The sequence below is a fragment of the Equus caballus genome, chromosome 9 (genome assembly GCF_041296265.1).
Source record: "Equus caballus isolate H_3958 breed thoroughbred chromosome 9, TB-T2T, whole genome shotgun sequence".
Classification (NCBI taxonomy): Eukaryota; Metazoa; Chordata; class Mammalia; order Perissodactyla; family Equidae; genus Equus; species Equus caballus.
This window is the reverse complement of record NC_091692.1, coordinates 77,798,092-77,941,028: the sequence shown is the minus strand read 5'-3', so window position 1 is coordinate 77,941,028 and position 142,937 is coordinate 77,798,092. Positions and strand designations below refer to the sequence as shown.

The window sequence follows — 142,937 nt, the reverse complement described above, 5'->3', positions numbered from 1 at the left end:
TCTAACTTTTCCATAGAAACAATTGAGGAAAGAAGGCAGAAGGCAGTGGAATAACATATTTGGAATGTTGAAGGGAAAAAAACCCTGTCAACCAAGAATCTTATGTCCAGCTAAGCTGTCTTTCACAAAGGAAGGCAAAATAAAGACATTTCCAGATAAATAAAAACTGAGAGAATTTTTCCTTGCAGACTCACCTTACTAGAAGTAATAAAGGAGAGTCTCCAGGCTGAAAGCAAGGGGCTGCAATGGTAATGTGACCTCTCACAAAAAATCAAAGAGCACTGGTAAAGGGAATTATGTAATTATAAAAGACAATATTAATGCATATTTCTCCTCGTTTCAACTCTTCACTGATTTAAAAAGCAATTGTATAAAACAATATGTATATAATTGTACTCTTGAGCCTAAAACATATAGAAATACAATAGATCTGACATAATAGCACAGTGTAAGTGGGTGGGAACAGAGCTGTATGAAGTAAGGAATTGACACCAGATGGTAATTTGAACCCACAGGAGCAGATGAAGAAGACCAGAAATGGTAAATAAGAATGTTAATATAACAAACTGTATAAATATGTACTTTCTCTCCTTTTCTCAGCTTCTTTAATAGACATAAAATTATATTGTGTAATATTTATAACAATGTATTATTGGGTTTGTAATATATATAGGTGTAATATGTATAACAACAATAGCACAAAAAGAAGGAAGAAGAAATAGATATATGTGGGAGTAATGTTTCTATATCTCACCAAAGTTAACTTAGTATAAATCTAACTAGGTTTTGATGTTAAGGTGTATATAGTAAACCCTAGAGCAAGCGCTAAGAAAATAACTCATAAAAATATAGTGAAAAAACTATTAAAGGAAATAAAATGTTACACCAGAAAATATACACCTAAAGCAAAAGAAAGCCATAAAGGAGGAATAAAGAAACAAAAAAGACATGAGACATATTGAAAACACAAAGTAAAAAGGCAAATGTAAATCCAGCTGTATCAATAATAAAATTAAATGTGAATCGTTTAAACAATTCAATCAAGAGGCAGAGATGTCAGACTGGATTAAAAAAAAAGATCTGACTATATGCTGTCTTCAGGAGACAGTTTAGATTCAAAGATAGAAATAGGTTGAAAATAAAAGGATGGATAAAGATCCATCATGCAAATAGCAATAATAAAAAAGCTAGAGGGTCTATACTAATATTATGCAAAGAGACATTAAAACAAAATTCTGTTACTAGAGATAAAGAGGGACAGTTTATAACGATGAAAGATTCAGCCCATCTGGAAGATATAGCAATTACAAACATGTATGTACCTAACCACAGCCCCAAAATACATGAAGCAAAAACGGACAGAACTGAAAGGAGAAAGACAATTCAACAATAACTGTTGGAGATCTAAATGCCTCACTTTCAATAATGCATAGAACCACTAGGCAGAAGATCAGTAAGTACAATCATGCATCACTTAACGAGGATACATGCTGAGAAATGCATTGTTAGGCAATTTTGTCGTTTTGTGAACATCATAGAGTGAACTTACACAAACCTAGATGGTATAGCCTACTACGTATCCAGGCTATGTGGTACTAATCTGATGGGACCACCGTTGCGTATGTAGTCTGTCCTCGGCAGAAACCTTGTTATGTAGTGCATGACTATAAATAAAAGGATTGAACAATGCTATAAATCATCTAGATCCAACAGACATCCATAGAACACTCTACTTGACAAAAGCAGAATGCACATTCTTCTCAAGTACACATGGAACATTCTCCACGATAGACCATATGTTAGACCATAAAACAGGCTCAATAAATTTACAAGGATGGAAATTATACAAAGTATGTTCTTTGAACATAGTGGAATCAAATTAGAAATTATAGAAAGAAATTTGGAAAATTCACAAATAGGTGAAAATTAAATAACAAACTGTAAATAACCAATGGGTCAAAGAAGAAATCACAAGGAAAATCAGAAAATACTGAGATAAATGAAAATGGAGACTCATATACCAAAACTTAAGGGATACAGCTAAACATTGCTTAGACAAAAAGTTATATCTGTAAATGACTACATAAAAAAGAGGAAATAAATCAGTAACCTTACCTTCTTACTCAAGACACTGAAGAAAGAAGAACTAAACCTAAATCAAGTATAAGGAAGGAAATAATAAAGATTGGAGCATAAATTAATGAAGTGGAAAATAGAAAAACAATAGAGAAAATTGACAAAATCAAAAGTTGATTGTTTGAAAAGTTCAGCAAAATTGACAAATCTTTAGCTAGATTGACCAAGAAAAAAAAAGAGACTCAAATTACTAAAATCAGAAATGAAAGCGGAGGTTTTACTATCAACATTATGGAAATAAAAAGGATTGAAAACATTATGCTAAGTAAAAGAGGCCAGTGATAAGAGACCACATATTGTGTGATTCCATTTAAATTAAATGTCCAGAAGAGGCAAATCTATATAGAGAGAAAATTGATTAGTGGTTGCCCCAGGCTTTGTTGGGGCTGGGGGAGATGAGGAGTTACTGCTAATGGGCACAGGGGTTTTTTTTTGGAATCATGAAAATGTTCAAAATTGATGGTGGTGATGGTCGCACAACTCTTTGAATATACTAAAAGCCATTGAATCTCACACTTTAAATGGGTGAATTGTATGGTATGTGAATATATCTCAATAAAGTCATTATTAAAGGTGGTGGAGATGGGGCTGCTAAGAGAAACATGCTTGTCAGATGGCAGAGGCAGTTATAGAGAAGGCGGTGTCAAGAAGTGGAATCATAAACTAGGGAAGAAAGAAGTTTAGTAATATGGAAAGTGGAATGGTTTCACTAGAGACTCAATGGGACTGGGAATTTCACAAATACCCAAAGAAAGTTGAGGAGTGGGAGGGAGGATGATAAATACTAAGGAGTTGAGGAAATGCAAAAATATTCCCCTGTAGTACTTGTAAATGTTCACCCACTTGCAATGTTTTAAATTGCATGTTTTTCTCTTTGCAAACTGGAAAAAGTCCTATTTGATTTAATATCTGCTTGTACACCAGAAGGCACTCTTATTTTTTGATACCAAAATGCAGCCAGTTGGAATCCTTGGTTGCTTAGACTCTGTGATTCCACCAGACCTTCCTTTTCACCAAGGAGAGAAATTTATTGTCCTCGAACCATTTTTATCCAAAAATGAACCAGAATTTTAAAAAATCCTTTGATGCACTATGGATTTCACAATTACAAATCAAGCTTTATCTGCCAACGTATATTCCTATGATTTAATCTTTGTTGAGATTTATTTAAAATTAAAGGCATTGGTTTGCTTTTAGGGGGTGGTTTTGCTTTAGAAATCTTTCAACAATTCCATTTTTGAGAATTTTATTCTGAGGTAGCTGAACAGTGATTGTGCTGTAGTTTATTACTTTAGTTTTGTAGTTTTCACTTCCAAGGGGACTTGATTTATTTGATTGATATATGCCAAAGGAAGTGGAGGAGTAATTTAGACCCTCTGACACGAGGTGGTGATAAAAAGTGGTGGGTACATATTTGCAACACTAGGTTTAATATCATTACTATATACCCAGTAGTGAGGTAAGTGCCCGGCATATGAAGATTTGAAGGTGAATAAGACAGGATAGCCCCTTGTCCTCAAGGGAATTGTCATCTCAAGGGACAGGTTGTTCTAGAAACAAGTAATTTCAATACAATGTGGTAAGTATTGTGCCAGATGGGTGCTCTGTGGCAAAAAGGAGGGTACCAAGCGGGCAATCGTGGGCAGGGGAGTGGAAAGAATAGAAATGATGCTAAAGATATGCATTTTTATCAGGAATTTCAAATGAAGGGACAGATATCCAACAAAAACAACTTAAGGGAAAACGGGAGCTGAAACATCAAGCTTCAGGCACACTTGGGGCAAAGAACTCAAATGCTGCCATCTCTCTGCACTATGGACTTTCTTGCTTGTGTGTTGGCTTCATTTCCTTCTATTGCAGATAGGACTTATTCCAAGCTGAGATAAAATGGATGTCAGTGGCCCCAGATTCACTAATTGCCAGCTTAGCAACCTCAGGGCAAAAAAACTTTTCTTTTCCACCATTTATATATAAATCTCAGAGGAAGTTCTGTCTGGCCATGTTTGCTTGGGTCATGTGCTCCTCTCTGGGCCAATCGATGGGCCAAGAGGATAGAGTATGATGACTCCCTCAGCCTGAGTCTCATTCCTACCTCTGGCAGAGGAAGTACTATGTAGACCACATCATCAGGACTCTGAGAAATAGTGTAGGGTGAGGGAGATTTTCTTGATGGAAAAGGAGTTCCTTTACCAGAAGGACAGGGCAGACTAAAACAATAGCTACCTGTAGCAGAGACTGCTAATGGTCCCTCAATATCTATTCTTCCCTTTCTCTTTAAGTAACCACCCCAATGTTTTAGCTATGTATGTGTCCACCCAGAAGAAAAGGCGCATTTCTCAGACACTCTTGCAACCAGGTGTGGCCATCTGTCTCAATCTGGCAAGTGAATGTGTGCAGGATTGTTGTGTGACAGCTTCTTTCTTTAAAAATAGCGTTGTGTGTCCTTGGCCTTGCTTCTCTTCTTAGTTTTTTCCTTCCTTTCATTTGGAATGAAGATATGATAGTTGGCTCTTTACTTGCCATATTGGACCAAGAAGCAAGGACCAAACCGTAGAATCCCTGAGGACTTTGTAAAGCAGAGCTGCCAGACCTTCCCTGGATGGCCCAGTTCCAAACTTTTAGGTGAACAAGAAATAAATGTCTGCCTTGCTTAAAGGACTATGTTGGACACATACATATCACAAACCGCTTTACAGCAATTCAATACTTTCTCCCTGATAACTTTCCTTCCTCAAATCTTAATTATGGTCTTGAGTTTAGGGTGATGTATTTACTCATTTAGTCAACAAATATTTCTAGAGACCTACCATGTGCCATTCTAGGCACTGGGGATCCACAGGGCACTAAAGTATTCAATAGTCTAATAAGCTTACATTTTAGTTGAGGGAGAGAAGAAACAAAAGAATAGATATATAATTTATAAATGGTGATACCTGCTAAGAAAACTGAAATCTGGTTGAGGAGACAGAGAGGATATGGGAGCGCTGGTGTTATTTTATATAGCATGGTATACAGGAACCTCTCTCTGATAAAATAATATTTGAGCAGTAACCTAAATAAATGGAAGGTGTGATGGTTAATTTTGTATGTCAACGTGACTGGGCCACAGGATGCCCAGATGTTTGGTTAAACGTTATGTCTGTGTGTGTCTGCGAACCGTCACAGTGTTTCTGGATGAGATTAACATTTGAATGGTAGACTGAGTAAAGCAGACTGCCCTCCCTCATGTGGGTGGGCCTCATCCAATCTGTTGAAGACCTGAATGGAATAAAAGGCTGAGTAAGAAAGAATTCTCTCTCTCTGCCTGGTTGTCTTCTACCTGGGACATCAGTTTTTTGCTCCCTTTGGACTCAGACTGGAATGTACACCATCAGCTCTCCTGGGTCTCCAGCTTGCAGACTGCGTATCTTGGACTTCTCAGCCTCCATAATCACGTGAGCCAGTTCCTTAGACTAAATCTGTCTTGGGCATAGGAAGGAACAGCGAGAAGGCCAATGAGTTTAGAGCAGTGGTTCTCAAACTTTTTGGTTTCAGGACTTCTTGACACTCCTAAAAATTAGTAAGGATCCCCAAAAGCTTTGGTTATTTGGATTTTATCTATATTTGTCATATGAGAAGCTAAAATGGAGAAAATTTAAAAATATTTATTGATTCACTTAAAATTACAATAATAAACATCACATGTTAATATTAAGTAATATTTTTATGAAAAGTAACTGTATTTTCCAAAACAAACAAAAAAATTTAATGAGACAAGTAACATTGCTTTTGCATTTTTTCAAATTTCTTCATTGTCTGGCTTGCTAGAGGACAGCTGGATTCTCATAGCTGCTTCTGCATCCAATCTGTTGTAGTATGTTGTTTTGGTTTTAGTATATGAAGGAAATCTGGCCTCACACAGATATGTGCTTGGAAAATAAAAGAGTATTTTAATAGCCTTTTCAGATATTTCTGGTTATTCTGTTTTGTTTTTTTTTTTTTTTTTTTTGAGGAAAATTAGCCCTCAGCTAACTACCGCCAATCCTCCTCTGTTTGCTGAGGAAGACTGGCCCTGAGCTAACATCCATGCTCGTCTTCCTCTACTTTATATGTGGGATGCCTGCCACAGCATGACTTGCCAAGCAATGCCATGTCCACCGGGATCCGAACCGGTGAATCTGGGGCCACCGAAGCAAACGTGTGTGCTTAACCACTGCACCACCAGGCCGGCCCCTGTGGTTATTCTTTGATACTGCATTAAAACTCGACGAGTGGTTGTCTTTTAAAGGATACTTGCAATGTGGAATCTGAAACTATATCAATAAAGTATTTGTTCTCTGTACCCCCATGAGAAAGTGGACATGAAAACAACATCTTCATATTTGTTTTTAAGATTTTATTTTTCCTTTTTCTCCCCAAAGCCCCCTGGTACATAGTTGTATATTTTTAGTTGTGGGTCCTTCTAGTTGTGGCATGTGGGATGCCACCTCAGCATGGCCTGACGAGTGGTGCCATGTCCCTGCCCAGGACCTGAACCAGCGAAACCCTGGGCCGCTGAAGTGAAGTGTGTGAACTTAACCACTCAGCCAGGGGGCTGGCCCCGAAGAGAAAAGGCAAACGCCTGAACAAGGACTTGAACCCTGGACCCTCAGATTAAAAATCTGATGCTCTGCCAACTGAGCTATCCAGGCTCTTTGCAGCTTTGTTTTGGAATAAAAGTAATTTTGACCTCCAGACCCCTGAAAAGGTATCAGGAGCCACACTTTGAGAACCATTGCTCTAGAGCATAGTGAGGAAAGAATGGGTGAAGATGGCATTGGAGAGCACATGTAGGAACTTGCAATTGTGATAAGAACTTGAAAATTTATTCTGAGTAAAATGTGAAGTCATTGTAGGGTTTGAGTGGAGAAATGAATTGGTCTAATATTAAAAGGTCACTCTCTGTGTATGTGGAGGATAGACTAGGGGACGAATGAACAGAGAGGCCAGCTAGGAGATAGGTGCAGTAATCCAGGTGAGAGATGATGGCAGCTTGGACCACAGGGGACAAGATGGAGGTGGTCTGGCTTGCCAGATAAACATCTGTGAAATGATAGAAGTGGAAGCCTGTCTTTGCCTGAGGTCATTTTTGCCACTGTGTTAAGGGATTAAAGGAATTTAAGCAAAAGCTTCTATTTTCCTTTGTGATGCTTCTGATTATCTACAAAGGCTCTTGATGTCTCAAGGAATCAAAGTATGTTAGAGTACAAAAGAACCTTGGAGAACATCTCTGTCAATAATTTTTGAATTTTTCTCTAAGGAGCCATAGGATCTCTATGAAGGTAACATTTCAGTAATTACAGGAATTAAGGGAAACCAGTGGGACAGTGCTTCAGGCTCCTCATCACTGCTTCAGCCTGAGCAACTCCACTTTCTTCTGTTTGATTAATGGGGTCTTTAAAAGCTTTGGTTCAAGGAAAGTGGTCTGTGGCTAAAAAGAATTCGCGAGTCAATCTTGGCACTCTTCTCTGTTGTGTCAAGGGGCAGCCTCAAAGTCCTTCTCAATACAGTATTCCTCTCATCTACTAATAACAGATCAGAGTTGGCACTTCAGATGAATAATATTTGCCATTCCTCACATAAGCCCAAATTTAGTATCTCATCACATGTAGAGATCATAGAATGGTCAAGCTAAAGAAATATTTATAGAGCATTTAGGGGTTGAAAACTGAAATGCCTTCAGAAGACAAGTGGGCAGCAGGCAAAGACCAGAGCCTGAAGTGGGAAGACAGATGGGTCCCGGATGAACGGAAGTGTGCATGTCCCAACTAAAGGCATTCAAGTTCAAAATTTAAAGAAAATTCTGGCAAATAATGACAATAAGTCAAACAAATAAAAATATCCCACAATGCCTGTGGGCTCTTTTTTGACCTTCTGGAATCTCAAATTGGTCCCACTCACGCCGTTTTCAGATGAGTCTCTTAGAGCTGCCATGACTTGGAAGTTTGTGTAGTTTGTGGATTTTAGAGTCAGACTGACTTGGTTGGTATCCTAGGACTCCTGTTTGTTGACGCATGATCTTGGAAATAATGACTTCTGTAAGCCTCTGTCTCCTTGTCTACACATCCACAGGAAGCACTTGGCCCTGGGCCTGGCACGTTAAGTGCTCCATAAATGTGGCTGTTTGTATTATTGTTGGACAGGGTCGCACACAACTAGTTTGGGGCAAAGCTGGAAGGTTCCCCAGCGACCTGAGATTTCATGTTGAGGACGTCTACCACCAGCCTTTCGGTGACTGTGTGTGCGTGCACATGTGCGCATGCTGCTTCTAAGACATAAAAAAGAAGACTGGAAAAAGAGGAGACCTGGGAAGGGGATGATTTGAATTAAGGGATGATTTGAGGCAGGACACAAGCTTCCCTTTAGCCTGATGTTTCCTGGGAGCATCTGTTTTGCCGTAAGCGTGGAGTCCCTTTAGGGAATGTTTTTAAAGGAAGTTGATCTTTTCCTCAGGTTTCTCCCAACTCTGCCCTGTGGTTCGGCAGGGGCCAGTGGCGTCCAGAGTCTGTGCATAGGCAACTCTGCCTCCTGGGAGCACCAGTTTACCAAGAATGAGCGTGGACTGCTGGATGGCTGTCAGGAGGGAACAATTTTCCATCCTTCAAATCTAGAACAGATTTGAACTAATGCCCTGGAGTTAAAAAGCCATCCTGTCTCTGGGTAAACAGATAATGAAGTTTGCAACGGCAGTTTTAAGCATGTTGCCTGCACGGGTTTTTTTTTTTTTTTTTTTTTTTTTGGTAAGATCAGCCCTGAGCTAACATCTGCTGCCAATACTCCTCTTTTTGCTGAGGAAGACTGGCCCTGAGCTAACATCCATGCCCATCTTCCTCTACTTTACATGTGGGACGCCTACCACAGCACCGCTTGCCAAGCGCTGCCATGTCCACACCCGGGATCCGAACCGGCGAACCCTGGGCCGCCAAAGCAGAATGTGGGAACTTAACCACTGTGCCACTGGGCTGGCCCCTGGATGGGTTTTATGTTGCGGTATACCCTTCTCCAGAGTGTTAAACACTTCTTGAATATCTGTTGGCTGTTTGGGGATAGTATGGTTTTGATTAAATTATATTCACAATTCTGGGGAAATGCTGTCCCTGACGTATCCATACAGTGTGAGTTTTCCGTACCTAAAAGGACTTGCTTTTATACAGTATCCACTCCATCAGTTCAGGATGTTAATATTTGCACATTGGTCACTTCTAATTAAATAATGTTTAGTGTGCTTAGGGGACGGAGACAGCATGGTATAATGGTAAGAGTCTAGGCATTGAAGTCCGAAGGACAAATTCCAGCTGCGCTTTCCAGGTGTGTGACTGCATCAACTCACTTAAATCTCTCTGAAGGTCTCTTTCTTCAGCTGTTAAATGGGCCTAACATCTCCTACCCAGTGCGAGGCTGTTAGGAGATTTAAACTGCATGATGGGTGTTGATCACTTAGTCCAATGTCTGGGGATTAGTGGGTGCTCTGAACCCAAGATCGTCATCCTCTACTCTCTTAGTGGCTTTGATGAGCAAAAATAGTGAATCACATTTGTACAGGCCGAATCACCATGCATCTGTTAGGTGTCTTCGGTTCAGGGGGAGCAATGTGTAGGAGTTTTCCCAACACATGGCAAGTGCTAGGAGGCAAGTCCAACAGAGAACTGAGGATATCACTCTTTTCACTTGCCAGTGATCAATGATATTCGGCATTGGAAAAGTGCAAAATAAAAAACAGCTACGAAGGAAACCAGTAACTAGCGATGCCGAACAAATCAGGCTCAATTCACAGCTTCCTCAAGTAGAATATAGGATGGGAGACAACTTCAGGGTGGGCTGAAGTCTCCTGACAAACTTTAAGAATTAGGGAAAGGGAAGTTTGAGATTCTCAGACAGACAGGTAGAGATGCCAAAGGGCCAGGTACAGTGGCTCCCTCAGAGTTGCTGAAACCCAGACTGCCTGGCGGATCCACAGCCCCAGCTCCATGGAGAGACGCGGGCTTGGGCTTTCTGTGTTCATCTGTTCTGCCTGCCGGGGCTGTGAGCAGTGCCTCCGTCACTGCTGAGCTCTGCCCAAGGCCCTTCCTCACCTGCCCAAATGCTCGTAATTGCCTCAGGTCTCCACCTTTCCTTGACGTGAAGGTATTTTTTCTAAACCAGCCATCTCCTTCCCTTTTCCTCTTTAAAATAAAAATACATTTCTGGGATAGGAAAGTTTTCTAGTTATTACCACCTTTGCTGTGTCAGATTGCTGGTTTCCAGCAAGACAGTGAGCTGAGGGGGAGGATGAGGACATGGGGCTCATGGGTTTTGAAATAGCAGGCTGTAAAGACTGACACACCATCCTGGGAAGTCTTTCACTAAGTATGGTCTGAGCACCTACATCATAATTCCACCTGAATTGCTTATTAAAAATTCAGGGACCAGCCCCATGGTGCAGTGGTTAAGGTTGGCATGCTCTGCTTCGGCTGCCTGGGTTTGCTGGTTCAGATCCCGGGCACCGACCTACACCATTCATCATCCATGCTGTGATGGTAATCCACATATAAAAAAGTGGAGGAATATTGGCACAGATGATAGCTCAGGGCTAATCTTCCTCAGCAAAAAAATAAAATAAAGTTCAGATTTCTGTGCTCCCAAATCAATCTCTCAGGAACAATATCTAGGAATCTGCTAAACAGTTGGGGCTATTTGATCACAGTTTTGTTTGAGAATCCCTCCCTGGCGAAGGGACCCTGGGGGTTAACTATATGCAGTTTTAAGCAGCCAAATATATGATATATTTGCTTACATGGTTGCCTCTGAAGACAAAATCCGTCTACTAGACCTCACCATTTTGCTAGAGCACAGCCTGGTACTATTTCTCCACCATGTGAGGAGTGCCCGCACCAGCTGGCTGGGATAGAGAGGCAGGAGCAGAGGGAAGATGCCCTTTCTTATCACCTTTATACCCACTCCTTATTCTACACTAACAAAGGCATTACACTTACGTGCAAATACGTGCATCCTTTGATCCCAATTGTGTTCAGTAGAGTTCCACTGTGAGCATAGCTGAATTGCTTTGTTTGGAGATTCAAGGAGGAGAGAAAAGGCATTTTACAGCTTCCTGTAAGATCATCAGTACACGGTGAAAAGATGAGGATGCATTAACACAGTCTGCTGTGTCTCAGAAACTCACTAAATCCCTTTCCTATTTTCTAGCACCGGTTTGCATATTCCGTAAGTCCTGTGGCGACCTTTTGTTTTGTTTTGGCAGAGCTGAAGGAAAACTATAATGGGGGTTATTTTCCATACTTTTACCATAAATTTTTATTTACCCACCAGGAAAGAAAAAGAGCAGTAAATTTAATGTTCTGCTTTTAAGAAAGACATATCCAAGGAGGAAGGAAACTCACAAGGCTCTTAATGACATCATTTACCAAGAAAAAGTCCTTAGAAACCTTCAGTGCTGCCAATCGGACTTAACTCAGTTGGTGTCTGAAGGAAATTAATTGATTCCTGTTTTTGTACGTGAGTAGAAAGGGCACTAGACACAATGAACAGTGACTTTCACCTTGACGGTTGTCCTCCAAACTTGCAAACAGAAAGAAATGCCATGAGGTATTTTCTGAGAGAACCAGTTTAACTAAGTGAAGGGGCATCTCTGGTGGTCTTCACTTCTGGTTGAAAAGGAAGGATTTTTGTATCTTTAAAACAATTTTTTTCTAAGAAAAGTAGTAATATATGAATGCAGAAGTTTGAATTGTATGACTGTATATGAAGAGTTTACATGATGACTATGTATCGTGAGCTCTCTTACTAGCGTTTTTGTCTCTACTTTGCATGTTAAGCAAATCAAGATCATATCAGAGGCTGTGCATTTAATTTCATAATCGTTGTAAATGTATTGAGCATTTACTTTATGCCAGGCTTTATACTAACAGTTTAGAGGTCTGATCTTGTAAGAGATCAAAAGACATAGGTACTCTAATTTTTATTTTAAAGATAAAGAAACTGAGACTTGGAGATGCCCAAAGTTAAAAAGAAAAAAAGGGAAGTAGTGGAAGACTTCTAATTTGAACCTAGACCATGTGATTTCGAAGTCTGTGGAGTTAACGCAACTCTGAGCTTCTAGTTTTCTAGAGTGCTTTGATTTGTGCACACACACACACGCGCACACACACACATACAGAAGGATAATTATTCCTTAGGGACAAAATAGTCCTTTATTTCATTTTATAGGGACCAAGTTCTAGAGAGAGAGGATGTTAGAGGACAGAAACAAAAAACCCGGAAAGATGTTGGCACTTGGCAAAATAGGTCAGGAATGTCAGCCTCCTGATACCTGTTTCCAAGCATCTTGGCTTTGCATTTTAGTTTTGTTCTTTCACTAACTTTGTATGTTCTTATGGGCAAGTGGCAATGTACTTGCCTCTGGGTTTTCTCACCTGTAAAATACGGAGTTGGTTCAAATGACCATTAAATTCCTTCAGTTTCTAGCATTCTTCTGAGTATACATGGTTCCTGCCTTCAAGAAACTTGCAGTCTCTACGCAAGTGTCAAAATACAAGCAATGTATGATGCAAATAGAAGTTCAAGTGAATAATTGAAGTATTTCTTTAGGTGGTCTTAGAGTCATTGCTCAATGAATGGTGAAGACTGTCAGAAAGGCAGAGAGATGACATAACCCTGGTGTTGTCAGAAAAGATTTCCCCAAAGGGATAAAGCTCAAGCTGGGCTTTTAAAAAGTTTAGACAACAGGACTTACAAAAATTTACAAGACGAATACATGCTCTTTCTCATGAGTCAAATATTACAGGAGTATCTGAAATTGAAGGATAGCTCGGATAGGTGAGAAAAAAGATGGGAGCCCTTGCCCTAGTATAGTTTGGTCTTTCATTTTGCTGTGTTCCCATGAATACTTCACACACACTGTGGCTAACTTCACATCATATTGTTGCCATTCACTCACAGCATTTTCATTTGGTCTGGAGCTCCTTGATGACACTTCCATAGCACCATATCTGGTGCAGTACCTACATCGATGATGCACTTAATAAATAACTGGTTCAATGAATGTTGGCATATTTTGGAGATGTTTATTCATTCATTTCAACAGCAACTGTATTAAGCACTTTGTGGAGCAGGCCCTACGTGCAAAGATTAAAGTGACATTGACCCTGCCTCATGTAGCTCCATAGTCCCATAGAGACGTGCTCATAAATAGGTGAAATGCAAAGTAGAAAGAGAATGTCTCAAAAGGAATTCTGTAATTGAGACTCTTTGAATTTGGATGGACCAGAAGGAGGGGTGCAAGTAAATTTTCAACTCAATAAAGCCTAAAGAGAAGATACAGAATGGGCAAAAATAGCCCCAGATAACCAGGTGATTTTTTTTTTTTTCCTATCAGTTCCTCAGCTCTCAAGGTGGATCAGTTTCCTTAGGCCTTGGATGTTGATTCTTAAATTTCCTCCACTATTCGAGCATCTTTTATGGCTATATATAAGAGACTAAAATTAATTCCTGACTTTTGGGTAGAAGTCTATCTAATTCTGGAAGAATCTAGGCACGTACAAAAGCAATGTAATAGTATTGGTTCCCATCACAAACTGAACAAGAACTCAAATGGAAATGTTGTTGTGAGGTTGAGGGGAAAGGGAGAGAGGAGGATACAAGAAAAATGGGCTGGTCTTTTCATTTCCATTTTTCACTTCACAGAGAATTAAGCACGGGAAGTCTAAGTGAGTGATGGTTCCATTTTTAAAATCATTCATTCATTCATTTGACAAATACAAATGGACTGTTTACAATGTTGAAGACCATATACTGAACTCTGAGAGATCCCAGAGACTCACCATTTGTGTAAATCTGAGACAGTGTGTGCAAAGTGTATTAGTTTGTTAGGGCTGCCATAACAAAGCACCACAGACTGGATGGCTTACATAACAAAAATTAATTTTCTTATGGTTCTAGTGGCTAGAAGTCCAAGATCAAGTCCAAGTTAGCAGGGTTGTTCCTTCTGAGACCTCTGTCCTTGGTTTGCAAATGGCCGCCATCTCCTCTGTTTTTGTGTGATCTTTCCTCTGTGTGTTGTCTGTGTCCTAATGTCTTCTTCTTATATGGACACCAGTCATCTTGGATTAGGGCCCACCCATATGACCTCCTTTTACCTTAATTACCTTTTTAAAGGCCCTATCTCCAAATACAGTCACATTCTGAGGTACTAGGGGTTAGGTCTTCAATGTATGAATTTTGAGGGCACACACTAGCCCATAACATGAAGCTTCAAACTTTCAACCTCACTTCGGGAAGAGGAGAAGCTTGGGGGTGTTTATTTTATTAAAGTTTACATTTAATAGGTAAATAAATATACGTTCTTCTGACAAATTGAAAACCAACTTGAAAAATACAAAGCATTAAAATTTTCAGTGAACTCAGGATTTCATTGTTTGATAAAGATAGTAATTTTTCCATTTTTTGGCACTAAGCTATGTTAATCAGCCCTGACTGTTTTGTTTACTAAGTCCTTAGTTACAGCCTACAGTTGACGTAGAATGTCTTGCTCTGGAAATGTGTACCCATTGTCCAAGCTCTAAAAGAGGAAAAAACATGATACTTTGCTGGCCTTAGGCTGAAATTTACTATAAGGGAGGATTTCAAGGGTGTTAAAAGAGGGAATAGATGATGCTGAATGCCTTTCTTCCAGTGGACATAGATGAATTATTTGGACTTGGATAAGAGGAAACATTTTGACTTAGGATCAAGGGGAACAACATGACGTTAAGATTGTTGGTTGTGCTTATCAACAGGAACCTCTACGCTTGTAAAAGGCACTTCTGTTTCCATAGAGGACATTTTCATATCTGACCTTAGTCATGACCTATAAGAGCCTGTGTGGAATAATGAAAGATAATGCAAAATTCCATCTCTGAGCCAATTTTGTTACTTTTTAAAAAAACCATCCTTATTTTGTGCATAGAACATGAGATTGGGGTTGTTTTAAACAGTACAACCGATAGATTTTAAATTTAAGATGTTATTAATTTGATTTTTTCCATCAAGAAAGAATAATTTTGCATAAAGCATTCATAGAATAGTTGAACTCTATGAGCTATTATAAGGCATCTTGTTCAACTCCCTTATCTTACAGGTGAAGAGCCTGAGGTTAGCAGATATTGCATGTCTTTCTTAAGGTTATCCTGTACATTAGTGGAAGAACCAGGATTTAACCCAAATGAATTCAGCATTTCCCAACTCCTTATTTAGGGCTTGTTTCCCCATAGAGTACCAGAGCATTGGTGCTAAAGGAGACCTTTGTGGCCATTGAGTCCAACCATTTTGTTATAATTAATTAATTCATTGTTATTAAATAAGGACCTTGTGGCCCAGAAAGATGAGACAATCTGCTAAGGTCACAGGGAATTAAAGGCAGCGCCAAGAACTGGAACCTACATCTGTATTCTCCAAGTGCCTGAGAACCCTCCTGCAGGATTTCTCCTAGGGAATCCTGAGTTTATATTGTGCACAGAGCTAGTGAAAGGGGTTCTGGCTCTTTATCTTACAGAGAAAGGGAGCATGGGGTTTGGCCCTCCTCTTCTTGGAAACTTTATCTTCCTTTTGCACAGAAGGAAGATGAGACAGGGCTTACGGATTCCAACAAGAAGCTAGCCAAAGTCCCAGTTTTACTTAAGTACAATGGATCAATTGGAGAATACATTTATCAATTGGTCAAACTATTGTGTACCTGCTAGTGTGCAAGAATTTAAAAAAACCCAGAAAAATGAATACTCTTTCCATGCTCTCTCCCTCGTCTATGTAGGGAAACCAGATATAAAGATGCCAAAACATACTAAAAATACACTGTGCATAGAACTTTTCTACTCACATACCAGGTATTTCCTTTATTGTAGTCTCATGGACATGTCTCCTCCACTCTTTTAAATTGGAACCTCCTTGAAGATAGACTGTATCTTAGTCATTTCTACCTATAGTACTTGGCATGTCCAATACCAGTTTAACTTAAAGAACTGACATTCAACAACAATGCAAAAAGTGTGGTGATAGATTGTAATTAGTCTTTGGGTGGTGAATATGTTGTAATCTACACAGAAATCAAAATATATAACAATGTACACCTGAAATTTATATAATGTTATAAACCACTGTTACTGCAATAAAAAAAGAATCAAAAATAAAAAAAAAGAAGCAACCAATACAAGATGTCATGAAACACAAGATATGATAAGTCTCCTACATTGGTTAGAATTAGAACCGACTGTGGGAAACAGGAAGTAAAGGCAGTAGCTTAAACAAGTAGAACTGTATTTCTACCCCTCATTCAAGATGTAGGTGGTCACCAGTGCTTCATGGTGCAAGTGATCTAGACACCTTCTTTCTATTGCATTGCTGAGCATGGCTTCCATTCCAAAACGGCTGTTAGAACTACTGTCATTTGCTGCATAATGACATTTTGGTCAACCACCAACCGCATATGCAATGTTGGTCCCATAAACTTTGTATCATATAGCCTAGATGTGTAGTAGGCTATATCATCCAGGTTTGTGTAAGTACACTCAATGATATTTGCACAATGATGCATTTCTCAGAACACATCTCCATCTTTAAGCAACTGATGATTTTATAATGATTATGCATATATCAGCAGGAAGGAATGGATGAAAACTAATATGCCCCCTCCCTTTAAGAATAATTCCCAGAAATTGCATACACGACTTCTGCTTATACCACATTAGCCAAAATTTAGTCATGGCCATAGCTAGCTGCAAGGGAGGCTGGGAAATGTAGTCTTTTTTTCCAGGGGCCAGAGGCCCACGTAAATATCAGGGATTCAATTAATGGCAGAGACTGAGAGGGAAAAAACTCTCAGGATTTGATACAACACCAAGCTCCTGAAAGAAATGTTTCACTGTGCTATTTCAGTTTTGTTTTGTTTTGTTTTGTTTTTTAAACTAAGGGAGTGTCACTGATCTCTAGTCTAATGATTAAGACAGTAGACTTAATAATAAACGGACCTGATTGTACCCTAGTTCTGCTGATTACTGCATGTGTGTGACTTTGGTTAAGGCGCTTAACTCACAGGATTGTTGGAAGAATGAAGCCACAGTCCTGGCACATGTGCAATATATACGATAAATTATGGTGTTTATTGTCATTTTTGTTCTTATTAATTTCCCTGTTGAGAAAATGCATATCCAAAATCATGTCTAGTAAAAGATACATCATCCATCAGATGGAGGATGAATGCCTTACAAGCTGCCGTCACCATAGTGCCAAAACAAGGAGTTATTCTTTCCTTCTGACTAAATTGGTTGGGGGAACCATTGCTATGAATATTTTGTATACATGGAATCCTTGTCCTGTGGCGCCATGGTAAATGTCATTTCTCATAGAATTCTCTGTTTTGGGGGGCTAGGTACCCTGAATAGAAATGGCATAGAGGAATTCCAGAATCTTTAAATATGTTCCCATTATAAGTGTCCATAAAACTTATCTTTTCCCCATATTCAGGAATACTGTAAAGTTGCTGGTACCCCCTTCAGCCAATATCTCTAGCTGCTTTGTTTTGAATTAGTTGAGCAATGAAGTTGAGCCCCAATTATATACCCCATCCTTGGTGTTTCTAGGCTCTTTTAAAGAGAAGCAAATGGGTTCTAGAACCTCCTACAATGACCTCGGCCTGCAAAAAACAGCTCCATGGAACAAACATTCATTGAGCACTCGCTTTGTGGCAGACACTGTTTTGAGCATGACTTGCACTGATGTCTTGTGGGAGAGACAGAATCCAAGGATGAGGTGATTCTCTCAGAAAGAATTATCATGTCAGCTCTCAAGTCAAGAAAGTTTATATATTCATCTCTCTACAGTATATTTAGAGATGAATATACAGAACTTGGGATGGAGAAATTTCTATTAAAGAATGCGTAGGGAAAATATAAAGATATTTGCATTGTTGCCTTTCTTTTGCCACTAATTTTGTGACCTCTGTTAGTCCAGTTCCCATTTACCACTAGTAACCATTTAGCTCTGACTTACCATTGCCAGGAATGAAACCAATGCAGTCTGGCTGATTTATAAGAGAGAGGCTGATAAGCTAACAGTGTACCAACACAGTCCTGGGTACAATGATCGTGTTTTATGTGACAGCCAGAATTTGTAAAAGGAATCCAGCAACAATTTTCTAATAGGAGTTGCTAGGAAACTATGATCTGAAATGTAGTACATTTTTTAGGTTCCTGGCATTGTTAATTTGCTATAATCTGACTTGAAAGTTAACATGGTGGAAACGGGATGGTGCTTTGAATGCAGGACAGGCTTGTATGTAAATCCAGCTCCTCCTTGGTTTCTGTGTGATGGTACAAGGGTTACTTCACGTCTGTGAGCCTCTGCTTCCTCTTCTGGGGGATTTTTCAGAAGATTAACTAGGATGATATATGCAAAACAGTAGTGTATTGCCTGGTGTGTATTAGATACTTGGTTTGTCATATTCATCATCTTCCCCTCCACTCTCCTTCCTTCCTCCCAAATTGCTCTTACCAATTGCCAAATTCAGCAATTTTCAGTGCTTGTTTTATAACCCTTTCAACACGTAACACTGCTGACTATACATCCTTTCTTTTACTCTCTCCTATTGTTTTTCACAATGCCACTGTCTCTTGTTTCCTTTCTATCTTTACAATTCTATCCTTCACAGGCTCAGCTTTCCCCACCGGCCCCTTAAAGACTGGTGTTCCTCAGGCTCCATCTTCACTCTTTTAATTTATATTGCCTTTCTTGGCAAATTAATCTATTTCATGGCTCCAGCCACCACAAGTTTCGATCCGCTGGAGACTTCCAAATCTACACGTCCTGCTCTGACTCTTTCCTGAATCTCGGTTCTGTTTCCAACAGCCTGCTTTATATCTTCCCCTGAACGTCCCAGGAACTTCTCCACATTAAAAAAATGAAATTTTCCCTCTGCTATATTTCCTCTCTCAGCGAATGCATGGCCATCCACCAAGTTACCGCTTCCTTTTCCACTTATCCTATCCTTTCCTTTAAATCAGTTACAAAGTCCTGTCAGTTTGGCCTGCAGAATTTCTCCCAGACTTGCCTTCCTCTCCATTACTGCGACCATCACCCTAGTCCAGATTTGCTTCACCTCTCTTCTATATTCGATGACCACACTAGCTTCCTAATTGGTTTCTCTGTCTCCATTCTCTTTCCCCCTCCAGTTCGTTTGTCAAAATCATGGTTAGTTTTATATCAATATATTCTCTCCTGCTAAACTATCTTCAGTGGAGAAATTCTGGCTAAAACGGGGGAATCAAGCCATTTCTACCCCAACTCTCTCTTTTAAATCCAACTGAAAAAAAGAAAAGAAAATTTTTATCTTCAAAATACTTAGAAAAGCCAGCCTGATGGTGTAGTGGTTAAGTTTGCATGCTCTGCTTTGGTGGCCCAGGGTTTGTGGGTTCGGATCCTGGGTTTGGGCCTATGCACCACTCATCAAGCCATGCTAAGATGGCATCCCACATACAAAATAGAGGAAGATTGGCACAGATGTTAGCTCAGGGCCAGTCTTCCTCATCAAAAAGAGGAAGATTGGCAACAGATGTTAGCTCAGGGACAATATTCCTCAAGCAAAAAGAGGAAGATTGGCAACAGATGTTAGTTCAGGGCCAATCTTCCTCATCAAAAAAAAAAAAAAAAAATCCAAAACCCCCACAAACTTATAAAACAACTACAACCCCAAACTCTAAAGAATAATTGTTGAACACAGTAAGATCTGTATCTAATTGGGGGAAGACACTTAGAGTAAATCCACATTTCCATAGTGGTCTCCAAAAAGAGGCAGCGTATCGCTAAAGAGCCAGTTGTGCCTGAAACGGCAGTGTGTGGGGTTGTGGGTAGACTACGAAATTGTCCAAGTCCCTGTTCCACACCGTGAAGTGTCATGGGACATGGAGCCAAAAGAGAATCCTGCAGATGTGCCACTTCACAAGCAGTCTTGGAGTGAGAGGGTACAGTGGAGATGGAAGGTGGTATCATATCAGAGTCAACTTATATATATAGGCAGATGCATACACAGAGAACACCTCTGACACATGAGGCTTCACTGTGTGCCAGGCAGACCTCTTTGTTCTCCCATCAAATAGTTCTCCGTAAAAAAAGAAAAAAAATCTGCATATATATCAAAGAAGATAAGAACAGATCATGTAGCAAAAAATAGAAAACAGAAGAAGCATTAAAAATAGAAAACACAGGGGTGGGTCCCATGGCCAAGTGGTTAAGTTCGTGCACTCCTCTTCAGTGGCCCAGGGTTTTGCCGGTTCGGATCCTGGGCATGGACATGGCACCGCTCATCAGGCATGCTGAGGTGGCATCTCACATGCCACAACTAGAAGGACCTACAACTAGAATATACAACTATATACTAGGGGGCCTTGGGGAGAAGAAGCAGGAAAAAAAAAAAAGAAGATTGGCAACAGATGTTAGCTCAATCTTTAAAAAAAAAATAGAAAACATAACTAAGAGAAGGGAACTAAGAACAAACACATCTATCCTGTCAATAAATTTAAATGGGGGGAAATCATCTATTAAAAGAAAGACGCAAAGAATGAGTAATAAAATAAAATCCATATCTGATACCTGATAGCAAAATAAACTCTTGATTAATCAAAAATGTAAACACAAAATAAGAAGTAATAGAAGTATGAAAGAAAACATGGGTGGATTTTAAAATAATATTGGAGTGGAAGAGAGATTTCTAAGAACTGGATAGAGCCCAGAAGCCATAAATGACATCATGGTCAATTTGCCTATTTTCTTAATATATAAAGAGCTCTTATAAATCAGCAAGGAAAAACCACAAACTAATAGAAAAATTGGCAAGCAAAATAAAAAAGCTGTTCCCAGAGAAAGAAGTACAAATGGTTTATAAACATATGAGTAGTTGCTCATCTTCACTCAGTTAAAGAAATGTAAGTCCAAACAAGCCAATTAAAAAAGGTTAACTTATCAGATTGGCTGAGATTTAAAAGTTTGATAACAAAGTAATGTCAAGGGTGTGTGGAAACGGATACTGTCATACTCTGGTGGTGGGAGTATAAATAGGTACTTTTTTAATGGGCAAGTTGAAAATAGCTCTCAGATTTTAAAAGCATTTACCCTTTGATCCAGCAATTCGGCTTTTAGTAGTTTTTTCTACAGGAATATGCTCATATATTTGCAAAGATTTAAGTACAAGGCTGGATTGCAGCGTTGTTTGTAATGAACAATTGGGAACAACTTAAATATCTGTCAACTAAGAATTAGTTAAATAAAAGGTGGTACAACAATCTCATGTGTGGAATACCACAGGGCTACTTAAAATAATGAGGTGAAATTGTGCATGCTGAAATGCAAAGATCTCCATGATACATTGTAAAGCAGGAAAGAAGCGCGCACAGTCCACTGTATAAATATTCATTCACAGGAAGACTTATAAGAGTATTTATATGGAAAATTTCTGGAAGGAGAGAGAATGAAGATTTAATACTGAGGAGTAGACCCAGTAGTCTGGGATAAAGAGAGGGATTCCTTTTTTATTACATCCTTTTGTGCTGTTTGAATATTTTTTAAATATGTGTATGGTTTTCATAACGAGAGTAGAAAACGCTAGAAACAAAATACAATAAAATGCAAAAGAGAGATCTTCAAATCTCTTTAACGAGCCTGAGTTATTTATAGGATTATGCTCACAAGCTCCCCCAGCGGGGTAAACTACCCAGGTGACTTTGCCAACCTTGTCTCTGAGCACCTCTCTCCTTTACTTCTCCTCTAGCCATACCTAACCAGTTATTGTTTCTTGAGCATATCATGGCCTTAGTTTCCTTATTCATTTACCCCTTTTGCATGAAATGTCTCTGATTCCCTCCCAGAAAATGTTACTCATTCATTAAGGCCCAGTTTGAATGGTGCCTCATGTATGAGGTCTAACCAGACTATTCTATGCAAAATTAGCTTTCCCATAGCTCCTTGCTTTTGTAGCACTTTAATCTGAGGGAGCCCAGATTTGTTGTCATCTCACCTGCTCTGTGAATCCCAGGAGGACCAGATGAAGTGAGCGCTCTACAGAGCACCCTGATCAGGTCTCCAGTTGCTGTGTAAATTGGACTCACTCCCTTGGGACTTCCATGAGTACGGACTGTGCTCAGTGACACTTTGGGCTCCACACTTACTTGAGCAGGTTGTCATACAGAAGGAAGGGGGCAAGAAGGGTCCCAATATATTTGCTAACATCACACATGTATGTGTTTTACATAAATTAACCTCCTTTGGTCTTCACCCTTCAAAGTAGGTCTTATTATCCTTGTTTCGTAAATAAAGAAATCTGAGGCTCAAACAGGTTAAGTAAAGTACTCAGAGTAAATGGTGGAGTTTGGTTTCAAATTTGAGACTTTCTGTCTTGAAAGCCTGTGCGTGTTCCATTCTGGAATCTTTGTTCTAGGGAGGGAGGGAGGGAGGTTCAGGATGAAGCAACAATGTTCTCACTTGAGAGACTATCTCCCCAAACTCCCTCTTCTCTTATAATATGGAGGTGAGCATGGACTGAGCTGAGGGCAAGGGCATGGAAGATAACATAAGGAGTGGGGTTGGGGAAGATGGAGAAAGTTGGGTGTGGCAACCTCCCCGCTACATGGCATTTATTTGCTAATTCTCTGTCTATGGAAGTCCTGGATTTGTGGATGCTCTCCTGACCAGGTCCTGTCCTTCCAAGAGGCCAGCTGGGGTGATTCTGTTTTCTGGAATAACATAGGAGGATGATGATTAATACTTGGCAAACTTCGGAGTAGGAAATGTGAAACACGTGCCTGTTTGGGTTTCCTTCGCATGTTTCTAATCAGCCAACCAGATTTCACTAGAATCTTTTATGGCTTCTCTGAAATCTGTAGTGAAATTGAAAGCCAAGTGTAGCCCTGGACCAATTTGTGGTTGCTATAATAACTATCCCCTTTCCTGACTCCTTCTACCACTTAGTGAAAATTATTATTGCTGTAAAATGTCTTAGTCATACTTTCCAGGGGGTTGAAATTTCTTAGCTTGTCATGTGGATAAATATTCTATTAATATTAGAGCAATACGGTTGGATGGGTCTTTGCATGGAATTTGACAAAAGACACAGTTGAAATTAGATATTGAAAATTCTATAAGTAGTATGTACTCCACCTTCAATTTAATTCAAGAAACATTTTGAGCACCTACCATGTATAAAGTATGTCAGAAACTGGGTACACAGAGATGGTTCCTACTTTGATTTCTTACAAAAGTCCGTATGTTAAACTGAACACATCTTAAAATGAACTCACTATCTTCACAGTCCCGAGCTCAGATGATGGCACCACCAGTGACCCAGTTGTTAAAGCTAGAAACCCTGGAATCTTCCCTGATTCTTCTCCCCCCTTTACAACCATATTTAAGCAAGTCCAAGAGATTTTTCCTCCTAATTTTTCTTGATTTTGCATCCTCATCTTCACTGCCATGATACCTTTCCTGGTCTCGGCCTTCATCATCTCTTGCTTGGACTATTCCAGTGGCTTCCTCTCTCACTTCCCTACCCCAGGCCTTCATCTTCTTTACCCCTGCTAGAGCAATTACTCAAAACACAAATATGAATATGTCATTCCCCTGCTTAAAACCCTTCAGGAACTCCCTGTCACCCACAAGATGAATGCCAAACTCCTCAGCAAGATACTCAAGGCCTTCTACTCTGTTGCCTTGGGGTCCTGTTGGGGGAGGGTGGACAGATCCATGAGTGAAGACACCTTAGAAAGACCAGCATCTTCTCATTTGGAAACAAGACTAAAAAGAAAGAAGTCTGATATTTTTAATCTATAAAATAGGAAAGCTATGGTTTTAGATGAGCTAAGATGAGTTCCCAATTCCTGGAACTCTACCCTTTCAAGTGCATTCTGTGAAGGCAGAAAAAAACATACGTTTAAGACAAATACAGGACAGTAGTTAATAAGCTTTTGGAGCTCTTTTAGTCAAAATGTGATATTCATTGGAAACATGAGTTCAAGTTTTTTAACATATTTATGTATCCATCCATTTATTCATTGCTTTCTTTATCAACAGATATCTATGGAATACCTAGGCAAGGAGGTTACAAAGTACCATGGTACAGTCTCTCCTCTCAGGAAAGACAGATAAGCAGGCAATTAGAAAATTGTAGAATGAGCACTCTGTTATGAAAAACACATGGCGCTTTGAGAACACATATTAGGAGCACCTAACCCAGTCCAATAGGGTCAGGGAAGGTGATGTTTAAGTGGGGAATGGAAAGAAGAATGTGACTTACCCAGGAAAGAGAAGAATGAAGAGAAGTTCAATTGGAGAACATGGGCAAAGGATCAGATGCAAGACAGAGGGGAATTTTGAGATGTTGATATGGCAGAATTATAGTGCTGAAGTTTGGATGGAAGCAGGTGTAGAGGCGACTAGATATTAGCCTACAGCAGGAAGTAAGAGGCCCTCCAGAGGGCACCTCTAGCCCCTCCTGGGTCTTAGGCAGAAGTGGGCCAGTGCCAGAGCTCATGGCTTGATGTATGCGACATGGACTGGGTTTTAGCTCATTCAACTCCTTAGCTAGAGACCTTTGTCTATAGGCAACAACCTTGACCAGATTATTGCTAAACTATGTTAAGGAGTTGACCCTTTATCTTTAGGACAATGGGAAACCCTGCAGGTATTAAGCAGAGGAATTAGGTGGTCAGCTTAGAATTTTAGGAAGATCTCTCTGCCGCAGCATGGAAGGAATGTTAGAAGACTTCAAATTGGAGTCAATGAGAATGGTCAGAAGACTTTCTCAGTGGTCCAGATGAGAGATGATAGTGGCCTGGCCTAAAGTAGTGGCATTCATTGAAATTAGTACCATTATAAGTAATTAGGAGACACTCAGCAGCAGCCTTCAAGGAGCTGGGCAGGAATTATAGTCTGGCTCTTTCTTACCAAAAGCCTGCCTTAGTGAGAGACACAGAACTGGGTTTGCTGGACCATGATTTCAGTTCAATGAGGAAATAAGTCCTTTTTTTAAAACAACTTTACTGAGGTATTGATATACAAAAACTGCACATATTTAATGTACATAATTTGATGAGTTTGGACGTACATGCATGCCAATCAAAGTAATAAACACATCCATTGCCTCCAAAAGGAAAATGGGTTCTTTACAATAGAAGTTCAACAAAGGAGTAGGAAGAGAAACAGAACAAGATTCTGTTTATCCCCTAAGCTGGCCCAAATAGCGTCCCCTACTTCCTTTAGTTGTATAATAACCTAACCTAAGCCTGTGGGGACATTTATGTTGTGACACTGTGTTCTGTTTTCCCTCCCACTGGAAACATTTTCATGAGGCTATTAAAGAATCTCATTCATTACCCCCAAAAGTGACTTGAGCTTTCATGGTTGTGCAATCGCACCAAGTTAAATTTTTACAGGCCCTTGGTTGGCCTGGCGTGGGTGAGATGTGAGCCACTAGGGCGGGCGTGTGAGAAGTACAGAGAGTCAGACAAGAGTGAAATTAGCCACACTGCAGATTTGGGTTGGTCTGTGTTAATATTCTCAGTCATCAACTCAGAGGTGCTTTGAGGACCTCTGCTTGAGCTGGAAAACCCATTAATGAACAAAATAATCATTCATATTTTCTCACTACATTGAAAATCTGTTATTTTAACCAGAAGAAAAATCCCTGTCATAAAAGAACGAGGTCTCAGGAGAGTCGAATTCTATGCCCAATATGTTCCCTACTCAGGCATTGGGACACTTGATAAGACACAGCCTTCTCTGGGCCTCATTTGCTTGTCTCAACATTCCTTTCAGAGTTGAAATCCCATGCTTCTATGAAATGTTTGCATTTTGAAGTATCAGCACACAGTAGGCTCTCAATATATATCTGTAAAATTGGAGGAATGAGCTCTGAGTGCTAGGCCCAGGGTTGTTAACGGGAGACACAGAGATAAATGAAAATGTCCTTGTGTTTTAGTTGTTCACAGTCACACATACAGGTGATAATGGACCCTATCTACACGCTATCCCATAGGCACGCACGGGGAACAGTGGAATCACAGAGCAGAGGAAGCAAGAAAAGAGAGACAGTCGAGCTGAATCTGCACAGAGGTTTGCCAGATGTGCAGGAAAGACCATTCAAAGCAGTAGAAGTCAGATGAAGGTCCACCAATTACCCTCAGGAGCTCAAAATAGACGCTTGATGCTTACATGAAAGGACAGCTCCCCTGGAGCTGGCAGGATGATCGTCAGACCACTTGGTACCAAAATCGGTGTGTCCTGTGGCCACTTGCTGCACATGGTTGTGTCTGACCTCTGGATTCCTACCAAGGGTCAGCCACACAAGTGCTGATTTCGGATGGACTTAAGAGACACCCCAAGAAGGCTTAGCAGAGGCTACCACAGGCAAGTCTGGCACATGAGAATAATAGAAGGAAAATGAAGAAATTGCTGAAGAGGAGTGCAGATGAGCAGACAAGACCTAAGGTCCACGGAGCCAATATCCTCCGCCTGCTAGTGGCCATGATGGACATTTGGTGAAAGAACTAGGTTCTTTCCATCAGCTTTTTATGCCAGGAGTGCACCCAACCCTCCTCCTCCTGCCACTTTCCTTTGACAATCACTCTTCAGCTTCAGCTAGATCTTGCCACTGTCCCTATTCTTATCAAGCAGAACACAGATGACCATCTGGCAGTGGATGTCTGCATGTATTTGTATTATTTTTAAAGCACCAGAACCCTCTTTCCATATTAAATTATACTTAGGAGAACAACATATAAACAGCCGTGGCCAAACTTCAACAACCACAGCAGCAGGAATATTTATCAGGCTCTGAGAATGTCCCAGGTGCTGTGCTGTGCACCTGATGTGCGTCTCCTCATTTCATCTTTATAACAATTCTATGATGTGGTCCTCATACGATAGGGTTTATTCTTGTCCTCTTTTCTGAGATGAGGAAGCAGGGAATGAACAGCTACAGCTAATACATGGCAAAGCTAGAGTCTGACCTGGCGCTCTGCCCTCAATATGGAGTCCGTATGGTACAGAAGGTTCTGCCCACTGGTGCAGCTCGGACAGGGCTGGTGAGGCATTGCCGAGCCATCCTGGAATCCATCCCCTTTCCCTTTCTTCTGTGCTAGCAGCTGTAGCTAAGCTTCTCCATCCTCCTTCCCCTAGCTCAGGAATTTGGATAATTTACTAAGTTGCTGTGTGACATAGCCTAAGAAATGCTTGTTTGGTTTGTCCCCTAAGACCAGAGTCCATATTCTGTCACATGGACTCAATGTGAAAGGGGTGCTTGTGGACAAATAGGTCTGCAAAAGAGGAAGTGGATGCTAAACACAAAAAACAGTTATTCTATGATTCCATTTATATGAAACGGCCAGAATAGGCAAATCTATAGAGACAGAAAGTAGATTAGTGGTTAGACAGGGGTTGGAAAGCTGGGGAGACATGAGAAGTAACTGTTAACCGATACAGGATTTCTTTTTGGAGTGATGAAAATGTCCTAGAATTGATTGTGGTGATGGTTATATAATTCTGTGAATATCCTAAAAAGTATTGAATTGTACACTTTAAATTGAAGAATTGTGTGTTATGTGATTTATAGCTCAATTAAGCTGTTAAAAAAACAAAAAATTGGGCTGGCCTGGTGGCGCAGTGGTTAAGTTCGCATCTTCCGATTCGGCGGCCCGGGGTTCACCGGTTCGGATCCTAGGTGTGGACATGGCATCGCTTGGCATGCCATGCTGTGGTAGGCGTCCCACATATAAAGTAGAAGAAAAAGGGCATGGATGTTAGCTCAGGGCCAGTCTTCCTCAGCAAAAAGAGGAGGATTAGCAGCAGATGTTAGCTCAGGGCTAATCTTCCTCAAAAAAATAAATAAATAAACAATAAACAGAGAGCATCTCTTCAAAAATACAGCCAATGTGTTAATCCATTAATTTATGAATTCATTCCGCAATGCCTGCGGAGTGCCATCTCTGACTGGGCAGTCTGCTACATGTGGGGATACAAGGAGAAAAGAGCTCCCGATCAAGGACAATCATGACACAACAGCAGTGACAGCATGACTGCTCTAACAGGGACAAGTGCAAGGCGAGAGGAGGGCCAGAGCCTTTTGGGGACATCGGGAAAGACCTATTAGAGGAGGTGGTATTGAGCCCAAACCCGGATGTTACCAGGGTGTCCAGCAGTCGGGAAACTCCTTAGGTAGCTAAGAGGGCGCATAGCTGGCAGCATGCAGAAGCTTGGAGAAATGAGAGCACAGGGCTTGCCTGGGGGTCTGTATGCCTGGATAACAGGTCACATGTGGAACAACCAAGGAGAAGAGGATTGAAAGATAAGCAGGAGCTAAATGACTTCCTTCCGTGAATCATTCATTCATCCATTCATTTCTTCCCTGAGCATCACCTGTGTGTCAAGCAGAGGTTAGGTCAGTGGTCTCAGGCCTGGCTTTTAGAATTGCCTAGAAAGCTTACAAAAACTGATCCTTGGGTCTCACCCCAAAGATAACTGGTGTGATGGTACTCTGGGCAACGGGATTTTTCAAAGATCCTCAGGGAATTCTGATTGTAGTCAATGTCGAAAAACAGTAGACTGTATGATGGAGATTAAAAAAAAAATGAAGGCAAAGATGGTCCTGGCACTTGGGGATTTACAGTCAACAACTGTTTTCTGAGTGTCTACTAAGTATACCCGGGGTACTGGGGTACAGCAGGAGCAAAAGACAAGAGTCTCGACCCCATGAAGGTTCAGACTAGTGGAAGAAATACGCAAGGAAGCAAAGAGAGGAGTCTCTCATTACAACGTGGGATAAACGAGGTGAAGGAAATAAAGAAGGTTAACAGGGAGCCAGTAAGGAGAGAGAGGATGGCTCCCTAGATTGGCTGTCGGGGAAGGTCTCTTTGAGGTGGCTTTAAGCAAGGTTCTGAAGGGAGGAACCGGCCTTGGAAGACCCATGGGAAGTAGTCTCCAGGCAGTGGGCACATGTAGCAGTGGGGGTGGGGGGTCGGGGGGTGTTGTTATTGTTATTGCTGTTGTTGTTACAAGGAACAGGCATGTATTCAGGACACACTAGGAAAAATGGAGTTCATTTTATGGGAGAGACTTGAATGTGTTTATAGGTTGTGGTGTTTTGTTTATCCTCATATGCCCAGAATCAAGGATGCTGACTGTCATGTAATAGTTGTTTTATAAATATCTGCTGAATAAATGAACTGATGAAATCAGTAGAGAAAAAACTGAAAGGAAGGGGGATGGTTGATGAAAGAATATTCCAGAGGAAATGGGAAGAGAGGGATTCTAGAACACGCAGAAGGAGGGGGACCTCTGAAGTGGGAGGGAAGGAGTTGAGACTGGAGACAATTTTTCTGGTGCAGGGGTAGGAAGCAGATATCCCTCCTGATAGCCACTGTACTCTTTGCTAGGGGAGAGGAGGTCATTTGCTGAAAGCAAGCCAGCTGGGAGTGGGCTCAAGGTTCTAAAGAGGTGGGAATAATGACTCTGTATAATCGGAGACCTGGGCTGACCAGGGACACTTGTAAGGAAGACAGTGGTGCTGGGTCCGCAGCTGAGGCTGCAGACCACACACAAATGGTGGTGTCAATGGACACGGTTGTGTGATGATGTGTACCTCTAGCAGATGACTCCATCTTGGGCGGGGGGTTTGCGGAGAGATGGGGATGGCAGTGGTTGGACAAGGAAACGAAGAAACTGAGGTGGAAGGAGAGAAAGATGGAAACTGATATTAAAGTCTAGACTGGGACATAAAGGAAGGAGCTGAAAGATAACAAGCGGAAGGAATAAAGGACAATCCCTAATGAGTCAAAAGCCAGAAGTATGGTGGGAAGAAGGGAGTGAGGGACCTGGAAGGAAAGGGAGTTCCTTGTTACTCCACCGTAGGCACCGCACACCTTAAAGTACTTTAAAATATAACAATAGCTACCTTTTATTGAGTACCACTATAGGTCAGGAGAAAAGCAAAAGGTTTTACCTACATAATTTCATTTAATCCTCATAGCATAGACTATGATCCCCATTTTACTGATGACAAAACTGAGGCTTAATGAGGTTAAATATACTGCTCACATTTTTGTAGCTAGGAAGAAGAAGAAGAAATTGCATCTGTCTGACGAAGCTAATGCCCATTACTACCAAGCTAGGTTGATATATATTTTTTTCTTGTTATAAAACAACATATGACTCCTGCATCCTTTTCTTGTGAGCTGATCACCAGGGCTAGTTATATGAACCCATTCGGGACTGCAGGATGAAGTCCATATAAAGTGACACAGGAGGCTGGTCAGAGTCCAAACTCACACCTTCCTCTCGAGACACAGCCTCCCACACCCTCTGCTCCTGCCTGCAGGGACTATTTTCAGTTTGCCAAAGGCAACAGGACAGCTTTTGTACTTGGTGTTGTCTGGGTCAGCGATGCCCTCCCTCTCCTCGTCCTGGCTGACTCCTTCCAGTCCTTCCAAACTGAGCGTGAGTATTACCCGCTTTCCCCTTCTCTAAGCTGAAAAGATGAGAAGGATGCCACCTGACAGCCCAGGCGGCTCTGGAGCATCTCTGCAGACCTCCATCATAGCACGCCTCTTTGCACTAAGATTCTGGGACGCTGGCTCCTTGTTCCGGGCTCTCTTCACCATCCCACGGCCCCATCCCCTTTCATCACCTGGAAGGACCCAGAAAAATGAGAGAAAAAGGCTCTGATCATGGCTAGTGATGGAGCCTCAGGAATCCCTGGCTTGTACCCACCACCTCAGAGTGGCCGGTCTGGTTCCCATAGCATCCTCTTAGCAGCTGGTAGGGAGAGAAAAGTAGACCAAAAAAAAAAAAAAAAAGAAAAGAAAAGTAGTTCATAAATTCAAGTTATCTGTGGATATCATTACCAAAACAGCTATTCTATTAAAACAATTACTAACACTTTTACAATTCAAAAATAAAACAGTTATAGCTACTGTTACTTTATATGACTCATTATCACTATGTGTTATAATGGGTTTATGTGTTATAATTTAGTTAGTGTGGTGGGTCAGCGGGCAGGGAGATGGGTGGTTTGTGGATGCGTACTGCATGCCGATTGCAAGGACCCAGATTTCACTTTCTGGTTGGGTGATTGGGCAAATATCTTATTTTTCTGGACCTTCTTTATGTGTAAAATGGCAGTAACAGGAGAGCCTCCAGGCTTTGTTCTGGAGGCCAAATGACAGCATGATTGTGAAAAGCCCTTTGTAAACTGCAGCATGCTGTAGGAAAAAAAAATGGTGGTATTATTCCCCAGAGTGTCAGAGGAACTTAGACAATGTACCCTGCCCACGTTTAACCTGGAAATGCTAATTCAGGGAACTCATCAACAACACAGCAGGAAACTTCGGCACCAAATGCCTTTTGGAAACCGGGAAAGAATCCTACAGAATGAGGGAGAAATGGCAAATCAAACCTCACAGAGACTCTCCTTGAAAGATTACGGGATGAAAAATTAACTTGGCACTGTTGGGGGTGGGAATGTGGACGGCTGCCCCGGGTGCCCCGTCTTCAGCCTCCGGTCACTTTCCTTCCCCAAAGCCGTTTTAGTCAAAGGTCATGTGTGAGTCTTGTCAAAGGCCAGCTTCCAATGGAATCATTGTCCCCCGGGACAGCGGCCCCCTGACTACATCTGCATTGGAGAAATCCCAAAAGCAAACGGCCCAGAGCAAACAAGAGCAGCCGGGGCCGCCGTCCCGGGGCAGAGCTCACAGGTCCGCGGGCCCGCAGCAGAGGCCGTGTCTGCAGCGCCCGGCCCGGACCAGGCACCCAGACGCCCGCAGCATGACCCGCCGCGCCGATCGGGTACGGTAGGCGCCTCTCTCTTCCCGTCCTCCATTGCTTGGGCTCCCGGGTCCAAGCGGCTGTTCCGTCAGCCGAGAAACCTTGCAAAGGGCCTCCAGATTTGCCGGAAAACGGTCCCTGTTGGGCTGCGTTCCCGTGCACTCAGCTGGAGCAATTTCCAGGCGCGCAAGATGCAGAGCTTAACTCATTTCGAGTTTTCGTTGCCAGGGAATGTTTGGTTTGTAAATACGTATCTCGTTTCTGGAAAACGAGCCGGGAGAACTTGCAGAGAGGGGCCGTGGACGAACGAGTCCACCGCGGCTCGAAACTGTGCCAAGTGGGAGCCCGCTTGGGCACGGCCAGTAGTCGCAGGGTACTGTGAGCTCTGTCTTCCTGGGGCCGCGAGATGGCTCGGCGTTTTGTTTATTACCTGTTGGACAAGGGCTTTGCAAGAAGGATGGGGATTTTTAAAGCCATCTGTTTCCGTACTGCTCTCTGGGATCCTACACTTGTCTCCAAAGGAAATAGAATCATCAGGCAGATGGAGGGAGCCCCTTCCACACGGCCGGGTCCCCCCTCGCCAACTCCACAAAGGAAAGATGTTGATTGGCGTGCACAGACCGGCGCAGCCAGTCTCTCGGCCCTTTGTACTTAACTATTTGAACAAGCCTTTCAAATGGATCTGGCTAATTTTGGATAAGCGTTGAGGGAACCTGGAGTCTCAATTGAGTAGGAGTGCTTTGGATCTGGATTTAGAAAGCTCCCAGGGCAGGGTCAGAAGGGGCAGTGGGCACAGCCCGTGTTCAGGTGCAAGCGGTGGGTCAAAGGGTTCCCATTGCTGCGCTGCCACACTCTGGTTTCATTTTAACAGGTTAAGCCCAGAGCCGTTTCTCACTGATAAAGACCATGAAAACAAAAGCCTTGCTAGCGCTCAGCAGGACGGAGAGGGAAGCCGGTTCTGGCTTCTGGCGTTGTTTATGTGTTTATCACACACCCAGTTCCACAGAGGGTAGGAGGTTTTCCACACTTCAGTTCATTAGATGTTTGTAGAGCTTCTGCTCTTCTGCTCCAGCTCCCATCTTGATTTTCTCCTCCTCTTTCCCACCAAACTTCTTGAAAGAGTGGGTGACATTCACTCTCTCCGTGTCCACACTACCCAGTTATCTTTCACACTCAGTCGATTGGCATCTGCCCTCACTTTTGAGGACACACCTTGGTCACGGCCACCAAAGACTTCTTGGTCCCTAACCCAGAGAGCATGTTCAACCTTTCCCACGGTCTTCTCTGTGTCATTTTGAACTGTTGGTCATTCCTGCTCTATTTTGTTTTACTCTGTCCTGGGTTCTGTGACACCACACTTCCCTGGTTCCCTCTGACCTTTGGAGTTACTATTTAATACCTTTAAAGGTCTCTCTTTTATCAGTGTCACTGTGTCCCTCTATTCCTTGACTCTCCTTTTCATCTTGTCGTCTCCCCAGAAAATCTCATCCACTCCCATGGCATCAACCATTACATACAAATCTGGAGCCTCTCCTGATCTTTCTCCTAAATACTAACCTTTTATATAGAATGTCTCCACTTTGATGTCCCATGGAGCAACTGAAAATTAACGCATTTGAATTTGTCTTCTCTCAGGCCTGCTCCTCCTCTTCTATTCTCCACTGCTCAAATCGCATCCCAGTGGTCCAAGACAGACACAACTGAACCATCCTAGGTGGTGACTTCCTCTCTTTCGTTCATGACACCTAGTCAGTCACCAAGTCCTATCTGCTCTACGTGCTTAATACAATTCATGCACATACCTGTCTCTCCATCTCACCTGACCCTGTTTTAGTTTTAGTCAGTACCATTCCAAATTCGATTCTGGTCACAATTTCCCGTTAGTCTCATTCGAGGCCAGTACTACCCATCCCCATTTCTTTCTAAAATGAAATATGATCATGCAGATCTTTTTTTGAAAAGTCTTCAATAGACTCCTATTTTTTTCCTTTTGAGAATAATGTTGATGTATACAGGTTCTCTGTGACTTCCCTTTTACCTTTGGCTTCAGTCTCATCTCTTATCACCCCCTCTCCATATTTTATGCACATTTTTTTTTTTAAAGATTTTATTTTTTCCTTTTTCTCCCCAAAGCCCCCCGGTACATAGTTGTGTATTCTTCGTTGTGGGTTCTTCTAGTTGTGGCATGTGGGACGCCGCCTCAGCGTGGTCTGATGAGCAGTGCTATGTCCGCGCCCAGGATTCGAACTAACGAAACACTGGGCCGCCTGCAGCGGAGCGCGCGAACTTAACCACTCGGCCACGGGGCCAGCCCCTATTTTATGCACATTTTAATGCACACTTTATGCACATTGTGTGCAAATTTAGGCACAGTAAACTATTGATTGACTAAACATGACTTTCCTCCTCGTCCTTCTCTTAGCTCGGTGTCTAACTTCTAGTTTTCCTTAAAGTCTAGCTGGGAGCCACTTTCTGTTGGAAACGACCTAGACCATCTGCTCCTCATCCTCCAGGATGAGTTAGGTGGTTCTTCCATTATCCCAGAGTTTCCTTTATTCCTTATATCAGAGCATTTACTGTCCTTTATTGCAAATATCTATTTACCTGTCTGTCCATCACTGGTCTGTAAACTCCTCAAGGACAGGGATCAACTCTTTTTGTCTTAGCATCCCTAGGGCCTTTAGCCTGGACCCAATTGGGATGCTCAATGAATTTGTTTGAACTCTCGTGCAGTTTTTTTTTTTTAATTTAATTTTTTTTAAGATTTTATTTATTTTTATTTTTTTCCTTTTTCTCCCCAAAGCCCTCCGGTACATAGTTGTATATTCTTCGTTGTGGGTCCTTCTAGTTGTGGCATGTGGGACGCTGCCTCAGCATGGTTTGATGAGCAGTGCCATGTCCGCGACCAGGATTCGAACCAACGAAACACTGGGCCGCCAGCAGCGGAGCGCGCGAACTTAACCACTCAGCCACAGGGCCAGCCCCCATGTTCTGTTTTTTTATATCTTTTTTTAATTTTTTTTTTTTTTTTTTGGTGAGGAAGATTGGCCCTGAGCTAACGTCTGTTGCCAGTCTTCCTCTTTTTTTCCTCTTTTGTTCTTCCTAAAGCCCCAGTACATAGTTGCATATCCTAGTTGTAAGTCATTGTAGTTCTTCTGTGTGGGATGCTGCTACAGCATGGCTTGATGAGTGGTGTGTAGGTCCACGCCCAGGATCTGAACCAGTGAACACCAGTCCACTGAAGCGGAGCATGCGAACTTAACCACTCAGCCACAGGGCTGACCCCTTGTGCAGTTCTTTATCAGTGACTATTATGTTCAGGGATTGAGTAAGATGACAGAGAGACAATTGATAATACAATATGGTAAAGAATGAAGAATGAAAGTCAACCATGATTATCAGGAAAAGGCACAGTCTTTCACTTATTTAACAAAGGGAGGGTTTAGACTTTCTGGGTATTTGAGATAACCCCCTGTCTCCAGATCTACCAGCTCCCTCTCCAATCCTCATCTCAACTAACGGGTTTCTCCTATTTCTACCCACATCCATCCTAACTTTGCCCAAGGCCAGGAAAAGCTGCATGAAAAGCTTTTTGCAAATTTGCCTTAACTTTGCAAAGGTGAAGGAATCCTTTTCAGGCTAGAACCTGGCATGAGAAGAGGGTACTGAAGGCCACAATAGGTGGACTTCTAAGAGAGCCTTTTGATAAGCTGGTATTAAAGGCACAAGCTGGTGTCTTTTGATACCAGAAAAGGTATGCAGGGCCTCAAAGCGACCAGGAGCTAAGATCTCTAAGGGCTGCTAAGAGTGACGGAGTCTTTGGGAGACTAGAGATGAGAAAATGCAGCTTTGATATTCTAAAGAGAGAAATATGTGCATCTGAAACTCTAGACAGAGAAGTGAACAATGAGAACGTTCTATAGGGAGTTATTTAAACCACAAGTCGCTCTTGTTTGGAGCTATGGTCCTTTTGAGATTCAGATGTACATTACTCTTCTCAGAATAAATGCACAACACATGGCGCTGTTCACAAGCTTCAGGACGTTTGTTCTAGTCTACTCTTGGGCCTCCTTGAGTTGTCATGAAGCCCAGGTTAAGAGTCTCTAATCAAAGGATTAATTCATTCAATACATATTTGGGAGAGTAGGTGGTGATTAGTAGGAGCCAGCATGAGTCCAATTATGCATATTTTCTCTTTTGAGAGGCTCCCAGAGTATTGTGTGGGATTGACCATGAACTTGGAGTCACGGGACCAGGGCTCATGTCCCCGCTCTGGCACTCACCAGTTGTGTGACTTTCTCTCTGAGTGATAGTTTTATTATCTATTTAAAAAGGGTAACAGATGTTGGAAATTTTAACTAAAATAAAGTATGTGAAAGCACCTGGAACATGGTTATACTCAATTATCATTAATCAATTTGAAACCTTGATTTCAGGAAGGGCCCAGAACTTGTGATATTCTTCTAGATTAGAGGGGTCCATGTGGGCTGGATTAATGTCTAGTTGAATGCATTTATTAAAGGAGAGCTGATTAACAGATGGGTTAGCAGACGGATGTCTTTGGCGGTCTGCCGCTGGGCTCTGTCTTCATTCCTCTTTTAGTCAATATCATTGACATCCACAAAGGCATAACACACTGATCACATTTGCTAGAGAAAAGGCATAAGAATTAGGAGTCTGAAAGCTATCAATCAGTTGTAGTCTATTTTGACTTTTCATTTTTGGGAGGAATGTACAAAGATAGATATAAAATATATCATGCATGGGTCCTAAAAGCCAATTGCAAATTATTGTGTATGTGTGTGTGAGAGGCAGAGAGAGAGAGAAAGTGGCAGGGGGAGTGAGAGGTAGAGGGAGGGCGAGGAAGAGGAAGAGAGGAGGAGGAGAGAGAAAGAGGGAGAGACAGAGAGGGAAAGTTAAAGATAGAAGTCGTGGCCTCATCTAGTTAAGGTTTAGGGAGTTAGACTGACAGTAAAATCAGTAATGAGATGTTTCTTTTAGAATAATGTAGGTTTTATTAAAAGAGGTATAGAGTATGGAACATGGAAGGCAATAGTCATTCTACTCTGTATTGTGCAAACCACATTTAGAACAATTGTATCCAGTTCTGGGTGCTACACATTTACTCATTAGCATTTTTTGAGCATATGCAGTGTGCCATCACTGTGCTAGATGCTGATGATAACAGTGCTGAAAAAGACCTGCTTTCATGCAGTTCACAGTATAGCAAAGGTGCTAGAGGAAAAAGCAGGTGATTTTAATTGAATGTTATACTTGCTTTAATAGGGGAAGCTTAGGTCTCTGTGGAACCACCTAAGAAGGGGTATTTAATCCATACTTAATGGGACTAGGGTAGACTTTCTAGGAGAAGTGATGTTTAAATTAAGAATCAGAGGCTGAGTAGGGGTTATCAAGGTGCAGGTGGCGGAGGGAAGAGGGTTCCAGTCATAGGTGACAATCCCTTCAATAGGCTGAGGGCAAGAGGCTTGTTCAAGGAACTGAAAGGAGGCACCTAGAGAGAGAAGTGAGGGGATGAGAGAGTTGAGACCAGGGTGGTGGCAGGGGCTGGAACTTCGTGTTGTGGAGCTGTAATTGATCCTTAGGAGAATAGGGAACCACTGGAGATTGTAAGCAGGGCATTGTCACACTCACTTGTGTTTTGGAAAGATCATCCTGGCTGCAGAATGGACAAGTGGAGGGATGGTCAATGAGAGAGAACCACTTAGAAGGCATTGTGGTAATAGAAGCAAGAAAGGATAGTGGCCCCAACCAAGATGGTAGCAGGAAGTTAGAAGGAGTGGAACAATTCAAAAGCTAATTAGGAGATATAAAGCACATAGTGACAAACTGCAGGAAGGCTATAGGAAGGCTGGCTGCCGATCTCAAGGGCTATGATATCTGTCTACATCTTTCCCTCTCCTGCGGAAGGGAGATTAGCATGTGTTTGTCTCTGCAGATGGCAGAGCTGGGCCAAATGGGTGGGAGATGGAGGGAGGTAAATTTCAAGTCAACACAATGAAGAATTTTCTAACAGAGCTGTTCCAAGGCAATGAGTTCTTTGTCACAGAGATATTTAAACAAAAACAAAGGCTTGTTAACTGTTCTTGGAAAAGTTGAAAAGGCAGGGATAGGGGTGGCCAGACTGGAGGGCATTGACATTTCCTTTCAACCCCAAGATTCTAGGATTCTGTGTATGAAGTTCAAATATCAGCCTGGCATTTAAGGCCCACTGTGAGCCGGCCCTTTCTAGGGTGGCCATATGTCATAGTTTCCCTGTACAGTCCCAGTGCATGGCTATTGTCTCTTAGTAGCTCTTTTTTTTTTTTTTGTTTGAGGAAGATTAGCCCTGAGCTAACTGCTGCCAATCCTCCTCTTTTTGCTGAGGAAGACTGGCCCTGAGCTAACGTCCATGCCCATCTTCCTCTACTTTATATGTGGGACGCCTACCACAGCATGGCGGGCCAAGAGGTACCATGTCTGCACCTGGGATCTGAACTGGTGAACCCCGGGCCACTGAAGCAGAACATGTGCACTTAACCACTGTGCCACCAGGCCGGCCCCTCCTAGTAGCTCTTAAGAGCACCCGCTTTCACTCTCAAAAGGGCCTTAGTTGGGACAATAAATGTTATGATCATCTATCCACCTGATTTGATATTCCCACCTTGTCCCCTGGCATGTTGTTAGAAACCCTACGAACTACTCATACTGAACTATTTGTTGCTCTCAGAGCAGACCAGCATTTTGCTGCGTGTTTGTTTACTCATGTCACGTCCAATATCAGGAGTACCCTCCTCTGCACGCTCTATATACTTCATTGAGAATATACTTTTTCATCAAGGCCTAACTTAAATCAAATGCTGATATAAGCCTTTATCAAGCCTTCTTATAGCATCAGAGGTTACATCTTAGTGTTGAGTATACAATATTTTTATACTTATTTGATTTCCTTCTGTTATCTCTTAGAAGTCTAATGCTAAGATCTGTGAAAAATACAGTAACCCATACCAAACTCCTCTTGGTGGACATCAGGCTGTTTCCACTTTTTTGATATTACAAATCGTGCTATGATGACTCCCTGAGACATATGTCGATGTACCCAAATATCCATTCTGTGTGGGACATTTATAGTTTCTTAAATGGCAAGACAGTTAATGACTAAAAAAGCATATTGAGTTGTTAAGAAGGCATGAGTAACAAAAAAAGTCTAATTTTACTTTTAAAAACTTCACTCCTGTTCTACATTGGACAGTCTATTATATATAAGATTTTTTATTTATATGTGTGTTTATTCTTATTAGTCCTATAATTTAATGAAGTTATTTGACTTGGGAACGTGTTAACAATCTGTAGGCCCAATGCAGAAGTGAGAGAGAACCAATAAATACATTTCTTGAACAAAGAATTTAGTTTGAAATCTAAAAACTTCAGTCTCTGTGAGTATCAGTGTGACAAGTGTTTATTCCCAAGCTAAATATAAGGAAAAGTGGTGTCACGTATGTTATAAGATAAAGATAATTCTCTGAAAAGAGGGACACTGCTTAATGTTTTGGCGTCTGGAGAAGATACATGACCATGGCCTTAGATCCTTATTCTAAAGTAAATAATTCATCATCTGCGACACTCGACAAGCATTGTAGAGTGAAATGTTTTCATCTGAGAAGCAGGTTGTTTTTGAGAAACACTGTGAATCGGTTGGTGATTTTTTAACAAAATAAACAAAAGATGTTGTCTTGAATGGGTTGAATTGCAACCCCCCCGCCCCCCCCAATTGAAGTTCTAACCCCTAGTACTTCAGAATGTGACCATATCTGGAGATAAGATCTGTATTGACCAGGGTTCTCCAGAGAAACAGAATAGAGAGAGAGAGATTTATTATAGGAATTGGCTCAGGTGATTATGGACGCCGAGAAGTTCCATAGTCTGTTATCTGCAAGCTGGAGAACCGGGACAACTGGTGGCATAAGTCAGTTCAAGTCCAAAGAGTTGGGGCAACTCACAGCTGATGATGTAAGTCACGGTCTGAGTCCACAGGCCTGGGAACTAGGAGCGCCGATGTATGAGGGCAGAAGTTGGATGTCCCCGCGCAGGCAAAAAGAGCGGATTCTCCCTTCCTCCACCTTTGTGTTCGGTTCAGGCCCTCAGTGGATTGGATGATGCTCACTAGCATTGGTGAGGGTGGTCTTCTTTACTCAACAGATTCAAATGCTAATCTCTTCCAGAAACACCCTCACAGACACAGTCAGAAATGTTTTACCAGCCATTGGGGCATCCCTTAGCCCAATCAAATCGACACATAAAATTAACCATCACAGGGCCTTTACGAGGTATTCAAAACAAGGTGAGGTCATCAGGGTGGGCCCTAATCCAATATGACCTGTGTCCTTATGAAAAGGGGAAATTTGACACAGAGACACACACACGGAGGGAAGATGATGGGAAGGGACACAGGGAGAAGATGGCCATCTGTAAAGCCGAGAAGAGAGACCTGGAACAAAGCCTTCTCTCACAGCCCTCAGGGAACCAACTCTGCCGACCCCTTGATTTTGGACTTCAAGCCTCCAGCATGGTGAGACAACAGATTTCTGTTTTTAAGCCATCCAGTCTGTGCTACTTTGTTATGGCTTAATGCAGGTTGAAATTAACACAGATTTCATGAGAGTGTAATTCCCTTAGCACGGTTTCACTCAATACAATATTATTCTGCTCCCCAGTCACCAGAGATTCTGCTATTGTTCCTAGGAATGATAGATGGCAGTGTATTGCTGTTTCACAGTCAGCAAAGCATTTTCATATGCATTGTCTCCTTTGACCCTGACCAAAGCATGAGATGGGATTTTTATATCTCTGTTTTAGGGATAGGAAACAGAGGTTTAGAGAGACAAAGTGAATTATACAAGATTGCACAACTTGCAAAAGGTAGAGCTGAAACTCAAGCCTGGGCCTTTTGATACTAAATACTGTATTACTTAAATTCATCAGAACATGATGCCTTTCACTTTCATGAACATGTCAAATATCGTCTTCCTTCTTTAAAGTTTGAAAAGATGAGTTGTGGCGTGCTGAGCCAGACTTCTCTTTTTTCTCTAAATCCCCTGAGAATGATTTTATAATCCTACTTGTTGGAGGATATCTGATGCCTGAAGGCACCTACTCCACCCACATCTTCATTATCAAATATTTATCAAGAATTTAGGCGCCTGTGTTTACGTGCACAGAATATTTCTTCTCCACTCAGAAGCTTTGTTTACTGGCAAAATGGGCTTTCTCAGTACACAGTTTGAATCCTGACAAATCCAACTGCAAAACTTTGGACGTGCTGGATATAATTGAGTTTTTCCATCATTAATACAACTCAGATATTAATTCAACAGAGTGATGCGAGGGGTGCCTAACATTTTCCAGGAAGCTGCTTGACTTAAATCAGCAGGAACAAATGCAAGATTATTGCACGTTTTCCTTGGGTGACCTAAGCTTGTTCTTGGCACCAGTGAGCACAGAGCACTGGTTGTCTCATAGCGTTTCAGTGGCTTCTACCCAGGGGACTTATTAGTTTTGAACCTTGGGGATAATTCCATAAGAATGCAATTTTGTTCCTCCCTGAAAGAACAAAATGTTGCTTGTGTTGGGTTATTCCTGTTATGCGATAAAACCAATGGTTCCCAAATTGTGGAATCGGGGGTCTACAGGTAGGGTTGTCAGATTTAGGAAAAAACAAATAAAACAAAACAAAACAGATGACAACAGCAACAACAAAAACCCAGGATGCCCCAGTTAAATTTCAATTTCAAATAAATAACTACTTTTTTAGTATAAATATGTCCCAAATATTGAAAATACTAAAAAAGTATTGTCTCTGGTAACCCTACCTATCAGGTAATATTGGGGGTAAAGTGTTGATAATTTTTCAATATTTCAAGTCTATGAAAATAATGCACTTACCCAAATAAGGCTTCAGAGATTCCTGACAATGTTAAATTTCCTTGGTTTTGGTTGCTGTTTTTTTGACCCAACTTGAAAGCACTGGTCATCTCATGCTGAAACCATAATTATACTACCATTTTTGATGACTTGTATTCTAGGGAGCCTGCAGAGCACATACATTATCTCATGTAATCCTCAAAACCAGGGGTTGGCAAACTACAGCCTCCAGGCCAAATCTGGTTGTCGTCTGTTCTTGTAAATAACATTTTATTGGAACACAGCTACCCCCATTTTTTTCCATATAGTCTGTGGCTACTTTTACGCTACAACAGCAAGTTGAGTAGTTGTGGTGATGGGGATCATTGTGTGGCCTGTGAGACCTAAAATATTTATTTTCTGGTCCCTTACAGAAAAAGCTTGCCTATATCTGCTCAAAGCTACTCTTTGAAGGAGTTACTGTTATTCCTATTTTTAGGATAAAAAAATGAAGGCCTGAAGAGGTAAAGTAATTTGGGCAAGGTCTCGCAGCTCTTGGAATTCAAACCAAGGTCTGTTGAATTCCAGCTTCTGTTCCTATCACACCTGATCTGATGGCTGACTGTCAATTACATTTGTCCTAAATGGGTTTAACAATGACGAAAGTGATTTGTTAGTCCTTATTAAATATCATCCATCTCAAAGACAAGGCAGACGGGATGGTACAAGGGTTAAGGGCCCAGGCTCTGGAGCCACAGTTTAAGCCTTTACCTTAAGCCTTAAAGCTTTACCACTTAATTTCTCTGCACTTCTGTTTCTACCTCCATAAATTACAGATGACAACAGTACCTATATGCATGATTGTTACTGGGGTTAAGTGAGATGGTGTCTAAAAAGACATTAGAAGAACACCTGACGTGTGGTCCACAAGACATTTGTTATTTTTATTTCAAATAAGTATTATTTCTTGGCAGAGATAAGATAAAAGAGTTTGGAAAGGTTGGGAGCATCTCCCCTGGTTGATTGACAGGCCACCTAACTGGGAAGCTCACAGAGCACAGTGGCCCCTGCCTGTCGGAGAACAGAAGAGACACTTCTCCAGCTTCTTTATAAGAGATGTCTCTGGCTTCAGCACATCTTTTAGTCCTTCGCTGGACACGTTTACCTTCCGAAGGCATGTTGTGAGATGTTACAGATGTTCATCCAATGCTTGCTGAACCCTAAACCCTTATTACTATTACCCCTGATGTGTACAGTCCTAATATCCCCTCCCAGTGGCTCCAAATTGACTAAAAGTGTAGTCAGGCTGCCAGAGAATGACCTTCCTAAATAACACAACACAAACAATTTTCCTCAGAAACACCTCAATCTATAATTTGATCTTTAGGCAAAATTGAGAAAAAAAAAATCAGTTTTTACCGGTCCTCTTCATCCTCCAAAGCATATTTTGTGTATGGAATCACTAGGAATAAAATCTGTATGGAGAGCATATTAAGCATATTAGAATAGCCTTGGTCTTTTGAGGAGATCAAGAGATAAAGTTGTTCCCTGAGAGGGATGGGAGTGGAAGGCTTGAAAAGACTGGAAAAATTTTCGACATTGTATACAAACAATTCAATGGCTAGTCAACATAAAGTAATCAAGGACACAGCTGAGACTCCTGCTGGCTTTGCTAAAGTGAAGCGGGATGAATGTGTGTGGACATCATCAGCAGGGTTTTGTAATTTTCCCAGCATGCCTCAGGTGCATGGGAATAGAAACAAGAAAGTGACATTATTTTCCTAGGGTCGAGGCTTAGCCCTCCCCTAGGGTCTAGAGAATTCTTGAGAACTCTGGCCTTGGGGGCCAGGCTGGGGAGGGATGGAGGGAGAAGGTCGCAGCAACCCTGCTGCCATTTTACAGAGTAAAGCTGCACGACAGTTGCTTGGTCCCTTTTCTCCTCTGTCTCAATCCACCACACTCTGCTTACGTTTTCCTTCCTCTGTCTTCACCACCCTCTTCCTTCATTAATTTATTCAACAACATTGAATGTCTCTGTGTGCCAGGTACTGTGCTGGGCTCTGGGGATCAAAGGGAAGGGCCATGGACTTGGTCTCTAACCCCATGGAGCTTTTAGTCCACTGGGAGAGGCATACATGCCAGGAGTTAGAGTAAGATTGCAAGGCGTAAAGGTGGGGGGAGAAGGAGAACAATGAGCTGGAGGGGGCAGTGTGGTCAGAGACGGCCTCTCTCTGAGCTGAGAACCAAAGGCTCAATGCCAGCAGAGAAGTCTGATGAGTTTGTTTCCAAACTCAGCCAGATAGTAAGTGGGAGCACTGAAATTTGAACCTAGGTTTGCCTGACTCTAAGAACTGTTACTTTTCACTAAATCTTAAGCAAAAAAGAATTATACTTGCTCTCAGAATGTTTACATTTAGCTGTGTTGTACTCCCTGAAACAACTTGAACAACAATAAGGAGGAAAAAACCATTCGTTCGTTCACCCATTTGAGTCATTTGCTAGGGGTTAGCTGCAATGTGCTCTAAGTGCGAAGCGCAGCTGTGAGCACCAGTGCTGAGGAAGGCTGAGAAAAGCATTGTTAGACTGGAGTCGGGGCAGTGCAGCAAGAGTCCGCACGCTCTTCCAGTCCGTCACAATGCCCCCTTTACTCCATAGGATTATGGCCCTCATTAAAATGCAGGGCGTGTGCATCTCACTTGTTTATTCCTTTCATTCCTAGACAAACACAAGTTTAATAAAGAGGCAAACAAATTTGTCCAGGTCACGAGTCCACTTGGGAATGTGGGTCTTTTGGGGAGGTTAGGCGGATGCTAGCAGGTTGCCACTGCATCACGAACTCTGAATGTCATTCGGCACTCTGGCGTTCAAGAGTAATATGGGCCGCAATGCTAATTACACACTGCAACCCACTGCCAAGGGAGGCTGGGAAGGTCTGAAAATTAGAGTTTGGTAGCCATCGTTCTTGAGTGTTGAGATTTCTATCTGTCTGGGGAATGCAGCCGGTCCAGATGCAGAAAGTTCAACACTTTCTATGCCAGATGTTGTAAAACTTTCAGGAGATGGTGAACATGCAATTCCTGTCCCCAAGGAACTTTCAGTCTAGTAAGAAGAATCTCCAGTGGAACAAACTCAACAGAGGAGGCAAAGTATGTTGGAAAGATCAAGGACTTTGAACCACTCACATGGATTTAAATCCTTTCCCCACTGCTTGCCGTGTAGCCTTGAGCAAATTATTTTATCTTTCTGAGTCTTGGTTTCTTCACTCATAAAATGGGATTATATAACTGCTTCATGCAATTATATAACTATCTTAATAGATGCTAACTATTATGATCATTGGTACTGTATTTATTATTGTTATTATCAGAATATGGAAAATTCCTGTTCTAACACTGATGGGTGACTTTGGGCAAATTACTCAAACTCATCATCTGTAAAATAGGCTATTCCTAACTGCCTTATTTGTGTTCAAGAGCTTGGTTCAAGAGCTAATTGCATTCTCTTATCACTCTCATCACCCTGTTTTATTCTTTACTTATAGTTCTTATCACTAATGATATGTTTGTATATTTTATGTCTTTTTCTGTCCAATAAAATGTAAGCTCCACGAGCAGGCATTTGGATTCATTTGTTAGTTGCTGGTGTCTTTTGTGCCTAAAACAGTGCCTGAAACACAATGAGTTCTCAATAAAATATTTGCTACATAAATGGAGGAATGAGCAAGTGAATGAATGCTAAATCTTATGTTAAATGTTTAGCAAGTGGTAAGCTCCCAGCACATGCTAGCTGTTACTGTGCTTACTGTTGTTATTATGTTGAAAATATGGTGCATGCTGTGAGAGGAACCAATATAGAAAGATTGCTCCTGGCTCCATCAGGCGGTGATCTTTGTTCTTAGCACTGACATCGCATCAACTATGTTAGAGTTGGATGAAACAACTGGGTCATTGTTAATAGTAAGGTCACATGAGATTAATTGCAAAAATGAGTTTCAGAATTTTTATCAATTCTCAGGCAGAAGTGGAAACAGCTGCAGAAAGGAAGGGACGACTGGGAAAAGGAGAAAATAGCATCTTTTGCAAAATATTTTGTCACACGAGGCCATAGGCTACAAGTTTGTGACTGAGACTTACCTAGCCCCCAACCTAGAGGCATACAAATTGGCTGCATTGGTCAGATGACATAAAATAAGTACCTTGGTACAATGGCTCTAATTTCCAGTTGGTGCCAAAGTGAAAAACTGTCCTTTACAGAATCTGTTCTGTTTCTGGACTGTTAAAGGCACTAGGAAAAAAACCTCGACTGCCCTCGAAATGTGAGATTGGAGGAATTTCTTTCAAAAATAGTAACATTAAATGTACCATAGTATGGTGGACTATAGCAAGGAATACTTAGAAGATGGACTCTGGCTAGACAGATCTAGTTTGAATTTGTGTGAACTTGAGCAAGTTATTTAAACTTCCATAAGCCCCCGTCAAAAAGAGAAACAATATGTACTTTGCAAGATAGTGGAGAGAATTCAGTGAGATAGTTTCTATGCAATGTCTGGCATATTCGAAGTGATCAATACATGTTAGCTGTTGTTATTAACAATTAACACTGCATGAATTATTTTACTTAATCCCCACCACTCTTTGAGGAAGACAGTGGGATTATTCCCATTTTACATATGAGGAAATGGGGGTTTAGAGCAGTTTCCTGACTCAGTCAAGGCCACATAGCTGGTGAGCATCCGAGCTGTGGCTCTAAGCCAAGCCCGAAAGCCCAGGATTTTTGCTAATTAACAAGTTGTATAACATCTCTCATAAGAGCAACAGAAGCTTAATGGGACAACATAAGGTCCAGAACTTCTGCATTCTCTTGCATAACACTCTACTGGCAAGCTGAAGTCATTAGTTTTCCACTTTGCAGTGGCCCTCTGTTTGCGAAGGATTACCGTTCTCTACCTATAGGGCTGGGAGAGGCCATATAAGGTCAGCTCGTCTTATGCCTGTCTTCTAGATCTGCCCAGAGGTATATTGCTTCCTCTCTAGGTTAAGTCCATCAAATGATTTTGTGGAAGGTGTTTCTTTCTCCTTTTCTTAGCCTAGCCCTGACAAGTATTCCCTTTCATTGGCATAAATTAAATCACACGTCCAATTATATCTCTATCTGTACCTATCTATATCTGTGTTTCCTTCAGGACATGAAATAGTAAGAAGAAGGTGTGTATAAGGTTCCTTACAATTCCTTTAGATTTATTTAGGAAAAAAAATTCTGGTTATTTAATTTAATCTGAGTAACTCTTTGCTGGTCATTACAGAGAGAGAACTCAGCTCTCTAAGAGAGTTTTAAGAAGAGAGAAAAACAATAAATACTTAGAGTTAGAAAGGACCTTAGACGTTGTATAGGCAATCTTCCTCTGAATTTAGATACTTTATAAGAATTTCTGACTAACTTCACCCAGCCTTTTCTTGAATGGTGACTGTGAGTTCATTTTTTGTGAGAGAATTCTGGCAGCACTGATTGCTGGAAGTTCTTATGAGATGCAACATGCTTCTCTGTAATTTCTAGTTTGGCTGGAGGAAGTACACAAAATAAAACTCGTATACCTCATATTGCCCTTTGAATATTTAAGGAAGACAACCACATCCACTTTCTCCCATCACGCACGCAGAGCACCCAGGCTGCACACTCACAGCTTCCTTAACCATTGGCCATAAGGGAGCTCATTAAATATCCGTTCTCTAAACACCAGTCAGAGTGAGCCTTTTGAAACATAAATTGGATCATGCCACTGCCTGGCTCAAATCCCTCCAGTAGCTTCTCATCACACCCACAATGAAACACAGAGGCTGTACTATGATCTTGGAGGTCTTACATGAACCAGCGCCCAGTTGCCTCTTTGACATCATTTGCTGTTGTGCCCCTCCACCTCTCGCTCCACTCCAGCCACACTGGCCTTCCTGAGCACACCGGGCTAGTCCTACCTCAGGGCCTTCCCACTTGTTTTTCTTTCTGAGAAACACCTGGTTCTTCCCTCTTTCCATCCAGATTTTTGTTCAGATGTCGTCTCTCCTACAAGAACTTCATTGTCATCCAATCGAAAATAGCTCCTCCCATTGCTCTCTGTTCTCTTGCTCTCCTTTTGTTTTCCTTATCATTTCTCAACTACCAGACTTTATATTTCTTCTCCCACTAGAATGTAGGGTCCCTGGGGCAGAGGCTTTGTTCTGGTCATTTTGCATCTCCAATGCTTGCTACATATTAGATGCTCAGTAGAAGCTGGTTGAATAAATAAACCAATGACTGAGTGAATTAATGAATAGACTGGATAATATGGACTCCTCATTATCCTGGTCATGCCTCTCTCAATGGCATCTAGTATTATAGTGACCTCCTAAAGTGAGACATCCAGAAGTGAACACAGTCCAGATGGAGTCCAGGCAGTGCCAGGCTCAGCTGAACTTTTCTCTCCCAGACCTGGGCAGTAGTCATTTATTAAAGGAGCCCAAGATAAAATGAGGTCATTTAGAATTGTGGTCAAGCATGGGCTCCTATGAATTTGCAAGTAACAAAAACTCTCAGGTTTCTTTTTAAAAAATTGTTGTCAATTCTGGTCTCTCCTAGTGTGAAATTGTATAAGTCAATTTTGTATTCTATTTAAAGAGTGTTATCCCAGATAGATTGATCTGGCTCTCTCTCTATTTTTTTAAAACTCTTGATTTCAACTTGTCAAGATATTTTTGAGTTTTGATTCAGGCCATGGTACATAGTACATGGCAGATGACTGTCACTAGAATGTTGGGTTCAAGAACATATCCCATATCTAAGATTCAAGAATCAGGAAGCTACCATCTCTGTCACTCCCACAGATGTCTTCTAGTGCTTAAGATGTTGGAGAATGGACACTGAAATAATGTGCAGAAGACCTCCCATTTCCAAATCTTGTTAGCACAGAGAAACAATGAAAAGGGACAGGAAGATGAATCCTGTCTCAATTTTGCTGTCCACATCTCATGTACATAATCTCAGAAGCATAATTGGCAGAGTCTATAACCTGTACCTATAACTCATCCCACAAAAAATCTTCAAGACAGGAGGGCTCCCTGGAAGTGGGGTGGAATAGAGATTGAGTAAGCCAATTCTCAGTATCCTCCACACATAGCCATTGTATATTTTTGTTCTAACTCATCACAGTGTGTTAATAAACTGTTGACTTCCACATCTCCCAATTAAAGCATGCTTGTTATCTCAATATCGCTGATATTAAGTAGGACTTGGCACAGAGTAAGCTTTCAACAAGCATTAGCTTATATTGTAGTTAATGCTTACTAAATCTGCATTGAACTAGTATTATATGAATTTGTAAAACTCTGGTGTTCCAAAGTTTAGGGTAATTGTCTCACAATGACCAGCATTCTCTTTGATCTCTTAGGAACTTTGAAATGACGTGGTAATGACGCCCACGGGTTCTGGTCACTTCCTCATTGCCAACCAGTTCATCTTTTTTTGAGTTAGAACAAGGTCAGCCTAAAATAGAAGTTAATATGTGGCTTCTGATATGTTCTGGATTGGGAAACATGGTCAAGTATCAAGACTTATCAGATTCTCTGCTTTTAATAGACTCAGGTTTCTTCCAGCAAATAGTTGAAATTCTGATTCCTTTTAGATCCTGTCAGTTTTTTAACCCTCATTGGGAAATCATGGGGAAAAGAAGACTCCCACTTAACAAGTACTTGAACTTGGGCAAGTTGCCTGACATATTTGAGCTTGTTTTCTCATATACCGACAATGATAATACTGTAAAGCGTTTTATGAAGATTAAATAAGACAATACATGTAAATGTCTGTAGTATGTTACCTGGTGAAGAGCAGGCACTTACTAAATACTAGCTACCACTTATGTAATGTCTGCTGCGTGCCAGGTATGGCACCACTCACATATACTGGCTTTTCCCTTTCCTTTCACCCTGCCTGTCACACGAGCTGTCTGGATCTCCCAGTCAGAGGTACTTTAGCTCTGTGACCCTGCTTGTGAGCAGCCCTTAAGTGTTATTGATTGCAAAATGGGAAGAGTGAGCGAAACTTGATTCTTCTAATGCATAGGGCTGTTTTTTTTTTTTTTTTTTAAGAAGTTTTCTTCAAATGTAAGGCATTGTTCTTTTTTTAAATTGAGGTATAATGGACATATAACATTATATTAGTCTCAGGTGTACAACGGTGATTCAATATTTGTGTATGTTGCGAAATGATCACCACAATAAGTCTCGTTAACATCTGTTACCATACATAGTTACAGAATTTTTTTCTTGTGATGAGAACTTTTAAGATCTACTCTCTCAGCAACTTTCTGATGTGCAACACAGTATTATTAACTATAGTCACCATGCTGTACATTACATCCCCACGACTTATTTATTTTATATTTGGAAGTTTGTACCTTTTGACCACCTTCACCTATTTCATGCACCCCCCCACCCCCACCCCCAGCCTCTGACAACCACCCATCTGTTCTCTGTATCTATGAGCTCAGGCATTTTTTTCTTTTTTTAAATTCCATGGATAAGTGAGATCATAGGGTCTTTGTCTTTCTCTGTCTGACTTATTTCACTTAGCATAATGCCCTCAGGGGCCATCCTTGCTGTTCCAGGGTATTGTTCTTAAATTCCCACAACTGTCCCACAAACTCTGACTACAGTTTGTTGCCATTAAGATTCAAACCCCTTGTGATCTGTAGGCGAGAACTGGCTTCTCTTCTTAGGCTATTTGATTTGAAAGTAAAATGAAACAGGAAACCCGATGAAGGTGGTATGGCAGAGGGCCTGAAACGCTCTGAGAGAGTCCCAGGAAATCCTCCTATTTTTAGGAATGTGGAGGGCTTCATCACCCACAGGGGCTGGTTAAAATAGGTCCACACCACCGCTCAAACACTTCAGTCCTCCTGTTAATTATCAGGTTTGGAGGGTAACTGAGGTGACTCTGGAGACAGCTCTGAGGGCCCAGAACTGAGAGTTGAAGGTGAAGGTTAATATTCCTTTTCTCTGGATCCAGATACTTTGGAATTTCTCCACAGCAGGGATAATCTCACTAGCTCTTTTTTTTAGCAGCGTTTTTTGATATATAATTCCCAAACCGTAAAATCCACCCTGTACACTGTACCTTTCAGTGGTTTTGAATGCATTCACAGAGACATGCAAACATCACCACTAGGTAATTTTAGAACATTTTCGTTACCCCAGAACAAACTTCATAGCCAGAAGCAGTCACTCCCCCATCACCTGACAACCACTAATCTACTTCCTTTCTCAATGGATTTGCCTATTTCAGATGTTTCCTATAAATGGAATCACACAATATGTGGCCTTTGTGCCTGGCTTTTTTTCACTTAGCATGATGTTTTCAAGGTTCATTCAAGTTATAGCATTTATCAGGACTTCATTCCTTTTTATTGCTGAATAATATTTCATTGTATGAATATACTTCATTTTGTTTATCCATCCATCAGTTGATAATTCTGCTATGAACATTTGTGTACAGGGTTTTGTGTGGATGTGTGTTTTCAGTTCTCCTGGGTATATACCTAGAAGTGGAATTGCTGGGTCATATAGCAACTCTATGCTTAACACTTTGAGGAACTGCCAAACTGTTTTCCAAAGTAGTTGCAACATTTTACAATCCTACCAATAATACAAGAGGGTTCCAGTTTTTCCACGTCCTTTTCTAACACGCATTATTGTCTGTCTTTTTAATTTTAGCCATCCTAGTGGATGTGAAGTAGTATGTCATTGTAGTTTTGATTTGCATTTCCCTAATGACTAATGACGTTGAGCATCTTTTCATGTACTTATTGCCATTTATATATCTTCTTTCAAGAAATGTCTATTCCAATCCTTTGATCATCTAAAAAATTGGATTATATGTCTTTTTGTTGTTGAGTTGTAAGAGTTCTTTATATATTCTAGATACTAGACCCTTATCAGATATATGATTTGCAAATATTTTCTCCCATTCCATGCATCATCTTTTCACTTTCTTGCCATCTTGGCAATAATGTCTTCCAATCCATGAACATGAATGTCTTCTCACTTATTTTGGTCTTCTATAATATATTTCAATGATGCTGTTTAGTTTTCAGTGTACAAGTCTCACACTTCTTTTGTTAAATCTATTCCTAAGTATTTCAGACTTTTTGATACTATTGTAAATGCAGCTGTTTTCCTAATTTCATTTTAGGTTGTCCTTGCTACTGTATAGAAATATAACTGATTTTTTATGTTTATCTTTTATCATGCAAACTTCTGGATCTCATTTATTAGTTCTAATAGTTTTTATAGATTCGTTAGGATTTTCTATATACAAGATCATGTCATCTGTGAATAGAGGTAGTTTTATTTGTTTCTTTATAATTTGAAGGCCTTTTATTTGTTTTTCTTGTCTAATTGCCCTGGCTAGAAGTGCAATGTTAAGTGGAAGTGGTAAGAGAAACATCTTTGTCTTGTTCCTGATCTTAGGAGGAAAGCATTCAATCTTCCAGCATTAAACACGATGTTAGCTGTTAGTTTTTTGAAGAAGTCTTTTATCAGGAAGAGGAAGTTCCCTCCTAGTCCTTATTTGTTGAGTGTCACTAGCTGTTGTTTGATCGCGAGGGGAACCACAGGGATAGCAGTTTTGCTTCCTCCCTGAGAGGGTGCGACTGTGCTGCAAAGCATGTGATAATGCCGTTCCAGTAGCAAGCATACACTTCTTTTTAGGTTTGAGTTCAAACAAATTTCTCAAGTTGAAGCTCAAATTCTTGGGGCTTTCCAATTCAAATAGAGGGTCTTTATTATGGTAGTTGAAACTTGTGCCTTCAAAGCTGTCTCCAGAGTCATCCCACCCTTCACCAAATCAGTACTGCTCGTTTTTGCTTGGGGTTAGAGAGAATGTGCAAAGGGTGGTTCATAACATTTCTACCTTCAATCTACATATAATCTCTCCATAAATAAAGAGAAATTTCCTAGAACCTATGTCACTACTAATCATCTATGATGGGCCCACGACGTTGCTAAATGCTGAGAACATGATAGCAGATAATGCAGTTTTTATCTTTCTGTATATACTAATGGCTAATATTTGTTTTCTATGTCTCAGGCACTGAGCTACTTGCTTAACACATTGTATCATTTAGTCTTCATATCAACCCTCTGTGATAAGAACTGTTATTATTTTTCTTAAAAGAAATCTGAGTTTTAGAGAATTTAAGTCATGTCTCACGCTTGAAAGTGGGAGACCCAGATTGGTTGGACTCCAGAATCCAGACTCTTAGTCTCTATATCATGTCGTTTATTTCTTCCGCTCTCTGGGAATTTATGCTCTTATTGCTGAGACAAGAGATTCTCAAATAAAACAGGGAACACTGGAGAGACAAGAGATAAATGTCTTGGGTAGAATTTATAGGTTCTTTTTTTTTTTTAAAGATTTTATTTTTTCCTTTTTTTCCCCAAAGCCCCCCAGTACATAGTTGTATATTCTTAGTTGTGGGTCCTTCTAGTTGTGGCATGTGAGACGCCACCTCAGCGTGGCTTGATGAGTGGTGCCACATCCACGCCCAGGATTCAAACCGACGAAACACTGGGCCGCCTGCAGCAGAGCGCACAAACTTAACCACTCAGCCACAGGGCCGGCCCCTATAGGTTCTTGAAATGAGGATGGTGCAGTGGGGCCTGTAGTTGTGATGGAGATTCTTATGATGATGCTGACCTTGGGGAAGGCCATGGATTAAAATTTGGAGCACAATGGAAAGAGGAGGACTTCAGGGCTGAGAAACAGCATGAGGAGAAGTGTGGACATAGAGATGAGCTTGGACTCCTTTAAGAAGGGTTTGACTGTAGTGAGAGTTGCTGTCATGCATCAGCAGCCCAGCCTGGGGGCATTTGAGTCAGAATTTGGTGTGTGTGTAGGTATCTGAATACTACAATGAAGGGTCTGGATTTAGAACAGAATTTAAATAACGGAATTCATTTACTTATTGATTGTTTTTGTTTGTTTGTTTTCACAAATTGTACTCCTTGAATTTCCAGGTTTCCGAGAAGAGGCCGTAAGGAGAAGGGAGGTGGCTTGTTAGATAGGATCCCGGTTCCCCACCCCTGCTTAAAGTAGAGCAGCTCCAAACTTAGATGTTGGTATTCATTTTGAGATAAGCATTTTTTTTTTTTAATAAAGGGTTACAAACCATAGAGTTAGCCCAATAATCCTGCTGTACAGAGAAAGAAACATGAGCTTGAAGTGACACAACTAGTTAGAGAGCAAGAATTCAAGTTCAATTTAAGCTCCAGTTCAAGTTTCTTGATGCCAAGTACTTCATTCAACAAACATTTGTGGTCTACCTATTATATCTCAGGAAAGATGCAGAGCTCTGTGGAGTGCAAGGATGACTGGGCGCTGCATTCGAAGAGATCACAAGAGATAGAGATGCCTCAAAAGAGATTACAGACGATGTGGGAGCAGAGCAGAGTTGCCCATCGCTCTGCACGGGAAGGGCAAAGTCGGGGGTCGGGGGAGGGCTTCATGGAAGAGTGAGCCCTCACCTGAATCTTCACAAATGCATTGGTGTTTGCAAGGGGAGATTAGGTGGAGAAGGGCATTCTAGGCCAAAGCAAAAACATACATTACAGAATGGAGGAGTGAGAGAGCACAAATTAATAAAAGGACAGCAGATATTTCTCTAATTAAGAAAACTTACCGTTTGTTAAGCATTCTTCCATGCCAGTCATTGTGCTAGGCAAATTACATGGATTATTTCATGTAATACTCTTAAGATCCTATGAGCTGGATACAGATGAGAAAACTGAGTCTTAGGATGGAGTATTAATTCACTTAAGGGTCGTGTGAGGTCTCACAGTTAAACAGTGGCAGAACTGGGATCTGAATCCAGAAGCTTAATTTAGAATCCCATGTGTCTTGCTAAGCTGTTTGGATTGTATCCTCTAGGTCAGAGCTTCTGAAACTTGCAGCAGAATCATCTGGTGGGCTTGTTAAAACATAGATTCTGGGCTCTACCTCCTCAAGTTTCTGATTCAGTAGGTCTGAGGTAGGACCCAAGGATATGCATTTCTAACAAGCTTCCAGTGATTCTAACCTTGCTGGTCCAGGGATCACACTGTGAGACCTGCTGTGATAGGGATCCACTGGAAGGTTTTAAGTTTGGGAGGAAAAGAATCAGATTTGCATTTTGTGCAGGGTCCTCTGGGCAATGAATGAGAATGAATTACAGGTTGAATAAGAGAAGATTCAATGATACGGTGTTTGAAGGGGGCCGAGAGTGCAAACAGGAAGAGCAGTTAGGAGACAAACTTCTAATGTGTCCAGGAGAATGACGATGAAGGGATGAATCTAAAAGTGATCACATAGGAAGATAATTTAAGTACTAACCACACTCACCAAACTCTGATAAATGATGGTATTTGTTGTAATTAATAACTAGAATCTATAGACATGGTGTCTGATTAGAAGCAAGAGATGAAAAGATTGTAGAAGAGCAAAAACTGTTTTTCAGTTTTCCATAAAAAGAGATAAAGTTGGGAGGGTGAACTTGTTGTTTCTGTAGCTGCGGTTTAGATGTGTTGAGTTGAGGCCCTCATGTGGTATAGTAGAGAGACATCATGCTGGAGTGGAAAGAAGACTAAGCCGGCTTAGGAGGCTTGGTTTCCAGTCCTGGCTCATCACTTATTTGACCATTTTGGAGATGTCACATACTCTTTGAACCTACATTTCTTCATCTATGAGTGGAGTTGACAATAACTTCTCAGCCTACCCATGTGGGACTAGAAGGTAAAGGATGTGAGTCTTCAACCCTGTGATGAAACTTTTGGTAAAACAATTCTCTAGTCATATACCCACCCATTCGTGCTCAGATACCACACAGTCCACATTATAAAGCAGACTCAGTGATGAAAGCCTTGATGAGGCTCACACACATGCTGGTGAGCCATTTTACCAAACTGTTACACCCTTTCTCCATCCACCAAACGTTCAGCACGTAGGTTTCAGAGTAGCTGAAAAGCAATAGACTTAAATTGAGTTTTGAGTTTTAAAATGTTTCATTAGAAACAAGAGTTAGGAACAAAGTTGAGTTATTTCCTGGGAGTAATTCTTTTTAAACTTCAATTATGAATAAGTGTATTTTCAGTGTTTAAAGTCCACTATGACTTTACTTCAAATCAACTGCCTTAGAGGATTTTTAAAATCACTGACGAATGTTTTAAAGCTATTACCCAAATCCCTTATTTTAACTATTTAATTCTAGAGTGTTAGCAAATGAATACGTATCTCTTTGTCTTTCTTATAATTCAATGAAAACTTAAGAATTGACTTTACTGCATATGTATTTGGCCATCATAAGTGTTAAGCAATTCATTAGCTCAGGAGTCGCACTTAACACCTTCCTGCCCTCAACCCCAAACCCAATTCATGAACAAGTCTTTTTCCTAACTCTCCAGACTTCTCCTTCTCCACCACTACCATAACCTTTTTTGGTGCAAGGTGTCAGTATTTTTTGTCAGGTTTACTGCCGTAGTCTCCCAACTGATTTACAGTATCCCTTCTTGACTCCCTCCAATGCGTATCCACACTGTACAGAAATTAATACTTCAAAATCCGATTAGAATTCAACCTGCTTAACCCCTTTTAAGGCTTTCTATTGCTTTTGGGATAAAGACAATAGCACCTAACATGACCAGCGAGGCCTCACATGAACTGGCCTTTGCTAACCGCCTTCTCCACTCTCATCTCACTCCATGCTCACTTTTGTTCTTTCTGCACAAGTCAAACTGACTGTCTTTTCATCTCGTGGATGTGCTGTGCCTCCACCCCACACAGAACCTTTGTACGTCCTGTTCTGTCTAGAATCGTTTCCTCCTCTCTTATCTAGCTACTCCCACCTACCTTTCACATCACAGCTCCACTGATACTCTATGAAGACTTCCATGACCCTTCTGCCTAGATCAATCCCGAATTATATGTTTTCATAGCACCAATAACCTCTACACTTACCACAGTTGCAATTTTATGTTTATTTCTAGGTCTATTTGACTAATATGGAGGGCAGGGGACTATGTTTGGTTCAGACCCCCATATAGTACTAGTGCCCAGAACAGTGCTTGGTACACAGTAGGAGTTAATGAATGAATATTCTTAGAGGGCAGAGATTGTTCTGGTGTAAGGGCTTATGCTTAGATTCCATTGGAAGTAAACATAATGTATAGAAGTTTATAATATAAACTGAAGTCATTGAAAGATGTGACAGTGTTGGTTTTAGCTTTGCATTGTGTAAAACTAATAGCACAAGTCCTGTTTGTATTTGAAGAGCATATGCTATTTCTCCACTGGAGAACGCCCTGGGACCAGAGATTACCCATAAATCTTTGCTTCTGTGGTTTAGAATCTTAAGTGGTGTCTACTTTATACACATCTGCAGTCCTAGATTGTGGGAGCAATTGAGCCAGCTTGTTCCTCTATTAGCCGTCATAAATTTTTGCTCAATTTAGATCGGTAAATCCCTTTTGCAAAGAATGTTGTCCAGTATTTGTTCTGAATTTCCTATAGCCTGCAAGCATAGTAGAATTTAAAAATAAGACTTAGTTCAAAGAGTTGGAAAATAGAATAGGAAGAATATGTGTGGGAGCTCTTTTCTTACTTTCATAGTGCATGTGCTGTAGTTACTAGTAAGTGATGCCACCGAAAATCAGGTGGTTGGGAATTGTCTAACATTAAAGTCTTAGAAGTGTTCTGGGAATAGTGTTAAGTCAAGGCAGCCTTACCCAGTTAATTCTGCATAATGACAAACTGGATATAGGTAGTTTGAATCAGTTCATGAAAATTTCATACTTACTGCAGGAGGCAAGAATGACAACCCTCAATTACATATCTTTCAAATCTCAGTGTTAACCTCAAGCCCTCTTACCTTAATCAGAGCTTGGGAACAAGGATTCACAGAACCATTTCATGAAAAGATAGACTGTGCATTTGTATAAATGCAACTACTGTATTGCAATTAAGCAATACCCACAGTGCTGCTTTGTGCCATCAGCAAAGTAAATAAAATACTGTTCTGCTGCTTACAATTTGGAGATGATTCCCATGGAGGAACAGCCATGGTTTGTCATTAAGACATCTAAACTTTAATGTCCAATTAATAGTGATGTTATTAATAATATATTAAAATTATATTATGAATTAGTCCAAGCAATTCAACTTTCAGGGTGTAAACAGATTAACTCAGAGCAATTTATTCTAACGCTCTGTTTCTCTAACTGTGGCCCTTACATTGCTTGCATCAGAATACCCTATTGTGCCAGTTCTTCTCTGGCCCCTGAACTCCCCCTGTCTTCTCCCCATCCTCTACACCTAATGAGTCAGAATCTTGGGGAGTAGGCCATAAGCATCAGCACTTCAAAAAGGTCCCCATGGTGAGTCTTATGCCCGAGAAAGCTTGAGAACCACAGAGTGATTTCTAGGGCCTGCGTCTGTCAAAAGATTTGTTTATAGTTGTGGCTTTTCTTCTGCCAGGGGGCAGTGTTCTCTGAAATATGGCTGGATTAATAAACCATGCTGGGAGTTAATTTTAGTCTTTCTCTTTACTTTCTTGTTTACTGACCCATCCACCGGTACCTTATACCCAAATCTTAAACATGATAGCAGGTGAATTTTCTTAATTTGGTTTTGTTATAGAAGGTTTTGGACTACATTCCAGTCATTTTAGTTGAGTTTCTAGACCTGCATTATGCATTATCAGACGTTTTGGTTTTCTCAGTTCTAGATAATGAGTGGTAATTGTATTTTGTAGTTATTTGATGCCTGAGTTAGAGACTTTGGTTATCCTCCTGACAGTTAATTTATAGGCATGTCTTGTAGTAAAATTGACTTTAGCTATGATTAGGTGGTGTTTCTGTGTGTGTATGTGTACGCATGTGTGCACTTGTGTGTATGTGTGTGTTAATGAGTTCCTTATGCACAATGACCTGGTAGAAGATAAAGTTCTTTGGCAGAATGGTTAACAGAAATAGTGGCTGGGCTCAATCCTCTTAGATAATTGGTAACAAGTGCTGTACAGAAGCCAATTATAGATCAACTTGGCTTTTACGCTTAAGGCTTTTTCCCCCTGCACAGCTACTCTGCATGTCAAAAAAATTAATGGATGATGTTCAGTTCTTGAGTCTAATTTTTTTTCAAGAGGAGCCTTCATTGTCCTCAAGCTGGGTTTCTAACAATCAAATGTCAGACAGAATCTAAAGTTGTTGGACTCCGGTAAGGGCTGGGGAGGTTGACGAGAAGGGGAGGCTGGTTTTCCAGAACATTTGGAACAGTGTGGCATTACAATGCAATCACAGGATTGCCTTGATATTTTCCTTTTTGGTTTATAGTTTTCCTCTTAAAAGCAAGTCTGCATCTTGAAATTTAACATAAATAGTAGAAAAATCTGACATGGAGTTAACATCTTTCATAAGCCATGCTAAACACCCAACTCCAAATCATTTCACTATGGCACACAGACTAAAGCAAGAGACTCCTGTAGAAAAATTCATAAGCCTACTATGGCTGCAAGAGTGCAAAATTAGAAGGATTTTAGACAGGCGACATAAAGTTTGGCAGAGTGTTTTCTTTTCCTCAACTAGCTGTTCCTAAATTCTAGAATATATAATGAAACCCAGGCCTACTGTGCAATCCACCACAAACAAGATCTTGCTTTTGTGCTCTCAAGGTTTATTTGAGCCGAGCCACTGCGCCGTCAGTAATGTTGCGTGATAAGTGCCGTGTTTGTTTACGTACACACATATGCTCTGTGCCAGAATGATGGTCCCCGGGCCTGGAGAGAGAAAAATCAAAGACAAGCCTTCTTCCCTCATTTGAATCCTAAAAGTGCACAACCTTTAAATAACTTTCGGGTTTAGAGACTTGATTTCCTTGAGAAGTCGCCTGGTTGCCGTATAACCTGGTCAAGAGATTTTAACGCTCACAATAGCCTCACAGGACGCAGTGTTTGGTGGCTAGATGACAGTTGAAGTGAGAAATAACTAGGGAAACAATTCCTTAAAACTAAATTCTTGCTGCCATTGAGATTTCCTTCCTAAATTCAATCACTAATAAAGCTTCCCCATCCACCCCTTCCCCCCACCAAAAAACCCCAAGCTGTCAGTGTTTTCGGGAAGAAGAGGCAGAGACGGGAGTTATTTTGTCCCTCCTCAGAGGGCAGGACTTTTTGCTGCTTAGCTGGCATTTCCAGTATTTTGATAAAACTTACTTCTCTAAACTCTAACAACGACATGGGGAAATATAATGCTATCTCTTGTGTTAGTTACAATCTTGAGAGAGTTCATCGTGAGAAATATTTGAGAAGTCAGGAGTTGCTGAGAATGTGGCAATGGGGACAGGGTCGTTTAAACTGCCAGAAAAGTAAATAAATGGGAAAGACAGGGAAAGTTATTAGGTTTATAAATTATAAAACTTTCCTTGCTTAAAGAAAATAAAGTCGTGAGGTTGACTACATTGAATAACTACATTGTAAAGCTTAAAAACTTAAAGCTGGTGGAAACCCTTTTATGGCTCTGTTTCATTTTTATCGGATAAAATACATTTGGTTTCTTTTTTAAAAACCATGTTTTTGTGAGGGAAGGAAAATGAACATGCACTGTTATTGGCCACAGCAACATAAGAAACCCTCATGTTGCCATAGGAAACCACATGAAAGTGTCTGTGTGTAAGGGGAGGGACCGATAAGGGGGTGGGGAAAAGGAGGGTGATGTTTCCAGCCTCTTAAGCTCAGAGCTGCGATTTGTGAACAAACGGTGATGAAATCAAGCTTTGGACAAATCAGAGGAGCCTATCAACCTCCCAGGTGGGATTACTTGTAGTTAATAGACTGAACTCAGAGCCCCAAAAAGCAGTGCATTCAGTGTAGGCAAAAGAGAACACGCTGCAAAAGCCTTTCCAAGAACTTCTGCCATGGCTAGGAGAAGCCCGTTCCAGTCGTTTCAGGTAGGAGAAGGATGGGATGACAGGGGCAAGACTTGATCTGGAGCATCAGCTGCTGATTTTGAATTTTTCTTTTTAAAATTAAGACAGCATTTTATGGTGCATTCTGGAAGTTGTAGGATTGGGTGGTGATGTTGAAGTCATTTGAACTGGCTTCGTATAATTTGCTTTAGTCTTGTCTGGCTGTATTTGACAACGAGATCTCTTTATTCCCTTAGGTACTATCCCTGTTCACTTTTGCCATTGGAGTCAATATCTGCTTAGGATTCACAGCAAATCGAATTAAGAGGGCAGAAGGATGGGATGAAGGACCTCCCACAGGTAAGCGTGGCAGCTATTTGCATTTTCAATCCCTTTAAAATATTATACACTAGGTAATCAATATAAACTCATTAAGAAACTCATCTTTAAGAGATAATCTTACAGTAAAACTAATTTAGTCCTAGATTTCCCTGAAAAAAAAATCCGGCTCTGTGTATAATTCAGGTGAGAGAATGTGGTTTAATTAGTAAACATTTATGATTACTTCATGATAACTGGCTTTTAAAATCTTTGTACTCTGAAGTTTATAAATGTTAAGATAAAAATTAAAACCCTTGTTAACAGGTGAGGCTAAAATAGAAGTGGTGAGAACAGGTGTTGGTTTAACATTGGAGATACATGAATTTGATTTATTATCATGTGATATAGGATGTAGTATTTGTCACCAGAAAGTTCTGACCTAGGAAAAAAGAGGCATAGAAGTAAAGAAGGCAGCGAGCTGTCTTTATGAAACTTGAGAAATTTAAGACTTTGAGATTATTTATCTAAAATAGGAAAAACGTGAAAGAGAAGAGGGGCTTAAAGAAGCTTACAGGATTGACTTGCACTCATTGTTTTTTCTTTTGGCATAAGGAAAGGTAAGTTCTAATAATGCTCCTTGACTTAACTAATAGAACCGAAGTGAAAGAGTTTCTTTCTACAATACACTGCACCATAAGCAGTGTGGGAATTCTTATAAAGGAGCTCCTTGTGCAAACGGAGGGGCTTAACTGACCAGGTCTTAAGTAATGAGTTGGTTAATTTCCTGGAAATTGGAGCTGCTGATGGTTTTATAAATAAAAATTACATATTAAGTAATGGGTACTCTAGGGGGCAATATTTTCTTGACTTTCCCTGACATCTCAGCATGTTTGTCTGCCTTCCTGTGAATTTTGCATCTCCCTGTGTTTCCTGACCTGGCTCCTCTAAAAGGCTATCACCTGTCTCTGGTTAGCCAGCATGCGATTTTATTAACCACGTTATGATACATGTATTGATGGAATACTGAGTTTTCCTTACATCAAGTAAGCTACTTTTGAGTATGCCAGAAGGTTGAAAGAATTATATTAGAAGTAGTTTAGTGAGTCAAAGTGGGGTGTGGTTGGGGTGAAGAGAAAATAGATCATAAAAATTGTACCCCCAGGGAGCCAGATAGACAAAATGAGTTGTCTTCTGTTGGGGAGGGAGAGGAGAGATCACTGGGCTGGAGAATCCTGTTTTTATTGGTAACAAATGCTGTCTTCAAAGACCTCTTTTTTTTTGTTCCAGACAAATATAACTCATTAACAATGACTATAACTGCTCACACTGGAAGGGGGATCAGATGCTTAGCGTGGTGCAGTGGGCAAGATAGCAGCTTGAGAGCCCACTCCTGGTTCTTTCCAATGCACCCTTGAAGGAGTTTTATTCTGCTTTATATCACTTCGGCTAAAACTGATACTAAAAGTTGTTTCGCTAATGAATGTACAAAATCAAGTCACTCGTTATTTTCAAAGTTGACTTTTTTTGGAAACAGTCATGAAAGTCCTGGACTGGCACCCTGGATCTATATAACTTGCTGTGTGGTCTTGGGTAAATCACTTGTGAAGGCTGTTTCCATAGCTGGACAATGAGGAGCAGGCCTAGATGATTTCTAATTTTCCTTCTGGATTAAAAAAAAGCCCATGATTCTATCCATTCTGTTTCATCGCCTCTTGAATTTGTGTGCTCTCTACTGGAGAACTTGAAAAGTATAGACCACATTTGTTAATCCTTGAATATATTTTATGTATAATAATTTATTTCCATACATTATAAGGAACAGCTATGAGAATTAACAAATCAATGCTACTTCTGGAAGAATGATATAACATATAATCTGTAAATCTACATAATCTTAAATAGACTACAAGATATTTGCTTGTTGAATTATTTAATTAAATCATTGATTATTTTAGCCTTTATAGTATCTTCTAAAATAATTTAATAGTGAAAATTCTACCTCTATGAAGCTTAGTCTTGGGCTACAATGCCATTTAAGTCTGAGTTTTAGGATTTTGGTGTGCCCGAACACTCGTTATTTTTAATTTTTCTGTTGATGTAGCTTACTGGTTGTTTAGGCGCTGTGCTTGATTTCTCTTGAATAAAGACTAGAGATGTACTTTGGAAAGTGGCTGAAAGCATCGTGCAGGGAGTTTACGCATTTTTATCTTTTTAAATGTTATATATGCCTTAGATACCACATGTAGTTGGTGATTCTGTCAGCAAGTACTTCGCATCAGAAGACATTGGGTGAATTTTTATATACGTATTAGAACAGGATACTAGGAGGAAAGGCAGCCATCCATATTCTTAACAGCGCTTTCATGTTCCAGCGAAATCCTGGGAGGTTCAGTGCTTCAAGGTTGTTTCACCAGATAGAAGGAACACAAAGGGTATTAACACATGGCCAGCTGCAGACTGACCAGAGCAAGGCCTCCCATTCAAAAGCATGCAGTTTCTTGTTTAGTACATGTGGTTCCTCAGAGTCTTCAACAATAGGTGAGAACATTCTACACAGATGCAGACCCTCTCTGCTGTACTGTGGGCTGGAGTGTTAGTTTCAAGGCTGTGGCAGTGCAAACAAACTGTTATAATTAATTAACTAGCAAACTTGTTAGCTGGATTTATTGTTAGGACCTAGTCGTCTATTGGAAATAATGGTGGAATAAGATTTCTTCTACCAGGTCATAGATAACATCTACAGATTTATTAGAAGACGTGAAATGAGCAGAGCTAACTATAACTCTGTTGGGTAAATGTAAGTAAGGTAAGTGAGATGCCTGGAATAAATTTTCAAAGAAAATGTAAATAATAAGTGCAATTCAGTTTGACATCTTTGTCCCATACACCTGATGTAGCCAACTTGCTTTACCTTTAAGATGCAAGAGAATTTTGTGCGTATATAGGTGTGTGTGCACTCATGTACGTGTGCATATGTGTGTGTTTGTGGCGTTATGGGGGAGTCTAGTTTACTAAAGTTTGTGATAGATAGTCTTTCAGTCTCCAGGTGGAAATGGGATATCCTCTGAAACATAAGCCACTGAATACTTGAAAGACAAAGGGAAATTTGTGAGCTTGTGAATAACTGGCTAATAGAGGCTTGAAATCTTGATCCAATTCATCATCATTTCTAATGGCTTGAAAGTTTAAAAGTATGTGAATGAAATTCACGAGTAAATGTGAAATGAAGAGTGTCTCTAGCAACTTCATGAGTAAAGCTTTTCTTTGTGAGTCATGGAGAAAACAGACAATAGTGATAGGAGCGGGAAGGTTGGTGTTGATTTGATAACCTTAGGAATCTCATTCTACAATGAAAAGCTGTTTAAATGGTGGGATGGTTGCATGAAGAAAACTGCAAAGCTGATGGATATATCAGTCATTACTCTGAGAGGACAACTCTCTCATGAGGGCATATCATATCATCAGACTTTATGTTAGATCTAATGTAGAAATCAGGGGGAGTTTCAGTCAATGGAATGAAATTATCTGGATTAGAATCGAAAGAGGGTAGAGATTTTTCGCTTCTTTGTTAAATGGAGCTTTGGTTCAGTGATTCTTCATCTGTCTTTAAACTATACAGCATCCTCTATCTTGTTTGCATAACCAGAAATCTCAGTCTACAATAGAGTTCAACATAGATTCTTGAATCAACAAAAAAAATCAACAAATCTTCCAAAATAATGTCTTAAAAAGAACATCTAAAATTTGGAGCCTATACACAAAATTTGTAAAATCTTTGTTAATGAAAACAGTACTGAAGTTAGATTCAGATGATCCAAAATTTTAGCCAGGCCTTTGCTAGCTCATATCAGGCCTAGAGTTCTGATTGTGCAGCCAGAAAAATGGGGATAATGTTGCCTCTTTATCTGAAAAGGTTTATGAAAACAAAATGCCATATTAAGGCTAATGACCATATAAGGTGTTAAATAGATGATGATGCATTTAACTTATCTTCAATTTTGTTTGAAGGCCAGTGTCTAAATTCTCACCTTATTGAGTCAAAAATACCTGTGGTTTAAAATGACATATTTCATTGTTTGGCTGCAGATTTGCAAATCATTCAGACTTAGGCTACTGACTACCATCATGCATGCTATTTGAGTGGTTTAGAAGTTGAATTAAAGTTTTTAGTTTTTTTAAGTTTATAGAAATCTGTTTTGTTGTAGTTTATGATGTCGTTCCACATGAATATGTTGTATTTATAAAGCATTGAAAGTACAGGTGGTTGAAAACCTCCCAGGTGGACCTATTTATTAAGAAAATTGTCTATGGGGGCTGGCCCCGTGGCCGAGTGGTTAAGTCTGCGCGCTCCGCTGCAGGCGGCCCAGTGTTTCGTTAGTTCGAATCCTGGGCGCGGACATGACACTGCTCATCAAACCACGCTGAGGCAGTGTCCCACATGCCACAACTAGAAGGACCCACAACGAAGAATATACAACTATGTACCGGGGGGATTTGGGGAGAAAAAGGAAAAAATAAAATCTTAAAAAAAAAAAAAAGAAAAGAAAATTGTCTATGAAATCTGGCCCAGCAGCTGTGAAGAGGAGAGAACAGTGATGCCACGGTCATGGGTACTTATAGAAAGTGATGTATTTGGCAGGCAGAGATACTGATATGCAGGCCTGTATGTGAGGGCTGCTTCCTAAAGGACAAGGCTGTATATCAAGAAAAAAATGGCATCTTCAATACAAGAAAGTATGACCAGAAAGAGTGGATCATATACTCCAGAAGAGGCATAAGACAGTAGTAAATTCTAGCATTGGGTGGCATCTTGAGCATCATCCACATTGTCTGCCTCCTTTCCCTGCAATTTACACTTGAGAAAGAGCAGGCAGACACAGGAGAACCAGTTCTGTTTCAATGCTCTTGGAAGGCAGCATAACCACAGTCTGTGACCCGTTTCAAAGCTTTACTCCCCCTTTCAGGAAGCTCTCCGGCTGAGAACCACAGAGAATGGGAGGAACAGATAGGGTGCTGTATCTCAAACACTGACCAGAGAAAACAGAAGAAAGAATCTTCCAGCTTTAGGCTGAGCTAAATGTTTTCAAACTTAAATATTGCCTCCCTCATTGGCCATCTTCCAATTCTGAAAATTTCTTTTTGCAGAAGGATTTAGAGGGCAGTATGATTGGCAGTCCAGGATCTTTCCAATAGTCTAATCAAATTATCAATAGTTTTTCCTTATATAAATGGCACCAGAATTCTACAACACTACCTTCGTATATGTGTGGTAAGATGGAATGTTTTAGAAATAAATTTTTACTTAACTGGGTAAAAATAATTTTACTTGTTTCTATCAGAATTATGAATTTGAATGGAATAAATCATGTTTTACATTGGTATTTCTTTAAATATGAAATTATGCTTCTATGAAAATAAGGAATGTAGAGCATTGTTTTTGTGCTTGTCATATATATACGTATATATACATTTTAAAATTTGAAGTCCCTATTTAAAAAAAATGTCTGTATAGACCTGTAACATTTATTTTTTTAAGATTCTGGAACCGACTTGTATCTTTAAAGTAAAATAAGGTTATTTAAATATGTAATTAAAAAGGTAGCAATAGAATTTGGATCTCATAAAAGTATTGGCAAATGGCTCATATGAAATTCCACACTTCCATCATACTTATCACCCATTTCTGACTTGATCCTTTTGAGTTTTTTAAAAAAATTTTTTTGTCGTCTTTGTTAATTCTGAGCTTTTATGGAAGTCTCAGTAATGATCTAAGATGAAAATTACGGGATACCACAAGTTCATTTATCCTTTAGTTCTCATCATACTTTTCAAAAAATTATAGAACTGAAGTGCTCACCTTGATGTTCTCTTGATTTAGGTCGAGTAAAGGCAGGTTTTACAGATCTTAGAATTCAGACTTATAATAAGTCAGGGCATCTTTGCATATTTGACCATGACCATTGAATCAGGGGCTAGAGCTTGCTATGAAGGAAGGTGACAGGGGTGGAATAGGCCCTGAAGAGGCAAAGTGAATATTGTTCTAGTCTATCACTTTATTTTATTAAAACGGGTGCAGTAGTTCAAATTCTTGGGATCAGTGGATGCAAAGAAGTATATGGCTCAATTTATCTTCCCATTTCTCTTCCTGTCATTGTCAGCTGAATCCAAGTCAGTCAAGAATGAATTTTGGCAAGTGTGTCCCTAATCCACACAGGCCCAGGAATTTACTGGTAGCTGAAAGCTGTTAGAACCCAGACTTGAGTACAATACTTTTATGAGATATATCTTTGCATTACGAGCGGCAGTGCAACTTTTTCTTAACAAAGCTGTCTTCAGTTTAAGGATTGGCAAGGAAGATTGTAATTGATAGGGTCAAGCTATTGAGTGAGATTCAATTATTTTAAAAAAAAAGTGAAGGATCAACTTAATAATTAATGTTGTAAGAAAATAGTAAAAATAACGTTGATAAAGTGGATGAAGGGAGGTTTAAAATGGCTAAAAATTCATACAGATATTTTGAGAGTAAAGAGAGAAATAGGGAAGAGATTATGATAAGGGCAAAGCAAAGGGCATGAATGGAGGAAAATTTCAAATGTGTGCTGGGACACCATAAAGAAGAGGAGACAGACAAGCCAACAACTGTCAACATTGTGCCTTTGGGTGTCTTCTCGTTATCTCAGCTATAAGCATGGCAAAGCACGTTTGTGTGGGCAGCTCATGGGAATGAATGCTACTCAGAATTTATTAGATGGCTATTGGAATGATTTTGTCTAAGCAGTAAAGGAATAATTCAATTATAAGCATTTTTCTTATCTTTATTTTTGGTATAGGACTTTCTCTATTTTTCTTTTTTTCACTTCTTAATCCCTCCACCGCCCACAGTTTCTCATGGTCCAGCATGCACTGTTGATAGGTTGGCCAAAGTCAGTAGAAAAATGTGGTTTATGAGCCGGAGGCAAGGCACTGCATTGGAAACCCTATTTCCTAAACTGAACTCGTGTGGTTTGCATGTATTTCAACATCCCAGAAGCAACCAGGCAAAAGCATTGCACATCTCATGGTCTAGTGAATCTGTTTGCTTTAGTTGAACTGATCCAATGCCATAAAGGTTAGGATTGGATGACTCTGACTTTAAAGTGAGCAAAGCATTAAGGGATGAACAGGATGTTCAGATAAATGGCTTTCCTGAACCTAGAAATGTCACTTAACATCTGTTCTCCCTTTGCTTCTTGTGTTTTCTTGATTTTAAAAGTAATATGTACTCTTTATAAAAAAGGGAAAAGTTCATAAACTTGTAAATAAGGAAATAAAAGTACAAAGAGCATGTCATAGATAACATTTGTTAGGATATTTATCTGTAATATATGTTATATAATGTATACTTGATACACATATATAAACATGTATGTACATATATATGAGAGAAAGAGAAGTAAGAAAGGAAACAAACGAAAAGACAGTTGTAAAATGTCTTTGAAATTTCAAACTGCAGAAAGGTAAAAAGTCTCTTTGCCTTTCTCTTTCTCAGTCATTTTCCCCAAAGGTAATTCCTGTAACGAGTTTCTTACAGGACAAAAAAAGGTTATTCACACCTGCACTTTAAAAAATTATGCACACCTGTACAGTGTCTCAGTCTTCCCGCCCCTACCCTCACTCTCTCATCTCTGTTTTTATTTTTATCTTTATCGTTATCCTTCTTGCTCTTTTAGTCTCTATTTTTAACACAAAATATAATATATACTATTTAATACCAAGGAACTGTTCTGTTCCTTGCTCTTTAAAAGAACTTGTTTATATATTTTGTAGATCTTTCCATATTAGCCTACGCAGATCTACTCATTCTTTTTAAGGGATGCGTAATATTCCGTTTATGGATAGAGTGATTCTTTCTTGACGGGGAAAACAACATGGGTTGACTTGAGGGTCCCTCCCTCTCCTTACAAAACATTGCAATGAACAAGACATTTTCTGTATATCTATCTTGGCAAACTTTTGCAAATACAAGTGAGAGATAAATTCCTAGTAATGGAATTTCTGGGTGAAAGATTCATATGCATTTAAAAATGTTGATAGATACTTTCAAATTGTGTTTTATCTTAGAAAAATTTTTATTCCTAACAACAGGTGTGACACTACTTATATTTCCCACTTATCAGAAATTAATTATTTTGTAAGCTAGAATGAGGATCCAGCTTAATTTTTTCTAGTCAGCCAGTTATTCCAGCACTACTTACTAATTAATCATACTTTCACTTACTGATGAAGCCTTCTTTCTTCTGATTTAAAATGTTACTTTCATTTTAAAATAAATTCTCATATATTTGACCTTGTTTCTGGTCCTCACCCCTAACACTGATCTACTTATTTTCTTCTATCAAGCTGTTTTAATGATTTAAATTCAGAATATATTTTATTATTCAGTCTTCAACAAATTACTCTTCCTTTTCAGTTTTTTCTTTTTTATATATATATATTTTTTATGAACTTGTAATATCCTCTCAAGTTTCAAGAAATCCTCTTTATATTTTTATTGTGATTGCGTTGAATCTTTAGATTTGTTTAGGACAAATTGATATTTTTATAATGTTAATATTTTTACCTCCAAGATGGTATGTCTTTCCATTTAACCACATCTTTTAAAATGTCTTTTTGGAGCATTCTAATGTATTCTTCATGTAGGTTTTACAAATGTCCTATTCAATTTATACCTAGATGTTTTATCTTTTAGGTACTATGATGAATGGAACTTCCATTTAGTTTTTGAACTTACATTGCCTATATATAACAAATTTGTGTAGTTTTCATCTCACCGAATTCTTTTTTTTCCTTCAAATTTTTTGATTCTTGAGATTTCAAGATGTGCAATTATATCATATGAAAATAATGAAAGAGGATTTATTTTTGACAAGCCGAGACTGTGGAGTTTGTGTTTGTGTAACTCTAGTTACAGGTGTAGATTTTATGGCTGGAAAAGACCTATAAAGTCTTCTGTTCCATCCCATACTTCCAGACCATTCTCAGCACATATGGGCTGAATTTTCCTTACAAAAAGCCATGGATTTTTAAATAGAGAAATGAACCCTTGTTTCTAAGTGTATAGCTCAAAGTTCTATTCTCTGTTGGCGACATCAGCATCCAGAGGCACTAACCATCACAGATTTGCAGTAATAGTAATTGTAAACAGTAACAAAATCAGTAACCAACATTTGTCATACTATCTGTATGTCTGACACCCTGCTAAGTATTTCGCATGGGTTGTTTCATTTAATTCTCATTACAACCTCAGGTTACTTTTACTAATCCCCCCATTCTACAGATGAGAAAACTGTGGCACAAGGAATTGCAGCAACTTGCCGAGGGTACGTAGCTTGCAGGTGATGGAGCCAGGCTGCTTGGCTAGAGTCTGACTGTATCACCACACTGTACTGCTTCCCAGTGCCACCCCTACATGGTGACATGACCCACTCCCCAGTCCCATTGCCTTCTCCTCTTTGTCTTGCAGTGTTATCAGACTCTCCCTGGACCAACTCTTCTGGATCTTGCAAAGGCAGATGCTTTGAACTTCAAGAGGCTGCACCTCCTGAATGTCGGTGTGACAACCTGTGTAAGAGCTACAGCAGTTGCTGCCATGACTTTGACGAGCTTTGTTTGAAGACAGGTGTGTAACTTTTGAGTCCTCTCCAGCCTTGATTAGATGACTTAGAGTCCCCTGCTGTTGTACACCCTGGCGTTGCCACCCTGCCTTGGCCAAACCAAACTGTGGGTTCTAGTTTTGTTTCTTGAGTGGTTGTCAATTGCATGATGAGTCACCCTGTGTGACTGTTGTTTCCATAGAAGGCCCCCCCAAGGCATGTTCTTTGCAGCTGCAATCATTATTTGCTGGTTTCGGAAGTGCATCTGCCCAGGCTTTTTTTCATCTTCATTATTTCTATCTCTTGCTATCAGTTCCCACATTCACTGCTAGGGCATATGGGCTGAAACTGTGCACATTCTTGAAGTGTTGGAGTTTTTTGTTTTTGTTTTTATTTTTTGCTTTCCTGCATAGTTTCTAGCGTTTGTGGGGTGTTTTTTTTCCGTCTTATCATATAGTGACTGTTGGTCCACACTGATGACATTCTCCATTCTCTATGCAAGTGGAACATTGTTATGGAATTCTGCTTGGGGCGGCATGCTTGGGGTAGGTCTAAAACCTTTCTCTACAGCCTTCCTGAGCTTTCTTTACATGCCTTCTCTCCTGGAACAGTCAGTAGAATATACAAGATTGTGAACGAATGCACACGAGTTGTGAAGAACCACCTTTGGGGACTCCACTGGCTGTTTTCAAAGCCCAATATTCAGATAGGACTATGGAGATGCCTTGTAGGTTATTGACCATGCCAGTGGGCAAAATCATATTCAGACTCTCTGAGAGAGACCACGATCGACTCTGTTCTTAACACCACTAGATGCAGAGATTCCAAGCTCCCCCTCCAAGTTATTACCTGTTTTTCAACTGTTATGGTTAGACGATTCTTTTAAAAACCTAACCTATATTATCGTTGCTATTAGTCTGATCTCTCTACTGACATCATTTTCCTTACTAAAGAAATAGCCCTTGATTAATATAAAAACCGACCTCAACTCCCTGACTAGTTCTGATTTGTTTGTTTCTCCCTCAAAATAAGAAGCATTTCACTAGGCTGTTTTTTGCATAATACACTTTCCAAACATTCGGCCTTTTTGTTTGTTGTTGTTACTTTCCTTTGGAACTTCTCCCAGGTTCTTTAGTTGTCGGTCTGCAAACTTAAATGCTGAGAACCTTGTAAACCAAATATATGGATGGAACAGATGTTCCAGCAGAATTCTTTGGCTCTAAATCATTGTTTCAAACCAGCAGTCTGTGTTTGCTTGGCACTGAGGAACTGACGAACATTTTATGTTTCCTCGCTACCTTCAGCAGCTCGTCCCTGACATGTCATCCCAGCCTTCTGGATTCCTTGTCTTAGCGCTCCTGGCTGAGTTGAATGGCTCTCCTGACTCTCAGCCCTCTCTGATTGTAGCTCATGCTTTTCTTCCCAGGTTTAATGAATATGGACTATAATAACATTTTTAAAGTAGTATTTCCCTGTGTACAAAGATAACATATGCCAAATGTGGGAGAATCAAATATCAAGTAATAATAAAATGATAATAAATAATAAATAGTTGAAGGGGAAAACAAAGTCTCTGAGATTCTACTCTGCTGACACAAATACTCTCTAGAGAAAGGCACAATCAATGTTTCAGTGTAAACTCTGACTATTTTGTGTGTGTGTGTGTGCATGTGTGTTTAGTAGGTATGTATGTGTGTGTGTATATTTATACAAGTCTGCATATGTATGCCTGTGTGAGGGCATATCTGTATTTATATACCTTTATATGCATCATCCTCTTGGATGGCTATGTAGTGTTCCATAGAACAGATGCAACCTACTTCATTGAGTAATTGATATTTACATTTTCCCAATTTTTGCTATTTATGAACAATGTATCAGTGAATACTGTTCATACATAGTCATACGGTTGTCTATTTTCCTTACGATGAATTCCTAGGTGTGGGATTTCAGGGTCAGAGTATATATGCCTTATTTTTTTTTTTTTTTTGAGGAAGATTGGCCCTGAGCTAACATCTGCTGCCAATCCTCCTCTTTTTGCTGAGGAATGCTGGCCCTGAGCTAACATCCACGCCCATCTTCCTCTACTTTATATGTGGGACACCTACCACAGCATGGCTTGCCAAGCGGTGCCATGTCTGCACCTGGGATCTGAACTGGCCAACCCTGGGCCGCCAAAGTGGAATGTGCACACTTTGCTGCGCCGGCCCAATATGCATTTTTAAAATTTCAGTATATATTATAAAATTATACTGCTGAAAGCTTCTATTTCTCTCGGAGGGCACGAGAGCCTTGCACCAGTTCTTTTTCAGCACTGGATATTCTCATTCTTAAACATTTTTTTTTTTCTGATCTGATAGGTAAACTTCTTATTATCCAGTGAGATTAAATATTTTTTAATGTTTATTCCCATTTTGCTTTGAGAGATACACACCTGAGTGGCTCATACTTTGTAGTTCACTCTGAATCCTAATTTTTTTTTTATTCCATTCTTATATGAAGTCAACAGTTCCTCAACAAATGTAGCTTGTTAATAGGGATGCTCTTTTGTGAGCAAAGGGATTTTCTTATGAAACTAGGGAGGAATAAAAGTATACTGGTTGGTAGAGTTATCTTTGAATTGGGAAAAACACTCACAATCTCTGTCAGTCAAAGTCACTTGGGAAAACTGCTGACCATCGGGAATAGCAGGTCCCGGACAAAGGGACTCCTAGTCTTTAATTTGCTTGGGAAGAGAAGGCAGTGGAAATAGGGGATATCAAAAAATAAGAGAATGAAATCAGGATGCAAAGGTAATTCTAAAAGAATAGAAATTCAACAATAATTGCATGGTTTTCCAGCATTGCAATTAATGTCCCTTTGTCCATTTATTCACTTAACAATAGCATCTCTTGGTAGAATATTACTAAGGAGCAGCACGGCTTTCTAAAATCATTGTCTTCTACTTATGACATATTTTGAGAGATGAAGACCTGAATCCTTTAGCTCAGAGAAAAGCACCCTCCCTGCTATACTGTCACTCTATCAATGCCATCCTGTTATTTCCTTCACAGCACTTAGCAAAAACTGAACCTGCCTATGGTCTGTCTATCCCAATTGGAATGTAAGCTCCGTGAAGACAAGACCTTGTCTTTCTTGTTCTTCACGACCTCCCCAGCACCTAGAAGATAGAAAATGTAGTAGAAATATTTATTGAATAAATGAATTGACTATGAAGTTTCTCAACACAGCAATCCTGAATTTAAAGAGTCATATTTTATTTTCATGGCAATTTTCAGCTAGATTTAATAAATATTCAAGGAACACTTAGCATGTACAGGCACAGTCTCAGGCACAGGAGATATAATGGTGAAAAGAGAGATGTGATTTCCCCTGCCTTGAAGCTTATAGTCTAGTGGAGGAACAGTCAAACAAAAAGCACACAGTGGTTAAGTTCACATGCTCCACTTCAGTAGCCCAGGATTAGTGGGTTTGGATCCTGGGAGTAGACCTACACATGGCTTGTCAAGCCATGCTGTGGCTGTCTCCTACATGCAAAATAGAGAAAGACTGTCACAAAGTTAGCTCAGGGACAGTCTTCCTCACCAAAAAAAAAAAAGAAAGAAAGAAAAAAAGTACAGCACTCTCTTTAAAATGAAAATACAGGGCCAGCCCAGTGGCACAGAGGTTAAGTTCGCACGTTCCACTTCTCAGCGGCCCAGGGTTTTCTGGTTCAGATCCCGGGTGTGGACATGGCACCGCTTGGCACACCATGCTGTGGTAAGCGTCCCATGTATAAAGTAGAGAAAGATGGGCATGATGTTAGCTCAGGGCCAGGCTTCTTCAGCAAAAAAGAGGAGGACTGGCAGTAGTTAGCTCAGGGCTAATCTTCCTCAAAAAAAAAAAATGAAAATACTACTTTTCTGAAAGTACCCTCTTGTTGGGGTTGAGCCCAGAGCTCTCAATAAAGTATGCTCAGACAGTAATCTGTAACCTGTCTACCGGCCTCCTTGAAAGTAGGGACTCTGACCTCTTACTGTAGGTAGGGCCACATTTTGGTCAATGCTTGGAACTGCGAGTGTTTTTGATATCCCTTATACTCTTCATATCTGTTTAGGCCTTTAACCTCCAGGTCTGTCTTATAGCAGGTAGAGGCCATTTAGTTGCACTATCATTTGTATTTAAATTAAGCTGATTAAAGTGGAGTAACACTGCTTTGGAAAATAAAAGAGTCCAGCCATAGGGACTATGCCTACACAGTAGATACCCCTGTCACAAACCTTGGATGCTGTACATTTTATTGGGTCTTTTTGGACAGTTCGCAAGTGGAAAAAGGGTTCCATTTTCCCAAAGGAGCCCAATTGCATTTCGCTTTGTAGTCTCGGTTTGAAAAATTGGGAATTTATCCTAGTTGTATGCCTTCCAAATACCATCTAGGCCTCAGGCCAACTCTAATTTCACTAGGAGATTAAATGACGTGGGATTTTAACTCTTTTTGTTGGCAACCCCTGTAAGAAATCATGGCCTCTCTCCTTTGGTTGGTGTGAAGCAGTGAAAGTGTTTTATTGTGCCGATTACAGCCGGTGGCTGGGAGTGTACTAAGGACAGATGTGGAGAAGTAAGAAACGAAGACAATGCTTGTCACTGCTCGGAGGACTGCCTGGCCAAGGGAGACTGCTGTACTAATTACCAAGTGGTTTGCAAAGGTATGTGTTTGCTCGTATCGGCTCGAGCTTTAAAGGAATGAAAACTGGGGATGCTCCAAGAGATCTTAGCTGTTGTGGCTATAACACCTTGGCTATGGGTCTGGGAGGAAAGAATGAGTTATGCTTTTTAATTTCTCAGACTTCTTTCTTAGTTTTACTTCCCTGCATTTCACTGATCTGAAATAACCCTAAATTCCATAATTAGATAGACCAATAGTAATGAAGAGATTTCTAAAGTCAGCTTTCCTAGAAGCAGAGCCCAAGACAGGAATTCCATCCATGGAATTCACCGAGGGAACGCTCTGCAGGAAAACCATGTAAAGGAGCAGGGGCAGCGAGGGTAGGGGCGCAGCAATGGCGTGATCTCAGGTGAAGTCTCACCTCGACCTGCCCTACTGCGGGCTCTGGAGAGAAAATCCCGATGTTCTTAGCCTTGAGACAAGACACATGGCTTTTGTAGCCACTGGATGTAAGCTGTGTGCCGAGGCACCAGCAGCAGGCTGAGGATGAGGGTAAGCTTGTAAAAAGGATCAGGGTGCCAACAGCTCCTATTATACCCCAAAGCCACACATACATGTGTGCTGACTTTGTATGGTTGATTGTAGAATATGATGGTTTTATTCCAATAATAAATACTAGCCAATGGACCACCGAAAATATAAAAGATGCTATTTCTGCCTTTAAGGAATTTAAGTTGCCATGCACCCACTTACAGAAGTTAGTGGAAAGACCCAAGAATCTTCTTGTAAAATTTGCAAGTCACTTTTTAGTGTCTAAATTAAGGCTTTCTTCCTAGCTGTGACCTGGAACATTTACGAAGAGTTTCTGTTAAAAGATTTCAGGAGGCTGACCCTGTGGCCACGTGGTTAAGTTTGCATACTCTGCTTCAGCAGCCCTGGGGTTCACCAGTTCAGATCCTGGGGGCAGACCTATACACCACTCATCAGGCCATGCTGAGGAGGTGTCCCACATAGCACAACCCGAAGGACCTACAACTAGAATATACAACCATGTCCTGGGGGGCTTTGGGGAGAAGAAGAAGAAGCAAAAAAAGAAGATTAGCAACAGATGTTAGCTCAGGGGCCAATCTTTAAAAAAAAAAAAGATTTCAGGGAAAAAGCAAATCAGTTCTGAAACGTATATAGTGTTGAATTGTGGCAAGAGGGTATTACATTAATCCTGAATTTGGAAAATTTCCCCTACCCAAAGAATTATTGTAACTGTTGACAAAGCCTGAAATTGATTAGGAATTTATTTCCCTTTCCCTTTTATTTCCCAATGTAGTAAATGTACCAATAAGCCACAAAGGCTGTTAGAAGAGAAAAGAGAGAAAAAGTCCTAGGTATCATTGGTCATTGAATCATTATACATTGGCTGTTGCTGGCTTACGATTCTAGTTGCCGTACTTATGTGAGGCCCCTGTGTGTGCTCTGGGTTATTACGTGTGTGGTGCAGCTTCCCCATTTTGAGGAGCATGGTACTTACTTACATAGTTGGCAATAGATTGATTATTGGCGTCCAGGGGGGATTTTCAGTGCTCTTTACATGCCAGCAATTTCTCCAAACTCTTGGTCACCAATTTTACTTATATTCAAGACACGTGATTTTTGTTTGTTTTAGGACAGTTAAAGGCAGATGCTTTTTGATAATTTTTGGTTTGTTGGAAGGAAACTTCATTTTTTATCTGAACTCTTTTCTGTTCTCTGTTCTTGATAGGGGTAACTCAGGAAAGATATAGGTTTATGTTCTCAGATCTTGGTGGAAGATAAAAGTGAAAGATAGCATTAGTTTTTATTCCTAAATTCAAGGGCTATACACGGGTCTATTGGCAAATAACCTCTCTATTGGAATCTTCCATCTATCATCCCTAAGTGTTCTAAACCTTTTCCCCCAACTAAAGGAAGTTGTGCCATGCTTTCTATGGCTTTGAGATGTTCAGTGGTGGAGAAAAGAATGTTCCATCTAATGACCAAACAGTTTATTTCTGGAGGGAAACAAACATGAAATTTTGCTCACTGACGCCACTGGTGTTTTTATCTACAAGACATTTAGACTCAGAAGGCTCGCATAAACACCATTTGGGGTTATTAAATCTTAGCTTTCCCATCATGGATGGGCCTACTTTAGTAAGCCAAACCAGACACTAGACTTTATTTCGGAATTTCCTTTTCAATGATGTCCTGTTAGCAACAAGTATCAAACAGCACACAGGTCCTGGAATTGTAGTCTTCAAGGCTCTAGATGGCATTTATAATTAGATTCACCAATACATTTACCTATTTTTCCCAATAGGAGAGTCACATTGGGTGGATGATGACTGTGAAGAAATAAAAGCCCCAGAATGCCCTGCAGGGTAAGTGTTTTTTATGAATATTATGAAGTTTTATATATTAGTGGATAAAATATCACAGGATATGGATGGGTACACGGATAAAAACAATGTAAAACTGAAATCCACGTATACAGGCAAACTTATGAGTACTTATGAGTAATTTCCAAGTTAAAAACTAGACTATATATTTTGAAGTAGAAAATTCTTTTTTAAAATTTTTTGCTATTACCTCTGCACATATTGGAGACTTAGTATCCCCCTATATTTCGCCTTAGCTGATGATTTTACAAAGTGTATCTAAATATCACTGAAGAAGGAAAGAAACATTTCTGACAGTGACTTGTTTTTTAACTGTTTTTCCTAAAGTGCTGCTTTTGCCTTTTTTCGGGTGGAAGAGGGGCGGTCTATAGAACTTCTTGAAAAATATCGTCCAAGATGGTAACTCCTACCAGATGCGCTAGAAACTTGACAAACCACTGAAGTTCTCTTTGCTGGGGTACAGCCAAACTTGAGTGACACCCCACAGCTCAAATGTGACCAGCATAAGGCACTTATTGCGCCTTCCAGGAAACTGTTGAAAATTCACAGACCCTTAAAATGTCTGGCAGAAAATAAATTTTCAGCAAATGTGTTTTCATTAACGTATTTGTTCAAGTGTTTTTTCGTTTTAAGCAGCACGGCCTGGGACACAACCACCAAGTATTTAGATATTGTTTTAATTTTTGCTTCCTTTTTAACTTTAATGAGCCACTTGAATGCCGTTGGACTTTTGGAATGGGACGGCAATAGTTTCTATTTAAAATGTGTTCAGTTATTTTTGAGGAAAAAGCAGTCTATGTGGTAGAAGCCCCATAAGATCATAGTGGTGATGATAATGAACTCTTGTGTAGCATTGTTCTAAGGGCTTTATATGTGATTCATTTAAAACATGCCTTATTTATTATGTGGCTCCAAATAAACTCAAGCCTATACTTGCCGAATTATCTCAAACTCTTAGAAACAATTTTGCACATTTTTTGTGTTCTCAAGTATTGAACAACTAGAATATAATAAAGGGCCTATTGCCTCAGATCCTGCCCTAGTTAAAAGGACATTCTTGTCCTTTATTGATAGACATTTTAGAGATCTTCGATAATTTTAATTATTTTTGAAATTATTTTATAATTAAACCTAAAATAATTTTTTATAAAAGCTTCGTTCTGGTGACAGGAGTGCTACTGCCATTAAATTTATATTTATTCATTCATCCATCCATTCATTCAGTCATGTGTTTAATGCATTTTAGTGAAGCCCTATTATGGTTCTGCAAGATAGAAAGATGAATAAGATACAAACTGTGCTTTAAAACTGGTGAGGAAGGGAAACATGTTAACAGATCATTACAATATAATGTAATATGATATATATTGAATGGTAAAAAAGGTGTTAATTACTATCTTCAAGGAATTAAGCATGAGCAACTAGCATTATAGAGGAGGAAATCTTGAGCTGTGTTTTAAAGGATGAATAGGATTTTTCCAGGTAACAAATGGGAGAATACATATTCTAGGCAAATGTAACCGCTTTTCACATTGTGGAAAACCTTGTTTGCAATGTGAGAGGCAGCAGTGGAGGAAGTACATTAGGGGAAATCTGGAGTCCAGTCTCCTCCCTGGCCATTTTATGACCTTAGTCATTTAACTTTGAACTTCAGTCCCCACAAATGTTACGTGGCTAGAAGCCAGGGCTTGTACAGATATCCTCACTTGAAGTTTCATCTTGTAAATTCTTGGCCCCAATTATTGAGAATGACTAGGCATAATGGAAACTCTGTGGCAATAATTTTTCTAAAGCTTAATGTGTTACTGTTTAAGGTTTGTTCGCCCTCCATTAATCATCTTCTCTGTGGATGGTTTCCGTGCATCATACATGAAGAAAGGCAGCAAGGTCATGCCCAACATTGAAAAACTACGTAAGTCATTTTCACACTGCGTTCTCATCTGTGATCCATGAGCTGCACAGTAACCGCTCAGCTATGGGCTTTGGGACCTATGGACACATGGTTTTAAATATATTTTATTATTGGAAATGCAAAAGTGAAGGTTAACACATGTCTTTGATAGGTTATAAAATGGATTTCCGTGCATGAAGTGGTTCCTGTTGATTCTCTTGCTCTAATATCTGAAATTGTATTTCCAGGGTCTTGTGGCACACACTCTCCCTACATGAGGCCCGTGTACCCAACAAAAACTTTCCCGAACTTATACACTTTGGCTACTGTAAGTATTTCTTCAAATGGTGTAGATTCAAAAGGCTAATTTCATCCTGAAATAACTTAAAGGGTGATTTTTAAAACATGTTCCGTAGTGTTCAAAGAAAGTCTTTCTGTTTTCCGTCTTATCTGCATTAGCTGTTCACAGTAAATGCCTTTTACAACTTGTGGGTGACAGAACCCCATTGCAATGTTAAGACGGAAGCCATTTTTCAGGTGCAGTTCCGTCTGAACACGTGCATTAAACCTCTCTCAAATACCACAGGACCTATTGTTTACTTTCCGAATTTTCAAGTAAAAATGTTGACTTCAGGGCTGCTATGTTTTAATTTTCAGATACTGCCATTTCTACCTTGCTTCCTTTTTTAAAACCATAATTTATTTATTTTATTAATTTTTTTGTTGTTTGGAGGAGAAAACGAACTTAGGAAAAAGGAAAAGCATAGTAGAAATAGAAGCTCCTTTGAAGACACATAAGTAAATGTCAAACTAAAGGTTAATTTATTGCAACAAAAATTAATTTCATCTTATTAAATTATAACAATTAAGACACCCAAATACTTAGTTTCTTGTAATCATATTAAATTTCTCAGATGGCCTATAATTAGTGCATAGATAATATTCATTTTTGCTCAGACACATATAAAGGTTATAAATATCTTATATAAATTTAGAAATTAAATATTGGTATAAAACCTTCTATGATAAGACAATATATGATAGATAATATATGTGGATTATTGTATTGCTATTTTAATAAGGAATTTGCTTTTACATAAAGGGGCTATATCCAGAATCACATGGAATTGTCGGCAATTCAATGTATGATCCTGTGTTTGATGCCACTTTCCATCTTCGAGGGCGAGAAAAATTTAATCACAGATGGTGGGGAGGTCAACCGGTAAGTCCTGAATTGTGTGTGTCTGTGTGTGTGCATTGAAACATTTTGTCCCCGAATTTATCTGTGAAAAAGATGCATATAATTTCTTCATATTTGGCAATGTTTCTATGTTTTGATATTATATATGTATGTGTGCATTATATATATGTATATGTATGTATATAATATATACATGCATATGTATCTGTATATATGTGTATGTATGTACAAATGTGCATATATAATATACATATGCGTATATGTCTATGTGTGTATATATGTGTGTATGTGAGTTTATGATTACAAAAGTGTCAGATGCTAAGTGTCTTGATTACAGTGATAGTGGTGGGAACAGTGAGAGATAAATTTCAGAAATATTTTGAAGAAGGAATAGATAGATCTTATTGATTTACTAGATTTTGGGGGGTACAGTGAAAAAGAGAAGTGAATGACAATGACTGCCCCAAAATTTTGGCCTAGGTGCCATATGAACTGAAAGAGGGAAACTTGCTGAAAAAAAGGAGCTCAGAGAAACCCACAGTAAATTCATGAATTCTCTTTTTTTTAATCCCTTTTTAAAAAATCTTGGAAGTTACATATAATAAGTAGAATCCTACCTTGATGCTGGACCAGAAAATTAATACTTTGAAAGAAATCATCCTGTTTACTTCAGATCAAATGGCTGGGCAGAAGGTAAAAAGGAATGTGAGTGGCTTTCTACGTAGTATTTTTCCTGTGACTGTGTGTATGGTTAGGCAACTTGCTTTGGTCAGACATGAGCAAAGCAACAACATAAAGCCGTGGTTGTGGAATTTGCAGAACTGAGCTAAGCACACATGACCCTTGGTAGAAGGATCAGAATCCCACAGGAACACATCCCAGTACACGCAGTCAGTCAGAAACATGTAGAAGAAGGATAGCACATGGTTCCACCTCATGTCAACTCTGATTGGAGGCCACGGATCCCTGCAACACTGGTTAGGAAAGAGGACTGGGAGACCTTTGTGCGATCTGCTGTGGCATGAAGAGTGGGCAGTGTCTGCACACATCCGTGTGTTTACCACCCCTAAATGATCTCATACCTGGAACTATTTGCTGCAATCTATGGGCAAAATAGAGAATATGAAGCAAGAAAAAAACGGTAATGCTCTTTGAGAAAAGGTCATTTGTGATAAAAATATTTGTATTGCATAATAAATCTGGATGCAACATTAAATACAAGCTTTTAATTTTTTTTTTAAAATAAACATTGGAAGCCTTCTTGTATGTCTGTAGAAGTGTTTCTTTATAGTCAAGCTTCTGATTCTGCTGTCTTTATTCAGGCTGGACTCCCAGAAGTCGATGATGACCTAGGTTGTGAGCATAGTGAAATTTGTTTACTGGGTGGATTTCACAAATAAAGTTTATGATGGAGGAACATTTTATGATTTAAATAAAATGATTGAAATTAGAGCACTGTCAAGCTGTTGCAAGTTGGTCTTTTATAGTAATTTTATCGTGGAAGCAAACTTGCTTGAAGAACCACAAAGGATATAGAGATAAATAGTAATTTTATCAAATTGGAGCACCTTACACCGAGGGTTGACATTAGGTTTCCTTTGGGTTGGCGTGACTCAGAAGATGAGTCCACATATTCATTAACTTCTGCAGAAACAGAGCAGAGGGAATTCTGTTAACAGGTCCAATGAAGTGAAGTCTGTTTTGACTCTGTTTGCCTGTTTCCTCACTAACTCTCAAAGTTGACACATTTGACCAAGTTTAGTACTTTCCCAGTGCTGACCAAGATTTGCGGTGAAAATGATTTGTGTTTCTGTCTATCTTCTTGAACAAGAGGCCACCATAAGAATTCCGGTGAGCATAGTAGCTACAATTTAAAAACATATTTTATTGAAATTTGTCATATAGGAAGAACATATGGACAGAAACTATAAGAAACTACAGTATAAGAGTATAAGAAACTATCAATACTCTAAGAAAAAGATGGGCCTTAATAAATATTCCTCAGGCATTTATACCATCCTCTCAGAGGTTTGTACATTTCACAAAATCACCAGTGAAAAAATAATTGGAGTAGAGAAAATATTTATAAAAATCTTAGACAGGGAATTCGATTAAACTCAACTTATTTTTACTGAATGATTAAACCATGAAAGACATTTGGCTAAATAAGATAGAGATCAGATTAAATGGTGGATAAGAATCACTCCTATTCTAGTTTAAAATCTAGTAGATGGGGTGAAGCATTTGTACAGTGTCCATCTCAAAATTTGAATCTTGCCATTAGGCTTCCAGAAATAATTTCTATAATTTAATTTCATCTTTTTTATTTTTGCCGTGATATAGCCGCATTAACAAAGTCAAGTCTGCTTATAATTTGCTAATCTTCAGAATGCACTAATACAAGTTGTCATTCACTCTACAACCCTACATTTCTCATACATATTTTAATAGAGTTACTTTTGCTATTGCTGTTGTTTTAAAATTGTATTTATTTTTTTTTCTCATTACAAAAGCATGTTCCATACTCTGAATGGAGTTCCTTAAGCGTGTTTGTTTCTTTGAAAATTCTTTCTGCTATAATCATGCAATCTAGTACTAACATGGCTCAGTGGGGAAATGCCCTGCTCCCTTTAGATCTGGACTCAGTGAGGTGAGGAATGAATGGAACTCCAAAGGGCCCACTAAATGTGGAGATTTGAGAAACAGTCCGACACCCCACCATGAGGCAGGTCCTGTAAAGCCATAGTTTCTGGAGTAAGAAGTTTCTAGGAGAGGCAGGTGCATTTTTATCCTTTCTTAAGTTGCTCAGCCTACAGTTGTTTTCTGCCAGTATTGGTGATGTAAGAAGTTGGTTCTGGGATCATCGTCGTGAATTACTGTAGTGTAACAATGCAAGAAAGATAGCATGTTCAAGAAAGAGACAGCAGCGAGAAGAATGACATTAGAATAGGGGTGAACTTCCAGGCAAAGGGATTAGTTTGATGGAAAGCTCAGGTCATTTCTTACCTCTCTTTTATCTATTTTATTATCCTGCCAGTGGGAGTCTTTGCTTTCTTTTCAGGAAAAACTTACCTTTTCTTTATTCTGTTGTTCCTTTTCCATATACTGCTATAAACCTGTATTTTTTTTCTCTTTTTGTTGTATCTTCATGTACTTAGGATGGACTTTGCTCACTTGATCCCTTTGCTTCTTGACTCTTATCTTTCAAATTTCAGTTGAAGTGTCTGTCCCCAGGTAGGCTTCACTAAGCTCCCCCAACTTCTGGCCAAGCTCAGGGAACTTTCTTTGGGTTTTCATATAATTTCTATCATAAATTTGGCCATATCCTTTAGAAATTATTCACGCGTCTGCTATAGACTGTGGGATGCCTGAGAGAAGGGATTTGGTCTATTTACCTCTTTATTCTCAGGACCTAACCCACAGCATGACACATTTAGGTGTCCCGCTTCTGTGTTTTGGACTGACCTGTTCTGCACCCCCGTCCAAGGCATGTAAGCCTGTACTTCATCACTCACCTTCTTCTGGCCCTAACCACCTGGAAGGAGCGACATTGGTCCACAGTCTATGCTGATGCATCCCGCAACCCTCCTATCCTTAGTTTGTTCTGACTCCTGGCTCTCAGTGATTGATTTACTCCTGCTGATACCCATCCCTTGGGTCTCCCAGAATTCTCTTTATCCCAGCTCTGTGCTTTTGAATGGGAGCGAATAATTTCCCTGCAAATAACTGCTAGAAAGATGCCAATAGTTAGTTTATGTTTTTGAAAAATGTTTTTGCTTATTTTCTTTTTCAAAACTTCTCCCCTTCTCCCACAGCTGCATACTTTACTAAATTTGAGAAAGTGTTGCATTTCACATTGAAATCCTTCTGGTTCCAGTGGGAAAGCTTTTTTAAAAAAAATTCCTGATAACATATCAAGAAGGTACAATATTATTCCCGTTTGTCCTCTTTTCAAAATGTAGCAGCTAGGACATAATTGTTGAAAACTGTGTCTCTAGATAAAGCAGAGCAATGGAGGAAATATTGAGATTAAAGGCGGGAAGACCAAACTCAGTTTCTTCTCTTTATTTTTTATAGTCGAACTGTTTTACCAATCTCTGAGGAAATTCACATTACATTCAAATTCAGAGAAACCATACTTCCCATTTCTCTGAATTAACAAGGAACTAGGAACTTCTCTCTCTCTTTTTTTTATAGCCCCAGAGGCTCCTTTTTACTTTTCTTCTTTTGGACCAATGTTTTAATGTCTTTTTTTCTCTGTAATTACTATATTTAACTTCTGAGTTCTGAAATATAATATATACATATGACCTGCAAAGGAACTTTTATAGCTGCTTATGATTTGATGTAACTTAAGAACTTTCTTTTGCTTCAATCTCGTACCAATTGCTAAACCTTCACAGTTTGGCTTCATTACTGCCAGGATCCTTTGGTTGGAGATTTTTAAATGTGTTTTAAAATTTCAATTATTCTCTCTTATTTCTTCGCTTTTTCTTTTTTTTACTTTTCTCACTGTGCTTCCAATTTTCTTTTAGAAAATGTGGTCAACGTGACTTACCAAGAAGCAGGGAGAAATCTTTTGCTTCTTTTCTTGAGAAGAAATCAAACTTTTTACTTTTTATTCGTCTTTGTAGTTCACATTGTTTTTTTACAGTTGATTCACTTTTTTCTGATTACAAAGATGTTAATTGTCACTGTAAAAATTTGGGGAAGTACAGAAAAGTCTAAAGAACAGATGATACTGATTTTGCCATCGGGATAATCTTGGCACACACACTTCCGCCGTCTTTGCCCCCGATGTCTTTCCTTCGCTCCCAATGTCCTTCTCATGCCACCACAAAGACCACGTCTGGTGATCTTTTCCCTTGAGTCTTACTGAGCCAGAAGTTACTCAGAGGGTTTCCTGTTTCCCAGATAATGCCAACATCAGCATGCATTCCACAAAATAACTTTTGAAAGTGCAGGGTCATCGTTTGACAAAACTGCATTTAAAAAAATATTCCATTAGAAAGCCCCAGATGGACCTTACATTTCATGTCTGCCCAATATTGCCTAGTACAACTTCCTTGGAAATATCCAGTCGTTAGATTTTCTAGGAAGTTGTTTGGATATGAATACACTAAGCTTGTGTCTCGGAAATCAATTTAAGTATAAAAATAGATCACTTCATACATTCGAGAAACTGGTCTCTATGGCGTCTGGTGTGGTTTTGAGGCACCTGTAGGATGTCCTGCACGTAGTTTGAGTACATCTTCATCCTAGTGGAGGTTCTGGAACAAAAAGAATAATAACACTTCAGGCCACGTTTTGAATCCTGGTTGGCCTGGGGACACCTGGGAGTGCCAGAGTTTGTCCTTGAAGCGGAAGGATACACTGGACAAAATTCCGGAAGGGCGCTCAAAGCGATCTGAGATCCTTATCTCTCTGTCCCATCGCCATGGGACGGGAACCCCACCTCTCCCATGCTTATGACATCCACTAGCAACTCAGACCTCTGTGGATGTAAGAGGGGGCTGTATACTCTCCCATCCTGTCTCTCACTTGCCAGCTGCAGCAGCTGTGATTTAGGGGGCTGGGGATTTTCAGTCCCTCCGAGGGACTTGGGAATCCTTGCTGAATTCTCCCAGGCCAGGAGTCTCAGACCGTGAAACCATGGCCAAGCTCCTGGATGTCCCATTTCTCCAAATTACCCCTTTCCTCAAAAAACAAAGGTTTTCAGTGGAGTGGATAAGACACTGTCAAAGATACTGGATACAGTGAACCAGAAAAGGGGCTGATTGCAATTTCTAGACCATTTTTGCTTTGGTCTTTTAACAAACAAGCCGCACTTCGTCCTGTTTGCCTTCTAAAGCGAGAGCATTTCTTCTCACAGACTTCTGTTCAATGGACACTGGCTATCCTAAGCTGTTTTTAATGTTCCCAGAATAACTGGATTATATTTATTTCCATTATCGCGTAATAATTAAGATTAAAATTGTTCACCAAATGCTGACACTATTTTAAGGACTCTAAATGTATTAACTCATTAAAGATTAGAATAATCCTCTGTGGTAGGTAATATTATCTACATTTTAAAGGAAACTGAAGCACAGAGAGCTTAAGTAACTTGCTGGAGGACCCCATGGCTGGTAAGTGACGGAGGCAAGACTTAAAATCCAGCTACCTGGTTGCAGAGCTCAGGTTCTTAACGGCTGCCTTTTCTGCCTCCCAACAACGTGAGCCACGAAGAATACTTAAAAAGCCTTAATGAAATGCTTGGTTCACCTAACTTATCCTAGGCACTGATTCCTAAAATTCCATTTACTACAAGGCTAAGGAAAGGATGCAGGGAAAATCCAGAATAAAAAATAGGCTTTTTTCCTTGTCATTCACCCACTTGAAAATAAAACAAGACAAAGCTGGGTTCTAAGATCCTGGCATCTGTGTGCCAAATTGAGGTTCTCCTCTCTGGGCTTTCAATAGTAAAGGAAACATATGGTCCACTCCTAGGTCCTTTGATGAGCCAAATTCTGCCTTATAAGTGAAACATTCAAAACAATGATCAGAAAAGACAGGTACAGAAGAGACTTCTGAGATGAAATAAGAGTTTAAAAAAATGCCACTAGAATCATAGCAAAGCTTTTGAAAGCTTTCGCAGAGAACATGTTGAATAACGTTCATGGAAATAATGATTCTGACTTCCAGATGTGAAAAAAAATGGTTGCAAATAATGTGAAATTTATGGTGAGGTATGGGTAAAGTAAAAGATATCTGATCTAATGTATTTTTAAAAACTTTTTCTTCTTTGACCAAAACTCAGAACATGTTATAAGCCTCTTATATTTTCCTCATTAGCTGTGGATTACAGCCACCAAGCAAGGGGTGAAAGCTGGGACATTCTTCTGGTCTGTGTAAGTTACCTTTATTTTGTCAACATTCGTAAAATTACAATTAGGATTCAATTTATGAAACATTAATTCAATTTAATTTCAGTTAAATGTAAAAGTACTCGAACTTTTGAATACTTTTTGATTCAAAATAACCCTCCAACTATTTTACCCCAGAGGTCCTCTCTCCATCCCTCCCCCCCCTCCTCCCACTCTCTCTTCCTCTTCCATCTCTCTTTTTCCCCATCATTTCTTAATAGAATGTAAGGAAGATTTTCTTCTTCTAGTCATCCTTTAGATTTTTCTGTTCTTGTTTAAAGGTTTTTGGTAATTTGCCACCTAGAGAATGTATATTTCTCTTAGACTATTTATTGCTGTGGTTTGCATTATCATTTTCTATAAATATATTATGACATGTTAAATTTATTTAAAAATCTAGTATGGTCACAGATAGCTGATGTAGTGGTCTAGAGATTGGAAATTCCAAACAGGAGACAAGGGAAATCCTCTGTTTCTAGGAAATCCGCTGTTTCTGCCGATTTTCCCACTGAACTCCAGGATTTCCCTAATAAGAAAAGTGGAACTACTTCTCTTCCCCGCAGAGATGATGGGCGATTCGTAGTTAATGTTCATAAAATGGTCTTAAGATGAAACTTACCTAATAAAAGTGTCAACATGTTGATTATTTTTAAGACTCCCTAGTAAGAAAAGGAATCTGTTTCAACTTTCATGGGGATTTTGTTCCCACTGAGATGTTCTTTCCGTCTTTTTTTTTTTAACCACCTAAAGCTGTTTCCATATTTGCCTCTTATGCCTTAACAAAAATCTGACTATTCTATAATAGCAGTGTGCTGAGAGCAATCACAGGTTCAACTTAATCCAGAACGGTACTGTCTATATTCTCCAAATTCAGGAATAAAAGTAGCTTTTTCAGATTTGAAGGGCTGAGTTGAAACTGGGTTTGGTGATTTGAAGCAAAGACAGAGTGTCCCTTTAAAAGTCTTTTTTCTCTTTTTAAAGAGGTTTTCTGAGTTGAGAAATGAGTGTGTATGGTAGAAATGACACATAAACAGCATGTTGATTTACCAGTTTAAACTTATGCATTACATTTTTTTAACCCTTGACTGTCATAGATCCTTATAGAAATGATTTCTTCTGCTCCACCACGCATTTGATTGGCAGAATGGAGAGGAGCCAACAACATAATTAATACTTAGCCCCACCCTTACCCCTAGAAACTGCTGCGAAGCTTCATTGAAAAGGCCCAGTGTTCTGGTTTTGAATGACAATTTTCTCCACCCATTTGAAACCACTTATAAGAAGTTGGCTTTTCTGTGCTCCAGAGATGGCATAGTTTTGCTTTGCTTTTTGGACCATTCTTCTTTTATCTCTATATCCTGGGAGGGACTTGGATTTGGTTTTTTCCTTCTTTTAAGAAAATCTTTTTGTAACTTAAAAAAAAATTGGGCACGCTTCCAGTTATTTAATGGATATGTCAAGGAAATCTACACATAGTACCTTCTGAAAAATTTAAAATTTAAAGCCAGATTCAAGTCATAGACTTAGACGTTGAAGGCCACCTTTTTAATATGGTTATGTACTGCAACCTAGAATTATTCTTGCTTTTGTAATGATAATATTTCATTGCAAATTATCCTCAGCTGATGCTCCATTACATTCTTTTATGTCAATTCCTGGTCAAAGGCAGTAATTCCCTTTATGTATGAGTATTTAGATTGATTCTAATCCTAGCTCTACCACTTATTAGATTACTGACCTTGGACAAGTCATTTAATCTCTGAAGAAATCAGTGTCCTCATCTTTCAATGGGAATGATAGTACGTTCATCATAGGGTGTGGTGAAGACAGAATGAGTTAGCATATTTAAAGGGCTTAGTAGGGTACCTAGTACATAGAGAACAGTCAATAAGTGTATTTGTTTTCTTATTCACATTATCTCTTTCAACATTGACCAGACAATGACTATATATATCCTAAGGTAATTTGTTCCCCTTTACCGCTAAATACCTCATCTAGTCCATTTTCCATTCCTCCTTTTTTTCTTTTTCTTTCTCTGACCATCTCTAATGTACTTATTCTCAAGACAAATTCTCTATCAATCAGTAATGGTACAGACAGGAGCATGAACCCCATTTCCCTTTCTGTTGGACATGCACTGTTCCTTTGTCAGATTTGTTTGCACTGTCTCTGCGTTGTATTTTGAACACTAGTGGCTAAGAGCCGTGTCTTTTTGGTCTCTGAGGTTATTTAGTAAAGATAATCTAGAACTCCTAGGAAACACGGAGACCACTTTGTCCAACTCCTCATTTTTGAGATCAGAACACCAAGGCTTACAGAGATACAATGTTGTTCCCAAGGTGACACTTAGCATGGATGCTCAGACCTCCAAAGTTGTCATCTTATTCTCTTACCACACTCAGCCCCTGCCAAGAAAATAATAATCACCTGCTCATCTTTCCAAGAAGAGAATGGTGACTCCTCCATAATAGTGTTTGTGGTAGGAGTATCTTGTATCTTTATTTATATTCACACCAAAGCCTTGAACATAATGTGCTTTTAACAAATATTTTGTGAATGAGTGTATTGTCTCTGTGGACCTGTGAATCCAGTACATAATGATGAAAGCTAACTTTTTCTATGTGCCAGGCACTATTCTAAGTGCTTTACATGTATTCTCTCTTTTAATTTCTGTGACAGCCTTATCACATAGGTACTATTATTATCCTCATTTGATAGAGGCACCAAAAGGTTAAGTAACTTGCCAAAGTCTCATTACTGACACATGTCGGAGTCAGGATTCAAACCCAGGCCTTCTGACCTCAGGGCTGATGCTTTTATTCCCTGCCCGCTATGGTCAAGCACCCCATCCAATGAGGGTGTTGCAGAGTGAGCGTTCTGAGCTTGGCACAAATCCTATTAGCTTGTATTTTTCCATTATCATCAAGTGAGTCCATCAGACTCCATTTTTGTGACTTAACACCAATTATAAAATAAAACCGCTTGCAGGTAGGTAGTGAAGTAAGGTAAAATGAAAGGGCTAGGACATTTGCTATTTTTTTAAGTTAGGAAAGAATTCAAAATATGTAATTATTTTGTTCAGATACAGGGGATTTCTAAGTCTGAAGAATTAAATAGTTTAAGCGATTAACCTGGCTTTGCTATGCCTATTTCTAATTCAATTATAGGATCTAATAAACAGGATCCCATTTATTCAGTAGCCTTGAAATTTGTTTAAATTAGGACTCATTTTATGATAAGCACGATTTTTTTCTGGGCTCATAGGGTAGTTCTAGACAGAGAAGGGGCCAGAGGAAAGACAAATCCCTGATATGTCACAGAAGGCTGGAGCTGGTGGGAGTGAGGATGGCGTTGGGGATGCGAGGAGGCTGCTGTATGGGAGCTCCTGCCAACCCTAGCCTTCTACCATGGCTCTGAAGATATGTCTTTCTCCTAGCTTTCTCTTGCTCACATCCACCAAGAGTAAACGTTTAAATGACTCAGCCAATATCCCACGATACATTTCTAATAGAGTTTATTTTTTAGAGCAGTTTTAGGTTCACAGCAAAATCGAGCAGTAGGTACAGAGATTTCCCATATACCCCTTGCCCGCACACATATGTAGCCTCTGCCATTATCAACCTCCTCCACCAGAGCGGTACATTTGCTACAATTAATGAACCGACGTTGACACATCATTATCACCCAGAGACCAGAGTTTACACTAGGGTTCACTCTTGGCCACAATAATTTTTACTAAGCACAATCAAACTTGGGCTTTAGTTCGAATTCATTGTAAACATACATGCTTTAATCCTGCTCTCGGATGGGGGAGCAGAAAAGCTTGTTGTGCTTCTTGTTAGGAAAGAATAAGCGAATTTCCCCATAAATAAAGACATCACTCAACTTAAGAGCATCTTAATGTTACTCAGCCCACGATACAGTACTAATCATGTTAGCCAAGAGCTCTTAAAGCGAGTGCCAGATTTGGGGTAATTATATTTCAACAGAGGAATGAGACTTAAACACAAAAGTCATTGTGGATGAAGATTATACCCTTTTTGTCAGTCTCATAATTATATGTGCCTATTCTTGATAGATTTTTATAGAGCTAGAAGAGAATTTCGAGAATACCTTTCCTAACCCCTTATTTTATAGAGGAGGAACTTAAAGTTTCAGATTAAATACTAAAGTCATATAGCTATTTAGAAATAGAACGATAACTAATTATGATCATTAATAAAAATAAGGTTTTTAAGCGCTTACTATGTGCTAGGCATAGTGCACGCCCTTTGTCTGTCTTATCTCATTTCATCCTTCCAACCAAGCTGTGGAGTAAACTGAGGCTGAGAGAGTTCAAAGAGGCCTAGAGGTCAAGAGAGGTCACGCCACTGGCAAGAGGTATATTTGAGATGTAAGTCCTGATTCCTCTGTGGCCACAGCTAATGGCTTTACCCATTAAATGGCAATGATTTTGAGCCCAGGGTCCTTTCTGCCTGTAGCAGAGTCTCTGATCAGCAAGCCAGGTCCCTCATTTGACTGCAATCAGTTTCCAGTCTCATGTTCTGTGGCAGAAGTTGAGCAATGTAATATGTTGCAAATAGAAATGGAAGTTTAAAAACTGCAGTAGTCCTCCTTATCCACTTGGGATATGGTCCAAGACCCTTGGTGGCTGCCTGAAATTGCAGATAGTACTGAGCCCTATATATATGCTACGTTTTTTCCTATACATACATACCTATGAGAAAGTTTAATTTATAAACTAGGCACAGTAAGAGAATATCCAAATTACACTTGTGCTTTCGGGCCGTTATTAAGTAAAATAAAGATGACTTGAACCCAAACACTGCGAAACCGAGGTGGTTGATTTGATGACTGAGAGGGCTACTAAGTGACTAACAGGCAGGTGGTATATACAATCCGGATACGCTGGACAAAGGGAGGACTCATGTCCTGGATGGGATGGAGTGGGATGGCGTGAGATTGTGAGCAATTTAAACTTATGAATTGTTTATTTCTGGAATTTTCCATTTAATACTTTGGACCGCAGTTGACTTAGAGTAACTGAAACCATGGAAGCAAAACTGTGGATAAGTGGGGGACTATGTAATTCGGAAGAGACCTTTTACTGTAACGTAGTGAACACAGATGGTGGTAAATAGAAAGCCCTTGGCCTGGGTGCAAGAGCAAGCGCTCATCAGTCTGGAGTTTGTGGAAATGCAACCCACATCATTCTTTGCTTGTTATTTCCCTACAGGGTCATCCCTCACGAGCGGAGAATATTAACCATACTGCAGTGGCTCACCCTGCCAGATGAGGAAAGGTATTTGTTTCCCTGTCCCTGACTTTCCCTCTTCTTTCTTCAGTACATTTCCATCTTAGGTGAGAATTGGGTGAAAAACCAGATGGATTGTGCAATAGAAGCACAGTCAAGGTTTGGTATTATTAAAAGTCTTGTGGATCTTAGCCTTAAATGTTACTTCTCTAAGAAGGACTTAGGTTACAGTGGTGTAGGTTACTGGGGACCATTTAATTACATGGACTGCTAACAGCTCTGCGTCCTGGCCACCACAACAGAGCTTTTGGGAGTTCCTGGCTTTGATAAGTGAACCAGCAGCATCCCAAGGATTGGGGAAACATGAAGACTGACTTTTCACTTTAATGGAGTTGTTCTTTCAGGCTGCAGATTGCATGTCCCATGTGAATTATCACTGGGCTCTATTATCTTGAGGATCAAAGACCTGAGTATCTGTTCAGATTAGCCTTTGTGACTTTGATTCCTGAAGGTGGTACCAAGCAGTTACCACAGTGGGGATGTTGTAGGGGGTGGTGGATGTGGAACCAAAAAAAAAAAAACCAACAAGAAAGAGATATTTTCCATGGTAAGACTAACAATGATTGAGAGATTAACTTGATTTGAGAGGACTTTTTTTTAATGTGTAGAGATATTTGATATTCTTTGCTATGTGTGGTTTGGGGGAAATTCTGAACCTTCCAATTTTCCCGTAGGCCTTCAGTCTATGCCTTCTATTCCGAACAACCTGATTTCTCTGGACACAAATATGGCCCTTTTGGCCCTGAGGTTAGTAGCTTATCATCTGCCTGAGGAGAACCTGTGTCCCTGGGCTATCTGATCTACTGACCTTATTTCAGGATTTGTACAAAGTCTCTTGGGGTATTCATATCTGCAAGGTTTATATGTAGACAAAGAATTGCAAGACTAAGAGCATTTCTTAAAAGTCTTAAACATACCTGTTTCTCTTGCAGGAACTTCATTTCAGATTGATTTGATATTCAAAATATCCTAAACTTGGTGTTCATGGGAGGGGTATATTCCAGTCCTGCAGGCATCAGTCAAAAGGTGAAAGATTGAGAAGGGTTGGCGTTTGCCATCACTGGGACTGGAGTGGAAAGGAATCTGGAGGTGAAACTTGCAATACAAAACATTGCAACCGAAATTCAGCTCGCTTCAAATGATTGTACAGTTCAGAGAGGGTAGGTCAGCTACGTGGCTCTAATAGCTTTAGAAGGTACGATCAACCAGACATATGTTATAGCATTGAACGCTTTTTTAATTTGATAAATTTTGATGTAGTTATATACCTGTGAAACCATCACAACAATCAAGGGTACGAACATATCCATCACCCCCTAAAGTGAAACAGATTCTTAAGTGAGAGAAATACATTATTGAATGAACCTGTTTAGCATGGCAGCATGACACCCTTTTATCACTCAGAAATCTTTGTAGAAGATCATCTATTTGGAAGGTGGTATCCAGTATAACTTCACATTCAGCAGGTGGGAATGGGATGGTGATGTTTTGTTATGTTCCTCTTTCATCTAGAGATGGAAATCTTCCCAGTGTGGCAGCATAGATCATTTTAAAATATGATAGGATTTACAAATCTAAACCTTTTACTATTTTAAATGTTTTCCACCTGTCTTTCTTAAGGGTGGTGAGGTCTGCATCAACATAATAGAACTGGATTTTGGATGAGAAATTGTGACCAAAACTTTTTGTTGATGGAAACTGCCTCCCATTCTCTAATAGCCAACAATGTTGTCTAACAGACAACAGCATTGGTGATAATTAAGTTTCTTGTGTTCAGCATAAATATAAGTAGGAAATACAGAAAAGTGTGTCTTGGTTTAAGGATTCTTGAGCGAAAAGCAGCTTGTCTAAAGAAAGGCAGTAAATACCACGAGCCATAAGTATTTCTGAATGCTTTAACATCAATTCAGTGGTGATTTTTTGTATGCACTGGAAACTAATGGCTATGTGAAACCATTCTTAGTTTGCCTTAAATCGCTGGAGTCATCTAAGTCTGATGCTCTTTTTCCTATCCCTTTGATGTTTAACCAGTGTTGCATGATTATGAAACACAAATAATAGAATGAGATAAACATCTGCATACATGAAAGACAAATCTTCTTCTTGCCAGAGCAAGCATGGCTGTTTTATCTTCTGGATGGCTTTCTTTGAGTTTAATCTAAAGTGAACAGAAGGAACCACATTTTATTAAAACGTCAAAAAAAATTAAAAAACCCCTAAGCAGTTCCATGTGCCCTATTTAAAGGTTCAACTTTGCTGGGATAATAATATCCCCTAAAGACCCTGCAGCTTAGGCAAGCCAGAGATTGAAATAGCCGTTCTTTTAAAAGCAGGAGGCTCGTCCTTAAAGAGGTTTGGTGCTGCTCAAGTCGCTTGGCAGGTAAGTGGAGGTAGAACCTCAGAGCATCCGACTCCCAGGGCTCTTCCCGTGAAACCCTTGAATCCTCCTTTGGTCCAAGAGACAAGCAAAGTGCCCAGTTAATAACTATGTTCTTCACACAGAACATTTTCTTTATGTCAAATGTTGACGTTTTACAATATAGATGAGATACAACTCTTATCATCCTCATTTCCTGAAAAGTTATCTGGCTAAGCAATAAATATTCTTTATCCAGGAACACCTATGGATTTCTAATATGTGTAGTTCAGTTATAATTACTTACTTGAAAGTGTATGTGTGTTTTAATCAAGAAGTAAACTAAAACCTTTTTTTAAAGTACTGAGCAAGGATAAAAAGCGTAATATAGTTTGCTTTAATTTGCTGTAATGATGATTCTGTGCTCAGGGTTGCTCATAAGTATACAGAGATTTCTTTGTGCGTAATATTTTTGAATTAAAAGTTGGAAGTGTTCATACTATGTTCTTTTTAGTATTAATACTTCTTGGTACTGGAATGTTCTCAGGTATCTACGGGGTAAAACACTCCTGATTAGATATCTTGGAATGTACCTTCGGTTATGACAACCTGATACCTGGTCACATTTTTCTGATAAGGCAAGGGATATTTTCAGATTTCAACTCTCTCTCATTTGGTTCTAGGAATCTTATTTTTACTGAAAGAAAAGCAAAACAGTTTACACTTCTAAAAATGGAACCAAAGCAAGCTGGCAAAACTTCTTTTCTATTGTAGACTAGTTGTGTATACTTATATAGCCATCATATACGTTTATTGTGCACGTAAAGATTATAGTCGCTGAAGTATTATTTTTAAAATGAGTAACATGTTATCTTTTACATCTAGTGAGAAAATGCATTGCATTTGAAGTTTAATTGAAGTGGTTCAACCTAGCAAAATGTGTGCTACAACACAGTTGAAGTTTGTGCCTCATTTGCTTAATATTTGAGTATACTTTTTTCAGGATGATTCTCAAAGGCTATTAAATAAGGTGACCAAACATTGGGGCAATAGCTTCAAGGAACGGTGTATTGCCTCTGGTTTCTTAGTGTAATGGTGAATGTTCAGAAATATGCTTGCTTTGATTATTGGCACAATCTTTTTCTCTTTGACCTTCTGTGCTTTCTCTATGACTCCTCGTTCGGCTGCTCTTCCAGGCCTAGAGGCAGAGCTTTGGCTGGCTAGTTACTACCCTCAGATGGCAAAGTATCCTTCTGAAAAGCAGGGAAATTTGCCCCTCTACCTCCCATCCTCTTAATAACCTCAGGCTAAATCTTCTAAAGTCAGACTAAAGTATGGCTGGTCAGAGAAAACTTAGCTTTCGTCTACCTCTAACATTCGAAGAAGGAAAGACATGCAATATAATCATTGGATGACAACTCATTTTGACTAAATCCTCTTTCTCCCGCTGCTCCTCTAACCCGCTGCAATCGGAAGGGCTCGCCTTTGGAGTCTCCGGAATGTTGAGGTCTCTTGCAAATGCCCGAGTGTCTGATGGGCAGACTTGTGCGCTCGCTGAATGTCTTCGGTGACCTTGAAATGGGAAACCCTCTTTTTTCCTTTTGCTTCTCTTTTCATAAGAATTGCCTAAAACTAGAAGCCTTTAAAAAACAAAAGAAAACCAGAGTCTATGGGGCTGTGTCTTTCAATCGCTCTGCCTAAGAGAGAGGATGAAACAGAGATGGAAGTGCCCTTGCAGTTGCTTGCTCTGGAAACAGTGAAATCGCATGGCAGATGGCCTCCTTTTTTGGATACACTAACCTTGTTCCTCTTCCTTCCCCTTCCTGCATCTGAATGATTCTCGAATAGTCCCCGCCGAGAGAAATCAGCTAGGTAGACAGCAGGGCTTGCAGCTTTAATTCACCTTTGCACCATCAGCAAATCAGGGGCCTATTTTTCTCTAGCATTTGGAAGCCCCAAAAGGTTATTTCCTAACTCAGTTTGTGGGTCAGCCTTTACTGCTTTCTAGATTTTCAAAACAAGATGCAGAGTACTGCCACTCCCCTCAAAAAGGGGGTTTCTGATAGAAAGAGTATAAGTAGAGTCTTTCTTGATATGTATACCAAGATGAAGAGATCTTGATGACTTTTTATCTTTTACCTAATTTTACAAGAGAATTTTTTAAAAGACTGTTCTATTTTTGATGATCTCTTGGCTTAGAGTTCCTCTGTGCTAGAAACCTAAATTATTCAGTGAGAAGTTCTCTCTCCTGCTGAAAGTTCTGATTTGTGGGAGTGTATTCATGACCAAGGAGGATTGTTTATGATTTGTTTCACTTCATCCTTGGTTTTAAAATTTTATCCTGTTCTTTGCCGATGAAGGTGACAGTTGCTTTGATATATTTGGTGGTGTGAACAGAAACCTGTCAGATCCTGAATTGGAACCACCTACATGAATCCCATTGTCACCTTGAAATGACCAAGTGGCTACTATTCTGTTTAACTTTCATCTAGTACTTTATAAATGAAGAGCTTCTCATAACCAAGGACAAGTTTCTCCCTAACGCATGAGTTATGGAATGCAGAACTCTATGTCACCTTCAAGTGTATCCACAAGTAGTCCCCTCAGCCAAAAGAAACCCATGTGACTAGATTCTCTTAAATTATATTCTTGCTGTCAGTGAAGAAGCTGTGACAACAGCATCAAGATGGATTTAGGAAGCTTCTCTGTATAGAGTACCCTGAATCATCCCTTATACCAACTTTTTCCCCACTTAAGGAGCCTTAGTTTTTCTAAGACTCTGCTGACCCAGAGGCAAAGTGTGAGCTTTATTATCAGACCCAGAGGGACAGACGGCTTCTGAGTCCAGACATCTCTATCCGCCAGTACAGGAGAGTAGTTATGGCTCACCTCTTACTCCGGCTAAGAGACCTAAGAGGAAGGTTACCCCTAAGAGGAGACAGGAAAGACCAGTTGCTCCTCCAAAGAAAAGAAGAAGAAAATTGCATAGGATGGATCATTATGCCGCGGAAACTCGTCAGGACAAAGTAAGTTTACCTATTGTTCCAAAGCTTTGTGGCGGGCAGGTATGAGTTGAAGGTTTCCTTCAGTGCCTTGGTTTGAAAATCAACTGAATAAGTTTCAGAAAAACTCTGGTGCATCATTCTTGGCTTTGAGTCCAGAAGAATCAGGTACTTCAGAGGTTAACACTGACGTGAAGACCTCCTGAACTTTTAGCAACACAGGAAAAGAGAGCATTCTATTCTTTTTAGACTCGGTTGCTCTAAAACTAATATTAACATTTAGTCTTGAGTCAATGTTAAGAAGGCTATTGGCTTTGCTTGCACTTATTCACAAAATTAGTTGTGGTGGTTTGTAGTTTTGGTTCCTGAGAACAACCCAACAAGTTAGCTGTAGATTAGAACTCAATGGAAAATTGGCTTAGATTAGTGGACTGTGCCTTCAGAGTTCAGAAAACATCTTAGGTTATAAATAAGGGAATAGCTGAGAGAGAAAGAGAAAACAATGGGTAGATAGAGTTGTATGTGTCTTCTCATAGAGATATGAGTAGTGTCTACTCTTTTCAGTACATTCTAAACAGCCTATAGGTTCTTACATTTCTCAAAACCTTCAGATACCTCTGAGGCACTATCTTATTTATAATTCTCTGAACTAATCATTAAGAAGTAGGTTCTGAATTTTATCTAAGTTGCCTTGTTGAGTAAAGGAAAATAAGTTGTTGCCAAGGATTGACATGTCTTATGCGTTTGGTGTTTCTTGTATAGGCAAAGGTCTTGGAGGAAAGCATGGTTTTCTCAGAAGCAAGTACTACTTAGTCCCACGTCTGTTAATCCCTTCAGATTATACAGCGCAAATCATTCTGAAAGTTTCACTTGTGACTTACTCCTTGGGACAGAGTTTGAAATACTGACTTCTGTCAGGAAGAGAAACAACTTTACACCTGATTTTACTGATGACATGATATGAGGAAAGGTCTTGAGTCATCTGAGAAGATGCCAGTGGAAGATAATATATGCGTCTGAGTGAAAATGATATGCAGATTCCTTCTGTTCTTGTCTCAAGTCATCTTGGGTGCATGTGTATGATTGTAGCTAAGTTGTAAAATTCGTCTAAAGTACTGTTAAGTGTTTGTCTGATGAGGTGTTTCTTGAAAATCTTTCCATTGCACAAAGATGAGAGCAGGAGGGAAAGTCTCTAGTATGTGGGAACATCCATGCCATTAGAAACTTTCATTTGAAGCAAGAAAAGGAGAGCTGAATTGTGTTTCTTAGTCTTCGGAAATGTTCTACATAGAATTGAGCTTTCATTTTCGTGAGGCAAATAAGAAATCTTCTGGAACAAGCTCAGTGGTTCACTTCTGTTTAAGACTTATAGATTCTAATTTTACTCAAAATCAGCTTGAAAGGGACTAAGGTGAGAAGCAGTAGCTTGTTTCTTAGAGGAGGTTCTTCTGCTAAGAGTCTATTGCTCTCAGAAATCGACAGTTAAGTCCTTTGGAACATTTGATGGATCTCATTGTATTAATGATGTTCTCATTTAGCATCCAGTGGAAGGTTATCATTAATCTCACCACTGCTTTTTTTTTTTTTTTAAAGATTTTATTATTTCCTTTTTCTACCCAAAGCCCCCCAGTACATAGCTGTATATTCTTCGTTGTGGGTTCCTCTAGTTGTGGCATGTGGGACGCTGCCTCAGCGTGGTCCGATGAGCAGTGCCATGTCCGCGCCCAGGACTCGAACCAACAAAACACTGGGCCACCTGCAGTGGAGCGCGCGAACCTAACCACTCGGCCACGGGGCCAGCCCCTCACACCACTGCTTTTGATTCACTTAGCTTCCATCTTCTTGCCTTGGTTCAAAACCTAATGTGATTTCACCTAGGGAGCAAGAGGCTTGGACTATCCATCTGACTTTCTGCTCACTCTCAAAATTCTTGGATTCAAAGAACATTGCTACATTTAGAAAGGCCATTTTATCTCAAAAAAGACAAAAAGAATTGCCCTTAATATTTCTGATATTTTTATATCAAAGAATCTTGAAAGAGATTGGATGAGGAGATGTTTTATGGTGCTGAAATAACACAAATAAAAGTGCTTAGACCAGATTTCCATTAAGAATGGGAGGCAAATCTCCCTGGACAAAGCTCTGCCTCTGGGCCTGAAGTTTTCTTTCCAGAATGTTCTAGGGGTAGAAGATCTATGAGAAACTGAAAGGAAAAAAAACTGCAGGGACTAATTTGCTCCTTTTTCCAGATGACAAATCCTCTGAGGGAAATTGACAAAACAGTGGGGCAATTAATGGACGGACTGAAACAACTAAAGCTGCATCGCTGTGTAAATGTCATCTTTGTTGGAGACCATGGTAAAGCTTTATTTCTTCTTTGCTAATAGGATAGATTCATAGATAATATTTCTGATGGTGTTGAAGAAAGGAACCCTTGCCCTCAGAATCCCAGGTTGTATTCTTCACCTTTTTCCCTCTTTCTTCAGGATGGGGAAGAAAATCTGGCCATGATTCACAAATATGAACCAGCCTGAGAGGACCCTGGGTTCATTTTGATCAAAACCAGGGACTTTCTCTATCTTCCTATTCTTTGCAGGAAAAGCCTTTCTCCAAAAATCTGTCTCTTGTTAAAGTATTGCAGACTATTCTCTTGTGATGTTAATAGCTACCTCTGTGAATGTGACATATCAGGTGATAATCCCCTATCCCTGCCAGCCACATCCCCAAAAGGAGCCCACAGAGTTTATGTGGCTAAAAAATAAATCTAAAGATGATAAGGAAGCAGAGACATAGGATTCTTGTCGAAGAAGTGACATATAAGTAAAATGATTTCTCGGCATTCACCGAGGAAATTCAAGACCAAAACCAGAGGACCCTGCTTCAATAGAGAAGGCTGTTAAAGAGAGGAAGAAGCAGCTTTTCTAAATCAGTGTATAAAGTAAGAAAATTCATAACCACTTTTTTGAGGTGATCAAGAGCATCATAAACATTACATGATTATAAAGCTGGAGAGGGCCCTCAAAGATCATTCTTATTTCACAGGTGTGCAGACTGAGTCCTAGAGAGTGCCTCCTGTATTCCAGAACTATCAGACTGAAGTAGTGACCCTGGAAGGTGTGGCTACTCCTTTCTAGGAGAGGATTTAGAAGAAGAAAATTGGTTGACTTGGTAGTTCTGTTAAGAATGGCTGGAAAATCTTCCTAGTCAAAGCTCTGTTCTGGGCCTGAAGTTTTATTTCCAGAATGTTCTAGAAGATCTGTTAGAAAATAAATTTAAGAAAAGCTATGGGACTAACTTGCTCTTTTACGGGAACTAAATGTGACTCTGCAAAATTATGCTCCATGAGTCTGACTTGGTGGAGAGCTGCAGATACGAAAGTGAATTTGGAGCATGTGACACAGCTGGTTCAATTTAAGTTGCCTAGAGATGTCAAGAGCGTTTGGTCACATGCTGGAGCCAGATGTCTAACAAATAGTTGGGTCCTAATGAGTCACGTGCTGGAGCATTGGAAGGGTCTTGGGTTGATTAAAACCTTGTCTGCCGCTGTGCAGACATCTGAAATGAGTAGATTGCTTTGGTTTTGGGGAGCCATGGCATCTCTTTCTTAAAAGGTAGTATGGTCTAGTGTTTCAGAGCCTGGACTTTGGAGTAAGAATGAGTTTCAGTGGAGTTCAAATTGCACTGTGCCACTTAAGAGCCATGGGACATGGTATATGTTATATGGCCTCTCCAAGTCTCAGCCTCCCCATCTGTGGAATGAGAACATTACCACCACCTACACAGTTAGTCTGGAGGGTCAAGGGTGATGATGCTTAAGAAGCACTTCTCATATGGTCTTTGAAAGCAAGATATGTTTCACCATTGGGGTAGCATAAGTGACTTCCTAGAAATGTAACAAATGGAAGGTCCTTCCAGTCTTCCTTTAATAAGCATTTGGAGACTCCCCCTTCCTGAGTTAAGATTCTACTAGAACATAGTAGCTGTTTATTGCTTTTATTTTTCTTCCTGAGAGTTTAAATGTTATAAGGCAAGATCTATAACCCTTGTGCTATGTTGGGATCTGTTTTTCTCTCTCTTCATTCCAATTATGTATTAAAAAAAGGAGGAGTCTGGATCTGGGATCCTAGAAGGTGATAATTTGAATTTTCCTGGATCCTGGCCACTCTGGGTTATATTTCTTTATTCCAAAACCTTAGGACATCCTTTACAAGATCACTTGTTTTCCCCCTTTTAGAGAATATTCATATATTGAATTGTGCAAAACGATATATTAAACCTTTGTAGTTCCGTGTCGTCTCATAAATTCCGAAATCACAATAAAGGTCTCTACCAGCCTCTATAGTCTGTGATTCTAAGATTTGAGTTATTGTTTTTATTTTTAACATTGATCAAGAAATTTTCCTTGATGGGGTCAGGAAGCAAATCTTGGGTGGGGGAGGAATATTTGTAGGCCAAAAAATTTCCCACCTAGACCAGTGTTCCAGTTTTGTGTTCCAGTTGCCAGCTTTCAGTTTTGACTGATTGCATTGTTTATGACTTGTTTTCAGCGTTATTTTGTTTCTCAGTTTGGGTGGTCATTGGGGCTGACATTTTTCTTTCTCATCTCTTGTTGCCAGTATTGTTTGGTCAGTAACATCCAAGGCCACCAGTGGAGGCAGAGTGAGGACTGGTGATTATGTACTCAAGTCAGGAGATATATTAGAGAGCCAGAGTTGGAAAATGACATTTTGTAAAAGAGACACAGAACTATATATTCCAGTTATTTACACCACCCCCAGCTGGGAAGAGTTTGAAGCAATCTTGGATTTTTCTTTTAAAGAATAGATCTTTTTCATAATGACTGTGTAAATAGGTTTTTTTTTTAAAGAAAGATCATAATTACTTCCTTTGTCTTGCTGCTCTTGCTGAATGGCTTAAAATGATAATTGAGATGATGCATTTTCAACCTTCTAGGACTTCAAGATAATAGGACTAAATCAAAGTCTGATGAAAAAATTATATAAAGAAGCATTAAAAAATTTAAAGTCAAGTTGAGAGATCTTAAGAGAGTGGATCCCCACATTGAGTTGTTAAAAACAAATTAAGGAGATGCCTGGATGTTATCTTTAGTGTCTGTGTCAAGATTTTAATTTTAAGATTGCCTCAAAATACTTTTGTTTTCTCCTCCCTACAGGAATGGAAGATGTTACATGTGATAGAACAGAGTTCTTGAGCAATTACCTGACTAATGTGGATGACATTACTTTAGTGCCTGGAACTCTAGGAAGAATTCGACCCAAATTTAGCAATAATGCTAAATGTAAGTTGATTCTTAAAATACTAAGCTCCTAGAGTAGTAATACAGTGGAGGAGGTAAGGGCTTGTTCTCTGAAGCTGGAATACTTGGGTAAAAATCCTAGCTCTGCTACTTCTTAGCTGAATTACCCTAAATGAGTCATTTAAACTCTAAGCCTCAGCTTTTTTATCTGAAAAATGGGGACGATAGTAACAGTAGCTACCACATAGGCTTGTTGTGAGAATGAATCCATGTACATCACTTAGAGTGGTTCCTGGTGCATGGTAACAGTATATAAATATTTGTTCTTGTTTTTATCATGCAGAAAATACACTTAATTTAAGGCATGTGTATAACCATAAACTTCTGTTTACAAGAGAAGAACTTTTCAACAGGAGGCTCAGGCTTGCTCGTTAGCTGAAGCTGGGGAGTCCGTGACAAGGCTGGCGGAAGCACACTCAGACCCTAAACGTTCCTAGGACCCCGGTTGAAGGGGACTCATCGCTTTTATAAAAGTGATTGACAGGACCCAGGAAGAGAAGCTATTAAGCCGTTGGGAAGGGACAGCTGTTTTGAAAGATTAGAAATAAAATAAATAGGAATGATCATCACTGTGTTTTGCACATTTGGGCTATGATATGCCACTGACAAGAACTTTAATTTAGGGACTAGATGTTTTAGGTGCCGCCCACCCAGATTTTCAGAAGCCCATAGTGTTATTGGAGACATGCTGCATTTAAGAAAAAAAAAAACCTTTAGAGTTTTTAGCCTTGGGAATAAGAAACCATTGGCACCAAGAATAAAGCTTTGGAAAATTAAGTTTTTCCCAAACTGCGTTCCTGAGTCAACACAAATGGGAACCATTCCAAGGTCAGCTCCAGGCAACGTTGTGAAATAAACAAAATGTCTGTGTCCTGCCTTCTCTTTTCCATGTCCTTTCTGTCCTCTGTGTCCTCCCTTCTCCTCTGCTCACTTGAGATAGGCAGGCCCTTGCCAGAGATGGGATGCAAGTCTCTACGGTACCTCTTGATTTAATGTTTGCATTTTAGGGCTATGCAAGAAAGGTTTTGTCTATTTTGAAAGGTACTTCAGATGCCAGTAAATATAATGGGGAGGTTGTTTTAGGGGAAAAGAAAAGCTTTCCTGGGGCCAATGAAGTAATAACTATCAATAAGTAAATGTTTTGTATTTTACAAAGCATTTTCATAGACGTGATTTCATTTTGTGAGAGCCTGTAGAGTGAGATGGTTAAGAGCACAGACAACAGTGGCAGGATGTCTGGGTTCAAATCCCAGCTCTGCCAGGTGCTCACTCTGTGACCTTGGGCAAGCTACTTAAACACTTTGTGCCTCAGTTTCCTCATCCATAAAATAAGGATGGGTGGGAAGATTAAATGAGAGATTACCTACATATCACTTAGATTAGTGTTTAGCACATAGTCAAAGCTACATAAATCTTAGCTATGACAATGATGTCTTGGTCACATCACTCTTTCAGCCAGATATATATACAATCTTCTTTAATCCTTCCAATAGCCCTATGTAATAAGTATTATTATCCCCTTTTACAGACAGTAGAAATCCAGGCTTAGAGAGAGGTGAAGTAACTGGTTCAGAGTATGACAGCTAGGAAGTGGCAGAGCTTGGATTTGAATCCAGATTCACTGATCTTAACTACCCACTCTGGGCTGGGAGCCTCTTCACCTCACACAAGGTGAGAGCTGTTAGCATGAGAGGATTGAGTACTTCAGAGTTGAAGGATCGGTGTCCAAAACATGGACTCAGGCATGTATTGTTTCCTAGCAGTTCTCTGGGGTTTATCTGAGCCCAAGATTGCTCCATGCTCTTAATTTTTCTTCATTATCGGAGAACATGAACTTGCTCTGTTTGGTCCTTTGAGGACTGTGGTTTATGAGGCCACAGAGGGTAGAGGCTCAGAGCATGGCTTGCTCAGTCAGAATGCTTGGTTCCCAGTGTGTAAGCCCCCCACCTTCTAAAAGCCCATTGGCTTAGTGAGGATTCTAATGCCACCTACCTCCCAGAGTTGTTGTCAATGACCAGAGAGAAGGTGCCTGCTAGACTCTCATGGAGAGACTGCATGTGGTATGGACACAATTTGGGTTAACCAGTCGTGCTCCCATTATTACTTATTTGCTCTTAGTTAAAAGATGCAACTAAAATTTAACCCCAGTGTCAAATGGAATTCACGTTTTAGCTTTGGATTGCATAGCTTTAGAACTAAGATTCTGAAAACTCTGTTTGAGGTATGTGTATTTATACCGTAGGTATAACAAATATTTGTTTCTATTTGTTAACAAATGCTTATTGAGTGCCTACTATGTACCAGGCACATAGACCAGACCTGCTCCCCTGACGTTTATACTCCAGGGAGGGCTGTACCATGACAGTTGGTATCTCTTCTGAACGCTGCTTTCCTTTTCTGCTGATTTTATAATGACATACTGAAGCAAATTTTTTGAAAACAAAACAAAATCCAGCCAACCTACAATCTCCTCTTTCTCCCCCCAACCCGAAAGGGGGAGCTTCAGATAATATAATCTTGTCCACAGTTTATACACAGCCATCATTTACATAGTTTTGCTTTTAGCTAGTTCAGGGTATTGACTAAAATATCCTTTGTTTGCTGGTAGTGAAAATAAAGGAGGTGCATACATGTGTGGCTGGAGAGGGGCAGCTACCTATGTAATTAGACCCATGATATTACTGAGAAAACAAAACTTTCTTTAAAAAACACAGCTCAGTGGATTAGAAGATTCCTCGCAAAGCAGATGATCACTTGTTTCAAAGATCTGCAGATAAATAGGAAGTTACATTAAAAACTCCCAAATGCCCAGTTTAGTTCCTGATGTTCAATTGCAAATAAACAAAGTCCAGGCTCCAGAGGGACCATATGGGGGAACGTAGAGAAACAATTTACCATGCATTATCTGAGTGCTCTGGAATTCCCTTCCAGAACAGGAGACCTGGATCTAGCGGGAAATTTACCATAGGAATTGTTCCATTGATTTAGCTGCATGTCACTTACTGAGATATTAAATACCCACACACAATTTTACATGTGTTTTAAACAAAACCTGAAGTGATAGCCCTTCTGGGAGGGGGGGAAAAAAGAAAGAACTGAGTCTCTTGCTGCAAAAATTATTTCTCTCAATGATTATTGTCATCCCTTTTGAAATCTTTCTCCTTCTCTCTTTGAACAGATGACCCTAAAGCCATTATTGCTAATCTCACGGTAAGTATTAGAAGTCCCCTGGGCTCTGCCCTTGGAGCAGCTTCCACTGCTCACCTCCTATGTTCACCTCCCCTGCCCTTCTGTCTATTTGTTTCCCTAAGAGCTTTCAAAATTTCTGGCCTCTGTACAGCTTCAGGTTCCCTAATAGTCTTGGCAACAATACGGGCTGAGAATATTTGATCTTTCCATTAGAACTGAAAAGTATTCATTCATAATTAAACAAATCCTTACTCTCTCTCAACCAGATATTCCCACCACCCTGTTCCATCGTTCTCCATCCATGATAGAGATCTTAAAAGCATATGAGAGTGTAATCACACATGTCTGAACATATGCCCTCCTCCCTTCCTACCCCACCTCCCATCTTTTGACTTGAAGCAGTTGGGAAAGGCCTTGAAGTTTTGGTTGCTCTCAGTGATGGTCTCACAAGTCAGGAATGTATCTTAAAAAGTCCTAACTCCTCTCCGATAAACTTCCATATCATCTTCAAAGTTATCTAATCTCCTTTGAACCTATTTGTTTTCAGCTTGTATTATTCGATAGAGGGATAACAAATTCCACTTATTCTCTAACCAACCTTCGTTTGGCTTAAAACCTCCATCAACTTTCTGGAGAAGGAATATCTAGGACTTTTTCTAGAAGACGCTCCATCTAAACTCCAATTTCCATTTATATTTCAGTGTAAAAAACCAGATCAGCACTTTAAGCCTTACATGAAACAGTACCTTCCCAAACGTTTGCACTATGCCAACAACAGAAGAATTGAGGACATCCATTTATTGGTGGAACGCAGATGGCATGTCGCAAGGTAACCTGGGGACTGGTTGTCCCTGAGTCTCATCTTCATAATCACCTCTTTGATAACTGGAGTGCTATAAGTGCCTGAGCAATCATAAAAAGAAATCTCAGTTGAAAATCTCATTGTTTCCAAAGATTTTGTACGCTAGATAAATAATTAGCCCTGAGACAATACATCTCTGTGTTCTAGGTCTCAGCATCTCAGTGTCTCCTTATAGTCTCTGAGTGCATCTCTGTGTCTGTCCCTTTTTCTCTGTTTCATTTTTTGGATTTACATTCTAGCCTGTATTCTTATTACTTAAGTAAGTCAAAAGTCTGACTGGGACATTGCCTTATCACACTGGACTGATAGGGTCTCAGTTGACAAAACTTAGCCTCCTGCAACGTTGATAGTGGAGATCAGAAAATGTTGTTAATCTTAAAACCTCTGTTATGGTGGGCGTGTTTTATATTGCCTTAAATATTTCAGATGTTTGCCTTCTTTTGAACTACAAAGGACTCTCCAATACTGAAGAGACTATTCCTTACTCTTGAATCGGGTGTAGAATGTGTCTGGAAGCTCTAACCACTTCCAAAGAATTCACCGTAAAAAGTTGATCCATTTTCACGCAGACCTGGGAGCAGCCCTTTCCACTCACTCTTCTTTTTCGTCCTTAAGAAAAGTGTTGTGAATCAGTCTGTAGTGATAATTGGACAACTACTTTATGTACCCTAGCTGGGTACTTTAATGAGTTTACGAGGGAGAGAAGATGATGAGAAAATGGTGGTCCTCTAGGAACTTCTATCCATATGGAACACCTGGGGAGACAAATACATATACATCCTACTATAGTTGTCATGAGGGTATGTAGAGTTAAATATGTAGGAATATGAAGAGAGATACATGAAGACCCAGAAATTATTGAATTCACTTAGAACAGACATGTGGAATCTTTATTAAAAAGTTGTAAAGATGTGACCAAAACAGCTTGGCTGACTACGGCCTCTGCAGGAACATTTGTGTACGGGGCGGCTTGGAAGAAAGAGCAAATTTAGTGCAGTTGATAGGTTTATACGAAGAAAATCTCGTTGAGTAGAAGTTAAGTGAAAGATGAAAACATTTGAGCAAATTAACATAGACCAAAGCTGGGCCTTTTAATTAGCAGAGAATCTTTTAAATTTAACTCTTGCATTGTTGAGTTATTATATGTACATATCCTAAGCTGAAAGTACTTTTCTTAAGAGTGGGGACTCAAATATTTAATTTTTTTATATTCTCCCAAGCACTTTACTTCAGTGCAACGTACCCCATAGGTCTTAGGAAATATTTGTATTAATAAACCTGAAAGTTTTTTGGAAAAGTGCTACATCACACTTAAGCAAAAAATATCTTCCTGTCACAACAAAGAAGGTCAAATGGTTTTGATGTCCGGAGAGTTATGTTTCCATTTTCTATTTCTAAATAGAGATATTGTCTAGGTGAGGCTGGGCTTTTATTAGATATGTCACTATTACATCTGTTAAGTTTACCACTCAGTTATACTCTCTAGTTGCATTATACTGATAGGTAAAGTTGTATGTAAACATTTTTATAGAATACAAATCTCCATTCATTGATTAGACATCACATATTTAAAAAGTGCCTACTATGTGCTTGGCTTTGAGCCTAGTGTTGAGTATATAGAAGTGAAGCAGACAAACATGGTCCCAACATGGGCAATCTTGGGGTGTCGGAACTAGTGAAGTACATAGACAGACAGAATATTACCTGTGTCAAGTGCATTGCTCAGTACAAGCACGAGGTGCCAGGAGGGTACCATGACTTCTGTTCAGAGGTCCCCATTTGTCCTGGGCTGATTGTCAAAGCAAAGACCCTTGGGGGAAATGAACAGCATCATCTTTTATCATCACAGGAATGATGCAATTAAAATAGAGGCAAATATGCTTGTAAAATCTACTTCTTAGAGATGTTTTGTGCACTGAAATTGACTTTTTATCAGAGTGATTTCATGAGAAATCTCGACTGATTATACAATTGTTTCGATGCAGGAAACCTTTGGATGTTTATAAGAAGCCATCGGGAAAATGTTTTTTCCAGGGAGACCATGGATTTGATAATAAGGTCAACAGCATGCAGGTACGATCCTAGAACTGTGAATTGGTTGTTTTTTAGTGACTTTCAGCAGGGATGGCGAATGGTGGTGTGAGTGAAGTTGCACAGTGTTCATAAATAGAGGAAGCGTTGCTACGGGATATTAGCAATGTCTGATTGTTTTTGTTTGTTTTCTTTTCTTTTGGAAGACTGTTTTTGTAGGTTATGGCCCAACATTTAAGTACAAGACTAAAGTGCCTGCATTTGAAAACATTGAACTTTACAATGTTATGTGTGGTAAGTCACTTTTTAAATCAAAACCAATGAGACGATCTTGAGTTAACAGGCGAACTTCCTCAATGTGAGAGAAAGAAATGAGGTGTCTGTTTTCCAGGACCACCTCATCTCCCTGCAAAAAAATGTTGTAACTTGCCCATTGGTTCGAAGGACAGAATGTCATCCCCTTCTAAGGCTTCTTTGTCTTCCTTCAAAGGTTGACTAATGGGGAGTTTTCATAGTGTTGCTGTTGGCAGCCCCTGGCTGATCCAACATAGCATTACAGTTTGACACCACTGGTCAGAGACCTGGTAAAGCAGAAGTTCTGCACAGAGCTTGCTCCCACCTCCATCTCTCACGTTGCAGCCCAGTTAAAGTTTTGCCAGCTTGCATCCTGGCCAGCTATTTATGTGCTCCTAATTATTTTTCTTCCTTGAGCTTCTACTTGCTGAATGAGGACAACTTTTCCTATTTAGTAAGGGAGTGCCAGTCTGGTGGTTAGAGGGGGAGTCTGAAAGTCGGGTCTCCTGGGTTCTTTTCCCATCTTGGCTGCTAGCTTCCCCTGCCCTGCCTCTCAGCTTAGGCAAGTCACTGTGTGCCCACTTGGCAACCATTCACTTGCTATGAAATCAGTCCGTTCATTTCACAGAGGCACTTCAAGGCACAAGGCCAAAGCCTCCTCTTGTCCCCGTACTCCTGTGGAGTGCATTAGAGGGCAGACCAGAGGTTATTTATTGATTATAAGTCTCATTTCAAAATTTGGGATAAAACGTCTCATAGAGATGGAGAAAGGCAGTGATACTGACACTGATAGTCCTTGGGTTGTATCTATCATAGACATAGGCAATAGCTAAGTGAGGACCTATTCCTTCACTCTTTGTTTTTGGGAGTGTCTCTCTCTATGGTCAAGTAATGAACATGGCTATTTCAGAAAGCTGTGGTAAGACATGGGCAGTCTAGAATGGTTTAGGAAGTAAGAAGGCATTGCCTACCGTTTCAATTTGGTTTTACCCAATTCTTATTTGTGTTCAGAGTTTTCAGACCCTTGGAAGGTGAATGGTTTTGACTTCACCATGTCTCATCAAAAAATATTTATAAAGCACCTGGCTTCTTTTCTTTCTTCTTACCAGATCTCCTGGGCTTGAAGCCAGCTCCTAATAACGGGACACACGGAAGTTTGAATCATCTCCTGCGCACTAACACCTTCAGGCCAACCATGCCAGAGGAAGTTACCAGACCCAATTATCCAGGGATTATGTACCTTCAGTCTGATTTTGACCTGGGCTGCACCTGTGATGATAAGGTAGAGCCAAAGGTAGAAATCTTTATGTTTATTATGGAGAAGCTTGTTGAGTATAGAGCAGTGCTGTCCAATAGAACTTTCTGTGATGATGTAAATGGACTATATATTTGCTGTCCAAAATGGTAGCCACTGGCCAAATGTGACTTTTTAGAGCTTGGAACTAAATTTTTAATTTTGTTTAATTTAATTATTTTAAATTGAAAGAGCTGAATGTGGCTTCTGGCTACCAAATGGGACAGCACAGGTACAGAGAATGAAGGACAAAGAGTAGAATTCACGATGCTGTTGTATGGAGTCACAATTCTCAGCCAAAGGCTTTTTCCTTTTTTCAACCTGGATCATGTGTCTATCAGTCATGGTCCCAATAGGAAACAGATGGCCCATGCAGAAGAGGTTTTTAAAGAGAGTTTAAAGGGATTGTTTCAATCATGTTTAATGAGAGGACTATTTACAAAGACTGGGCAGAGCAAAGGGAAGTCAATGAGGGATGGTGAATCACCCTGGGGCTATCAGGGTACCAATCCTAGGTCTGAACAATAAAGGAACCAGAACATGGAGAGAGAGAGCGAGAGAGCTGTATAGGAAGGGAATATGGGATTTGGCAGATGGGTGCAGCAAATACACTGCAACTTGGTAGCGAGGAAGCTGGGGGAGTAAATACCCCCAGTTGTCTTTCTCCTCTAATCTGCTGCTGGTGCTTCCCATTGGTGGAGCCCAACAGAAAGCAAGAGGGCAAGCTTGCTCTTTGATGTGATGCTAGAGGTCAGTCCCCCAGGGCACAGAGCAGGGTAGGGAAGGGTGCAACATGGAAGCAAATAGAGACTACCCAGCACGTTGTGATTGGACAGTTTGAAAACCAAACAAACTGCAAGTGTTAAGCAATAATTTTCTTATTGAATTTTATATTGAGCAAAGACCTTTATAATTGCCAGTCAGTGCTTCTGACAGCAAGAAATAACCAATGTTAGCATACTGAGTTGATGTGATTCCAACACAGGGCAAAGAAATCTGTTATTTTTGCAAGTCTGATTTTATTATGGGTAAATGTGTCTTTCAATTAGAGCTACTGTCCTATCCCCTTCCCCTACCATTTGCTACCTTCTAGGATTCCTAGGGGCCTAGGAGCCAGATATGAGAGGCTCCCCATGGGAGGAATTCAGTTTCCTCTTCTTCTTTACCTCCCTTTTTTACTCCTTCCTACTTTTTGTCCTGGCAAGAACCAAGGAGGCTAATGACTATAAAGGAGGTAATCCTCAGACCTCGGCTGGAGGAGTTGAGTTGCCAGAGTCAACAGGAAGTGGCTTTTGAAGTGGATTCCAAATATAATTTTAGGGGAATCTATTAATTGTATCTTGTTTTCTGAATTACCTTTCTTCTGGAGAACAAGAAATAGTTTGGATATGTTATCTTAGACCATTTTAGAGGAATTCTGGGTTGTCTTCGTTTTGTCTATGGGTTTCTCCAAAAGATTACCTTCCTTTTCTTAAAAAAAAAATACAGACATATTGAAAAGGTATAGAGATTAATAAAGTGAATGCCTCAACACACACATTGTGAGAAAGAAAACATTACAGATTGAGTGGAAGTTCCATGTGTGCCCTACTCCCCTAATTCCACTTCCTTTCTACCCCATAGATAACTAGTATCCTGAATATAGTGTGTATAATTTTACTATGCAGGTCTCTATATGTTTACTCCATACATATGTATCTCTTAAATAATATAATAAGTAATCGTCAGTATAGTTCCCTAAAATAAACTGTGGTATAGTTTTGCATATACCATATATAAATGGTATTTTTATGTAAATGCTGTTATGCTCTATGTATTCTGCAATTATTTTGTTCATCATTATGTTTTTGACATTGATGCATATTAATATGTGAAGCTTTACCTCATTCATTTTTACTGCTAATAGTTAATATTTAATTGCATATATATGCCATAATGATTTTATTCATTTTCCTATTTGAGAACATTTGGTAATTTCCAATTGTTAGCGCTTCCAAACAATGCTGCAATAGACATTATGGCAAATGTCTTCTTGTACACATATGCTGGAGTGTCTCCAGGATGTACAGTGAAGGATAGCGTTGCTGAGCCATAAGTTGTCAGAATCACTGAGTCATTACTTTGCAGCTTTGGAAAAAACAATTTCATAAATTAGTTTGGGAATCACCTTAGTGTACCTAGGAATTAATCTGAAATATTCAGGGAATATTCTAATTAATTTACAAATATGTGCCCAAATAATCATCATTACCAACATGGGAGGTTTCTACCATGACTATCCACAGTTTTAAAGAAAGGAAACAAAGTTATAGAGAGATTGAATAAGGTGCTCACAACCATAGAGTTACTAGGAAGTGGTCTAAAATGTCAATTTAAGATAAAATAGGAATTCCTCTGCAGAGCTTATGATATTGATGAAGATTAGGATCCTGTTTTGGATTTAGCAGGGTATTAAATAGAGAGAACAGTGCAGGAAAGAAAGAATGTTTCTGATTTGCTTTCTTTTCTCTTTTCCTCTTCTGGTTTTCTCACATGAAGAACAAATTGGATGAACTCAACAAACGCCTTCATATAAAAGGGTCTACAGAAGGTAAGGAGTTGATGGAAAAAACAATCAGATAAGTTTTTTCTAGTTTTCAAAAAGTGAAGAGACTTCTCATTTGCTTCATAGTGTAAGCACAATATTTTTTAAAATTCAAATTTGGGTTGCAAAGTGATTTTAATATCCATCTGGCAAAGGATATTGGTTTATCTATGCACACAAGATGCCAGCTGTATAGTAGTCATAAAAGTTCCATTACCATTTTTTTCTCAATAATTTTTAAGTCCTCGGAAAAACAGACATACCATTGTGTATACGATGTCATAATTTAAGGTGCTGATGGGGACTTCTATGAAGGGAATGGAAGTCACAATTATAAATAATGGCAGCTGGTTCCTATACTGAAGCTCACGTACCTGGAGAGGCAGTGTGCATGTTGTGGTGGGGAGAGATACACAGAAGGAATCAAATCAGAATTCCCTCTCTACTTAAGCATCACCTTGAGACCTAACTCAATCTCCTCTTATTTTACATACAATGATAACATACATATATTAGCCAACTTTTGCAAGCTTGTGTCTAAAAAAAGAATCTCAATGATTTGCACCAAATGTGAGCAATAGTGTTTCTTGCTTACACTTGAGTGTTGTGACTTTAGGTCAAGTGTGGCTCTGCCCCATGTGTACTCTTTTTTCTGGAATCCACGCTAAAGGAGTAGCCCCTAGCTAGGATATGTCCTTCTTGTGCCAGAGGGAAAAGAGTAATGGCGGACCATGCAATGGGTCTCAATACTTCTGCATTTGTCACTACCGTTCACAGTTCACAGGCGAAAACCCAGCATACGAAACCAATGGAGTAAGGAAGTATATTCTTTCTACAGGGATGCTGCCCTGCAAGTCACATGGCAATGGGTGGCAGTATATAATTCTTTACAAAAGTGCAGTAAATAATTAGGAACAATAATGCATTCTACCGCACAAGCTCTTCCTTCTGGTTTTGAAATTCCAGAAAATTAGGAGAAAATAGAAGAGGAGGGAAAGACTCCTATGCAGGTTACTACAGTAGGTGGGAGAGCATCTTGTAACAGCAAGGGAATGACTAAAAGTACATGAAAAAGCAGATAGAAATCAAACACAGCATCCCCAAGTCATGCAGTAAAGACCCACATAGTCAAATTCTCCTGAGAGCATTATATGAGTTATTAGCTTACATATGGTTCTGTTTATCATATGTGCTGTTTCCAATCTGATTAAGTGAAGCTTGAGGAAACCAGTAGAAGCTTTTATTTACTTGACTTATTTTCCCTCTTTATAAAGATTTTCATCTTCTTCCTTTTTCCCTTTCTGCATCACCACCCTTCCTCTTCTCTCTTTGATCATAGAACACACAGACTCTTTGGCATGTAATTGGATGAACACAGCTTTGAAGACAGAACTTAGTGGTGGAAGGTACACAAATCCTTCACAAACTCTAGAATTGATCTGAAATGTTTGACCTCTAACCTCTAGCGGACTACAGTGTCCTTATAATTAGAAAAACTGAAACATTGCCAGGGTCAAAGAGTACAGAGTCTCATGATTTGAGTTTTTCAAATATTCAATCACCAAGGCAGGGAAATAATACTGAGATGTTTCTCTTCGAAAAGTCACTAACAAAATAGTTAACTATGATAACTTTTAATGGGCTCTCATGTTTTTGCTGATTCAAGCTCTGGCTATTCATGGTACTAAAATACTTCCGTCTGGGAAAAAAATTCTGCATTTAGTTTGTTGGTGGCAGTGTGACAACACCATTTCCACAACTCAGCATAAACAGTAGCCTCAAACTTCTGAGCCTGAAAATAAGAGGCATCTTATAGGCGAATCACTGACTTTCAAGACTGGAAGGAGAGATAGTTAGTGACCTCACCTCTCCATTGCTCTGCTCAGAGGTGACCCTAAGTGTCTTATTTTAAGATGATTTTACCTCACTGAGGCTTAAAGTTTGTATACTCTTATGGACATGGACTGTAATGGGTAGTTGTTGAGTGTGCCTACGCTGTGCTGGGAACTGATTTCTCTGAGACATTTGGTTCTGTCAGCTATGTCACCAATAGTTTTCAACATGTGACTTCACAGTGGTGACATAAAATATTAAGGGAGGATCATGTTAGCGCATCTCCTTGGTCTGTTCATGACCTAGTGAGACAGGCTTTAATGATAGAAGAGAAACTTTAAAGCTATTACATGAAATAAAAGTAATTATATATCATTGTCTAATGTTCAAAGCATTTCCTTGTTTAGATTCTAGAGTGTGTGTAAGCCTTGATATGCTTTCTCCTGTCTCTCTCTCTCTCTTTCTGTCTCTTGGTCTTCGTCTCCTTAAGGGTCCTATCTCAGGGTCCTATCTCAGTCATTTCTTCAGCCAGAGAGCGACATTTTCTTAGTCTGAGTTCTTTCAGGTCTTTATGGTGTTTCTTGGGTCATAAATCTAGTCTGCCGCTTGAAATATTCAGTGTCTGCTTCGCTGGTGAAGAACCGCATGAATTCGAGTCACTGTGTGAGTGACTGTACGTGCGTGTTATATTCAGCGTAATTACTTCTTTCTGGATATCTTTGAATATATACTGAGGCTTTTAAACAATTTTGTGGACCTAAAGTTCTATACAAATGTAAAGTTGTGTTACTTTTATTCCTAGTTTTTTTAAACACACCCATAGGTAGCCAGTTTTTTCAGAATAGACTACGTGCTGTGCATATTCCATTTGTAACATTCATATGTGGCTGTTTTAGTGTCATGTGCCATAAAACCACTCATACATCTGTATAAAGCGTACGTGTAAAAGCTGTACATTCTGGTAGTGAAACAATCCAGGGGATGTTTTAGGTAAAACAAAAGAGAGGTATATTAAATTAATCTTAGGCAATATTTCACTATAAATACTTAAACTCTTATAGAATGAAGTCTTTTACTAAAATGAAAAGAAAATATATCGTCTTCAAAAACAGTGATCTAAACTGCTTGCTAAAGCCTTAATGTTCTAGATATGTGGTGAATTCTGGATCTAATTACATGACTGTTGTTGTTTTGAATTACATGTACATAACGTCTTGGTAAAATTACTGTTCAGTGAAAACTCTTTTTTTGTAAGGCCTTGAATCAATAGATGAATGAATGAACAAAATGAAAAATTTTAAGTCTCTCATAGCAAGCAATTCTGGTACTCTAGCCAGGTATAATTTTCATTGTAAGAATAATTGCACGGTTTATGCTCACCTTAGTCTTTTCTCTATTTACATTGCTATAGAAACGTTTTATATTTTCTTAGTCAGGTTAGCATTCACTATAATCTTTGTGAGAAAAAGAATGAAATATTATTTTAACATCCATATATATTTGTGCCTTTATCATACACAATGAGAAGTTAGTTTGGATAGAAAAATGACTTAAACACTAGTAATTCTTGTTAACTTTAAAGCAAAATTCTAAATATGACTAGATAGGGAATCTCCTTTGTAGCTCTTTTCTGAAGTGTTTCTCAATTTTGTTATTTATGGAGATGTTAGTTGTGCTATAGAAAGAAGGGGATAAATGTGTGTTTCTCTATGCATGTATCCTTGTGTGTCTTCTGGGGAGGACTTGGAAGAAATCAATACATAGGATAATTGTTTATGACTTATAGTAGGATTCAAGATGAATTCGATGGAGTGGACATAATTTTAATAACCTTTAACTACCAATATTCCTTGTGGATATTAAAGTAGAGCATATGCCCTTTACTAAATCACTTCAACTACAACTACTTTCAGTCAAGATTGATCCAGGTGTTTTACATATTTTGCCTCTAAACAGGGCAACATCTCAGTGAGATACGAAGCTTTGGGAGATCAAGCTACGGAATCACAGAGCTGTAAAGCTGAGATGGGATTTGACTCTGGTTCTATATGACACTAAAGCCCTTGTGCTGTCCTCTGTCAGTGCTTCTTCTGAGAGTTGGAACAAAGAGAATATGTCAGGAGAGAATCTCAGTGCATGTCAGGGTTTGGAAGTTGTTTCTGAAGTACTGGATGCTTTGACACAAATTGCTGTCCTCATTAGCTTCTCAGCATGCATGTCTCAGGAAGAACTCATGTCTGGGAGTAGCTGGATTTTCATTCCAATATGCCCTCCACTAGAATAACCCAGCAGTCAGCATCCAGCTGGAGACTTTGCAAAAAGCTGAGGAGAAGAATAATGGACCAGGAGTATGGAGGCCTAGATTCTGGGTACTGCTGTGTAGCTGAATTATCTTCTACAGATCATGAACCTTCAGTTCCTTCCTCAGTAAAATGGAGATGATATTGATCTGCCCAGTCTATCTCTCAGGATTATATTGGGCAGGTCAGGTTTAGAAAGCCTGTTCTTGAGAGTCATAAAGAACAGTATTTTTTAAAAATAAGACAAGCATTTATTTATTCAACAAGTATTTACTAAGTAGATGTTATGTGCTTGGCATTATTGGAGGTAGAGATACAATGGTGAACAAAACAGAAAAATCCCTGTCCTTGTTAAGTTCTTATTTTATTGTGAGATTTAGCCAGTTGATGAATTACAACATAGTTTTAAAGGTTGAGGTAAGAAAGACCAGGTCACTGATCAAGGCATTGAATCTAATTCCAGAGGAGGTTGACATGGTTGTAAATGATAGTAGGCACTTATAAGGCAAAGGAGGAGAAAGGTTACAGGAAAAGAAGAGACCTTGGGTAGAGATTTTGTGGTAAAATGTAAGAACATATTATTGTGGGAGTGAATGTTTTAAAAAAACAAGAAAGAGGAGAGATTTTCATGTGGCTCTCAAGTCAGCCAGCTAATCTGTGGGAATATGAATCAGGAAGCTGAGGAGGGAAAAGAAACACAAACTCAAATCTGGATGACCGGATCTTTGAAGATGAAAAGAATGAGCGCTGGGGAAGTCCTCACCACTTGAAAAGATGTGCCTCACAGTATTTTGCCAAATGTGGTATCTGGGGGAGACCCTTGGCCTGTACCAAAAATGCCAGAGACTATTGTAAACAGGGAAATGGGATGTGGAAGAAAGGCTCTGTCTAGAATTCCATGGAGTAGGAACTCAGCCTGGTTCCTACTGGGAAGACATGGGATATACCAGATCCGTATGAAGAAATCACGAGGAACATATTTCAAATATTTCAAAAGCACAGGGTCATCTCCAGGGTGGCTGGTCTCTGGATGAAGAGCTTATGTGTCCAAAGACTGACATTTGAGTACACTCTTGTGGCCTGAGCAGGGACTTTCTGCTCAAAAGAAATGCACTAGATGGCTTGCCCAAGATGTCATAAGGAGTAGCAGAGTCAGGCTGTGACCAAGAACCTGTGGTTCTTTGATACTCTTCTCTGAAAAAGGGAAATCTAAATTTTGATTCTGGATGTTAAAGTTTGTGTTTCTTACTGCAAAGATTAGACGAAACTACTATGCTTCGGAAAGACCCAAGTAGATTCTTTGGGTCAGTTGGGGAACTTGGTTAGATTTTAGAAGACTGTCAAAACCACTACATTTTTTTTTTCTTTCATGTTATGTATAGCCAGTTAACAATCGGGAAAAAGTTAGTCAAGTGATGATATATTTGTGCTCCAACTATGTGCCAAAACTGCAGTTGTGCATAATAGCTTAGAAGCTATGAAACCCACATTTCAGAAGCAAATTGAGTCTCTACATGAAGAGCAGAAGAATGGGTAGAGGAGAAGCTTATGTGTGGAAATCTTTCAGGAAAAAGTGAATCTTAAGATATCTCTTCCTGTCTTGTGCCCCCACTCCCTGTCCTCCTCGTGTCTCTTCCATGAGGGCTGAACTATGTGACCATATTATTTGTCACCCACTTTTGAGTGTGAAAAGAGGCACTGTTAACAATTATGCCAGGGAACAGGCATAAATCAGGACATGGATTCTCCCTGGCTTAGCTTCACATGCTTTGTCAGGACTGTAGCGATGCCACCTCAGCCCCAACTGTGGCATTCCTCATGCTGTGTTCCCAGCACACTCTATAAATATCTCTAATACAGTGCATACCATGTTGCATTTTAGTTATTTGTGCCATGTTTGTCTCTCTCATTGAACTGTGAGCTTTTTGACGATAAGAGTTCTATCTTAATTGTCTTTGTCCAGTATCACTATTCTATAGCCCAAGGCCTGGCACAAAGAAGGTACTCAGCAAATGTCTGATGAGGGGGAGTACATTAACGAAAAATTTGAAGGGAGAGAGGTGACAGGACTGGTGGAGGAGATATGCTGGGTAGAGAGAAAGAAAGGGAATCTCATGTATGATAGCAGAGAGCTGCCAACAACAATCGTGCGCAGAGCCTGCAAATAAATCAGCCTTCATGGAATGGAGTTGTATGCTGAGGAATGCCAAGAACTAAGGAGGACTGGAAGGGGGATCAGAGTTGGTGGAGTCTATAGATTGTTCCAGATTATTGTTTGATGGCTGCTCTCAGGAGGGGTGCTGCATAGAGAAACATGGCTGCTGTTTTGTTGTCCTTTTAATGGATTGGATGCTAGGTTTGCATTTGAGTTTGGAGGAATGTGTTTGGTAAGCATTAAAACTTGAATGATAAAAAAAGAATAGCTTCTCAAAGAATTTTGATACTTCTGCTTCCAGCTGAAACCAGGAAATTCAGAGGCAGCAAAAATGAAAACAAGGAAAACATTATTGGAAATTTTGAACCTAGAAAAGGTTTGGTTTGAGTTTTGAAGGAAAGTCTGACTTGGTTAACTGCCCCCAAGTACTACTATTATGATTTGCTGGCTTTTTATTTGTTCGTTATATTTCATTTATATAATATTATCATATTATGTTCTAATTCTTAGGAGTGGGTCCCAAATTTGGCAGCTTAACCAAGGCTTCTATATTTCCTGCAATGCTGACAAAGCCCAATTACCCAGAACAGGCTTGTGCTCTAACAGTGCGGGCTGCTTTGCCTCAAATCAGCAGTTCTACTTGGGAGGGTCTTGCAAAGTATTCTACAAAGAGTTTTCTCTGTTACTTGCCTACAATGGTAATACTTTAATTAAAGCAACATGTATACATAATTTAATAAGTGATTTCAAGAACTGATTTTCTCTATTAGAAATAACAGTAAAAACTTTTTTGATTATCACTTAGGGAGTTGTGGATTGCCTAAGCCTCAGTCTCTAAATATTTTGGTCTGTAGGACCCCAATTTCCAAGAATCTATGAAAGTTCTGACTTTAGCCTATCCAAAACGGGCAGATCAAGCTCGAGGCATTTATTGTGGGTGTGGAATGAAGGTTTGCATACTCAACACCCATGTCTTCTTTCTATAAGAGTAAGATTTCAGACCTTTTTTTGTTTTTTGTTTTCTAAGAGGCGAGCTTTCTCTTGAGGGTCTGCATCTACATTCTGGGGTCCTAACTGAGTTCCTTGGTGACTGACGACCACCCCTCTTCTGTATTTAAAGGACCCTCTTGAATGCCCACTTATTTTATCTATACATGTTCCTTTAAGTTCTTACCTAAAGAGTTTTCCTCCATGTGACAAACCTGCTTACTTTAAATGCTCATTACTACTCACTTTTTATGCTGAAATAATGCATATCTGAGTTGCAGTTTGCAAATGATGATCAAAGAGTGCCTTCCTCTTAATTAAATCATTGGTTAATTTGATGAGCCTTTTCAGGGGTCAAATGAATTCATTCTACAAAAAATCCAATCTTATTGACTTCTCATTCAGCCGGATCATTTCAAAATTTACTACATATTGTTTCCTTCCTCTACAGATTAAAATTCTTTGTAACTAAAAAAAGCATTAAAATAAGTGTGGCATTTGCATTATAGTTTTGATAACTGTAAGCCTTGACCCGTGCTAAGGTGATCAAATAAACCACAGTACTGTTAGGAAAACTAACTTGATTAAATTAAGGAGAAGGAGCTACCTTATTAATAAATAAGCAACCAAATTGTGGACAACTTGACTCTCTTCCAATATTTCTTTAACATTTGATATAAAGTTTAATATGTGTTTAACCCAGTTAATTTTTTCTTTCCTAGAGAGACACCTCCTCTATGGACGGCCTGCTGTGCTTTATCGGACTAGATATGACATCTTATATCATACTGACTTTGAAAGTGGTTATAGTGAAATATTCCTAATGCCACTCTGGACATCGTATACTGTTTCCAAACAGGTCATTGAGAAAATTGGGTTATATATTCTTCATGTGATTATATTCCTCGCCTTAATATAATGATTGTTTGCTTAACAAAATTTTGTCTTAGAAAAGATTTTAATTTTTCCTGATGAAAGAAATCCTATGCTGGATCTATTGCAAGCTATTTTGAACCAGACTTTATTCATGTTCACTATGATTCACTATGTTCTGATAACTTCATAGTAATATGTTAAATATCAAAGGGAGCATACTAATCCTTTTAGTTTCTTTTACTCTGTCATGGCCAGCAGTTACAGAAGCCAACAACGTTTGGCTGTTTGTTTTAATAGACTTTATTTTTCAGAGCAGTTTTAGGGTCACAGCAAAATTGAATGGAAAGGACAGAGAGTTCCCATATGCCCATGGCCCTCACAGGCACATCCTCCCCCACTATAACATCCTGTTTTTTAATAACGGTTTTATGTTGGGGTTTCAGTTTTGGTGAAGATGAAATTGGTAAGTTTGTATCAGGAATTAGAAAAATTTATCTGGCAGTTGTTTTTAATTTCTGAATACAAATGACTACTTACACTGCCCCAAACACAGCTTCATGTTAATTTGTCCTGTGTGCACAAACGTATGCTCAGGCACATACTATATATATATGTGTGTGTGTGTGTGTGTATATGTATATATATACAGTCTTTCTTTCTTTAGGGGATATATCTATATTATTTTTCAGAGTGTTATTTTTTAAGCTGTCTTCTATGGAGTCCTATTGGTTATTTCAACAGGGGGATTTCTGCTTTATATATTGTTATTTTACTTAAGACTTTGATAAGAGAGTTCTGCTGCTAACAAAATAAGAGTTTGAAAATTACTGGCTTACTCTATTTAAAATTGAGACCTTTTTATTTTAAGGTCTCAGTTATTTAAGAATATCAGAATGTGAGCTATAGTGAAAGCTGGAGGGGTTTTGCTTCTGGCTGTTGATAGCTGAGCAGTTCCGGCTTCAGTATGTCTCTGTGGGTTTGCGATGGCATTCCTGAACACCTCTGACTCCCCGTGCAGGCTGAGGTCTCTGGCATCCCGGATCACCTGACCAATTGCGTCCGGCCTGATGTCCGCGTTTCTCCGAGTTTCAGTCAGAGCTGTTTGGCCTACAGAAATGATAAACAGATGTCCTATGGATTCCTCTTCCCTCCTTGTGAGTTGTAGAGTATCAGGATCTGACCATTCTAGAGGGGCGTTATTTTGTGGAGTCTGGAGGTGAAACTTGGTATTCAGGATTTCAGCGGTTTTCAGGTTTTCTTCAAGAGGGGTACTCAACAGATCGAAGAGATGAACATCTATGGACTCCTTCCAAAATCATCCAGAAAAGAGAGCAGCTTTCACAAATCCTGTTTTCAGGAGAATTCTAAAGTGTAACAGAATATTCTGTGTGCCCCTTCACATCATTAAATGAGAATCTGAAAGTGAAATAGTAAATCATTGACACTAACCTTTTAAATAATTCTATAGAGATGATCTCTTAAGAATATGTGAAATCCTTTAATCATCTCTCATTCCCTTGATGACACTTTTTTTTTGAAGAAGAAGATTAGTCCTGAGCTAACATCTCCTGCCAATCCTCCTCTTTTTGCTTTGGAAGACTGGCCTTGAGCTAACATCTGTGCCCACCTTCCTCTACTTTATATGTGGGACGCCTGCCACAGCATGGCTTGACAAGCGGTGTGTAGGTCCACACCTGGGATCTGAATTGGTGAACCCCGGGCCGCCAAAGCAGAACATGTGAACTTAACCACTGTGCCCCTGGGCCAGTCCCTTGATGACACTTTTTTTAAAGTCCAAATTACACTAGTGAAATCAAGGAATTCTTTTACATAATACTTAGTAGACCCAAGACTAGGTAGGAAGGAAAAGCATTGTAAAAGTTTTTGAGAGGGAGCTATGGAGTGAAGTAAAGAGACTGAGTGGGAAAGAAGGTAGGAAATGCTATATAAAGGAGAGAATGAGTAGGAATAAGAGTAGATCTGTTCACTTCAGGCTGCTTGGACCATTTCAGAAGATTACTTCTTGATTGATGTAGACGTTGATAAGTAATGGACACTGTTTGTTTTCCTAATGTTTAGATCTGAGCTCTTCACCAGAAGCTAAATATGACACATTCCTGGTAACCAATATGGTTCCAATGTATCCTGCTTTCAAACGTAAGTCCAATATTTACCTAGTAAATTATTATTTGTGAAAAGAAATATTTCTAAATTTACCACTTACCTTTTCTACCTCCATATTAATTTTAATAATAAAAATGCCTTTCATGTGTTTAACATTTGTAATTTTTGAACATCTTTATGTAAATTCTCTACTGTTAATCCAAAATATGAATCTGTGAGGGAAGTTGGCAGGTTGTTTATCCCTTGTTTATAATTAAGAAATTGAAGTCACAAAAAGTGAGGCAGGTCGTGAATGGTAGAAGCTGAACTTAACCAAGTTTTCCTTCTAATCTGGAGTTCTTTCTATTTCAGTGCTCGTTATATTGGTGATTAAAAAGAGTCTTCTCTGTATTTTGGAGGCCTCTTGACATTTTATAGCATCTATATTTATTTATTGAATGTTACAGTGAAAGCTACCAGCACCGTTCTTGTTTAGCGTGATGGTGATGATATCTTCTGAATGTTGACCCTGAAATCCAGCAAAGCCTAATTGTCTTCTGCATCATTACAGTATTAAATTCAGATAGTTTTAGGGCTGTGAAAATTATCTTAGCTTCTTTGAACACTCGTACTTTCTGTGCACATGACATAAATATTTGTGGATGATAGTGATGCTATCCATGGTATAGGCACAATAAGCCTTGGCCCAAAACAGAGTTCTAGTCCTTGGAGTTGGGATCATTAGCTGTGTGATCACAGAAATGCCATTTAACCTCTCATTTGTGAAATTACAAGATTTGATTGCACGACATCTATGGCTTATATGAATTTATCACTTCATTTGTTCAATGGCCAAAACAATCATTTTCTATTTCTGATAACAAAGAATTCATTCATTCACCCACCCACCCATCTGTCCATCCATCCATCCATCCATCGATTCATCCATCCATCTATCCATGTATTCAAAGATAGAGAAAGCATTCTGGTGTAGCTTTTACCTCCCTTTAGTTCATTTACAGTGAGCACACCTATATGCTTATAGGAAAGGTAGGAAAGGGAATCACCTTTACCTATTTCTACTTGGTAAAGGAGCATTGGGCTGTGTTACAAGACTCTTAGGGCTGAAACAAAGTCTCAAAATAGGAACAAGTGATTGTGAAGTGTCATTTGCAGTGACAGAACTGCCCAACTTGACATTGGTGAAATGGCCAATATGGTTTAAAGAAAAAAAACTATTTATTTGATATTGTAGGTAGTAAATGAAGGTTTATTCAAAGGTAGAATCCATTGCTTATGAGTGGAAAATTAAAGTATGCTTTTGAAAGGAGGTTTGCTCTCAGGCTTAATTGAGAAATGTTTCAGAAACCCACATAGATACATTTGTCATAATATTACATGGAATGCAGCTTCATTTAATTTCCACAAATCAGGGTTTCCTGGATTCCTTTATTCTTTACTGATGCCTTTTTGACCGAGCAGTAATAAAGGAAACACACGGTACCACCCTGAGGCTGGCATGGCAGAAGGCCTGTCACAGAGGGCTCGCTGTTCTTTACTAGGGGAATGGTTTTTTCACATGCCACATTTCTGCGGGTTTGGCCTTTTGACTGTTCTCATTGTTGTTTCTTTTTCTCTCTGCCTGTCCAATTTTTATGCTTAAGTTAACATTTGAACTCTCCCACTGTCCTCCTTTTTTTGTTACAAACAATTATCTACGGTATTTTGGCTCTGGTGGGCTGCTCTGTCCTTTTTATTCAGAGTAGAGTATCAGAAGGGATAAAGAGCAGTTGAAGCACTATGGGAAAAGTGGTCAATAACTTCTTAATAAGAGACATAGGAAGTGATAACAGCCTGAACCTCACAACCCCCACGTAGACTAGTTTGTGGTAAGTTAAATCTAACATTTCAGAACCAACTCGTTGTGTGCCTTTCCTGTCCTCTTCTGTCGTTCCCCTCTCTTGCCTTCCCCTTTTTCCTTTCTGCTTTTCTCATGCCCCTCTGATTGTCCATAAAATAAATTGGAGCTAGGGTGGACAAAGAAGCCTTCTCCAGGGGGTGACCTTGAAAATGAGACATGAATAATGGAGGAGAAACCAGATATGCACAGATCACAGAATGAATTTTCCAGGCAAAAGAAAGAGCAAATGCAAAATCTTAGTCTGAACTGTTTGGCAAGGTTGGGGACAGGTAGGAAGCCATGTGCCTGAGGGGGACAGAGGTAGGGAGTAAAGTTATAGAGGTGGACAGGGGCGTCATGGTGGAAAGTTGGGATTTTATCCTAATTACCGTGAAAAATCATCTGAGGTGTTAGAAATGGATGTTGGGGGGAGTGTGATACAATCTGATTCGTGGTGTAGAAAGATCCATCTATGTACTCTACTACTTAGAGGGTGGGCTACAGGGAAGTAAGAGTTTCTTACCAAGAGCCCAGAGAGTAGTCCTTTGTAGTAGTTCATTGCAGAGTGGATAGTAATCTAGATCAGGGTGGACAGAGTGAAAATGGTGAGAAGTGGTCAGATTTGGATGACTGAGATGTATTTTGGAGGTAGTATTGACAGGACTTGTTCACATGTGTATGAAGTAAGGAGAAAAGTCAGGAATGACTCCTAGGATTTTGACTTGAACATCTGGGCAAGTGCCAGTGCCATTAACTATGATGGAGAAGCCAAGAGTTGGAGCAGGATTGGGAAGGAAAATCAAGAATTCTGATTGGATAATTTTTTGCTCTACGTGATTATTAGGTATTCAAGTGGACCATGAGGCGGGTGGTTAGATGACATGTCTGGAGCTCCGTGGAGAGGTCAGGGCTAGAGACATAAACTTGGCAACTAGCCTATCTGTGAGATCATGAAGGAAGAGAAAGTAGATTAAGGCCTTTTTTCAATTTCTCACAAACACCATACTTCCTCTTTTGTACGTATTGTTCCCCCTACCTAGAATGTTCTGTCTCTACATCTTGGCCTAGGGAATGCCCATTTATCCTTCAGATTTCAGCTCAGTAACCACTTTATCTGCAAATCCTTCCCTGACTTATTGGGCTAGGTTAAACTCCCCGACCAATGTCTCCACATCTTCCTCTTTGCTGGTTCATAAATGACACACACACAGCTAGTGCTTTAGGAGGGTTCTTCTCAAGAATCACGACAGCTCTAGTGTCTCTTGACTTGTGACATTTGGCTAGTAGAATGCATCCGAGAGAGAATTTGGCCAAAGCAAGGAGTTTTCTTCATGAAGAACTGATTTTTATCTTTGTACAGGAGTCTGGAATTATTTCCAAAGGGTGTTGGTGAAGAAATATGCTTCAGAAAGGAATGGAGTTAATGTGATAAGTGGACCAATTTTTGACTATGACTATGATGGCTTACACGACACACAGGACAAAATCAAACAGTAAGCGTTTCATTTCCACTCAGTGTGTGTTTGTAAATTCCAAGATCTCACTTAAGGCTATTTTTGAAATATTCACATACTAGGGAAGTGCTGATCCTCCTTAAATCTTTTGCTCTTTGAATCTCCTTGTGGTTTCTTCAGTTCTCTTGGACCTTTGAGTAAACATGGCATCGGTGGTTAGAATGGAATTGGGTTTTGTGGCAAATAAATGCACTTTTCCCTTCCATGAAAGAAATGTATCAAAAGATTAAAATTTTTTTTCTCAATTATTCTTCAACAACTCTTCAGCAGGAATATGATAATTTTCACTTGTCTGCATTATTTGGGGGGACTTTTGCAATCCCTTAGATTTTCTGAGTCAGTATATCTCAATAGAAAATTGCATATAGACTTTGGTCAAATCGAGTTTCTACCTCTCTGTGGTGCTTGAGGATATGAAGGGATAAGACATACTCTGTTCCACAAGGAACTTACAGTCTGGTGGAGAAGGTAAGAACATACAGATACAACAAGTTCACAATAAGTCATCATTTAATTTTGTACATGCATGAAACAATCAGGGAAGCATAAAATATGAGGGTTTAGTTATGATTTATAGATAGAGAACAAAATGCGTATAGGTAACTAATAAAATAGAATTTATCTTACTCCTTTCCAGTCCTTCATAAGAGAATTTTCATCTTAATTGTACATTTATTTTATTGTTTATCATTGCTATAGTTTTTAGCCCAAATTACAATATCAGTTCAATCATGGTTTTGGTATTTGGAAAATGATTAAAATTAAGATACTAGAAGACCAGGTATGGAATTGCAATTTCTATACTTCACTCTACTGGAAAAGATATTTTATACCTCTAGGCTCATCACTAGCACTCAGTCCTTAGTATTTCCTTTAGTTAGTGAGTTCCCTGTACCCAGCTCAGGATCTCATTGTGTCTTGAAAGGGCTATTATTCCCCTAGCTCCAGTGTCACCTGTCTCAGGTCCATTTTATACAACTCTGTGAAAGTGATCCCCCTGAAACATGGATCTCATAGTGACACTCCCTAGCACAGAACCCTTCAATGGAACACTACTGCCTAAACAATAACGCCCAACTCCACAACTTGGCCCTCAGAACCCTCCACAATTTGGCTTTTATTGACTCTTCCAGCCTTACATTTCTCCTACACTGATATATTCATCATGTCCAGCATCCAAGTCTTGGTTCAAGCTGTTTTCTTTGCCTGGATTATCTTTTTCACTGTGCCAGGTTGAGAGAAGAATGAGGACGCAAGGCAGCAAAAACATTATGTTCAAAGATAGAGAAGTGGGCTAGTGCCCAGAAGTGAAAATGATTCAGTTGAGTGGGAATTAATTTCTGTGACTTAGGCACGAGCCCTTGATCACCATTTAGAAAAGAAAGAGACTACATCAGTTGGAATTTTATTTCACCTTCCTTTCAGGTATGTGGAAGGCAGTTCCATTCCTGTTCCAACTCACTACTACAGCATCATCACCAGCTGCCTGGATTTCACTCAGCCTGCTGACAAGTGTGATGGCCCCCTCTCTGTCTCCTCGTTCATCCTGCCTCACAGACCGGACAATGATGAGAGCTGCAATGTGAGTTCAGAGACAGAGTCCTTTTGGATTTGCTTACATAATTCATCTTTGTTTCTTAAGCAGAACACACTTATAAAACATTTGCACTATACAACCAAGTGGAAAGAAGAAAGGACCCAAACAAGACTTTGCTTAACACTTGGGAACTTTGTGTTCTAATGGCATTTGATTTTTCAGTATAAGGATGTGTGTGTGAGGGTGTGGGTGTGCATTTAACATAATTTTATTTATTTGTTCGATTTTGACGAAAGATAAGAGTGCCCACATGGCCTTAGTTTTGCAAAAGCCATATATATTTTGTAAAAAGAAAGAGGAAAATAGCAAAATTTTGATGATTATTGAAACTAGGTAAGAGTTCACGGGGGCTCATTATATTCTCTATGCTTTTGTGGATCTTCAAAAGTTTCTATAATAAAAATTTTTCAAAAGACACACACACACCAGAATATATACTTTACAAATCAGATTTTCATTAGTTACTTGTTATGAGGGCAGTTGTAACAGGTCACCCCACTCTCAAGTAGCACAGATGACTCCTGACTTACTTGTTCTTACGTGGAGCCAGGATGGCGTGATGAGAAAGCCCCAGGCAGGAAGAAAGGAGCTATACTCTGTGATCCTGGCCCTGTGCTAACTACACTCAGGGATGAATCACAGAGCTTCTCCCCATTTCCTTAATGTGATGGAAAGTCTGTGCTCCGAGGTTGATTTCAGAGGTGATGGTCTCTAGGATTTTGTTTTATAGAGTAGAAGGCACAGGGCTATAATCTTCAAAAGAGGGTTTCCAGTGAATAAGCATACTCAAATTCCTAATTGTACATGGTGCTCTGAGAGGAACAATAGTGTGAGTTGAACATAGTTACTTCTCTAGGCAGACTTCTGTGGGAAAAGCACATAAAACAGGAACAGAAATGGCTACATTAAAAAGCAAAGAGCGAAAGAATGGCTTCAAGAGAGATTGTGAGCTTCAAGGACAAGGTAGATTTGGGGCTATGGCTTCAATTATAGGTGAAGATTGAGGCTATGAGTATCCAAAGCAGACAATGGATGCAGGAAAAAAGAGATTTGAAATATGACCAAGAAAGCCGATAAAGTTTAGCCGGATATTGGAAATGAGGATAATAGTTGGAGATAAGATTTTCCAAGTTGTGTGCAATCAATTTAAAATACCAGTAGTAGTAATAGTGGTCATGGCAGCAGCAATGGGACTTGTTACCTTTTGCTAAGTGCATATTACCATCCAATTGCTGTGTGGGTTCTCTAGATATATTATTTATAGTCATCCAATTACCCTATGAGGCAAGGATCTGTGATCTCCCCACCTCCCCTTTCACTCACTGTTGAGAAACCTTTAGCTAATAAAGGAAAGGTATGTTACATGGTTACCTGCTTAGTTAGTAGGAGAGCAGGATGTTAGATTCAAGGCCTCTGACTCCAAAAGCCCATCCTCTTTCTTTTTTTTTTTTAATGTTTTTTTTTAAAGGTATCCTTTTTGTGTGCGTGTGTGAGGAAGATTGGCCATGAGTTAACATCTGTTGCCAATCTTCCTCTTTTCCTTTCCTCCCCAAAGCCCCAGTGCATAGGTGTATATCCTAGTTCTAAGTCATCCAGTTCTTCTATGTGGGATGCCACCACAGCATGGCTTGATGAAGAATATGTAGGTCCAGGCTGAGGATCCGAACCAGTGAACCCCGGGCCACTGAAGTGGAGTGCGTGAACTTAACCCCTCAGCCAAGGAGCTGACCCCACCCATCCTCTTTCAAATTTACCAGCTTTCAATAGTGGTATATTGAGACCTTAGGAATTTTTTGTGTTGCTTAGGCATTAGGTAGCCACGGAAAATATCTACGCTTAAGTGCGATACTTTAGGCTGTGGTTTAGGGAGATAAATTTGAATTGGAGGGGATCAAGGCTGATGCTCAAAGGGCTTTGACAAGTCTCACAGGATTGAGGTAGCAGAACTTGAATTGGGGTTGTGGTCTTAGAAATTTAAAGAGGAGGGTGGAAGACAGTAATATTATACTGGAAGGATCAATAAGATCTTATAAATAATAGGAAGGGAGGTGGAGAGGCAAGGGAACTGCAAGCGAGAGATGAGCTTATTGGCTTGACCTTCTCAGTTTTGACTGTTCATAACCATGAGATAGATAATGGTGTGCCAGGGAGATGGAATTCTTCTGTATAACATGATATACATTCTTTGAACTTCAGTATTACTAAAAACTTGTTGTGGGGAGGTAAAACTTTTACAAAAAAGTAAACACATGTATTATGGAGTGAAATTCAAAATTGCCATGCATTTTTAAGATAAAACAGAGACTACAAAGAACATTTCAGATTTAAAGTAGGCCATTTAGGGTACACCTAGATTCTTAAGGAGTGTATGTTCAAGTTTCTCTGTCATTAGGGGAAATTGATGATGGGAGAGTTTGAAAAATGTTGTTCCAAACTCAGTTAAAAGGCCATTCTTTAGTCACCCCATATTTCACATGTGACAAATGAGATCCACCAATGTCCTCACAGGTCTTCCTGTCCATCCTGGTTCCTGACTCTGCACAGAGCTTAGAGGTATTTCTGGTAGCGTTCATGGCCAGAACACTTCTCATTGAAGAACCCTCTGCCCATATAGAAACCTGTCCTTGTTTTGAAGTTCACCTTAAAGCTGCTGGAGCTTGAATTCACAGACTCACCTGGGAGAAAGTCAGGGAGGAAAGGCCGATGAAGAATAAATGTCCACAGCAAGAAAGACAATAAGCAAATTCATGGATTGTGCTTTTGTTTGCATTAATGTTCTAGGTTATTTATTTTTAAAGTTTTTCCTTTCCTTACTTCCTTGGTAGTTAGGAACTTTTATTTGAATTTTATTCATTTTGCATTTTGCAATAGAGTCTCTCTCAGCAAATACTTCTGTGGATTGCCAGCTAACATCAGGCAGAAGTCATTTTCATTGCATGTAGCATAGCCCGACATTTCCTAATGAATAACTGGAGGCTAGATATTAGCATGTGAGGACCAGAAGAGAATGCCTCTCAAATGAAACTGGTAAATCACTTCCCAAGGAAAGATATAGCAAAAGGCAGATTTTTCCCTGAATTCTTATAATCCCAGCTGGCTATTATTTAAAATAGGAAAAACCTTTTCACCCCTTGTCCACACATTCAAATGACTGCATTTACAAAGGAAAAATTAGACTTACTGACTATTGAAAAATCAAATAAATGACTTGAATATGAAAATTCTCCCAAAATACAGCTTCATGCTTACTCTGCTTACTCTGAGGGGGTCCTGACCCATTTGGAGACCTCCTACTTCGTTAATTATATGGTCGCACTGAGGATTGGTCAGTACCGTTGTGGGTAGAGTTATATTTAGGTCTGTCCTTTCCTGTGACTCGCAGAGATCTTGGTTAGCTTGGGTTAGAAGGGTGGGGCATGGAGGGTTAAAATCCTTACTTCCCCAGCCTGCAAAGCAATTTCTTCCTATTTCTTCATTTTGCCTTGGATGGCCAGGCATCAGTTTCCTGAACCAACACCCTCATGGTACATATTTAGCACTGGCACAAACTTCTGTAGCTCCCTGTCCAGGTCTGTGTGGGTTGGAGCTTTCCGAGAAAACCCATTGGTTCTTGGGCTTTGGTGGGTAGTTCATTGAGACCACTAGCAGTAAGAGAGTTGGATGAGGGCATGCCTGAACATTCTCAGTCCTGAGACATGCAGCCACCCTTCAACTTGTAGAAAGACTCTTGGAAGCCATTGCATTTCCGGGGGCATTTGGGAGTGAAATTATTTTTAAAGACCCTTCTGCTCCATGTCTACTAATGAGGGTAGCATTTCCTCATAATTCTCAAGGCTCTCAGATCTCATTCTTTCTCTCAGCTTCCTTCAAAAGTGAAAGAAGATTTTTTTTTTAAAGTAAAAGACTGCTTTGTCTGAATTACTCTTTAGTTTCAACTTAGACATGAAATAAATTGTTTGGTGTGGGACGTCTGAATGTCTTTCATCTGGAATTTGTGCCAACAAGGGAGTTCTTGGCTAGTAGTGAAGATGGAAAGAGATTTCCTTCATTTCTGTCATGATGTTGTTTTCTTATTTCACTTTCTCTCCCCTTGTTCCTCCTTGTCCTTCTTCCTCCCTCCCAGGGAGCTGCTGAAGTAAGCATTATTATCCTTGTGAACCAATGAAGAAACTGAGGCCTAGAGAGCTTGACCAAGTAGCTTGACCAAGGTCTCATAGCCAGGAAGTGGAAGAGCCACAATTCAAACCCAGACCTCTTGGGTCCCAAAGTGCCAGGTGTATCAACTGAGCTGCTTTGAATCGAGCTTATTATTCAAATATCAACTCATTGCAATCTAATAGATGATGTAGCTGACGTAGTGGGCTCTTCTGAAAGGCTAAGAATGCACATAGAAATTATGTGCACTGAGCACAAGCTCTTTGTTTTCCTTGGGAAGCAGAAGAGCGTTCTAAATTACCCTTGCTCTGTGCTCAACGTTGCAGTTTGACGGCAGGGAAAAGAAACAAATGATTGAATTCTCCAGGGCCTTTGGTTTTCCTGATTTTGATTTATGTTCTGAGAACCCATTGAGTCAAATGCCCTTTCACACCACATGTCTCGTTTATTTGGTACAGCTAATTGCTGTTGAAAATGTTTACAGCCCAGGGCAGGTATTTGTGGCGCATTACTGAAAGGAATCTGGTAGAGTGGCGGGGAGGCCAGGGAGGAATAACATGCATTGGCTCTGGGTGCAGGAGTATCATAGAGGTCATTTGTGGACTTGGGGCAAACTGACCATTTGGAGAACCTCCTCTGGAAAATTCTGACTCTGATTGTATTCTGTTTCCATGGCAGAGCTCAGAGGATGAATCGAAATGGGTAGAAGAACTTATAAAGATGCACACAGCTCGGGTGCGGGACATTGAACATCTCACCAGTCTGGATTTCTTCCGAAAGACCAGCCGCAGCTATCCAGAAATTCTGACACTGAAGACATACATGCATACATATGAGAGCGAGATTTAACTTTCTGATCATTTGCAGTGGTCTTATCAACTGGTGTATATTTTTATATTGTTTTTGTATTTATTAATTTGAAACCAGGACATTAAAAAAATGTTAGTATTTTAATCCTGTGCCAGATCTGACATATTACGCCTGAATGACTCCACTGTTTTTCTCTAATACTTGATTTAGGTAGTCTTGTGTTCTGAGTAGAGCTTGTAATAAATACTGCAGCTTGCATTTTTAGTGGAAGCTTCTAAATGGTGCTGCGTATTTGAGATTTGCATTGAGGAAATATTAATTTTCCAGTGCACAGTTGCCACGTGTAGTTCTGTACTGTACCGAAATACTGATTTTGTAAAGTTGCATTCATTTACTGTTAATTATGACAGACATATTTAAGCCCTTATAGACCAATCTTAAATATAATAAATCACACATTCAGTTTTTTTCTGCTTTTATTTGACATTTATTTCACTTATAAATGAGAGTGTTTGCTTTTGATATAGTCATGCATGAAAGGTGTACATTTCCTGTATCAGGCCCTCTTCCTAGTTGAATGTAGTTCACATGGTCAAAGGGGCATCCTTGATATTCAGCCACAGTGGCCTGGATGGTTTAGGTGCATAGCTATGGGAAATCAGAAGGACAAAGGGAAATGGAAACCAGAACTTCTGAATACCCTCTCTCACCCATCTCTTTTAAAAATATCTTGAAGTTTAGAAGGATTGGATCAAAGCTGTAAGAATTAGACTCAACTGAGATTGTATTAGGCATATATTCTGTATAAGTTATCAACCTAAGAACTATGGCAGATATAAAGAGAAATAAGACAGTGGGATGAGATATAGACATAAAAGTGTAATTAACCAATCAAGATAGAGAATAATAAATGCCAAGTGAAAAGTGTTGGTAATAATACCATATGACAGAATAATACAATATCACAGTTATGGCTTTAAGTAACAATAAAGCATGGAGTGAGGAAGTCATTCAGAGATTTTCAATCCTTCTGATGGTGTCATGGAGAAAGGCTCATATTAGTGTCACTTAATCTCTCACAGTTACTAATGTCTCTTTTTTAAAAAAGAAAAGAGAACAGCATATTGTTTCGTTTTTATGTTAATTTTTATAGTTGCTCCCTTTTATGGTCAGTGAAATGGGTTTTTAATTTCGATAAATTTTTCTTTAAAAATAAATTTGTTTAAGGGGCTGGCCCGGTGGCGCAGCTGTTAAGTTTGCACGTTCCACTTTGTCAGCCCAGGGTTCGCCGGTTCCGATCCCGGGTGTGGACCTATGCACCACTTGTCAAGCCATGCTGTGGCAGGCATCCCACATATAAAGTAGAGGAAGATGGGCATGGATATTAGCTCAGGGCCAGTCTTCCTTAGCAAAAAAGAAGAGCATTGGCAGCAGATGTTAGCTCAGGGCTAATCTTCCTAAAAAAAAATTAAAATAATAAATTTGTTTGAGAAGGAAGACAGTGTGTCAAATAAAAAATATATTACAAAAAAAGTAAGACAGATGGTACTGGGAAATGGGAAAAATCATGAAAGTGGTAAGAGGAAAACTGATGTTTGGGAAACACAGCTATAGGAATGCACTGGAAGAAGCGAACTTGCTAACATTAATGACAGCCATATTTACCAGGCATCCACTATGTCCAGGCATTTCTCTGGCACTTCATATGCTTTGCCTGTAAACACTGAAAAATGAGGAGCTCAGGGAAGATTTTATGGCAGGAAGAAGAACAAGGATGGGAATGGGGAGGAATGCTTGAATTGGGCTTTGTAGTTTGGGGTAGGGTGAAAGTATAGGAGAAAGGAATGGGAATATGACTATTCATTTAATATTCGATCACGATTTATTGATCATCGACTACATGCCAATTCCTATACTTGCTTTTGGGGATAAAACTGAGTAAGATAAGCATAGTTTCTGATGTTGTAGATCTTAAACTTTAATGGGAGAAAGAGACCCCTTAAAGAACCCCAAAGTTTAGTTGCAGTATGTGCTGTGAAAGAATTAAACAGGTACAGAGTGGAAAGAGAAGATCCCTGTAGATAACATTGCAGCCAAGACTTGGGGGATGGGAAGACCTGGCCTCAAGAAGAATAGGGACAAGAAAGAGCAGCATGGCCAAGGACGGGGGTGGGAAAGATTTTGGGATGTGTGAGGGTCTGAAAGAAAACAGGGGCTACTTATAGGCCCCATGGAGGCATTTGGATTCTATTCTAAATGCAATGGAAAATCATTAAGAATTCTCAAGCAGAGGTGTGAGAGGATCTGTTTTAAGATTGACATAAATATGCAATAACTGCATAGCATACTCTAAATATAATTCCACATAAAATTCATCTGATAAGACAGGTCCACCTATTAGGTGCTGTAATTCTGGATCTCTCAATGGTAGCATTACAAGGGAGGAGGGCCAGTTCTATTTTTTTTCAGTAGTTGCAATCTTCATGCTTAGCCAGGTTTCTATATCACCTCAGATTGAACTCTTCTCGAAATAGGTTATACCTGAGGCTTTTGGGGAGAGCAGTTGCAAATTTAGTTGAGTACTGCTGCTCTATTTTTATCCTTAGGTCAAGTCTTTCTTTCTCATAAATAAACTTCATACCCAGAGAGAACATCAACCACTGTGTATTTCAGGTGAGTGGCTTTGCCGATAAACACATGTCATTAATTGTGGAGTTATTTATGAAAGTCCCTGAATGGACAGGGACTCTGTTAAAATGAGGTCTGGAAGACTATTTTAAGTTGGGGTATTGGGTTTTTTTTTCATATTGAGACCTTGGTTCATTCATGCTTTCATTGAGCAAGTTGCCAACAGCTTGCTAGCATGGTGGTCCTGTCCTAGTGGATGGATGCAGAAACTGCCTCTCTAAAATGAGCTCATTGTAAATAGGGTAAACCAAGAAAGCAGCCACATGGTTTCCCAAGGGCAAAAACAGTCTGAATTGTTTTTAGGAGAGTTGACTTTTTAAAAAAATCTCTGAACAAAAGCAGTGTTTGGTATCAATTGGGTTTGCCCACAGCTCCGAAATTCCAGTGCCCATTATTCCTTCTGGTGGCTGGGAAGAGAGTGGCAGTGGATGAAGTCTAGATGCTCTCTCCTGTTTATATTCCTCGCACTTCAACTGTCTCTCCCTATCTCTTTGCTGAGTCAGGATGGGGCTGCCTTGTGGGTGGGAAGTGGTAAAGGCAATGGGAATTCTCCCATGGCTCTGGGGAGAGGGCCTGTGTGGGACAGTGAGGAACAAGACTCAGATGTTTGAGTTTGTAGGCTCGGGTAAATAGAGCACTGCGGGAGGCCCAACCCAAAGGGGCAGTAGTTCCTGTCTGGGCTGCATTTCTAGGAAGCACATGTCCTTGACCCCTCTTGGCAGGGATGTCCAGTCTTGGCTGGAATGTAAAAGTGGAAATGACGCCCGTGCCCTGTGAAATTCTGTGCTCTGGCTTTTGGGAACAGGCAAAACTCCAGTCTCTGTGAGCTCTGGGCGCCGTTCCCTCTAATTCCTTCAGGTGGTTCTTGCCTTGCCTTTAGGTCGTTTCCTCCCACAGCCTCAGGTGCTGATCAGTGTTCCACTCAACACTGGAGACCCTCTGCAGCACGCACCAAGAGGAAGACCGCCAGCATTTCCGAGTAGAGGCAAGAAGACAGGCCACGTTAGCCGGTTGTTAAAAGCTGGAGATTTTTTTTTGCAGTTACATGGCCTGGGGCAACTTTAAGTCTAAGTCTAGATTTTCTCATCTGTAAAATAGTGTTAATGACACCCATTTCTCAAGCTGGCATAGGAATTATGGCAGGAGATCTTGCTGAAACATAAGTTGGTAAATTTTCCCTCCATTTTTATCTCCATTTTCCACCAAGAAAGGTGTACCCTTTTTAAGTATTTTCTTGGCTTTGGGGCTTTTTGCAGAGTGGCGTGGGGAGCAGAAGCAGTATAAAATTAATGGATTTCTGGTCTTTTGTGACAAACTAAACCCACTGAAGAGGTGGAAGGAAATAGAGTGCCAAGAGAGAAAGGGACCTCTCCTGGCATTTGGAAGTGGAGAGAAGTCTGTGGATGTGAGCAGGTGGTTACACCCCAGGGTGTGCTGTGTGATCCTGTTAGGGAGGTGAAACCCAAGGTCCTGGGGGTCTTGACCATGGCTTGAAAACACACTGGCAAACCCGAAGGGATCTGGAGACATGCATGCCTGTTGTACTTGTCCCACCATTTTCCATTTACGAGGTTCTGGTTTGCCCTGAGGGGGAAGATGAGAACCTCACTAAAAACTGAATTAAAACATGTAAGCCATGTAAGCTGGAAGCTTAGACTAGAAATGAAGTTTATTTTAGGGAAATAAAGTTTTATTTATTGTGGAGTAAAATACATACCAGCTACGTCAGGAAAATGCTTAGCACCATGCTTGGTACATGTGATGTGTTCAATAAATATTAGCTAAATGAAAATGAGCCAGGAGAAAAAAATTGGAAGCAGCAGCCAGAGAGGTAGGCAGAGAACCAGGAAAGAGTGGTTATTATGAAACCCAAGGATAAAGAAACTTTCAAAATGGAGGAAGTGGTGGCAGTGATGTCAAACGCCAGAGAGAAGTTAAGTTAGAGGGGAATTTGAAAGCATCCATTCAATTTTGCAATACGGTGGTCATCCATAACCTTCCTGGAAACACATTCAATGAAGCAGTCTGAAAAACAGCCAAATGGTACTGGGATGAGGAGAGAATGGGAGAGCACACTGAAGGCAGGGAGTGGAGACCGCCCTTGGAAGAAATAGGAAAAAGGAGAACTAGACAATATCTGCAAGAGGGGGATAGAGTTGAGGGAGGATTTTATTATGTTTAGGATGGGAAAAAGCTTTTATAAGCTGTTGAGAAGATTTGATGATCCTAGAAAGGCACTAATGGGTAAAGCAATTCAGTTACAAATAAATCTGAAATTGAAAGCAATTTATGAAAAGATACTCAGCCGTAATAGATTTGCCTTCCAATTAAGGAACAGTATAATGACCTCTTGGGGTAAGTGTTAGTATAGAACATATGATATACATCACACTTTGCAATATGGTGGCCTACAGGCTGGGTACAGACCACGGATTGCTTTGTAGTGGCCACATGATATTTAAGAAAATGAATTAGATGCCAAAATGTAAAAATCAACGTTTCACATAAAAATCCAGAGTTTTGACCTCTCTTGAAACATTAAAAGAGTTTTTTTACTTAGTTATTTTTTGCAGGCCATTGTTCCTGTCAACAATCAGCGGAAGCCTATTTGCACTTAGACAGGGCAAGTGTTCTATAGAACGGGGGTTGGCCAATGTTTTCTGTAAGAGGTTTTGCCATACAGTTTCTAATTACTCAGTTCTGCCACTATAGTGCGAAAGCAACCATCAACGCTACGTACCTAAGTGGGCTTTGCTTTGTCCCAATAAACTTTATTTGTGGACACTGAAATTTGAGTTTCATATGGTTTTCATGCATCAAGAAATACTGTTCTTTCTTAGATTTTTTTTTTCTAACCATTACAAAATTTACCTATTCTTACCAATTGGCCAGAAACGGGTGGCCGGCTGGATTTGGCCCCTGGGCCGGAGTTTATGACTGCTCCTCTGGGTCACCACCTGTCCTATGCTTCTTTCCTCGCTAGGTGGAGTACAAGGTGCCATATTTTGTTGTGTCCAGGCTTTTGTTTTTCTCATGCTTATTCTAAGACATTAATTTACTTTGCCTGCCTTTAGGCATTCGATATCGACCCCCATGTAGGCTGAGCAGATGCCTTGGACTGAAGGACTTTCAGTGCTAAATTCAGAAAAGTCATAGGCAAACCGTGAAGAGCTGGTCATGCTACCCATGTTTACGTTATTTTACATTTCTCTTAGTACTTTGCCATTGAGAAAGCATTGTCGTTTGAATTCACAGTTTAATAATCTTTAATAATCTTTCATCTCTTTCTTCCCTTAGCGGTTTGTTTGCCATCTCAGTAATAACTCCAACCAGTGTTGTCATTGTTGTTGTTTTCCAAAGGAACAAGAACGAGGTTTTATTAAAAGTTATGGGGAAGAAGTGAGGGTTCTGGGAGGAAGATGGGAAGAGGGGAATTTTCAACTGTAGGTGGCAGGGGGTGTCCTGCCTGCTCCAGGACTGGAGGGAAAATGGCCAAGCACCCCTCTCTACTGTCCTGAGGACTCTGACCGTGGGGACAGGGGTGAAGGGGCCCAAATGGCAAAGCTGCTTCTCGCTTTGCCTCCTGCAGAGTCAGGGCTGCCTGGAGCAGAGGTGGGGATAGACATGCCCCTAAAGGCACCTTGCTGGTGGTAGTGCTGGGTCCTCAGCTGGAAGTAAGGCATCTCTTCCTGGGTGGCCCCCCCGGGGATGTGACTTGAGGAAGGGGTGGTATTGCCTCCAAACCCAGGGTTCTTCCTGGTGCCAGGTCCTGTGGTCACCATGGGGGCGCTCTGGGGAGGGCGACCCCAGGTCTTTGGGCCCAAGCTGCCCCGACAGCTGTGTGTGGTGCTCAAGGCCCCACTCGTCTGTGCCATAACGCTTAATGCTCCAAAGGGATGGATCAGGTCTGACACAGCCTTATTGCACCCAAAGCCCTTAGGTGCTGCTGGGAACTGCAACCTGAAGGGCGCTGGGCTTGTGCTGCCAAATGTTGATTGTTGCTGCCTGGTGCTGGGCCCAGCATTGGTCACAGTGCTCCACATGTAGCCGGGAACTGGAAAGCTAGAGGCATGGGTTGTGCTAGAAGGCAATACAGCTGGGGTGGCAGCGAAGGCTGGCCAGGTGCTGGTATAGGTGCCCAAGATGGGAGGTGTGGATAATGCACCTCCAAAAATTGCCCATGTGGTGCTGCCCAAGGCTGGCTGGACTAGAGCAGAGGTTGGGGCCCAGGCTGGGGCTGGAGCTGCCAGAGATCCATTTTGGAGTTAACTTTGTAAGGTGGTAGCTCCATGCTGCTGCCCATCAGGGGCCCCAGATATGGGCTGGGCTGTGGCTCCAGGGTTCATGGGAAGTTTGGGAGTTGGGATGTGGCTGCAGAACCTCAGTGCAGACAGCCTGGCTGTGACTGAGGCCATGCTGTCACTGGGGGACACCTTGAGGGCCTGGTTAGATGGGAAGATGCTCCCACTGGAGCCAGGGGAGACCTCAAAAGGAGAGGCTGGGCAGCTGGAGTGGTGTCCACGGGGGTGACAGTGTCAGAAGCTGGCTGAGGAGCCAGGCCGAGAAGTTTGGGGGTTGGGGTGGGGTTGCAGAACCTCAGTGCAGACAGGCTGGTGGTGACTGAGGCCACGCTGTCACTGAGGAACATCTGGAGGACCTGGGTAGATGGGAAGGTGTTCCCACTGGAACCAGGGACAGACCCTAAGCGGAGAGGCTGGGGAGCTGGAGTGGTATCCATTGGGGTGACCTCAGTCTCAGAAGCTGGCTGGGGAGCCAGGCCTGCAGATGTGCAGGCTGAAGGGCTGGAACTGACAGCAGAAGTGATTGGCAGGCCGGTGATGGGGTCAGTGATGGGAGGGACAGCTGGTAGAGGAGCAGTCCCTGCAGCAAGCATGGGGACAGAACAGGAAGGCTGTGTGGGGCCACAGTTCCTGCCGGCCTCGGTCTCACCCCACAGGGCACTATCAGTGGTCCTCAGTGCTGCTTCCTTCTCCAAGTCCAGGTCTTCCATGGTGACTTGAAAACCCAGCTGAGGGGGTGGCAGCAGGCTTAGAGGGGACCCTCGCCTGTGTGGCAGCAGAGGAGTCTTGTGTTTTCGGGGCCTGCAGCTGTCACACATGGGAGAGCAGTTCCTCGGGGTTTGTGTCTGCCCTATGGCCTCTGCGTCCTTCCCATGCTGGGTCTTCCTCTGGGAAAGCCCCGAGGCTGCAGAGGGAGACCCAGGGCCCTCCTCACTCACTGTCTTGGAGGACGTCTGGGGCAGTCGGGCGTGGGATGTGGCCCGACCGCTCCTCCTCTGCACTGGTGGGAACCCTCCGGTGGAGCTATATGAGCTCGTGATGGTGTTTCGTCTGGGGCAGGAGCTCCCACATGAGGTCTGTGATTTCTGGATCGATCTGGCTTCTGTGTTCGTGGTGTGGAGGTGCCTCTGCAGAGGACCAGGCCTAGCCACAAAGGAACAGAGGCCTCCCTGGACCCCCAGGGGCCTAAATACAGATGAAGCCTCCCCACGGTTGTCAGGGTCCCTTCCATGATCGTCCTGCCTCTTTATGACTGCGGGCTCTTCCTCCTGCTTGACCATCTCTTTCCTGCTCTCTCTTGGGGTCCTCAACACCATCTTCTCTGGGCAGTAGTCTTGGACACACCTGGGTGTTGTGGGTGGCATCTGCGTCACTCCCTCCCCCTGGACCACACAGGGAGTGACTTTGCCCTCAGCAGATGGTGAGCTGCAGGACTTCTCTGAGGTGAGAGCAGACAGCACAGCATTCCTCTGATGCCCAGGCCTGTAGTTGGAGGTAAGGACCCCCAGGAAGGAGCATAGGGTCTTCCGAATCAATGCACATCGCCTGGTAGTGAGACATCGCAGGTGTAAAGTCCCTGGATTCCTGTAGGATGGCCTGCGAGTGAATGGCGGGGCTTGGACAGCTGGGTGACCCCGGCTGGCCAGG

At 40.1% G+C, this 142,937-nt stretch overlaps 1 protein-coding gene and 1 non-coding gene across 25 annotated transcripts; one reads left to right on the top strand and one right to left on the bottom strand.

The window, feature by feature from the left end:
• Positions 1-6,733: 6,733 nt before the first annotated feature.
• On the bottom strand, positions 6,734-6,806 carry TRNAK-UUU (transfer RNA lysine (anticodon UUU)). The gene has a single exon. It is a non-coding gene; the product is annotated as a tRNA-Lys (tRNA).
• Positions 6,807-30,435: 23,629 nt separating this feature from the next.
• On the top strand, positions 30,436-134,768 carry ENPP2 (ectonucleotide pyrophosphatase/phosphodiesterase 2). 24 transcript variants are annotated; one of them, XM_070221763.1, is made up of 27 exons: positions 30,436-30,648; positions 61,080-61,182; positions 70,646-70,801; positions 75,335-75,460; positions 77,753-77,813; positions 79,646-79,743; positions 79,971-80,050; positions 80,825-80,944; positions 87,758-87,813; positions 93,065-93,130; positions 93,817-93,889; positions 98,369-98,524; positions 100,750-100,858; positions 103,674-103,799; positions 106,996-107,027; positions 107,708-107,835; positions 109,854-109,941; positions 110,106-110,193; positions 111,303-111,475; positions 114,026-114,077; positions 120,661-120,735; positions 122,069-122,205; positions 123,241-123,376; positions 124,302-124,379; positions 127,586-127,718; positions 129,165-129,321; positions 134,170-134,768. In XM_070221763.1, exons 1-27 carry the CDS (start codon positions 30,595-30,597, stop codon positions 134,338-134,340), a joined length of 2,832 nt encoding a protein of 943 aa, XP_070077864.1. In that variant the 5' UTR covers positions 30,436-30,594; the 3' UTR covers positions 134,341-134,768. The 24 variants fall into 24 exon arrangements, with proteins under 24 accessions (XP_070077864.1, XP_023504667.1, XP_070077871.1 ...); XM_023648899.2 differs by having other exon boundaries at positions 111,303-111,487; XM_014728071.3 differs by lacking the exon at positions 30,436-30,648 and adding an exon at positions 31,579-31,995.
• The last annotated feature ends 8,169 nt before the right edge of the window (positions 134,769-142,937 follow it).

Excerpts from the sequence above, each read along its gene's own strand:
- ENPP2 (XM_014728070.3), top strand. The coding sequence starts at position 31,750 with ATGTGTGAGTCTTGTCAAAGGCCAGCTTCCAATGGAATCATTGTCCCC. Across the intron at positions 31,996-61,079 it reads TGACCCGCCGCGCCGATCGG|GTACTATCCCTGTTCACTTT; the intron begins GTACGGTAGGCG and ends TTATTCCCTTAG. Across the intron at positions 111,488-114,025 it reads ATGATAAGGTAGAGCCAAAG|AACAAATTGGATGAACTCAA; the intron begins GTAGAAATCTTT and ends TCTCACATGAAG.